Source organism: Myiozetetes cayanensis, unplaced genomic scaffold (assembly GCF_022539395.1).
Source record: "Myiozetetes cayanensis isolate MyiCay16 unplaced genomic scaffold, myiCay2020 scf7, whole genome shotgun sequence".
In the NCBI taxonomy this organism is placed as follows: Eukaryota; Metazoa; Chordata; class Aves; order Passeriformes; family Tyrannidae; genus Myiozetetes; species Myiozetetes cayanensis.
Window position 1 is genome coordinate 32,808,972 of NW_026087964.1, and position 121,896 is coordinate 32,930,867.

The window sequence follows — 121,896 nt, forward strand, 5'->3', positions numbered from 1 at the left end:
CCTGTGGTGCGCCCCCCAGCCCTCCCAGCTGTGGGGAGATTGCCTCTGGCCACTCTCATGACAGGTTTATAGTTAAGAAGCCAAAAGAGGAGACTAAAAGAGGACATTTCCAAAGGACCCGTGATAATTTACACAAAGAATTGGTTGACGGGCTTAACATTACCTGCCTCTTGGTGTATTATACAGTCCAAACAATCCTTGAAATATTGATGCTCTCCAGAAGTTACGTTGCACACATGTTGGCAGGGTGGGATGCCGTGAGTTATTTTAGGCTTTGGACCTAATCACTGAAGGTAACCATTTAATTGGACTTCTTGCAGTTAGGAGATGAATGAATGAGGTCCAAATGAAAGAAATGGAAACCTAACCACTGGCAAGAAAGTAGTGCTGGCCAGCACAAGCTGCTAAGTCCAGTGATAAGCAGCTGCTAACTGATTCTCTATGCCTGAGAAAAGGAGTTCATTCACAGAAAAACTGTTGGATCAGTAAGCTCTTTAAACTTACTTGGTGCAACAGAGGGATCAACACTTGACCCAGGACATGAAAGGAGGAAGAAATGTGTGAGATTTTCTTCCAAGTCTCTTTCCTTAACACAGAGTCATCCTCTCTCATATCTTATCTGGTCACTTTCAATTTGAGGCACTTTCAAAGTGGTTTATGAACACTATTAATTCCTATTTATACAGAACTAGTCTTTGTCTTTTCATTTTGTTTTTGATCAAAAACGTTTTTCCAGTATTTGTGCATGGGAGAAAACCACACCACATTCTGGAACACTACAAAAAAAGCCCAATAGATGTAGCCTTCCATTTTTCTTTTACATATATATATATATATATATATATATATATATATATATAACATTTTCCTATGGTTGTTATTTTGGTCCCTTTTTATTTGTAGTGGCTAAAGTTGGGAAGGGAGAGCATAAAAATGGTTATTTGTTTCTAATACAGTGGGAACTGTCAAGGAAACAGTTCTCATTTCATGTTCAGTCTTTTCTGCTTTTTTTTTAACCAAGGCTGCTGACTTGTGTCTTTTCTCCTTGGGAAGTAGCTGTTCCCACTTAGCAGGAGTAGATGCTCAGAACACAGACGTTTACCTTAATGAATGGGTCAACACGGTTATCTGTATAAAAATACCACCCCACTTCAAAGGACAGCTATTCCTGCTCCACTGTCCAAATATTTACAAAAAATATTTTTATTTTGTTTCCAACAGGAAGCATTTAACAGGCAGTTAATACATGCACTGAAATTGCCTTAAATATATTCACTACAACAGTGGAGCTTCAGAAAGAAGATGATGATACCCAGTCTTGTCATTCCTTACAGTAACCCTACCCATACTATTAAAAGTTGAAAAATTTTATTTATATTCCAATGAATTAGGTTTCAAAGTGTTTGTGAGACAACCAACTCCTATACATTTTAAAACTCTGCCTGATAGTTTTGTCATCTGCAGCTTCGTGTTTGATCCATGAAAGATCTGTAGAGGAGCCAAGAAAAATATTCCAGAGTCTTGAGTCTGTCACAGACTTTAACCGTAAGGATTCTCTCATTTTCAGCAAAAGACTGGTCAAGTCCCAGGGATAAGCTAAACAGCACTATCGTAAATGTCACCAGGCATTTGCTGTATAGAGAAGACAAATGCAAGGATGTCACTTGTGTACACATGTACATAATTGACTAATTTTTTAACCATATTATATATGGCATTCATAAATCTATAAAATATTTTTTAAAAAAAGATTATGTCACAGTAGGATTAAGCCCATGACTGTCTAATTCAAAACACCCTGAAAAGTCATTCTTTAAATTAAAATCTCTCAAGTCTAATAGTTAGCAAGCTTCTATAACAATAGCATTATATATCTAAGCTTAAAATCAAAGCTTCTTATACATCCTACTGTGAAAATGGACACTTTTCAAGCTCAGTTCTTTTGTGAAGTGAATGCCTGACATCTGCTGGTAAATATACAAACCATATATTGTTGAATTAAACTGTCTTTAGTTTTCAGACTAAGGAAGATGCTTTAGAATATATAATTTATTCAGAAAAGTTAGAAGTAAATTATATAGATTAAAAAATTAAAATTATTACAATCATGATGTAACGAGGTTTCAAAACTGAACTGCATCAATATTGCTTATACTTCTAAGATTTAAGATAGTGAGTTTCTTAGAATTTCCTACAAAGTTTCCCTGCAGGAGTGATCAAATGCAGTACTCAAAAAAACAGTTTTTCCCCAACATGATGTTTGTGCACATTTTTTTAAATAAACTAGCAGAAGTAATTCTAGTGCTATTGCCTTGTCATTTTGTTTAGATTGAACATTTTTCAGACAACCATTTCTACACTATTCCGTAATATTTCAAGCACGCTACCAGAAAACATAATTCCTAGTTGAAACAACGGGAATGCCCATTAAAATACTGACTTACTTAAGTCCCATCTGTGACAAAGGCTACAAAATATGTTTTTATTTAAGAAAGACTTCTTCAGAGCCAGGAAAGACACAGGAGAAAACAAAGGATATTGCTCTAGAAAAGGTTGCAAAGGGAACTGCCCCAGAACTGATAAACTGAAGGCTTTCAGGTTTTCACCCTTTCATGTGTTGCACTGTTCTTTTTCAAAAATCTGAGGATTTTTTAGTATTAATAAGTAGGACTCAGTTTTACGATATCCAAGTACCTGTGGTTTTACAATGCAACTGTGTAACATCCGGTCTTGGTAAAATACAAGCCAGAAAATAATTTTGGGCATGAAAGGGTGAGCATATCAGAATTAAAATAATCTTGCTGGATCACAATTAGAAAATCGGAAGGAAAATACACAGGGAAATGGGAAGCTCTAAAATATTTTATGAATTCTTTAATATGGAGATAGCAAAAAAAATGCTTTCTTAGACAAAGTTTAGAGGGGAAAAATGTTCAGAACTTCAGAAGTTAGAGACCTTTATTGAAATCCTATGTGAATATTGAACACCAGAACTCCTTCAGCCACAGAAACTGATCCTTCATTCCAAATAAAAATGCAATTTTATTTGACAAGATTTTCTCTTGTAAAAAAACCAGTAAAAGCTATTGCCTCCATCCCTTCTTGTTTTCTCATTTTCCCTCTGTACCAACAAAAACAAATGTAATTAAAATCTAGTAGAATATCTCTTGAATGCCTATACAATAACACGTAATTCTGGTGTTGTGCAATATAAAAACTACAGTTTGCTACAATACCACCAAAAAGAGAGCATAAAAGAATTACTGTGAATCTAACGGAAAATCCATATCAGTTTTCTTAATGTAAAATATCTGAAATTCTTTATGTAAGAAGGAAAACAATGAAAAAATGGTGAGAGAGAGGAAAAAAAAAGAAAAAAATAAATTAAAATCAGAGCAGGCAAAAAATTTACTTGTTGGCTCCAGGAAAACAAGTCATTTACACCTCCCATAGCTCCTCAAGAGCAAGTGTGAACTGACACATAAGCAGCACCAAAATAAAATGCTGAAGTTTCCTGGTGCTGACCAGTTCTTGAAGGACTACACTGAGCTATAGATACACACGTATACCACACATATTTATTGGGTCTTCCTGAAAGAATAACAGGCTGTTATGTAGAATGCAAATGGAAGTTCCCAAATTGTTTTCTTTAATATTAAAAATTAGGAATTTTATAATAGTTGAAAAATTTCTCTTCCTGGAGTAGGGAGACCATTGAAAAAGAAACATGACATTACTAGTATGTCAAGCATGCAGGAAAAAATAGATAGAGCTTATCTGAAGACACCCATGGCTTTGATGAATATTGATGGGTTCCTTCATGAAATTATCTGACCTTAAGAAGTGGCCTACTGTCCATTCTGAGGAAATCAGCATCTGCTTTTCAAATTTCTGATTGATAACTTACAAAAATGAGGGACAAGATAAAATAACAGTCACCAAGTCAAAGACCATACCTATATGCTCTTATATCGCAAAAAGTTTCATGAACTTTTACATCAATATCTTTTTGGAAGATTTAAAAAGTTGCAAAGAGAAATCCCATCCATTTAAAGAAAATGAAAAATGTTAAATCTGAAAACCTTTTACCTTAAAGACTGCAAAAACAGGATAGCTCAACATCATTCTGAAACCAGAGTTGCTTTGCCAGTGCCTCTACTTAATTGTTATGCTTTTGTAAACAATAAAAAAGCAAGTAAGAGTTGCAAGTCACTTTGTTGAGATGGAAAAAAGTATTAAAATCCACAACATATATCCTCTATCTGTGTCAAAGATGTTACTTTGAATTAGAAAGCTAAGTGCAAGCACACTCTTGAAGCACCACAGAATCCTGCTTTTAGACTTTCCAAACAAGATAATGAGACACACTTCACTTTCTTGCAACATTCACTTTACATCCTGTCAGAGCTGTTCTCCAAATATAGAATTGTTACAAACTTTATCACATAGTCAAAAGTTTAAGTTACTGTCTAGATATGAGAAATATTTTTCCTTTTTTTTCCCCTTCTCCATTTGACAGAAATATGGCTATTCTAGATACCAGAGCATCAAAGAACCATTGACTACTCTCTGCATTTTCTAAGATGCAACACCACTTGGAGCTGTTCAGAATTTTTTGTCATCCATTTTCTTGAATTTTTAGAAATTATAAGCAACACAATTCTTAAATCCAAGAGTGAAAATCCACATCTACAAGAAGTATAAAATTTTTATTGACCTTATACATGTGAATTTCTACCTGTACAGTATCCTTGTTTTCAGAGACTTATGCCAAATTGCACATAACATATTCTCCAATCACTTTCAGCTTGTCAGGAAAAATTTCCCTTTTAATATAACTATTGGCAAAAAGCACTTGAACATCATTAAAAAGCAGTATTTGTAAGACTTCTTTCTCAGCCCAGGACTATTACAGCATCAATTTGTTCAGTTGAAATACAGTTCGAGATCTATACTTAACATTATGCAGACGCAATTGTTCATATTCTTATACTGCATGGATTTATGCAATAGGATACATATAGGGAACAAGACCATATTAAATACAAGAAGCTTTCATTAACTGTGAAGAATATAAATATTACATAATCTTACTGATCGTTAAATCAACATTTTACCATTAAGAATCAAAGACTATAAAAACAGCCACAGTCCTCTAAGTTCTTCATTTAATCAGTTGTTCAAGACCTTACTACTTAGGTTTCTAATAAAGATTAACTGGATGATGTGGTGGGAAATTTGAAGCAAATATTCAATTACAAGTACTACATAAACAAATTTATTTTTGTTATCTGATATTACATTCTGCTTTTTGCGTGTACACAATTAAAAGAAATCTAAATAGCAATAAATCCAAGAATATAAGTGATCATCCCTTCATCTATTCTTCTCCTCTAGTTACCCCAAACCAAAAAATAAAAATACTTTGGTTAGAGATTTAGTTTAACTTTTCTTAGTGTCTAGAGCTACTACTAGCAGCTTGGTGCTCCTAAGACTGCATTTGGCAAATAACACTTTTTCACTCTAAAGCATTTTATAGTGTAAGAGTAGTGAATAGCATGAGACCCAGGAAATTGTAAAAGAAAAAAACTCCCAGACCGCTCCCCCTCTAAATCATGAAGCCTAATCCATTTTCTAGCCTGATACTGAAAAACTTAAGCTACTAACTATGTATAATCTTTTGGACAGTTTTACATCTATCTTCAAGTATTTTCCCCTTAATGGATCTATCCTCCATAGCTCATTACTAGCACAGAAGACAGTGTCAGAGGCTTTACTTCAATCAAAATATCTTGATACAGTGTTCCCTGTTCCTAGGAATGCTCCTTTGACTAATTCTTCAAAGCTGTTTTACTCTTAAATGCCTTTGGAAGGGCAAGTCCTAAGGAGATACTCCTTTTAGGAGTAACACTTGACAATACAGAGAGGTGACAGTGAGGCCAAGTTCACTGTTCATGTGGATCAAAGCTTGTGAAAAGACACAGTCCTTACAATGAGCTCAGACAATGTATCTGATCGGATAGACATAAAGTAAAATAAAAGTAGACAGATATAAGTAAAATAAAACAAAATTAAAACAACCCCCCCACCACCCAAATCCCAGAAAGACTTCAGCAGTCACAGACAATCTCAACACTGTTACTTGCCAATCACAGAATATTCTGAGCTGGAAGGGACCTACAAGGATCATCAAATTAAGCTAGTTTTACCTCAATCTTCAATTACTATTTTAGACAAAAAAGAGTTCTCTGTATGTCTCTCACAACTACATCTAAAACCAAACAGGCAAGTGTTTTTTACACTGAAACCAAAAACTCATTTCTGAGTCCTCCATAAGCACTCCGAACCCTCTTTTACTTGTCACAGTTCCTACCACCACACTCTGAAACCTCACCTGTATACAAAATCCAACCTAGTTCCCTCAGCACAAGCACTCAGAACCGTAAGAGCCTCTTGGAAAACAAAAACCAAATCCTGTTAAAGCAAGAAGAAACACCAAGCAAGGAGGCAGACTATACAAATAGCACTGTACCTGTTGTCCCCGACGCAACTCAGAAGCAAAACCCTGCACATGGCATCCAAAGACAAGTTCTGTAAAGGGAGTTCCCAGTTAGGAGTTTTCAATTATCCCTTTTGCCTACCGACCACCTGTGTAGCCAGCTGCTAGAACTTGTTGTTGTTTTATCACATGCCACACAGGCAACTCTAGTTCCCTGGGGGTAGTATTTTTAAGAAGGTCACTTTGCAAAAGCATTTCCAGTATTCTTAAAAATGTCACCATCTTTCTGGAAATACGTATGTATTTTTCTTGTAAAGCACTTGGAAATATTTATATTACAGCTGCAAAACACATGACAACTGCTGTTAACAAAATTAGGGGTATAATATAAATGTGTCCTCAAATTACAAAAAACCCTTGCTCACTGTCATGGTCCTCTAGCACCAGAAATATGTATATTCTCTCTAATTCACTTCTGGTAGTTTTATCATTTTAAAGGAGTGCCAGCTATTTGTTGAGAATTAACGGGAGCACCACTAACAAGCACAAGGGAATACAGCTGGGAAGCAGAGGAGAGCTCCAGGTGACTTTGGTGTCTGTGATTAGCCCTGAGTTGGTTTTTTGCTTGTTATATATTCTCAATGGCTTATGCATAGAGGATTTACAATTTTATTATTAGACCATTAATGTTTGAAAAAAGCAATTGTGTTGAAGTTTGGAGTAAAGGGGAAGGGGGGGACTAGTGAGGGGGAGAAAAGAGGGGGAAATAGAGTAGCGCAGAGAGGGAGAGAAAAATTCTGACCATGAGATGATGAACTGGCTATTCTGGACATGCAGATGGTTAGAGGCATGGCTGAGAGAATTAGGTTGCTCAGCCTGGAGAAGAGAAGGCTCCAGGGAGACCTAATTGAGGCCTTTCAGCACTTAAAGGGGGCCTATAAGAAAGACAGAAAAGAGGCTTGTTGCAATAGGACAAGGGATGATAGTTTTAAACTGGAGGAGGGTTGATTTAGATTGGTGTTGCGGTTTTGCCCAGCCGGCCAGCCCCTAGGGCTGAGAATGTTTTTGTCCAGGTGAAGTTCTGGACAAGAAGCCAATTAAAAATCTCAGTAACACCTTTGCTAATTACACCTTTAAGAAAACGGAAGAGAAGGTTTATGTTGCAGTTGAAATTAGGCAGCCATGTAAGAGAGAGGTGGCAAGCCCCAGGTGGGGGCAAGGCTCCCTCTTCCCCCAGCTTGGGCCAGGGGGTACTGAAGCCTCCCTTCTCTCTTGTAAGAGAGTGAAGAAAAAAAAAGTTTAAAAGACTAAATGCTTGGACAGAAACCGCGGCAGAAGAAATTCCAGCGAAGAGATAACAAAGTGTCCAAGGTCGACGCTGGCAGCCGGAGCAGAGAGAAGAAAGACTCAAAGGGGGAGACTGCTTCTTTTCCCTTTTCACTCTCTCCTTTCAGCGAGGTAAAGACTAAAAAAATAATCCCTGCTACCTTGTAGAAGTTTGTTGGGGTGAGGAGACCCCCGTGCTACTCGTGGAGGAGCCTACACTGAAGTAGGTTGCATGAAGAAGCCGAGACTTTATGAGAGACCTGAGGTGAGGCAGAGACCTGTCGAAGATTTGTGACTCTGAATATGACCCTGAGGGAGATGAGACTCATGCTGGAGTGAAATGGCTCGGGTGAGATGCTGGGATCTGTGTGTGGGATCCGTGCTGCTGTTGAAAGACTTATGACCCTGAGAGAACCTCACACTGGAGCAAGAATGGCTTAACTGAGATGTTGGAATCCGTGTGTGTGTAGAATCCGTACTAGACCCATGCCGAGAAGTCTATCAGGAACTGTTCTCCCATGGGAAGGGACCTTCATAAGGAATAGGAGTGGACTCTTAAGCCATTATTCCCTGTAACCCTGTGGAAGAAGATCCATGGTAGGCAAGTGTCCCCTTGCAAGTCCATGGAAGAAAAGACCCTTCAGGACCTGGGTAACCGCCAGGCTTCGGTCTTAACCCAGGAGAGGGGTAGGCCCAGCCCTGGAGGCCGACACAGAGAAGGAAAAAGAGTTCCAGCTGCGACGAGAGTGCTGCAGAATTACTGGAGAGAGAGAGCTGGAACTCCGAAAATGGAGACAGAAACTGCTTCTCCTCCTTGGACTAATATAAAAAGGGGGAAGGAGGAGTATTTTCTGTAAATACATAGCACCTTTTACTTAAGATTATTGTCAATATAGTTCTATTATAGTTTTTATTGTGCTAGTAATTGTAATAATACTCATACTTTTTTCCCCCAATCCAGTCTCTTTTGTCTGCATAAACCTTCTCTCAACTGATTAGTAATTGTGTGGGGAGTGTAAAAGCAAATTAACCCAGAGCAAAACCACGACAATTGGATATAAGGAAGATGCTTTTTTATGATGAGGGTGGTGAAACACTAGAACAGGCTGCCCGGACAGGTGTTAGATGCTCCATCTCTGGGAACATTCACGGTTGGGTTGGATGAGGCTCTGAGCAGCCTGACCTGGTCAAAGATGTCTCTGCATATTGCAGGGGTGTTTGGAGTAGATGACCTTTAAAGGCCCCTTCCAACTCAAACTATCCTACAATTATTACTGCGACACAGTATTAAGGAAAACGAAAACTTTAACAGAATACTTACTTCATCTTTACCCACACCCCGTCTTCAATAATGTTATCTTCAACACCTTATCTTCAATAACGTGTCAACTCAAAGAAATGGTCCCAAGGAAGTGGTGGGGAGCACCAGAATTTGATACAGCAGCCATTTGGCTTCTTCAAGCTAAGTTTTTGTTTGATAAAAATATGCCTGATATGACTACTGTAATAAAAGCCCTTACCAACATGTGTAGAATGGGACTCTTCAGGGTAAGGGCTATTGACTTGTTTGTTGGAATGAACAGTTTAAAAAATTTTAAAAACAGTTTTTAACTTTTAATGAAAAAAACCACCTCCCTCCCAAAATAAAAGAAGCCAAATAAACCAGAAGAACTTTTCTATGTATTTTCTGACACAAGTTTGGAGTAAGATTGCTCTTCAGTACCTGAATTTTCCATGTAAATAGTTTTTATTTTACAGAACTATTCCAGCAAAATCTATCATCTTGAAAAAGTTTTTAGAAGAGTAACATTTTCAACACTTGGAAGTCTATTTGAATCTGGCTGGTAAGCAATATATTAGCTAGCTTTAATTTCATTGTTCAGAAGAAACTTACTAAAAGAATAAACAACTGTTAGATGTTCTATTTTCTCAATGTCTTTCTATTTTCAATATTTACTGTGACAATCCATTAATAAGGTTGTATGTGCAGGGGAGCAGAGCTCTAAATACAGGTTTTTAAATGCCATTTTCCTTTCCTGCATAGGGCTTTCAGTGTTGTGCTGCATGATTTTGATGGCAAATGGAAACCCAGGCTACCTTAACAATTTCCATTTCTCAGTCCTTACACAAGAACTGTGTCCAGAACCTCAATAAAAAAATTGCTATCTGAAATGTATTATAAGTGTTTTCAGTTCACACTTCCAAAAAGGATTTCAAGCCTTTTCCCATTAAGTAAATTACTTGCCAGGTAACTCGGTTGTACACATCACCACATAAACCACTACTACTGAGTTAGCAACACATCAGAGAGAGCAATCAGCTGCCAGCAATAATATTACTTCTTTTTATAAGATGTATAAGAACAGACAAGAGGAAGTAAATGCCATTTGTTTCCATAAAAGCCTGTTCTTTCTATAAATGGTTTGCTAATTGTCACAATGAAATACAGTAGCTTTTACTTTTTGAAAGGCTTTTTACTTTTTTATAGACAACATCTGAGGAATTTTCCTCCTTGCACCCTGAACCAAGAAGAGAGGATAAGCCCGTCCTGCTTGGTGTCTCAGAAGAGCAAGATATTATAGCATCATTAAGTGCTCACCTATGCTGGCCTTTCCCTCAGGATAAACCTAAGTTCTTCTCTCTGAGAACTTGAACTCCATGATGGTTTCTTCTTCATCCCTCTAAAACACTTACCTCTAACATAATTTCTCTTCACTTGGAAAGGCTAGTAAAGCTTCAAGCATCACATTTGAAAGCTAGTTTTAGTGTCTTAAAATTCTGGTACTGTCTGCTGGGAGGAATATACCACTTTGGATTAAAGAAGATAAATTTCTCCCTGTTGTTTTTTTGACAGCAGATGCTTGTCTTTGCGGTTAAAGCTTCTCTTTAATAGACAGTCATTATATTTATTGAAAGAGTGCTGCCGAAGGAATGCAGCGAACAGGTTGAATGCCAAGCCACAAGAAATGTTTCAATAAACATTTCAGGAAAATAATTTATGAACAAACCAACCACATATTTGGCACTTAACAAAACAACTCCACAATTTTGCCCAATTATTGCTAAAAATATTTTGTTTTCCTTCTGTATGACAGTTTTAAGTTCTCTAAAGCAGTCTTTAGGGCAATATATACATTTGATATCAAAGTACAAAAAAAATAGTATGTATTTCAATGTGATTATGCTAACCTGTGGAAAACAGCACAACTTCAGAGAACTGAAATTCATGTAAATATGCTGCATACAAATGAAAAATTGTCCTAAAATATTCCTGTGAAAATAATGTTTTAGTTTTCGCACTTAGACAAAATTTTGTTTGTAAAGACAAAGCACTTCTGGGAAATTTTTTCAACACCTCTTTGATACACCAACTTGATGAATATACCAGATAGTCACTTAGGGATAATTCACAAATATTAAAGATGCCTTTAAAAAAGCAAGTCAGTTCCCTCAAAATCCATCTGCTCTTGGGCAAACTCAAAACAGAAGGGGAGATTCTGCTCCAGTCTTTTGCATCTCTTCTTTTGCAAGGTTTGTCACACTGCAATTCTTATAATTTTTTTTATTTTTTTTTCTGACTTACAGTATTAAAAACCTCAGTTGTAATTTCAGGCTTCGTTTCCTCTTTTTCAAAGTTCCCAGCACATTCAGAACATTCCATGTCTGTCAATTAACTTCTGTCATACTTTGTTTGAAGATGTATGTGTGCATTAAGGACTATGCCAGGAAGGTGACTGCAATGCATGCTGCTCCCTCTGGATATACGATGATCTAAACCCTCTAGTCGATCAGTATAAATCATCATTATTGCCAAGAGGCAATCCTGATACCCTGTTCCTTCTGTCCTCCCAACTGTGAGCATTCACAGCTGTAGCTGAGTGAAGGAGGACACAGAGCAGGATGAGCAGCCACAGAGGTGCTGACTGAAATTGCTACATGCTGCTTCCCACCTTTCCTGGCTGATGCAAATCAGGAAGACTTGCAGGTAGACTCATGTCGATACTCAAGCTGGTAAATCTGTCGCAATTACTTTATCTTACCACGGGGAAATCCTCTATTTTGTAAATGTTTTCCCAGACTGTTTTGGACAACATCTGTCCCATTCCTTTCTATGGAAGGTCCCCTCTAATATTAGATGTCTCAACCCCTTCTGAAACAAGCACACTCATTCTTTCTGCTGAGCAGATCCCAACAAAAATCAAGAGATTTGTTTGTAGACAGCCTTTCTTTACCTAAACCTTTTACTTTTCTGACTGACTTATGCGTATGTCTTATGCTGAAAGTCTTAAGACTCTTGCTGAATAGATTTCTTTTTATTCTTCCAGTTTGCTGCATTATAAGCAGTTATTAAAATGATCTATAATACAGATACTGGATGGGCTACATCAGTGACACTGAAAACAAGATCTACAGGCTGACTGACAGATAATGAAATCAGGTTTCCATGTAGCTGTTGGTAGTCCTAGAAAGGACCAAACTTACCCTACTGTATCATGCTAAGCATGCATTTAGCAAAATGCCGTAAAAAATAGCTGTTTCCTTCAGGCAGTCTGAGAAACTGGCTCCAAAACGTGTATTTGAGTTCTACAAATAATAACTAACTATCACAGTACTTAAAAAAAGCCCAAACACAGGAAGACTATCTTCTGGTTTAAAAATATTTATTTAAAAGAAAAAGAGATCTCTACCCAGATGGCCAGGAAAAAAAATAAAAAATAATCCTCAATTCCCCCCCCATCAAAACCATTTTTCTGCAATTTACCTTTCCCTTAAGTTTCAGCTTCAATGTTTTATTTAAAAAAAACCAAACTGAACTTTAATTTCCTTTTTCTATGTTTTTAGACCTGAGGAAATTAAGTTCCTTTCACCAAAAAGTTGCATGGGATGTGAGAAGAAACCGCAATAAAATGTATTCACAATATACAAGTATAAAAATATCTTGCTTATGATTCAGTACTATAATTTAATAACTTTTTGTTGTTTCATAGGTATCTGGGAAAGGTACAGACACACGTCCCGATCCTGTTACAAGAGGTAGAATGCCAGCATTTGGTACAACATTCCAGGAAAGAGTCAAAGTGATGTTCCTGTTTCCCCTGCAAAAGTAACAAAGACTATCAGCACAAATAACCAATTTAATTATCAGTTACTAATATTAAATACACTAGGATACAGACTGTTTTTCTGGTCCATTAAAAATAATCTTTTAATTTTACGTAATTACTTCATGAAGCAATACCATTTTTTTTTTTTTTTACTTAACTCCTTTGGAGTTGAGTGCATCACAGAAACAATTCTACACAGACAATAATATTGAAAGCAGAAACCCAGAGGATGTAACAGGCTGACAGAGTATAGGTACCTTACCACACCAATAAACATGCACATAAAATACAAGGTATGCAAGTAAATCAAAATACCATGAATAAGAGCAATAAAAAAGAAGGATTTACTTACTTGAGACCATTTCCATCATCAAAGAAAAAGTACTTTGACTTCATGTCTTTTAGGGACAGCCTTGGGTTATCTCCTCTCAACATGATCTTGTCCCAAAGGACCACTTGATTTAGAGCCTAAAAATACAATTATAATTAAATCAGAAAGGTACCTTGGAGGACCACATTCAGACACTGGAATTTCACAGCATTATTTATCTAAAAACACTGAAGTACATGCTTGCAAGCCATAACTAATTTAACAAAATAATGCCTTACAGAGGGGGAATCTAGTACTGCTACGCAGTGAAGTGTGGAACAGAATAAATGAAAACAACAAGGAACACCTTAATAAAACACAAGAAAGCAATTTTAAAAAGTCATAAGCTTCGGAAGACTTACAAAGCATGATGGGTTTTCCTTTTGAATTGCAAAGGGAAATCACTTTAAAAGCAGTATTTATAAATAAGGGACTTAAATTGAGCTATCATGACTCTGCCTAGGCATTTAACATTTTTTCAACTTTAAAGGAAGAAATCTCAATCTGAATTGGAAGTGTAACCCCCCCGGCAACAAAAGAAAAAAAAAAGTAGTGAGACAATTTTGTGCAGCAAGTTAAAACACCCCCAAGCTTTCACTATATCCTTGCAACATGACTCCAGTAGCTTTAACTCCAATTCAGTGACACCACGGCAGCATGGTGTTTCATTAAAACAATTTTTCCATAGGCTGTTCTATACAGCTCCTATGAGATCAGTGAAGAGGGTCTTCAGCTACCCAAAGTAAAGCATCAGTAGCAACTTCAAGGATACAGCAAGGCCAATTATTTCAAATAGTATGGTGAAGTATGACATGAATTACAGGTCTGCAGTAACTGGTACTGGTAAACAATTCTGTGATCTATGAAAAAAAGACCCACTAATCATGAAGGCCAGTAAAAACAGCCCAAGCTAGTAGGAAATGTCGGTGACTTAATTCTTCCCAGTAGAACTACAGAAAGTTTAAAAATAGCTATAGTACTAAAATGGGTAATTGCCTCAACCTTCTTTTTGATACTTACATTGTTTTTTGTTGAATATTCTGCAGACAAATATAGAAACAATTGTTTAACATTCCAGTCAAATATACTCTGCAGATGTATGTGAGTTAAGAAAAATACCATATTGTACTTGAATAACCTTGTTTTACTTTTACTAGATCTAAACAGACTATGATAGTTTCAGCAAGTTCTTACCTTTCAATATACCTCATCTTATTAGTAAATCAGAGCATTTCCATATATTTTAATCTTATTAGTGACAGGTTTTTAATTATGTTTTTTTTACTATTTATGAAATCTAACAACTATTTCTCCTCCAATGATTTAAGTGTTATATATTTGACACTGTAGCTAGTAACCAGAATCCTCAGTTAGACAACCTATTATAAAACCTTAAACATAGAAGGCACGACAGAATTCTTCAGTAAATATCCTCAAGGCAATTATTCATACTATCAGAGAACCCTAGTATACAATTGTGGATCAAAATACAGTAACATTAAACATTATAATAATAATAACTTCCCAGCTTCTAACTTCTCCATTGTGGCTATTAGAAACTCTTTGAATACCCTACACTCTGCCGATTTTGTATTTTTTATTATGCATCTATTTTAGAATTTCAGTCTCTGATTTTAATTTCAGAGGTAAAACTCAGACTTAGGAGCTTACTTCTCCTACTTCCATCTGATAAAAAAATAATCCTCTTATTCCTGTGCAAAACAGACCTGCAAAAATCTGATTTAGTCTGTTTATCCAGCATTCATATCAATGTTGTATTTTGTGTGGTTTGCTTACAGAATGTAGTGTTCTTCAAAACAGGGAAAACTAAACACAGAGGTAATCAATGTCTTGCCTAACAGTGACAAAAAACAGCAGACAGGGAAAAATCCCAAGAATCTCAGCCCAGCTGCAAAGCAAGGCTTAGTGTAATCACCTGAGGTAAAGCATGCTGCCTCATATTTGTGGTACTGACTTCTGAAGAAAAACACAGTATTTTCTCAAAAGCCTAAATCCTAAGGATTTAGTGTCTAAAAACTTACTCAACACAAACAAATGAAAAAAAACCCAGAAAAACCCACAACACAATCCTCTTTCCCCAATATAACCCAGACTAAAAGGGAAGCAAAGAAATAGAGTAGAAAACTGCAAAACTGTAACAGCAATTGAGAAAGAGGACAAAAAATAATGTGATAAATTTTGTAGTACATCATATGCTTCCCAATGAATTTCATACTATTCAATGCTAAAGATTAGAGAGTACAACATCTAAGCAAGTAAAGGATTACAATGTTGTTTTTATTTTTAAAAGAAGACAGGCACTTCTATGCAACTATAGCCAGGACTTTAAAAGCCTCACAACAAAATGAGTTTGAAAGCTGCATGAGTTTCTAGATTTGGTAAGACAATCACAATAGTATGCTATATAAACTCTATCATTAATTCACTCCTCAAACCACCAATATAAACTTCATTCAACAGTAATCCTGTCCAGATGTTAAACTGCACTTGCCATTATTAGATACAGCGCAGTTCACTATTTTAAAAGTAGGCACTAAAAAGAGAAAACAACTTGTCATCTACTAGAGACCGAGCAGCTATTCTAAGCTCTATTTCACTGCCATAGCTATGCAGAATACTACTTTTTCCTGCTTTAAATTTTTATTTTAAGACAAATTGCTAGTTTCCCCAAGTCCTGAATATTTGAAGATTTTAAGGTAACAAAAATATACATCAAAGCATTCTTATTTAAAAAAGTTGGAAAACCATTTTTTTCCATTAAGGATATCTGCAGTAATGTCAAACGTGACGAATCCCAGATCACTTCTTTCTCTAGGTCCAGTGAAATCTTCTACATTTTTTCTAAGACAAAACAAAGCACAAGATTAATCTTTCTCATTATTTGTCTTTTACATGTTACATAAATTATGATTCTTATTTGATATTTCCCGCATCCATTTTCTATATTTTGTTTTAATTACTTTTGGTTAAAACATAATCAACACTACAAACTATCACCCACCTTCTAGAAATTAAGGTGTCCCAGTTTTGAATGACAGGCCTTGCCAGCACAATGGTCTAAGACATATGTAGCCTATAGACCTTTTCTTGTTAACAAAAAATCTGTATCTCTCTGTATCTAAACTGGACATTTCTTTTCAGTAAAATATGTGTTAGCCATCCCCAAATATATAAATCTGATTAGAACACAGTCAGTATAGCTGTCTGCTGGCAACCATTTTCAATATTGTTTCTCAACATTCCACAACCAAAAAAAAGGCAAAAAAAAAAAAGCCTCTAGTGCTCAGTCTTGTACAAGACACTCCATCCATTCCGAAAAGAGTTCATGTGTGTAGTTCACACAAGTTTTGAGATTTAGTTCTATACTGTATAAGCAGCAACATAAAGAAAATGCTCATTTTCCTCTACATTATGGAAAAGTGTATCATTTTGGAAGGCTTCTTTAAAAATCCCCATTTGGAACAATATCTGATATTGCCATACTAAGCCACAATAGAAACTGGAAAAAAAAACTGAAAAAAAAAAAAAAAGAAACAGAAACACAGCAGATATTTCTGTATGTACTCACAAAGCTTATCAATTTGCCAAACTTACCATCTATAAAGAGGAATACCATAAGAAATCAGTTTGGCAATCAGCTACGAATTTTAATTCCTAATGTAACAACTTTTTTATGAATTATGAACCTCATAGTTACATTTATTCAAGTTTGGAAATTAGTTTATTAAAATATCATTTTCTTAAAAAACTAAGTTTGGTAATCTTAAAAAAACAAACAAACAAACAAAAAGTCTACCAATGGATAAAACACTTTTGGGGATATATTAGTTAAGAAAAACACCACCAAAACTTCCCAATTTAGGTCTTGCTATGAATTTCCATTCCTCTGCAAAAAGCAGTATCTTTTGAAGTAGTAAACCTTATCAAGCACTTGACTTCACTTCTTAATCACTGTCAGTCTCATGCAGTAGCAGGTCCTAAGGTTGGGGTCTGCACAATGCAGAAATTCAAGACAAGAAATTGAGGTGTAACATCTCTCAGTAACACCAGATCTGTGTATCACAGACGGCACTAGCAATAAAAATTTCACTCAAATTAGGCATTAGCATGCCAACTCATATACACTGAGCTCACCATAACACTCAAAAATATGCTTTTTATGCCAGTTTTATGCTGTTTGCAACCCTCAGTCTAGCATAAAGACGAGGTCTCTTTTCCTGTGGTATTAAACCAGTCTGAAAGGCGATGGCAGTCCCCACTCTCTATTTGCATTCATCTCCCCTCTCAAATCCTGCTGCTAGCCATCCACTGGTGCCACTTACCTTCGGGTGGCTCCAAAGCATCATTGAATGGCCTGGGTTAAAAGGGACCTTTAAGATCACCTAGATCCAACCTCCCTGCCGTGGACAGGAAAGCTTTTCACTGGACCACGTTGCCCAGAGCTTCACCCAGCCTGGCCTTAAACACCTTCAGGGATGGGCTGCTTTATCTCACTAATCTGGGCCAAAACTAACCACACAAAAAAACATTAGCTGAGTTAAAGCAGCTCACTGAAGTGTCCTATCAGCCTGATTCCCCCCTGGAGCTCTGGTAAAGGGCAATGTGGCCAGAAGCGGAACCAAAGACCTCCACTCTTCGGTGGCAGGAGCAGCTGCTGTGAAACCATTGCCTTAACTTGGCGGAAGTTTCCTATGACAAAGCTTCCCTTCTGAGAAAAAAAAAAAAACAACCACAACTAAACACCACCAAAATTGGAAAAAAAAAGGTTCCCCAGCACAAGTTTGCATGAGAACATTTTGTCTGCGGGCAACACACTTTTGATGTGGTATTACGTGTCCTACACCTGGTGCATCTCGCAGAAGAGAAGCCATCCCAGTCAGTCTGCTTGTCACAGGCAAGAAAGGACGATAGGCTATGTCAACAGAGAAATCTGAGAGGGCTACAAATTAGAAGGCGCTACGACCGCCTTGAACACAGGCTAATCCGTACGCTCATCTGGGTCCCTGCCTCCCCAGACCTGCGGGCAGCACCGGCAGCAGTTCTCGACTCGGCCGGGAGCCGCCGCTCCGGCCCCGGGCAGGGGCTGGCTGCGGGCCCGCGAGCCCAGCAGCGGTCGGGACGGCGCGGGGCCGCTCCCCGAGTCCCCCTCCCCGAGCCGCGCTCCCTCAGGGCTGCCGAGACCCGCCCCGGCGCCCGCCCGGCCCCGCCGTCGTGGGTCTCCCCCATTGGCCGGGCGAGAGCGCGCAGGAGGCCGGGCCCGGGGCGGCCGCGCCGGGGGCCAGGCAGAGCTGCCCCCGCCCGGCACCTGGGTCCCCTCACCCGCCCCGGCCGTGCCCCGCCGGCCCCCGAGCCCCTCCCCTCCCCGGCCGGCAGCAGCCGCTGCCGCCGCCCTCCTCCTCCGCCGCTCCCGCTGCTCTCCCGCCCGCGCTCACAGCGTGACCCGGGAGACGGCGATGCTGACGGGCACGCTGCGCTCCTTGAAAGCGGTGGTGATGAAGCAGCCGAAGGTGAGCGCCGCCATCACGCTGAGGGAGAAGGCGAAGAGCGAGTTGGCCCGGGACAGCACCGTGTTCATGTTCCCGCTCGGCTCGGCCCGGCCGGCGCTGCGGCCGCGGATCGGGGCGGGGGGGCGGGCGCGCGGACGCGGCAGGAAGCGGCGGCGGCGCCGGCAGGGAACGGGCGCGCGACCGCCGGCGGGGGCGTGGCCTCTCCCGGAGCCCGCCCGCCCGGCACGAAGCCACGCCCCCTGTCGGTGCTGGCCCCTGCGCATGCGCCAGCCTTCTCCCACTTCCGCCAGGCGTTGGGCGGGCCCGGCCCCGACATGGCGGCGGGGCGGGGACTCGGGGCCCACCCCCCTGTCCGCCCCTCAGGGGGGGCTGGGCCTTCTCTGGCACCGCCCACAGTGGGGGCTCCGCAGGGGTTGCGAACTTTGCTGTAGAGTGTGAAAGCTGATTGACTGTCATAGCACTGCTCGTACGGCGCTTCTGCGTACGTCTAGCGTACAGAAGAGAAAAGCTCATGGAGGCAGGACGTGGTCGCTCAGTTGCGCCCCGTTTAGCCCCCCGTTGGTTTATTTTCCCTGTCTGCCCTGCGTGGCCGTGGGAGGTCTCCGGTGCGGCGGCACAGCCGTGTGCCCCGGGAGCGGCCCTGGGGGAGCTGCCTGCGGCTCTCACCATATATGTTCTTCTCAGTTCTTGCAGGATTTATTTCGTTTGTGTAATAAAATGTAAATAACGTTTGAGGCAAAGGCTTGCGTTTTCACTTGAAGTCTGTATCTTGCTTTCACTGGTACTGTGATTTGCCATTCCCTACCTTTTTTCCTGTAGGATGTTCCTATTCATTTCCACCTTGTTACATACATTCTCAGTATTGCCTAGAAACCTCATTTAGTAGCTGGGCATGTTACTGGAATACTTTTGTTTACCAGATGGCTCGATAATCCCGCACTGTTCTCAGGATGAGACAGTCTTTCACCTTACTCTGCTGATTTAGTTGAAATTCCACTTCAAATTGGTGCTACCAAAGCTTAATTTATGTAGTGACTCTTCTCCAAGGCCCCACTTCCTGCCCATTCCTGCATCCTGGTCCTGCAACATTACAAGTGTGAAAACCAAGGGGAGTGAGAGATTCTACAGTGCTTTGGGTTGAGAGTTTTTTGGTGTCTCCATCCCTTACATTACTGTATTAAGTATACCAGGCTGGATTAATGCAGATTTCTCAGGGCTGACAACAGGTGTCAGCAGTGGTTTAGTTATATTTAACTTTCTCTTCCCAGCCCTAAGGTTTCCGAGTTGCAAATGCTGGAGGAGGAACAGGAGCTCAGATGCAGGGGTCTGAAAGGGTGGGAGGCCTCGTGGTGACTGAAGGGATAGGAAGAAGGTGGGGACTGTCAGGCCCTTCTGAAATACCTGTCTTCTGTCATGATACCTGTGTTCTGTCTTAGGACAAGAGGGCACGGACTTAAGCTCTGCCAGGGGAGGTTTAGGTTAGATATTAGAAAGAAGTTCTTTACAGAGAGAGTGATCAGGCTTTGGAATGGCCTGCCCAGAGAGGTGGTGGATTCACCATCCCTGGAGGTTTTTAAGACAAGGCTGGATGTGGCACTGAGTGCCATGATCTAGTAATCACAGTGGGGTTGGATCAAGGGTTGGACTTGATGATCTCAGAGGTCTCTTCCAACTCAGTTGATTCTATGATTCTATAATTCTATGATTCTATGATGCTGCTATGTCTTTTCCTTCCAGTAGCTGAGAGTCAGGTCTGGGATTCAGGGAAGAAAAGTCAAGGAATAGAAAAGGAAAAAGATCATACTCATGCTTTTGGTTTCCACTCAGACTATGTCTGTTTAGCACTTTTATTAAGCGTAGGATGTTAAAGTACCTTTGGGGACATGCCTTGCTGTTGGGACCCCGTGTTCCACTCTGCAGTTGGTTTCTGTGTGTCTCTGCAATTCCCACACTGAAACCAGTTTCAGGCCCGAAGAGAGGAGGCTCTGTAGGAATGTCCCTTTGGTAAGCTCCTTACCAGTTTGCATTTCGTAATTCTCAGCCTCCTGGTATTTCTAAAGAGTTCCAGCAGCACAGAGAGCTTCTTGTTTAAAGTTTTTTGTTTTCTTGTTATTATTTTATGCTATTCCAAACAATAATTATTGTGATGATTTATGATCTAGAACGTATTGTTACTGAATGTGGGTGCTTTTCCCCAAAATATTTGAAGACTTAGAAGCATCAAGGAAGCTTTTACTGCTAACAGGGTAACCTAAAGGTTTCAGAAATTGTAAAATGTCTGCTGTAATCAAAAAGATAGTTCAACTGTGAACATTATTATTTTCTTGTCTCTACAACCAAGGGCTTAATTGCCTTTTTTTCTTGCTTTTAGTTCTTATAGTTCCTGTTTAGAGTTTTTCATATTAAGCAATTGTTTGTTTAATAAAAGTGGCTGTTGGGGAAAACTTAAGTAACAGGCAGAACTTACAGGAGTTAAGTTGTGAAATTTCCAAAGCCGTAGTCAAGTATCAAAATCAAAGGGTTTATCCAAATTCACGTGTTCTTAAGGCAGTGAATAAATATGGCTGTTGTTTGTGTAGGTTTGGATTTATTTTAGTAGAACCTTTCAATAAATGTCACTTAAAAGTACAGTATGCAGGGGAAGACAGATGGTGTAGTTTATTCAAGGACTGATATGTTATTGTTTCAGAATAAGGAAACCTATAGCTTTTTAATGACTGAAATTTTGCAAAATCAAAATTGGAGAAACATTTTGAAACAAAGAAGGCGGTTGTGAAGGAAGAAGGGAAGATAATTATTCACACTAGCTGTTTGCTTGTACATTCCAAACTGTTCTGTGAAAAATATAAAATCTGGTATTTTGTAAAGAATAGTGACGTAATATTAATGTTGAAAGTCACTGTCAGCTAAAAAGTTATGTTGCTCTGAATAGATCAAATACTATAATTATGAAAACAAATTTATAGAATCTTGGGGAGGCAGAAAGGTTTGGGAGACCATTTCCAAGATGCAGTGGTATACATTACACCCTAGCAGTGTACTCATACCAGACCAGCAGGGAACCTAAGGCATGGCAATGCTCAGGCTGGTTCTTATTTCAAGAAATTTCATATTTTTCATTACAAACTCATTGAACAAAATCCAGAGATACGATTGGGAACAGGTCTGAAATGTGGAATTCTTCCTTCTTCTATCGTTCCCCAGAATTATCCTACTTTGAAATTGTGTTTTTGTGCACTCTTTGATCTGTTAAACGTGTTCTTTTTTTATAGTGTTGGCACTTCAACGGGATTGATCCCTGTCAGCAGCTGATGATTAGTAGTCTCCTGAGGGAGAGTAGCTTGAGCTCTTTGGTTGATACATTTCTACTCAGATGTTCAGGTTACAGTGTGATTCCTTTAATCATCTATAAACAAAATGTCAAGTGTTGACACTAACCATCAACAGAGATTACTATATGTCCTTTGTTTTCACTCTGAAGTCATGTTGGTTCTAACATGGTACACACAGATGGGAGTGTCAGGGTGGCTGAGAGTTTAGGGTGTATGGTTTGTGAATTTCAAGTGAAGGGGAGATGTTAACTTCAGCCCATGTGGCAGCACCTTTGGTCTTCTTGGGACTTAAGTCTCTGACTAATTTTACAGGTCAAAGTTTAGGTGCCTGTAGCATCTTTGGCACCCGGATAGGTAGATGAAGACTGTATAGATAACTTTTTTTGATCTAGGGATGTGTATCTACTTTCTGATTTTTTTTAACATAAATGTCTAAATACTTTCTTAAATTCATCGTCTATTAATTACTGAAATGATAATTCTTTAAGAGAGAATAGCTACACACAGCCTCTCAGGCAACTCTGGGTAGGAAGACGATTAAAATAAACATGACCACAAGCAGCTTGGGGAACTTTTGTCTCTTGCAACATGCCCCTTTCAGTTAGCACCTCTTCTGGGTGGGGCATTTTTACAGCTGGTGTGAGAAGGCTGTGACTAACAGAAGTAGGCTTTTTAAACCACATTAAAGGGGTTTTGTTTCTAACCTTTTTCTCACTCTATTTTTTTTTTTTTTTTTTGCTTTGGATCTACAAAGTATGAAGAATAAAAAGATAAGCAAGAACAAATTTTCACTTGCCTTTATAGTATTATTGTGAGTCCTTCAGCAAGAAAATCTCAGGGTAAATTTCTGATTTCAGAATGAACTTGATACTTTAGAACACTGTCTTATGTAGTAGCATAAATAAAACCTGCATTGGAAAAGGAACCAAATATTCTTGGCTACAAAGTCAGTATGTTTTGAAGCCTGACACAGTGAATTTTTGGCTCCTGGGAGGTTTGTCCATTCTGTGGCATCCTAGGTAAAGTCATTCGTACATTACTGATTCACCCTAACCTTTCATTGTCCTTTGTATTCTGTGGCAAGAAGCTGGGTGCTACTGATCCACCTCACCCTGATTTTATGCCATTCAATCAGCTAGTTACCAGTTCTTCATCACAAAGTATTTTTATGTCTGTTTTAAAAGTACCAAGCAGAAGCTGTCATGCCTCAGCTTGAGGAAAAGGAGGCTTTACAGGCTCTGTCACGATGATATCATTTAGCTGATACCAGTTTTAGTGGATAGAAAAACATTTCTGTTATGAACACTAGTCATGGGAGTCAGCATATAGTGACATATGCTTGCAGAATAAACTTTTAACTCTTATCCCTACCAAGTCATGATATTGACTGTGTATTTTCCTTTTATTAAGAATGTTCTTAGGCACAAAAATGTACTTTACACAGAATGAGGCAAATTAAACCACTCAAATTAAACCACTCTTGGTCTAGAAGAAAACCTGAAAAAGTTTGGAAAAGGGAGTATTAAGTTAAACAGATGATTTCAATCTTTTTAAAAATAAAAATATTTTTTTGAAGAAAAAAGTTAAAGAAAAATTGAAAGACAGCCTATAATCTGGAATAAAATTAACAATTTTGAAATGAATTCAAATTGATGGCAAAATATTCACAACTCAGATTTTTTTGAGCAAATTTTTCAGTTTAGAATAATTGACAGTTGTCTTGATGATATAATTTATGGGTCTTACACATAAATAAATAAATAAAACTTTACAATGGATCCAAAATAGTTTTATAAGACCAGGTAGTATCAATTGAAACAGCTGAAGAGGTCTGGGTTTCAAAGTCACAGAGAGGTATTAGTTACAGATGCAGATCTGGTCTTTTGAAAACTGTCAGTTAAAAGAGAATATTTCTATCATGTTTGTTTCTCATGTACAAACTGTCTATGTGATGAAACTCAAATCTGCACATCAGGGCTCTTTTGGCATTTGAAAGCAGATTTATTTATATACTTATTTATTTAGAAACAGCTATTTAATAAGTAACGGTGACATTTTTGCAGTTCATTAAAGAAGAGTTTAACAGTAAAAACTGCAAAAATACCAGGTTCAGTTACATGAATTCAGACTACAAGGTGGTTAAACTGCTTACTACACAATAGCGAAGTTAGTTCTGTCAAGCTAGTTGAAACACCAAAAGCACAGCCCCTGTGGTACCACAGTCCTAAGGAAGAGGTCGAGTTGATTTCTGAAGAGGGAATCTGTGTTTTATAGACATGTGGTTGGCAATAAAATAAATTGTTTAGACCCAAGAAAGGAACTGTACAAAGGGAAAGAGAAGAAAATGAGAAGACTCTTCCAGGTTTCACTGATACAGCTGTATCAGTACATAAAGTCATCAAAAGTTACACCTAAGTATCCTTATGAAGAGGCAGCATCTATGTGCGTTTTGACGTTACTCTCCCCTCATAGTTTTCTACGACTTTTTCCACAGGGTTATTTTCTCTGTACCAGAATGGATTGTAGGGGGTATGAAGGTTTTTTTCAGTATAAAGTCTATCAGTTTAGTTTAAACTCATCAACAGTTTAAATTGCCAGCTTTTGAACTGAAGGGTGTACCAATACACATTCCTTTCTGTTGATTTCCAGGAAGGAGAGTGAGGGGCAGGAACCTCTAGCTGAGGAATGGAATGGGCAGCTGGAGGTGGTAACTTTTTTAACTCCTGGGGGGCAAGTTTTGCTAGAGTTTGTCTGTCAGCAGGCTGTGTGTGCCTGCTGTCTGACACGTTTCTGGGTTTAGTAATGTCTCTAAGTGCACACATGACTTATTTTGGAATCTTCTATAATACTCTTAATAGTTGAGTTATTTTAGGTATCCAAAGAGGACTGCAACAAATACTGTAGGACAAACTTACTATGTTTCTAGCAGAACTTGGATTGAATTTACTTGTAAGCAGATTGGTTATACCTGCTTCTCTTCTGTGTAGAACTTTACTGCCAGTTATTAGATGGACTAGTAAAGCAGATGAAACCTGCTTATACGATATTGTGTCTGGTTGCAGGGACTGTTTGATACTGGAGTCATTGAAGGGACATCTATCACCATTACGAGAAGCAACTATTCAGTGGGTGTATAACAAAGTGATACAGATTTAAATCTCTCTATATTTTTTCCAAGAGATGAGGAGGTTAGAAAACTGGATTTTCATAACTGCTTAAATATCTTAGTTACTTTTCATGCTTTTAAATGCATGTCATATAGAGAATGTCTGTTATGTGTAGAGATACTGATTGATATTTAATCCTTGGCCAGTAATTCCATTCTCTGGACATACAGATATGCAAGTCCGTATAGTAGAACTGTTTGCTAAGATAGGAATAGTATTTTCAACAAAAATGCAAAACACCTCAAAAATGCAAAAAACCCTCAGTTTAAATTCATTAAGAGTTAGCAGTAGAAAAAGCAATCTTTTTCATTATGTTAGAAATGAAAGATTTCATCATTCATTTACCAGAATAACTTCATTTGTATAGAACCTAAACTGTATCAGAGCACTGACTTTAATACACTGGAGGATAAAAGAAAAAAAGTACAACCCTAACCATCCAAAGGTATAAATCTGAACTTTCTGGAGCAGTTTAAGAACTGATGGAAATAGTGTGCTATACCAAATACAGAGACAAGCTATATGTAACAAAACTTTTATAGGATAGATTTTTGTGCATTAAATATTTTTAAAGGAACTATGTGTTTCATAGTCTTAGAGGAGAAATGGTGTCTAAATACATAGCTGTTTAGTAGAATGGGTGTCAAAAGTCAGAGCATGACTACTAAGAAGAGAAGGCTGACATATTTTAAGATACTCTTCTTTTCTCCTCTTATGCCATTCCTCTTATGTCATTGCATTGCATTTTGAAACAGACTTTGGTTAAAGTCCTTGGTTGGGTGATGAGGAAACTAACATGATTTATGGAAACTGCAGAAATCTGAATGAAAAATAACTTTGGATATCAGTTATAACTTCATGCTGCATAGTTTGTGGAGATCCTGGATAGACATGGCATTCAGGAAGAAAAGATGTAAAAAGGAGATGTAGGCCTTTCATTTGGTTACAGCATTGTGTTTTCTTCAGTTGACAACACAACTCAGGTTTTTGTGCTGAAAATTCAGCTTTGTCATGGTGCTCAAGCAAGTCTGTAGTATCACTATGGATAGCAATGGGGTGCAGTAAAAAAGCAGTTCTGACGTGAGCCAAGTTTGGTCTTTTCTGAACCAAAGTTTGCGTTCTCTCACTTTTCATCTTTTCATTCCCCCAAAACAGTAGCATGAAGCCTGTACTTTGGCCACCTCTTCTCTTCGTATTTTATGAAGAGTAGTGTTTAGTTGTGCTAATGGGTTTGAATTCCTGTTTGGAAAGAGAGTCAGCAGCTGTTTGATGTCTTCCCATCACTCCAGCTTCTGAATTTCTTGTAACTATCAGTTAAATATGATTTGTTTGGGTTGTTTTCAACGCCTAAGCATAAAGGCGTAATATCCTTAATTTACGAATAAGCACATAATTGTTTTCAATGAATTATTGAAAAGAATGTTAAATATTTTTTATTATTGTTTGATGGTATGTCTCTCTTTTATCTTAGCTTCAGTCTTAAGGTAACATTTTGCATAATGAGGAGACATGTTTTAGAATACTTCCTCTGAGTCTAGATTTATTCAGTTCAAATGCTTTCAACAGAAAAAGGTGGGAAAAATTTCTTAACATAGATGAAGAAGGAAATGACATCAACAGCATTCAGTAACTTTGGAGGAGTCAGGTAAAATTTTTAGGATTAGCATCCTATACACCTATTAAAATACAAGTCAGTGGGCCACTAAGCAGGTAATGATTAATTTCATACTGAATTAGGCATTTCCTTTTTAGTAGCTCATGCTTCTCAGCAGTTTTGAGTCCTTCACCTAGAAGTAAATATGTTTTCCAAAATTAAAGACACAGCATATGCTGTAAGGAAATCATATTTCTAAGGGGTTTACAGTCTTTAATATTAAAAAAATGCCCTCAAAGAATAGATAGTCTATCAGTTGAGTTATTTTACTTGTGTATCTTGCCTTACTGAAAATAAAGCACACTGCTCTGCTAAAGCATGGAGGAAAAGTTGCCAGACTAAAATAAAGAGTTTATGGATGTGGTTATGTAATTAATCACAGAAGATAGTGCATCCTTTTTTTCTAAAAATTACTTGGTTTGGTAGTGGGTAAATGGTGTGCTAGATTTTGGACAGTTTGAATTAGCATAAACAGGTGCCACTGCTGAATACTTTCTTTCTACACTTGGCCACTACACAGCAAGGCATTAAAGGGCAGGCTACTTGGTCTGAGCTCCGGAGTTTGAAATGAACCACTTTTAAAATCATTATAAATGGGAGTATTGCTATCTTGATTATACTGATTATATTCTTCAGAAATGATAACAGACCAAGCTACATTAAAAGGGAATTTTAAGACCATGAATTCCAGCATTTGAAGTTTTAAAATTAAAATAGTTAATTGTCAGAAATGGGGAAGCATACCATTTTTATTTGCTGGGAATGAGCTAGTATGTTAAGTTAGGGGTATCCTTTCTATCACAGTATTACTATGTTCTAAACCAAAAAATAAAAATCCAAATATTGTTTATCTGCAGTGTAGGTTATTGCTATGATAAAACACTAAATGCTAAAATAATTTACCTGCTATCCCTTTTGTAGACATTAGGTAAATGAACATTCAATACTTCATTTTATTTAGATTTTTTTATCTGAATTTTGTATTAAAATAAAAATTATTAGATACCTAGTTAGTTTCACTGTTCTTTTCATTAGGATATCTGAGTGTTTTGTTGACAGCAATGCAGTCATCTTCAGAATACTCACCATTTTGCAAGAGAAAAATTGAGGTAGAGAAATATCATTCCCAAAAGTCAAAACTATATGGGAAATGTGAACATCCAGATTAAGCCACTGCTCTTTTTAAACTGTTTGATATTTTTATAATGTTGTATATTTGTTACATATTGCTGGTGCGTTTCCATTTACAAGTTTTCCTTATTCTGCAGTCCTTCAAGACCCGACTCCAATCACTGCATGTTGCTGTGCAATAGCAAATTCTTCTATCACGTTGCCTGTCAGATCCTTTATTTATTTACCTGTGCTTCTACTTTATGATTTCCATTGCAACAACTGTAGCTTTCTGTTCCTGGCTTTCCCAGTCTGCATGGGCTTTCTCTCAGCTATTTTGTGTGCAGGTCTCAGTATTCACATTGCTGGTTCTTTCCAAATGCCGTGTGGGCGTTAACATCTGAACAGTTGCTCAGTTTTCATGACTGGGTGCCTCACAGCATGGTTTGCCAGCAAGCTGCAATGGTAATTTCTGTAGCACTGTAGTAGCCTTAAATTAGAATAGACTTGGTTCTCCTGTGCAGTTGAGAGATTTTCCAGTTAAGCTGGCACGTAAGAGTTATAGAGCTCTAAAAAAGAGGAAATATGAGAGTAATTTTGCCAGCTTCTGGTAAGTGAAATTCTCAAAACTCAGGATTTCTTTCATCTTTATGTAGTTTATCACTGAGTAAGGAAATTTTTGAAAGGACAGAAGACAAGTCTTGATACAGGTATAACCCTCCTGGTCAATTTTTGTGTTGTTTCTAAAAGCAGTTTTACAGATCTGTGAGGTTATTTGAAACTTCACTTATGAAATATTAAATGCATACCCAGCCTTATTTTTTTTAATTTATTTTTATTAAACCTTTACAGAAAAATTCAACCTGAAGGAAACTACCTAAAACCTGAGAAATTTATTTTCAGTGATTTACCTACTGTTGTTATAAGAAGCAGGAAACAGTATTATAAGGGGAAGATGAACTCTGAACACTCCTTTTAACTCCAGCTGTTGTTTATAGTAATTACTATTTAGATATTTGCCCCTACAAAGAAAGACTATTTAGTTAGTTAACAAAACATGGGAGAAGTCCAGATGGGATAGCACAGGTACTAGGTGGCACAATATGAAGTCAAGAAAAAAGGGTCAGGTAAAACACCTTATGGAAGAAAAAGTCTTACCATAACATAATTATGGTTTTTCCTTATTCTTCATGTTAAGTTTGTAAAACAGGTACTTAAAATGGCTGGGGAATTCTGTGGACTGATCAAGTTAAGCATTATAATGCTAGTACAAATATGGAAGAAGTAAGAAATTCCAATACTGTATGCGTTACTAGGGAAAATACCATTTCTATTAATGACTGAAACGGAAATTGGCAGTGGTAAGTCAGAACATAATGCCTTTTATCCTTGTGGAAAACATGACACCTCAATTCAGTGTCAGATAACAATGTGCCAAATATAAACAAGGATTTTCATTTGGCATTTTAAGTACTCATTCCAGCTTCTAATGATGGTATGAGGAAAACAGTTCCTTTTCTGGCTGGATGAGAAAATGCCTATAAATGAAATTTAGTAAAAGATTGCATATATAAACTGCTTTTTAATTGCCTTTTCTAGTTATGATTGACTTTTAAGTGGATTAATTTTTTTTTCAAAGAAAATACTGAATGCCTGTTTCTCTCAAACTAATCACAATTCAGTTCCTGCCTGCTTAAAATCTTGATATTTATTTCTGAGCACATTTCTTTTTATCATTGTCTTTTCTTTATTTATGTAGGGTTTTTGAATGTATTTTCCGGAAAACATTATGGTTTCTTACTCTAATAAATTTCTCTTAGAGTCAGATGATGAAGTGTCTCATTTTTTCCACTTCTCTTTCAACAATACGATTTTCTATTATATCCTTAATATCTACTATGCTGTTCATTGAAGTCAGGGGGACCTGTGGATGCAGTGACATTTGGATCATACCCTTTGTTCCCGATGGACAATTGCCAACAGTCTAAAATATTTTTTTCTGACCACCAAACAAGAGAATCCAGTATAGAATAGAAAGATTTGGAATTACTATGGGTAGAGTATTTAAAACTACAATTCAAGACACTATTTCTCTTATTTAAAAGAAAATATAAAAATTTAGAACAGGACCCTTTCTTGTGCTGCCAGGATTCTTTATTTTAGGATTATAGTTCACTTAGGCATCTAGTTCTGATATTCAGCTCCTCCATTTGTATCATGTTGCAACTCAGCAATTAACTCAGCAACTACTCATACTAATGGAACAACTCGTGCATGACTGCTGATGACTGTGAGTAATAACTTTACGGTATATAAGCAAATGAATTCTTAAAAAATCTGAGGAATTTAGATTCCCCTCTCTAAAACTGGCTAAGAAATAAAATCTGTCATGTCATAGGTTTAAAATAATATGATGCAGCAAAGTGAAATGTGTATCATAAGTATTAGGCATTTTCCATGTTGTGTTTTTACCACTGCACTTTAATTAATTTAATTTTAAGTGTTCCAAGGTGTTATGCATTAAAATATCTAGATGTTTGGTTCACATCATCTGCTCTGAATACTCTTTTTTTGTATAAAAAAATCTATGGGTACTAGATGCTTTCATTCAGCCTGAGCAAAATAATAAGAAACTGTCAAAGCTGGAAGATATTAATCTGTTTATTTATTGATGTGTGTTTCAAGTGTTTACTGATATGGTTCTAGTTTTGTAAGAAAAAAATGTTAGTGTAACATAAAATTGAAGTATCACAAAAAAACAATTGTACTTAAGCATCAGAAGAACATATTTTAGCAAAAAATTGATTACCTGAGTTACCTGATTTAGTATATGAAATTGCAGGTTTTAAATGTAATATGCTTGAAGGTTCATTTTAAAAATGTATTAATAGGGTAAATAAATGAATAAGAAATGCAGAATTTGGAATGAAACAGACCTTTTAAGTGGAATAAGTACATCCCATCCAGGATCTTGGTACCTGCCGTCCCACTTGAATATCACCAGGCTAGCAGTAGCGGTAGTGAACTCAATACTATGTACAGTATAAATAATCGTCATATTTTGAGCAGCAAGCATCATGAGCAGCTGATATTTTCTTTCCTCGGGACCAGTTGTTCCCAGGAGTGCATGGCTGGAGCCATATGATCTTATCAACACATTTGAGAGCCTGACCCAAACACTGAGAGAGATTTTGCTGCAGCAATGACTGTCATAGAAGAAAGTCGCCCTTTTGCACAGCAGTTATCCAATGTCTACTTTACTATACTTTCACTTTTTTGTTTTAAACTTTTTGTGAAGATCAGCCTTGCTATACTTAGTCATTTCTACATTGTGAAAGGAAACCGTAAGGAAGCAGCAAGGATAGCTGCTGAATTTTACGGAGTTCCTCAAGGACAAGGTATATTTGTACTTACTATCTTATCACTACTGTTTGGAAATTCTGTTGTTACTGTGGGGTATTTTTCCGGGTATTTACTTATCTGGCAGCGTAATTTTATATTCAGTTTGTCATATGATATGTGTGGGGTTTTTTTCTGTAGTTCTTGCTGTATTTTGTAGAACAAAAATTATATTGTTAGATTATTTAAGCTTTTTTTTTTTCTAGAGTAAAACTGAAGTATCATGGCCAATGTCCTATTAGGAGAGAAGCCTATACTTAAATGGCTGTATATAAATAAGATTGTCAAATACTTCCCAATTTAAGACTATTTTCCCAATTGCTCCTAAGGTTCCCCAGCTTACCATGCATGGTTGAAATTTTGCATGCTTGGCATATGATTATTTGGCAGCCCTTTTGTGAAAATAGTTGAAATATTTCTTAGAATTATTTCTTGATTAAGGTAAAATTTTCTTACAGTAATTTATTTGAGAAGTTATGCTCCTTCTATACTTTAAACAAGTTAGTGTCTTAGCACATATCAGGAAGCCTAGTAACTCTTCAGCAGGGTCAGGTTTTGGGCATCTGTATGGGAACCCTTCAAATTTTCCTGGGTTGAAAGCTCTTGTGAAAATTCTTTTCTGTTTGCTACAGCAGAACTTTAGCAGCACTGGGCACTACTGTTGCCCCAAGCTCATGTGTAGTGAGCCATTTTCATTCAGTTCTTCTGCTGGGTCACAGAATACTCTCTATTCTGAATTGTGGAATCCTAGTGCATGACTGAGCCCTGGTTTTGCTCAGCTTGGGATCCCTGCTACCTTGCTCATCTTTATTGCTGTTCCTTGTATTCTGGGATGACATCGAGTTTCAGTTAGTCAGTGGAACTGGAAGATTTATCTCACCTCTTACCACCTTCACCACTCATCTCTAGGTACCATGAACATGAAGAAATAGCCCAAGTTAGATGTAAAAGAGAAACTATAGAAATGAGCCAGAAACAATTTCAAACCCAAAGATGTTTTCTATGTTTGATGTTGAGACTAAAGTTAGGCGTTTTGTGGGTATGTTAAAATTTGCAAACCAGATGGAGAGGCTTAAATTCTAAAGCAGTAATTAGCTTACTTTGCAGAAGGTTTACTCAAAAGAGATTTATATCGTGTTTTCTGCACAAACTCTGAAAGTCAGGAGTTTTATATCTGAGTATGTTAAAAACACCATTTGAACTATTATGCATGTGTATTTGTGTGTGTGTATGTGCAGATATATGTGTGTGGGAGGATGGAGAATGTGTGTGCATATGTATGAATTTACTACAGTAAGATGGGAAGAATCCAGGCAGAAATATTTGCAGAAGATGGGGAAGGTCTGACTTGAAATCAAGATTTTTTTGCCAAAAACTGCTGGTTAGCTCTAAGAAAGCTCATTATGGGAAGACTGTCACAGAAGCTGAGTAAGGAAGGAAAAAGACTTGGGAAAAACTGGAGGGAAAGGTATAAAATGCATCAGGTTGGAGAGTAAAATGTTCTCTACAATGTTACATGTTGCTGAACCCAGTAGTCTGTAATTTGTTAATTTGTCAAATGTCCAATCTATTATCCCTAAATAAATGTATTAATAAGCATTATAGTAGCTGGTTCATGCAAAAGATGAAAATCTATCACTCTTGCAGGTTACTGTTTTCGTCAGGTAGCAGAGGTTTATATTGATTTAAAGGCTCAAAACTATCAGAGTTTCTGTTTTTCTGCTTGATTTATTAAAATAGTTAATGCAACTATTTTTTGCTTAAACTTTTTAAAGTTTGACACCTGTGTGTCTTCACTTTTCACTGCCCAGCTTGCAGTGTTTGATTCTGATTCGTAACAGTCCGAAGCACATGTTCAACTAATGGTACATAATCTGCTATTCATCCATTTGTTGTCATTAACAGGATCAGTCCTTGCTCTTTGGGATGCGAATAAGTCTCCTCAAATTACTATTATATCTTTTCTTTTCTATACTTTTGTTCTGTGCTATTGGCTCAACTCACACCTTGTTGTGGGATTTGGTTTGTTGGTATTTGTGAAATGCAGAGATACCTCAGTAGAGTTTATATAATACCATGTAAAAAAATATCCTGTTAAAAGTAATATCTAAAGAATGTACAGTAAGTAATGTTAAGATACAGCTTGAAATATTGCATGAAATTCAACACTGATTATCCTCCTAATTAGTGACCCCATTCTGCGTTTTTTCTTAAGCAGCAGAGAAGCCTTGGCAGAAAAAAAAAACAACAGACCCCACCAAAATAGAAGCCTATCATCTATCATCAGCTAATTGAATTTTATAGTGTTTCAATAAGTAATTCAAATTGGAGGAAATGTTACTTTTCATTTTCTAGTTTTAACCTGATTACATACTCTCAAAATTCTGTTAATGCTGGTATTTTCAGTTTGCTTGTAATAGTAAAAAATTACTTTTTGCTACTATAATGGCTTGGCTAGGACAGAGTGCTATAATTTTAAAGGCAAAAAGAACCTTTGGAAATAATGTGCTATTAGGCACAGGTGTTATTTCATACTTGCTAGATCGAGCTCTTAAGTTAAAATAAGCCTTTCTTTTATGAAGCCTGTATAATTGAAGGTGTTTTAGCTACCGAGCAGTAGGTTTTGGTGGAACTCCTTTTATCAAACTGACGGTATATGGGTCATTTCAGGTTTTGAGGCCCAGGGATCACACATGTCATGGCTGATTTGCTTTGTTTTGTGGCTTGTTCTTTGTTAAATACAAGGGAGCAGCTTTACCTCTATCATCTACCTACTGTGGTTTTGCTGCTACATATTAGAAATTAAACAGGTCATACTTTGTTCTTTAATGTTTCAGGAATGTTTTCTCTCTAGGTTTGATAGTCAACAATCTATTCTAATCCAATCTATTCTTTGGATCTCAAGTGTAATTGAACAGCTGATTAATGTCACATTAATTAATTAAAAATTATTATATTGTTTATGGGGCATTGAAATATAGGAACTAGATCAGTGTTCAGCATCAGCTAAGGCCAAAAAGTGCATATAAAAGCTCTACTAATTGTAAGTAACATTAATTTGTTTATGGAAATGATGTCTGAATAAAACTTTTCTCGTGTACAGCTGAAAGGTACCCTCAGAGGTAAATTGGATGCTCCAGGATCAAATATGCATGAGTTGTTTGGAAGAGGTTTGGCTCATTTGTTTTTAAAATGCTTAGTAATAGTGATTTCTGCAGCATCCTTATGCAACCAGTTGCAGTTTTTACTGTTGTCCTCACTGGACTCCTTCCCACTTCCCCCAAGACCTACTTAAATCTTTATTCCTGCAAACTAAATACTTAAAATGTATTTGTTTTTTTCTCCATGTATGAGAAGTAATCAATTTAAAGACTACTGTCATGCATCTTCCTCCTTCTACTGTTTTTGTCTTTTCTAGAATAAGGAAGGATTTAACTTAGTCTGTCCTCCTAAGTCTTTTTTTCTAAGACCTGGAGTGATTGCAGTTGCTCTCCTTTGGAGTTGTGCCATTTCATGTACAGTTCACAGACATCTTTACTGATGTCTAATTCCTCATGTTAAACAGAGTGCTCTAGCTGAGATTTTATCAGCATGACCAGGGGAACTATTAATTGTATAGAAGTGGAACACTTATGTCATGTGCCATGTGTATGATACCCTATGTAATACCTCCTGGAATGATGCTGCCCCCTCGTCAGTAAAGTATTATGAGTACAATCTGTAGCCTATAAACCATATGTTACAACCGAGTCTCTGTACTATGCATTTGGTTTTTCCTCTCTAAGAATAATACTTGGTACTGGTCTTCATCTAACTTCATGCTTTCTTGGTATCAGACGATTTCTCCATTTTACTTGTCTGTTTTGAATTGTTTCCCTCTGAGCAGTTGCAGCATCTGCAGTTTAGTGTCATCTACTGATTGGATGAAAGTAAATAAGTATTTTGATATTCACAATATTAAAAGCCTGAATAGCACCAAAAGCAGGACAGAATTGTGCAGTCTTTTACATTTACTTAAAGTGAATTAAAGACCCATGTCCTAATAAGCCAGCAAAATTGAATGCTTTTTTTCCCCAGTGAAGTCTGTGGTATTACTACCATAAAAGAATTAAATGAAAAAGGGATCCATTCTATTATAAAGGTCCCATTTGCTGGGTTATTTTTAACTTTGGCACTAATTTTGTAAACACTTATATACACTTGCCCCATTGATTTGAAAGGTGCTGATTAGTTGTTTAGAGCCAAGTGCTTTGCAACCAAGAACTAGAGCTGTGTTGTAAATAGATTATGGTGCCTATTGTTTCTTTTTTTGTGTTGAAGTGAGCATTTATATATTCATTGCACTAAAAATTTTGCAAAAGTCAACATTTTTTAATTACTTTCTTAATGGAAAAAGTCATAGCAGATGTATGTTTGTTCCATTTTAAAATTCTGTGCCCTACAAACTGATACACAAAAATAAACTAACTTACAAATAAACTTTGGGTATATTTAGCTCCTCAGCAGGCTCTCTGCCATGATACTGATCTGCACAGTAGCATTTCTTCTCTCACAGGATTTCCAGACCTGTGAAGAGTTAATAACTCAGCCTTTTGTACAGCTGTTGCTGGATATAAACTGGAGGATCAAAAGCAACTTTTAGACTCTTCCTACTGTACCAACTAGCTGGTCATATCATGAAAGTGCTTGGTATATATGAGCACTGGGTTGGAGCTTCAGATGAGTTTTATGGTTCAGTTGATTTAGGATGAGCTAGTAGTGCTACGTTATGGAGTGTGTGTATCAAATCTAAAGAACTAATTCATTGTCAGGTGTTTTGGGTCTGTAAGATAAGATATAAACTCTGCTGACAAATAGTGGTAAGATCTTGGTTTGTATGGAAGAGTCCATACTTTGCTTCTACAGATAACTTTATAGAAGGAGGCATAGTTCCCATTCATAGATTTTTTTATAAGGCAGAAAATGTCTCTTTTATCAAAATTAAACCTCTTAGTCAAAATGTGTTTAATGAGAAGCGGAAGGTGATAGAGAGGAACCTTCTTATGAAAAAAATCATTTTACAGAGGTTAACATAGCATAAACAAAAAACTTGTCACATATGTATACAGATACTTGGGGTCTGCACAAGCTAAACAGTTCTGACAATGTATAGTGATTTTTCTTTAATATCCTATTTTTAATGATATCAGCTCTCTTCACCAAAATTTGCATAGAATTTCACTTTATGTGCAACTATATAATTTTAAAGTAATATTTGAAAGTTATCTGAAAGGAGAAATTGTGTTTATAGTATTTGATTATAGCTTCTCAAAATATATGATACTGTTTTTGCAGAACTGGAAGCTTAATATGCCCTGGTTTCTTCTAGGCTTAAAAGAAGTCTACTCTTGAATGAGCATAGCAAGTTCTAAGCTACCCATCTTTGTTGTATCTGCTTTGGCCAGGCATGGTAGGAAAGCTCAGTACACTAGTTATTCCTAGTTATGCTAAATTAAGACATCCACAGGGTTGTGGTAGTTCAGAACTGGAGTCCCCATCTTCTTTCAGGATCATGAGACTGCTAAATACTATAGAGCCTTCTGTTTCCTTCTCTTGTACACTGAGAGCTTCTTGGATGGACACAAGAAACTGGTCCATTAAATGCAGCTCATGAATAGAAAATAATGCTGTGTTTCACTGTTAGAGATCCACTATTTGGGAAGCTTAATTATGTTTTGAGCTGTAGTGAATGATTAGAGCAGTTTTTGTGTTTATTTTATTCTAACAAGTTGCAATTGATAATGTCACTCAGCAACAGTTGTTAGGTAGGGAAGATAGGCATGAGGAATTTTCTCAACTTGCATTCCACAGAGATCACAGTTCTATTAATAAAAGCCATATAAGACCTCTACTAGCTTCCTGGATACAATAGAGATTCATTAAGCAATGATAGGAATATTTTATGGCATACCTATTCACCATACCACTTGGTGTAAGGCACCACATTTAGCATTTGTTTTTCATATACAGCACGTAAGCTAATGGTGTAAAAATGCTTACGATAGTGTGAATATTATTTTTTGAAAGTTCAGATGGGAGGGTTTTTTTGATGGAGCTCATCACTTTCTCTTGTATGCTAAATAACTTTACCCAGTATGACTGCCAAAGAAGAGTCATACTTCAAAATAAATAGTAAGACACTTGCTTAGAATGAAGCATGTGACACCATATATCAGCAGAATACCAGAACCATTCTTTTCTGAAGAATATAATGTACCTTAAAGAGGTTTTGCTGAGAGTTATATGGTGCAACGAGACTGGCATGGCCAGAACCCTGATCTATTTGCAGCAACAAAAAGTGAGCACATCTGTTGGCAAGCATTTTACACTTACATTCAATTTTTACAGTTTTTACATCCCTCACCTTAAAGAAGATTTCTGAGGCTACAGAAACTTTTAGTGAATATATATGCTGGACCCTGTTTCCACACTTGCCTCCCTGAAAGAAATGGATAACCTGTCATGTGGATTCCTTTGTTGTTTTTTTTTTAATTCCTATATGTATGTCAGGACCTACTCAAGGTCCATGAGCTGTATTTTATGGTCGGTTTAATTCAGGTGTGACTCCTTGAAATGTGGTTTTTCTGAAGATGGACCTTAACTTGTCACCAACGTAGGTCCTATTGGCTTGCTTGATGTGTACACTCAACTCATATGCAAATCCCCTTCATCAATTGATTTCTTTATTTTTCTGGGTGAAATGGATAATAAGCTGATGAACTCTAATAAGTATAAAATGAAACATTATGAACTCTGATGTAGCTTAAAACTTGGGGTTTGAAAGGTGCATAGCTATTAGACAAAGGTAATCGTGGAACAATCTGTCTGCAAGGCTTTAAAAAGAACTGATGTTAAAGAAAATCTGTAGAAAACTGCAGTACAGGGGCAAGCTCAGCCATACCATCTGCAATGGTCTTTTTTGCAGTGGTGGAGCATAAGGCAATAGGGGAAGACCAAAATAGCATAGCTCCCTGAAGGTGATGTTACTTCAGCCAGAGGCTTCTTATGGCCAGGGTTCTGCTATTCACATTCCTCTCTTGTAGGGGATGTTCTCAAACATTGGCAATGCAGGCGAGAAGTGAGTGAACTTCTGCCAGGGTTAGATGATAATGGCTTGGGGGGAATTGCATTGCATGCCTAAGTACTGAGCTCTGTTCGTGACTGCAGCAATACTGGCGGGGTGGTCATAAATCCATTGTGGCATGCTGCATCTGTTGCACTAGTGGATGTTACTCTGCCATGTCTAGAGTGTTTCTGTCAATAGATAACAATCTCTCTCTTTGTGGCTGTTCCTGTTCGTTCACCGTAATTACCTGAAGATTCCCTCTGGGATGCCCTGTACCACTCCCATGATCACTACTGGTTTCATGCCTGTGTCCTTCTTCTCTGTCAATATCTGAAGCCCAGGCCTGCTTGGTGACTGATTTGCCCAGGTTCATCCACATGATTGCTGTGATTTGGTTTAATTTACATATTAGAAAATACTCTATCTTATCGTTGCCTGTCTGCATGAAGAGTCTGGCAGGTACACATTGCAAATCCACAAGCCAATAAATGTATCATTGATCTGTATTTGAATTCTGGGAGGCCTCAGACAAAGCCTTTATAATATCAAAAGTTTAAATCTTTTTTCAATCTTCAGTTATGATTTCCAGCATGTAAGGATATGAGGTGTAAGAACTGTAAAAACCTCAGGAGAAGAGATAGGAAAATTACTAGCCATCTGTGCTTGTTGCTACCTTAACAATAATAATAATAATAATAATAATAATAATTTGGATTTCCAGCTAAGAGACAGTGATGATATTGTATTAAAAATATGTAGTAGACTCTTTTAGTGCTTACAGTGGTATAAAGAAATGTCATCTTACACATAAGCAACTAATGACCATTAAAGTATTATCTCTATATCTGCTGTGATATAGCTATGCTGTATTTGTCAAGATGTGGAGAGCACAGGACTGGTTGGTGACACCAGAATAATGCCTAAGCTTCTGTTTGACTGCTAATGACATACCAACACTGTACTTACCACGAAATATGGCTTGATGCAAGTATTTGTTTAAAAAAAAAAAAGAAGTTGTTACAGTCCTTTCCCTGTTCTGCTGTTAGAGCTTTATCACTGTACTTTTATGGTGCATTTAAGTTCTTTGGCATTGAGCCAGCACTGCAGAATGTAACAGTGGCCAATTGTGGCCTTGTAGGATGCTGTTTTTGTCAGTAACCACAGTTCTGTAATTCTTTCTAAAAATTGTTCCATCCTGACTTCTCCTACAGGGAGGAATGTCCAAGCTCTCATCTGGTTCATTTCTGGCCATGTCAAATGGCAGGCCACTCTTGGGGTACTGGCACTGCACCACAGGGAGCCTGTCTGTCTTTTCCCCTTCATGGTTGTAGTCTGTGGATCACATCAGCAGGAAGAGTCAGTTGCTAGTCCTGTTCCAGAATTTAGTGTGGCAGGTTCCATGCAGTCAGTGTGACCCCATAATAATCCTGGTCATAAAAATAGAGTCAACCTGAAAGTACAGAACAGTTTGGGAAGCAAAGTGGCTCATCAGTTGGCTAGCTTGAGAGAGTTGCACATAAAATGCTGATTTGTGATATTTGAAAATAGTGCAATTTTGTCCAGTTTTTCCTAAGATAGATTGGACTATCTATCTATAGGATAGATATTATGTATAACTCTATAGGAGTTTGGACTATATTGCATTGGGCTACATCATGTGTTGGAAGGTGTGGGAGGTTTTGGGTATTATTGGTTTTATTAACACATTTTTTGTTTGTTACCTCAACTGCATCTTTATTGCCTTAAAAACAGTCTTGAAAATAGAATGAGCTCCCTGCTGAAAGGGAGGAACAAAAATTTCTTTCCATTTTCATTCCCACCTGTTAAGAACTGCTGCCCCTTTAAACTCAGAGTTATTTGCTGACATGAAAATTTTGAAACTGTACTGATGTTTCGTTTCATAAAAATCTGGATTAAAAAAAAAATTGCAAGTTTTCTTTAACAGTTCTTCCCCCGGGGTTGTAAAAGTCAAACAGAACTAATAGTTAGTGAAATGTAACATAGTGGTTTATTTAAAGCTTGTATGCTAAATTAGGTTATAATTTCAAACTCATCAGTAAAATCCTCCGGTTTCCTCTTAGACTGTAGTGTCTACCCCTTCCCCTGGCTACTTTTTTTGCAGGTACTTGCATTGCTTTCATGAGTAACTGTAATCTAAATACTGTCCCTAATCAGTTTTTTGATAAGTCATGGAAAGTAATGGTCAAGCATGTATTTTTTTACATGCTTGGACATCTGTTTAAACTTCTGTGATAGGTTTTCTGGCAGATTTTGGAAGTGTTTGAGTGTCTTCTATAGAGAAAAATCTAAAGAACAGAATCTGAGGACTAAGCCCAAGTAGTTTCAAATGTTGATAGTTTTATTACCTAATGAAGTTGAGGAATACTGATTTTTATTTTGTAGCTGATGTAGTCCAGTGCATGGATGGTTGACTTGAGGAAGATCAGAGGTGGAAGTGAAATAGAAAACTGCAGTCTTACTACATTGGTTTAACTGTATATTCATCCCCTCTTTATATTAATATCTCAAGTATATTTCTAATACAATTCCAGTTGATTTCTGATGCTGTTATAGCTTTCATTTTTTTTTTCCTAAGTTGTATTTATGAATAGTTTTAAAAGGACATTTTAATGGTTATTGCCTGGAGGATGAATGGTTGTGCCTAGCAGAATTTAATGTAAAGTTGCTTCTAGAGTCCTGAACTGGATAACTGAATAACTTTGCCTACTTCAAAGCATGAAAATACATTGCATTTTAATGTCCTCCAAAGTATTCAAAGTAACTTACTGAGTGTCAAAGGTCTGTGGAATACAGATACTGTTCCCATAACCCATGCTTTGAAAGTAGAGGATTCTGGGGGTGGTCTAACTCTATTGTTTATGGAGGTAACATATTGAACATTATGAACATTATGCAGTTCTCTGGACAAGAGTGAGCAGGTGATGCTGACCACCTTGGGGGTTTTCCTCTTTGAAGCCATGGCAGCTGTCTGTGTACCTTCTGGTTTCCTTGCCACGCCTCTCAGACTAGTAAGAGAGAACAGAGGCTGGAATATCTGTGGAAAGCAACTTGTATGAATTACTTCCAGGTTTGTGCCGCTCCTGTAGAAGGATCCAGCTTCATTCTCAACTGATGACGTCACCCAAAAACTCCTATAAAAAAAAATAGGTTTTGTATTCCCAGACCACTGTCAATTCCTGCTCTGCGGTTCCAGATGCTTTGCTTAATCCTGATTCTCACCACCATCTTCTGAAAGTCCTGGGATTCCATTCCAAATGTAAAACTGTGATGAGCTTGGCAAGTACAGAAATTGTCAGTGCTTATTTCTCACTTGAAAAATAATGCTGGTATCTTCCTGTTCAGACACATGTACACATCTTTAGTAAGCTTTCCTGGTAATTCCTCTTCCAGTATTCATTTACTTGAAGACAACATTGCAAAGTAACAAGTAATTCTAGTATTAGAAGTGATATATTTATAATGTGCCATCTATAATGAATGCTTTCTTGAAAGCTCTGTTCAAGACTTACTTGCAGAGTCTGATTGCTGGATCCATTGAAGTGTTTATTTCAGTCTGTGAGATAGCCTGTTTCATTCAGGTAGATAAAACCTGAGAAAAACAGGTGTCTGAAAGCTGCATAACATCTGTGAGAGTGCAGTTTTGTTCTCTCTTGTGAGAACAGCAGTAGCCCACCTGCTTCTGTAAAGACTGTAGCACTATTCCAAGTAAGGCAGTTCTCATATGCTGTAATTTCAAGGTGAAATTTGCAGCTGAGCTGCTCCTTCTTCCCCTCACTTTAACTAATCTTGCCTCTAATTTTCTCTTAAAGAAAACCAAGAGAAATATAGAAAATTTCATTAAATACCTGTGTATTATTTCAGCATTTTAGGGATTGAGTTTTGTCAGGTACAGAAAAAAAGAATAGGTTCACTAATTCAGTAATGCTGATATGCTTTAAAAAAATTTAGAAGTGGCTAGTTTTTATATCTGTAGAAGAGGATAGTGTTGAAATACTAGGCGGAACTGGCAGCGCGATAAAGGCAACATTTTAACACGTTATTAGTACAGAGAAATCACTGTCCTGTTTAACCATGCTGGAATTTTGTCATGGATTTCTTCTCTCTCCATATTTCTGTTCTATAGTATCACTGTGATACATAGTCATGGACAAAAAAGTTCTAGTACTATTTGGGGTTTTTTGTTATTATTAAAAAATATTGACTTGTACTTCTTGTGAGAAGACTACAGCCTTACTTTCATAATGGAATCAGAATTTCAAAGTAACCATTTTTTTTGTAGTAAAAGCATGCTTTTATTCAGGATGTAGTTTTCAGTTGGCATTTGTAGAATAACTTGTGCCCTATTTAAAATAACAACAAACAAACCACAAAAAACCAGCAATGCTTCATAGTTTCATGTTTTCTCCTGAATTGCAAAATCTCTCTTAACTGTACATTACATATAAGTAAAGCCTGATGCAATAATAATTGTTGTTTCTATTCTTAAAAGAATTTCCATTCTGATAAAATAGGTTTGGTTTTCTGTTTTTGGTATTCAAGCAGCAAAGCATTTGAATACTTAAGCTTTAAGGATCTGTTCCTTTTTTGTGTTAAATGATTAAAAAATTAACACCTTCTTTCCATTTAAATCATGTAAATAGTTAAGACTCATGCTGTAGCTAAGCTGATTCTTTCTCTGTTTTAAAAATAGAAAATGCTAGAGCAGTCCTTCCCTTCCCCCACTCTGTAGTCACTAGTCCAAGCTAGTAAATGTAACTGAATGGATTTCAGTGTTGTAGCCATTCTACAGTAAGTACAGCAAGATCCTCTGTGAAAAAGTGAAAGGAGGAAAAAAAGGTAGTAGAAATTCATTTGTGGATGTTCGTCAGACCAGAGTACCTGCACCAATGACAGACAAGCTGCCCTCGAGAAACAAATCATGACAACAAACACTGCTGTTCAGAGGAGCCAGAATCTCCCCAAAAGACGCCTAGAAAGTATAGGGGAGTGTCCTGCCAAACGGAAAGCTAGCTGGGGTATTCTGACCAGCCAAGGTTAGTATAGCAGCCATTTCAGAAACTGTATACTGAAATATGCTAAGCTGACCCAAATTGTGATGTTCTAGCTATAAGCTTTGGGGTTTTTTTGCTTTTTTTCTTAGCTGTAATGTAAATGCATGCTTATGCTAGTGGCACTTTATTGTCTTGCATGGGTTAACAGAAACGTATTGAAGCTATTTTTGTTCTTTCTGCTCCCTTATCAGCTGATCAAAAATACCGTTTCTTGTTTATCTGCCCTATTTGTTTTATGCAAGAGTTTAAGGCTTGACTTACCCTGACTTTTGCTGTCCTGTCAGAAGGTAACTGGATACTGAAGGGTAATCATTTACAAGAGGGAACTGGGGAATGAAAGGAGGGGGAGGAGTAAACTTTACATATAACTTCATATGGAAAGAGTTTATAGGTAGCTGAAATAGAAGACAATAGAGGAACTACATGTGACAGAATTATTGTCCTCTACTAAGATTCTAAAGACAAAGGTATAATTGTAAGGCTTTGAATAGAGAAGTACTCAGGATGTATTTAAGTGGCTTATCACTGACAGTTTCAGGAATGAGGAACAAACTCCATTATAATAGGAGTGTTTAGAACTCCCAGCGCCTGTACCATGCTTTCCTATTTTTTTCAAAACACAATTATGTAAAAGGGAGCTTTGAGCAATTTTGAGAGTCTGAGAGGAATTTTTTTAAGAGAGTAATCATAATTACATTTAATATTGGTGACATTATAAGGTGTAGATAAAACAAAAAAAGAAATTAGGGAAATCAAACTTGAAATTCATGATAATTTGTTATAAGATTAAAAACTGGAGATGTTAAAATAGTCAAGGAAAGAAGCACACAGGCAAGAGTGATTTCATATGCATAAAAAAATGGTGAATTTACTATGTAGACAGCTATATGTTATAGGAATCAGAGTTATTCTTAAAATACCTTTACTGATTTCCAGTACTTACAGTTTTAGAATTAAACAATATTCAAGAATTTAAGCACCAGTTTTCTTATCTTCTAAGTAACCATTTGACTGCAATGATACTGTAAGGATGTATTTATTCATCAATTTTAATATGCAGTGCATCTTTTGCCCTCATGTTGTTCACTGTTTGAATTAAGATTTCCTGACCTACAGAAACTTTCATTTATGGATGTTTTAGCTAGTTAGATCAGTAGTTCCCAAAGAACTAGGACATTCACCCTCAGCTGAAAGGAAATTTTGTAATAGTTTATTGTTAGTGTTAGCACTAGCTGCTCCTTGACATGGTTGATGGTTAGTCTCTCTTGCTATTCTTATAAAGAATTACCCATAATTAGTCTAGTTTTGAACTTCTGAGAATCACAGTAAAATATGGAAAGTGAAATTTTCTGAAGAATTCACCTTAACATGGTCCAGCTGCTTAGAGCCTCTTTGCAATTGCCAGACTGGGTATATATATTTATTGATGGACATCTTGAAGTACTGAGAGGCTTCTGTTGCAGTTCAGACTTCCGGTTGTTGCTGTTCACTTGAATAACAGGTATGTCTTTTATCAAATCTGAAGGATGCTTCTTTCCTCCCTTACTGTTCTCACCCATGGAGGTATGCAAACCTGCAAACACTTTACTGTGCAGGCACCCTTGCAGAACAAAGGAAGGGAAATTCATACCTCAGTGCAGTCTGTAAGTAAATATGCAGATTGGAAAATGGATAAAAGTGTTGTGAGGGGTGGAATATATTATGATAAGATTTGATAGAAGGGTGAAAGGGTAGAGTCAGACTAGAAAAAGGTCTTCAGCCTATTGGTTTGAGGGGCCACAACCAGGCTATTTTACCAAAATCTCCTGGATGTGACAAAAATCAACACATTAGGCTCAGCTTTTCGGCACAGTTGTGTACTGCTTTTAAGACTTGGGATTGGACCCTGTGCTGCATTCTCAGGCAGACTGGGAAGATACTGAGAAAAGTCAGCACAGCCTGTAGTCTAAGGCTGAGACTGCAACTGAGGAGAAAAATCATTCCAGACATAAGTCCTCAAAAGTCTGAACTCAGCTTAGAATGTCTATATGCCTTTCCTGTCATCTTGTAATTGGGGAGGGGACTGAAAAGCCCTTACTTTGTTTTAATGACTTGTCCAAGAAAATAACAACTGAAAAATATTACATGCTGCTGCTCCACATGTTCAAATCAAATATGATGTGATTTAACAAATTTCTGAATTTGGAGGTTGATGTGATTTTAACCGTGGTACTCTAGCTAGATACTAGCTAGTACCGTGGTACTTTGCAAGCTACTTTAGGCTAGAAAAATATCCAGACAGTTGGTCCTTCGAGAAGTTGGAAAAAAGAAACTGTGCATGAGCAATGGACAGGGTAGCTGTGCTTTCACATGACAGGAGAAGGAGCGTGACAACTTCTTCCCATGTGTGCAGGGCCCAGCACAGAGCCAGCAGCAGCTGCTGCTGCTGTTGCTGCCATTGTCTTCATGTACCATAACGTTGCCTCTGTTGGGAACCAAGCGAGCTGTGTTTGGATATTGCTGTTGTGTTTTTTTTAGGTTTTTTATGGAGTTCAGCGGCTCATTTTTCTGTCTGAAAAGCTAAATTGCAGTGCCAAAGCACTCAAAATGTTCCCTAGGCCACACTAATTTGACCCTCTAGTGCATTATAACCCAGTATTTGACAGCGCAGTCACATGCTGTGCTCTTCCACAAAGCCCCTGCCTCCTTTGATGTGCAAGATGAATGGTGTTCTGAGAATGCATTAGGTTTAGAGTTAGAAAAAATACACCCAATGTTTTCCTGTATGTTGCAAAGGTTAGAAAGGTTGTAGTGGATGGTAGGGAAAAAGGGTTAATGTTTTAATGTCCCTAAACTAAAATACTATTCTTGTTCTAGCTGTGGCACCTATGTGTTTTAAGACCAGTCATCTAACCTAAAAGTTTCTTGGCTGATCATAGTTATTATCTAGGGCTGAAATTTCAGAAGCTCAAAACTCTCACAACCATAATTAAACTGTGCTTTCAGCCTCAAGTGCTTAACTAGTCAGTAAAAAATAAGCTATTAGCTTGTTTTACAATTTAAGCATTAAAACTCTGTCTTTTGGTTCCTTAGTTATAAATTAGTATGAATGGATGAGTGCATTGTAGTCAGAATTGTGTGGGAAAATAGATTTGCTTTGTATGGTTTTCAAGAGTAGGAAATTGTTGGTATTTGCATTTGGAATGAAATACCCAAATTTTGGAAGTCTACCTTATGACAAACACTGGAAAGTATACTGGTTTAAACCAATCAAGTTTTCATTGTTTATATGCATGTTTAATTTCTTAACTTTTAAATGCATGATTTAAGACTCTTTCTAATAGTTTTCAACATCAAATATCAGCTAAGTAGTTGACACTCTCCTTTATCCTACGAGGGCTTTAGAAAAATAGTTTTATGGTGCCACAGTAAAAATCTATTAAAAGTTAACTACATATACCAAATATGTATGTATGCACTTTTAACAACTGAACTGACTCAGTTGATTTTGGGACTGTAACGTTGCAGAGTTTTTCTCCTGTAGTTATTGATTCTGTCTGTTGCTACATTTGCCACAAACTGAAGCACTCAGAATACATCTTAAGAAATGAAAAGTAACAGTGCTTATCTTAATAAATAGCATTTGTTCGTTTTTCAGAACTAAATATTAGCTACAACACTTTCAAAGTACTCTATCTTTCTCACCTCCCAATAATGAACTGTGTCAGGCTTCTATTTTCAGTTATTCTTTGATGATACTGCTTCTTCTGAGGACTGGGATTTAGCCTTAGAGCAGTAATTTTCTTAAGTGCTGAGCTCTGGTGTAAATATTCTCCCATTGAAGTCACTGAGAAGATTCATTCATTACAGTTTTTATTTTGAAAATCCAACTTTTAATGTACCTTTTATGCTGACCTGGGCTCTTTTTTTTTGTTTTGATTGTGAAGATGAAACAAATTTTTAGAAATGAACGCAACAGGATGGTATGACTGGAGGTAATGACCACTGTGAAAATATTTTTAGTTATTATTTTACTACTATGATTACAACTGCAGGAATGACTTATAAGTAATTGTAGACAGATATAAGTGAGTGAATTTTGTAGGAACGTATGAGAAAGAGAACATTAATGACTTAGAAATGGATCAAAGTCAGAATTGCAAATCCCCATTTTTGAGCATTTTCACTGAGAATTATGCTTTCACTGCTGAGAATAGCTATTGACACCCCAATTTAGCAACCAAAGAATATTTTAGAAGATATTTGAGGCAATATTGAACTAGTAAAAGAAAACCCCGGTTCAGTGTACAGATCAAACAGCATTTGAAACATGTTCAGAATAGTATTTCAAATTATACCTTTATATTATATATATTATTCAGATTATTTCTTTTATAGATATATTATGAGTCAGTAGCAAAATAATGTACATACATTTGGCAGTGTTTCCCATACAAATCTATGTCTCTTTGCAGGAGGTTTAAAAAGGGGGAGTTTCTTCTGCAGTTTATTCTTATCAAGTGAGTTTCTCTTGTGTTAAAATTCCAGTTATCTGTCTTTGAAGGCAAATGCACAGATACTGGCACTTTGAGAAGCTGTTATGATAAAAAAAGAAATGTGAAAAATTAACAAAACCAGCCACAGTCCTTTAACATAAGAAAAGAAATGGGCAATTTGGGCACGCTCATATCTTCGAGCTGTGTTTACTGAAGAGTGAAAGTTCATATTACAGGGAGCTGCTGATCTCCTTCCAAACATAGCTGGAGTGTATTAAGAATGGCCCAACTAGTAAGAGCAGATATTTTTTTTATTATTATTTTATTTTTTTTTATTTTCCAGATTGAAAGAAATGAGTAGGATTTATAATTGCAATTGGCTGGAAGTGCCATGGGGAGATGGAGATTTAGGTATTGTATGATAATTTGTAATTTTTTTTTTTTAGCTTCACTTGTTAATACAGTGAATATATTTAATCTTTCTTGTTAATGATTACAAAGCAATGATGCTTTGTAATAATTTGGCCTCCTGGTAAACTATACATCAGAGAACTTTAAACTAATGTGGCTTAGAGATCCTTTGTATTCATCTGTCAGAGACAACATCAGTAGGGAAATAATGCATTAAACATTTTGGAATAGCCTATGTTTGCTAATACTATTGTTACAGGCACCAATGAATGAAAAAGTGTCCTTGTTATATATTTTTGCTAATGCTTTCTAAGTGAGAGACATACGAAGTTTGGAGATTAGCAGAAGGCAGCAATCTAGGCAAAGAATTTAAGACACCTTTTATGTTTATTTGTGAAATTTATTCTTTCCCCCTGTGATATTTAATGATGAATTACTATGTATATTGACCAATCAGTTGGAACGTAATTTTTTTTTCCAAACTTGGTTGGCACAAAATATTTCTGCTTATAGATTTTATTTGTTGAAGAGATGATACAAGCATTTTGTGTTTAATGGATTTACCGTTAAATACATCTGGCTGACAAATATTTCTACATGAAGATAGTTTTATAAGGTGGGTCTGTGTGCAAAACAGAGCTTACAATGGGATCTGGCATAATTTTATTCGCAAATGTCATTGGAGTAATTAACAGACTTCTGATCAATCCAAGACGGAAAGAGGTGAAGGAAAGAAACGTGAAAAATTGTTGCTTTCAGATCCTGCCTGCATCTTTGTTCTATTTATACATGGCTATAAAAATATCTGAAGTGTGATTGTATTTAATGGACAGAAAACTTCATAACGCAGTTTTATAAGATATTTTTCTATGTAAGTAGTTGTTGTTGGGTTTTTTTAGCTCTTATTCTGACTAACAATAAGAATTTCAAAACATGACATTAAATAAGCCTGAAGTAGAAAGTTCAGGGAATGATGTGTGCACATGTGTATGTATGTGCACACACAGATAATAGTAGCTTAGTGCTAATAATTCTGATAGAGTATTGGAAACTGAATCTTGCCAATGGTCCATCTACTCTGACAGATCAAGGAGCACAAGGAGCTTCACACACATGGGATACTCTGACATACCAGAAATGTCCCTGCATTTTTAAAATCAGGTTTATAAAGCCTATTTTTTTAACTTCTGTGATCAGCTTTATGTAGTTTTATGATAAATACTCAGATGTGCTTTTGTTTTGCTAAGTTTTTGATCTCAATAGTGTTCAGTAGTGCTGTGTTACAAAGTGCAGTTATATGTTCTCTAAGGTGCCCTCTTACATCTCTGTAATTCCTTAACACCTCTAGGAAAATTGGAGTTTTATCTATGTTTTCCTATTGTGTGCTATTTCATGCTTTTAACTATCCCTTAATTTCTTTTCAGGTTGAGCAGCTTTAATCTTTTCAGTCGTTCTTCATGTGATTTGAGGGGGTTGTACAACCAAGGGTGTACTTTCTGAAACAGGCTGGTGAACAGAAGGGGACCAACAGGAGACAGAAATAGGGTCTATTTCTGGTGTGTAGTTATCTTAGAGTTTGGACTGATGATTGCCAGTGACTGAGCAACAGCCTTCTCATTTAAGATTCATTGCCTTGTCACTAAAATGCAGTAACTGGCTCTGTAGGCAGTTCCGTCCATTGCAATGGACAAAGTCAAAGACATTTATGCACTGAAGATTCATCTGCCCATGTTACCAGTTCATCATACTTAGCTAATTCTCTCTATGTTTCTTCAGGGATTTTGGAGGGCTTGATATAACTCACATGAGTGATTGTATTAGTATTTTACAGTTTTAGTGATTTTCTTCTTACAGGATTAAATATCGGTAATTCCTAATACACTTTAAAGATGGTTCTTGCTTACACAGTCTCTCAAAACTCGATTTGCAAAATTCATGCAATAAATCGGTATCAGCTATGCCTGCAAACCTGAATGGCTAGAAGGGACCTGTTCAATATCCAGTCTTCTAGAGGAAAGGGCAGGTCCTTCACCCAGAGCTGCAGGATGACTCCAGAACCTGGGCTGGGAGTTACAGGGGGTATATGTGTGAACACTGGGTTGTTGGTGTGTTTCTATTTTGTTTTTCTCCTATTAGATATGCTTACTTTAAAGGGTTGGAATTTATTTTCATTTATTTATCACTAATATCTAATAGCTTATGGAATGAGAACTTAATATCATATTTCTACTATAGTAATTTTTTTAGTGTGGTTCTCACTGTATTTCTCTACTTGAAATAGCGTAGTAGCTGCAAATTAATCTCATCATACACAGGGATTTCCACATTGGTGTTCAGATACAGTGGCTTCTTCGTGACTTCTTCAGGCGGGTTTATGTCTGGTTTAAGTTCAAATAAAGCCTATATACCAGCTACAAAAATAAGTTATATTACTTGTATTAAAAATGCACAATGCAAAAATAGAAGTGGAAAATATTTTATTCTCTGTACCACATAATCATTTATTAGGGATGTTTACAGTTAATAATAGAGCAGTTTTTATTGTTTAGAAACTGATCACTTGAAATGCAGTCTCTAAAGAGGAAAAATTAATTTCACAGGACTACTGATTTCATTCTGTGCATTATATTTTCTGCCTTGCTCCCTTTATAATTCATATGGTTTATTCAATAAATGTTGTTCTTATATAGGTTCTTGGGCAGATCGCTCACCTCTGCATGAGGCAGCCAGTCAAGGACGTCTTCTTTCTCTGAAGACTTTATTGTCACAGGTGAAGGCTGTGTTCTTACAGTTGCTTTTATTTTTAATGTTACCTAATTTCTCAGCATAGATTATTAATGCAAACTTAGTATGCTTTCATTGCCTTTTTTCATTTGAATTTTTCAGTGCAATACACACGTAGGAATTTTTCATATTAAAATACATGTTAGTATTTTAAAATATTTCCTCTATATGTTTTAAACACCACCTCCCCCCAAAAAAGAATTACCAAAATGTGTCTAAATGTATGTCAGTCTTTCCCTCTTGCATGGTATAAGACAGTGTAGTTCCACTGCTTTAAACTCCTTTGAGTAAATAGAGCTAGTCAGGAAGATAATAGTTAATGAGAAGAATCACTGAAAGATTCTGGGTTTTGCATAATTGTCATTTAAGAAAAATATTATCTTGTTAATAGTGAAGGGAGAGACTCAAACTGCTAAATTATTACAGTATTGTTCTATCAGCTACTTTAATATTGCATAATTATAATATAGATCCCATTTGATGAAGGATAATAAATAAAATTATTAGTTCTTAAAAATCCAACAACATCTGTGGCTGAAAATTTAAAGGGCTTGATGATTTTATCAATCCAGTGACTGTTTTCCTTGCTAACATTCACGGCTTTGGATATTTCAAAACTTAAGTTAGAGGATCAGAGTCACAGTAGAGTTTAGACTCAGGTCCTTGTTGTGTTTCAAAGATCACCAAGAGTGGAGATGTACCAACCTCTGTGAACCCCTGTTTCAGAGTTTCACTGTTAAATTTTTTCCATATAACTAATTGGAATTTAGTATGTTCCAACTTGGGTCTGTTGCCTTTTGCCCTGTCAATGTGCATCTCAACAGTCTGTTTCAATCTTCTTTATACCCTCAATATCCTATGCATATTTCTGATTAAAAAAAAAAAAAGAAGAGTTGAGAAATTACTTTTATTCTGTTATACACTGATTGGTGAAAGATTCTTTCTATGCTCACTGAGGATTTACTTATTGAAAATTGAGTTTTAAGCCTATTTAGAATATTTTCAACTCTTCATTTGAACAGTAGTGTGAGGGAACTACTCTTAGTAGCTTTTGTATGATCTTTAAATGTCATTCACATCTATTTTAGGGGTACAATGTAGACACACTAACAATTGACCAAGTAACTCCACTTCATGAAGCCTGCCTGGGAGATCACGTAGGATGTGCAAGAATCCTCCTTGAAGCAGGAGCAAATGTAAGGCTTTGTTTTTTGTTTTTTTTTATCAGTATGAAGTCCAATGCTAACCTTGGTTTAACTGAGAAGGATATATGATACGATTTTTATATTTGATTGGTATTTCTCTTTACTCACCCTATCGGTTGTGTTAATCTTATTTATTTGCAATAAGCTGCCACCTGAATGCTAGCAAAGTTCGGTGATGGGCAGACACTGAGACAGAGTAATGAATTGGAGAGCATCTGTTAGCAGTATTCATTAAGTTATTTCTCTTCTAAAATATGGAATGCATTCTTCTCCTCTACTGGTTTTCTTTTTGCTTTGAGTGGCCTTCAGGAGACTGTTCTTTTAATCATCAGAATGTCTGTTGTCACACTACACCTGCGTGCTCTTAAAATTCCTTGGTCTGAGTACAAAAAAGCACTGCCTCTTTTCTGTACTGACATAGGCTGTCTCATCTTTTATCCCAAAACAAAAATGGGACTTTATAGATCATTTTCACTACAATTCCTGCTGACATCAGAGTTCAAATGCATGCCTTCCCAAGTCTCTGATCTTTGTAATGGAAATATTTACTGTCCTTACAAATTCAGGTTTGAAAACCATGTAGAATATGTCTATGTTCTTACAGGGAAAAAAAAAAAAAGAAGATAAATAGATGTTTCCAAAAACAATGCCTCTCCACTTTACCTAGGATGATTAAGATAGAAAACTATAGACACTATAGAAAAAACTACAGGGAAAAAATTCATTTTCACACCTGATTTATTTTTAGTACTTTTAATTGTTTTGGTGGGTTTGGGGATGTATGAAAGAGGGTAGGCCAGCGTACTGGAAGGAGCTCTCTCCTAATACCTGTGCTGCTTCCTTTGGTATTATTAGCCATCACAAAGTTGCCTAGTTTCTCTCCTTATTCTCTTGCTAGAAATATTCAGTTAACCAGTGAGGTGATGAGGTTCGTATAAAAACAGTGAACCTGTGCTATTAGCTTTGCCTCCATCCTGTGAAATATCACTCCAACCTGGAGACTAAAACTACAGAAAAACATGGCAAATAATTCTCACATTTAATATGGACTTGTCAGAGCTGCGGAGAGAAGGTCCCTGTTAAACTGATACTACCCAAGTGTAGATTTTCTGTGTAAGTGAAACAAGTCATTGCAATGACTTTTGAAAATTATTTACTGCCCAGATATCAAAGTGTGCTCTTTAGTATTCAAGGTGTATTTTGGTTTATTCAGCATAGTTTAACAAGAATATTAGTAAACTAATTTCAAATGAAGGGTGTGGTATGAGGAGGACAGGGACTGGTCTGTTGTGCTATTATTCTAACTAGTATCTTTTATTTTATTTTTTTAAATATATATTTTAATGCAATTTCTAACTATTTCCTGTTTAAAAATCTACCTTTTTTTCAATTCTGTTCTTAAATAGACTATATGTATTCTAGGTAAATGCTACAACAATTGATGGAGTGACACCCTTATTTAATGCCTGTTCGAGAGGCAGTGCGGCATGTGCTGAGCTTCTGTTACAGTATGGTGCCAAAGCTCAGTGGGAGTCCTGTCTGCCTTCACCAACTCATGAAGCAGCCAGCAGAGGTAAGAAATTACTGCTGACTAAACACGGGGCAGTTAACCAATGTCTCAGGGTTAAGAAATGTGTGAGGTTTTGTCTGAGACAGCTTACAGAAGTTGAGCAAACTCTGTCATGCTTTGTACTGACAGGTCACAGTGAATGTCTGGAGGTACTGATATCCTGGGGTATAGATGTTGACCAAGACCTTCCTCATTTAGGAACACCTCTGTATGTAGCTTGTGTTTCACAGCAGATCCATTGCATTCGAAAGCTTCTTTATGCAGGTACGTAATGATTTAAATAAAAATATTACTAGTCTGTAAAATAAGCATACTCTACTCACCTTTAAAGTTAGCTCCGCTGAATCATTGGAACTAGAACACTTGCTTGCAGGGCTCTGCTTCAAATGTTACGCTGTGATGCACCTTTTCTTACAATAAATTACTGGTGGTATAGTGAGCATATGACCAAAAAAGGAAGCAAGACAAATAAAGATGGATGTTCAACATTTTTAGCACCTACTACAGATTTGTAGCTAGACATTTCCTGTAAGAAAGACAAGGTTAAAAAAATTAGCTTTGAGAAAGGAATTTTAGGTAGCAATCATTGAGATTTCAACAGAACTATTTTAGCAATGTAGTCCCACTTTCTTTCACTCTTCAGAATATTCTGATTGATCTTTTCACAAGGCAGAGAGGCTGAGTTGCAGAGGGAAGAGCTTAAAAGTATTTGATCCTAAATTTCACAAATTTCAAAATAACAAATTTCCTAAATTTCATTATTTATTTAATCAACTGGAAAGAGATGTTGGAGGCTCAGTCTGTTTTAGTACAAGCCCAGGGACACAATGGGCATAGCTACAGAATCATTTGCTGTGTTTCAGGTAATGACATACAGGGCTTTCATGTCCTGTAGCACAATGAATAAAAATATATATATGAATAATTCAGCCATTGCACCAGAATTGTTCTTCTAGTTGATTGCATGTTATATTTAGAACTTAAACAAACAGTTAAATTGTTTCTCATTGATTCAGTCTCTTCAGATGATTAATTATCCTATGTTATGACTTTTCATTTTTAAGAAAAGCAAAAGTATAATTAGCGTATTTTGGGATTGAAATACTACAATACATAAAAAACAGTAATAGAATGGCATATTCTATATATGTTGGTTGCCTGGAGTAGAAAAGGATATGTAAACTGAGAATATAAGTAAATAATTCTGTAAGTCTGAAATTTTTTATATTTTATTGATTTGCAAGGATGTATTAGAAGTTGAAAAGCACAGCAAAGAGACAATGAAATAAGCAAGAAAATGGTACTGCAGAAGTATTCTCAAATTGTTACTATTGAGAACAGTAGGCTTGTGACAAATTATTTTACTCAAAAGGGAATTTAAAAGGCAAAAAGTGTTGATTCGGGGAATAAAGTTGGTACAGAAGCTAATTTCTGATCTCACAAGATTAGCAAATCTATCTTAAGAAGTCTTGGTTTTTCTTCTGCTAGAATAATGTAGAAAACTGTTGGGGCCAACTCAGTTTTAGGGGGTCTATCAGCTTGCCTGTAAGAGAAATTCTTCCATACTGGCTGGTTTGATTTAACTCTTATATGGATTTTTTTCTTGAATATGAATGCATTACTGCAAATTAATTTCATCAATTTTAAGTTAAAATAAGTTAACCTTTCTTAATACAAAAGTGTATTAATTAGAATTCCATGATTGGGAGAATTAATAGTACCAGGGGATTTTTTTCCCTATTAGTTTTCTTGACTGTATATCCTACCTTAATTTAAATTATTTAATTTATAGATAAATCCTTGATAAAGGTTGGATGGGATGGGATGGGGAGTCTATTACAAACACTTTGCCAGCTTCAACACATGAAAAACTATAAGGCATCCACGCTGGATTCCTTTTTGAGTTGGTGTACTTATAAACATATACTTACAAAACCTCAGTTTAGTGATTTTTTAAAAATATTCAGATAAAAAAAGTATATTTTTTATGTAGAGCAAATTTTAGTAAATGTTTACAAAAAGTAATGTGCTCATGTGATCTGATTTGATTTTTCTTTTTATATGGTTGTACTTGGGTAATAAAACATAGGATAAAGCAAGCTGTATTGATATGGTTAGTTATAGTTCTCTGCAGTGGAATTAATAAAGCACTAAATGCACTGGAGCATTCTAGGACAGTGGGGTTTTTTGTTTATTTTGAAGCCCCATCATTACTTAATGGCAATTTTAGTTAATCTCTTCTGACATCTCTTTATGTGCATCTACCCATCAGGTGCCAATGTGCAGAAGGGAAAGCATTTGCAAACTCCACTGCATGCTGCTGCCCAGCATTCTAGTACAGAGATTGTAAACTTACTTCTTGAATTTGGGGCAGACATAAATGCCAAAAATTCAGATTTTGAGAGGCCTGTTGATTTAGCTGCTCCTAGCAGTTTAGTGGAGAGACTGCTGCTCTTCCATGAAGGTAAGTTTTTTGTGTGTGTTTTTGCAACTGTAACTGTAAAAAAAAATTTTTTTTTCGAAAAACCCTCAACCGAACAATGCAAACAACCCATGTTGTAGATGTTACATTGTGCTTTATTAAATAAATATATTAGCATTCAGGTAATTTTCTTTTTAACTATAAAAATAATCAGGAATATTTAGTCTCAGGCTAGATAGAGCCCATTGGCCAAGCAGCATCAAAATTTATACAAGCTGAAAAAGCATCATCCTGTGTTTTTTGTGTGTTTACACAAGTTGACATTAAAGCTATATTTTTATTGGCTGTTACAGACCTTGTTAAAAAGAAACTATTTAAATTTCAGATTAAAAATGTATTTCATTTTGGTCAGCTGTCACAAAATCTTTAAAAATATATTTTTAAGTGCATATAAAGGACTTTATTTTTATTGTGGGCAAAAGGTATTAAAAAAATCTCATTTTCTAAATTTTCTCTATGAAATTATAAGAACCTGAGAAATAGGAGTCGAAACTCAAGAGTCCCTCAAAACTCTTAAAGGTCTGTTGCTTTGGAGAGAGAATATCCTTAAGGGAACTGGATTTTTTCCGACTGACATATGTATAATGTAAAAATAAGCCACAAGAGAAAGAAACTATTTCAATAACTGGGCATCTCTTTAGAGGTGAACTGATGAGTAACACTGATTCATGTTTTCCTCAAGGAAACAACTCTGTAGTCTGAATGCTATTAACAAAACCCCTCTAAAAACTAGAGGTTTTCACAAATTTACCAAGACTAGTAGTATTTTTGAAAGTCACAGCAAAGATGTAAAAAAAAAAAAAAAATTACTTGGTAAGAAACAGATATGAGTTTATAGTCCAGAGAAAACAGCAATGTTCACTTTGAGAGAGTGGGGGACAGAGGGATAAAGGCATTGTGATGAGCTAGTAAGATCACTAAACATGATTCAGAGGCTTGGGGTATTTTGGCTGCTTATTTTTGTTGCAGTGATGCATCAGTAGTGCAGCTTGTAGTGCTGTAGCAGGTATCTCATCTGCTCTGTGAATTAAAAAAAAAACAGCAACCTTGCAGTTTTTAAAGTTATTTTCTGGGAGCACATTTTTAATTTAAAAACACTGACCTTACCTTGCTTTCTTCAGTATTTCCCTAACTATGAACAAGGTTTCAGCAGCCCCTGTCTTTATCTTTGAGGGCAGAAAGGCAATGAAGGAAAAGGAATGAAGAAAAAGGCCACATTTGCAATTAAACTCCTTCCTTTATTGTTTGCAGCCACACCATCCTCTCTGTGTCAGCTCTGCCGACTACGTATCCGAAATTACATAGGAAGAGCTAGACTGCATCTTGTTCCACAACTCCAGTTGCCAACAATACTGAAGAATTTCTTACAGTACAGATAATGTAGTAATTAAGTGTTAGAAAATTAAATAGCAAGTACTTTTTCTTCTCTGTGTTTATTGTATGTTTTATCTAAAGAACTGCTGGGCGGAAAAAGAGCTTTTTGCATATTGCTTAAAAAAATTGTTTCTTTGACATCTGGTGTTGGTAATTTAATAGTAACTGGGAGCCATTCAGCAAATAGTACCAAGGTGCTAATAAAGCTGAATTGAATAAGTGTGCTGATACTCTGGGACATGATTATAGAGCTTTACCTTAATACTCAGTAGCTTTAGTGCTGTTAATTCTGTGTTTATATTTTAAAAATCTCTTTGACACACCTGAACCACGAAGAGTTTCTTCATTATTATTTGTTAAGTTTGTCCATTTGGAGTCAGTATTTTATGTGTTTTTAAATTTCTATTGTTCATGTATCTAAAAATACTTGGTGATATGTGCACTGTATACATTGATAAAAATAAAACAATTGGATGTCCTTTTTTTCTTTTTATTTATATAGACAATTTATTAATGAAAACTTCCTTTATTCTTCCTCACTGCCTGTGCTGTGAAATGGAATTAAACTGCTGTGAACATGATCTCCATTTTTTATAGAATCTCTGTTTATTGATACAATTAGTAGCTTTAAAAATTCCAGAGGAATATTTCTCAAAAGCCTTAATGCTGAGGTACTTTTGATCTCCTCTTGTAAAACAAAATCATGTGAGCTCTTTCCTTATCTTTTCATAACAATGCTGTATCACAGCTCATTGGCATATTAAATAATTATTTGCCTCAGGGAAAGGCATATTTTAAAGTGTCATATATCTGTGAGATTTCTGAAGCCATATTGTGGAGATGTGGATAATGAATCTTCAAGCTCAAGTTCAGGAGATGGATGCAAGATTCCAGAAATACATCAGTTCTCCATATCAGGAGGGTTATCTCTCTTGAAAGGACATTATTTCTCTTGTTTATAAACAAGTACCCAGCTCCAAAAATCATGTTGCAAAATCCCAGAATGCTCTAGCAGGCATCTCTGTGAACAGGTTGAAATTTTATTGTTCAACTCCAGCTAGAGAAGGAATGCTGACACCCCCAAGAGATATTAGAAAACCCCAAGGATTTCTGCCTTGCTCATGCTCTTGCATTTTGGTGATCGCCTGTCTTGTCAAAAAATGTGATCTGACTACACTGAAATGCAGTGCTCCTCCTCTCAGTCTTCTCATTTGGTGTTCCTTTGAGAACAAATTACACTCTCAGTGACTTATACTCAATTCCTGCAAACCAAAGCATAAGACACCTGATAATTTGCCACTTGCCCCTGGTGATTCACCCTCTTCCATTCCTCTTCAGTGACTCCTTTCAGTATTTATGTTCCTACTGGAAAGATACTAAGTGAGGAACTAACTATAGAGAAAGCTTTCACAAAGAGGAATGCTTAGTCAGTTGCTAAATTATATCGACCCTAATAAAAAATGCAGCTGTCCAGCACTTGCCCGTGTTAAATAATTTTCTTCTGTTCCCTGCAAAAACTCTAGTTAGGGGTCTCTTCTGAAGTCCCTGTAAAGGAAAGTCAAATGCAAGTAAGAGGAGCTACTTAGGAGTCCCTAACATACAGCCTGTAATGGAGTTGGGTGGTTTTGGTTTCCATCAAAACCTAGCAATTTATGTTTTTATGTACAGTACCATTACTGTGTATTACTTCAACAAACAAACCAACTTCAAACCGCCAAGCCAACCATGGCACTGCTGAACTTCTCTACGTAAAATGAGATCATTTAGATCTTCCCCTTCAGGTGTGCACAGTCCAAGTTTGACTTGGACAAAGGGTCAAAAAAAGCTCTCATGTTCTGTAATTAAGGTCTGTTTTGAGCAAGTGTGGCTACTCTGCAAAACACCTGTTCGAAACACAACTAAACACCATGAGAAGTTTTACTGAGAGTCACATTAAGAGTCAAAGCCATCTCATTGCAAATAGGTGTTTGTGCTCTTGTGGCATTTGCAACATCTATTCCCACTTGCCACCACACAAAGAGCAAAGACAGACAATTTCTGTAGTTTACAGGTATTTAGTACTGTTTTTCCTCTAATTCTACAGAATGGTAGACTAGTCAGAAGAAACTGGCATATGGTAATATTATGACTTGGATCTTGGGCCAGATGCAGTTCTCAACATAAACTTTTATCTTTGTACCAAATAATTATGTAAAAATGCGAGTTATTTTGGCAAGCTAAGCCCAGTGGAATGGGCATTGCTTCTGTTACTATGTAACAGGGACAAACAGAAATAGGAAAGGGATGTTGTTGCCCTGTCAGGTCTATACACTGGAGCAGGACTGAGGCAGATCAGAGCCTCGCAATGCCACATGCCAAAAATACACAGCAATGAAACACCTGACATTAGTATTTGGTAAAATCTCTTCAAAAAATGATCCTTTGTTTGGCCAGAAATGAAACAGCTTTCTTACTGTTTGCATGCTGTGAGGGCCCTATTCTTTGTATGAAATAAATGCTAAGTAATGTATTAAAATATTAGGAACAAGGAGCTGAAGCAAAAAATTACCCAGGTCAGGGCACTGTTTAAGACTACTACAGCACATCCAAGTTTGAAATAGCTCGTTATGTGAATTTTTATACCACGAAAATGGTATCATAAAACATTTTAATTAAAAAAAAAATAGTATAAGATGCCAATTCTGGAAAGAAATTCAACAGTGAAATCCTACAGGTGTGCTGAAAAGGCACTCCTGAGACAACAGGAGGTGGGAGCTGAGAAAGCAGAGGGAAGGGGCCACTTGGCACCATCCAGCCCAGCCCGGGCCTCGCTGTGGCCATGCGTGGGGGCAGCGGCTCTGGGCCAGCACGGCAGCCCCTCACAGCGTATAACATTGTGTAAGTAAAAGCCACAAAATACAATAGCTCTATGCAAAATTTTCACTAAATCAGAAAGTGTACCACTTCATATCATCATATGCTGACTTATGTGCAAATGCATACTGTTCCTTGGCACTGCTGCTGTGAATCTGCTCCCTGCTCCACGCCTTTTGTAATTTTTATCCAGAGCAAAGATGATCCTGGATTTCACTTCCTTCCTAGTAAACATGTAACTTCAAGTTTTTAAGAAAACCTAATGCCTATTCTGAAAAAGGTTTCTAGACTCTTTGTTTTCTGTGTTAGGAATGGAGTTTCTTGCATTAGTGTAATCTTAAATTGTAATTCTGGATTGAAATTATTTTACCCCATGAAGACGTCCAACAATATGGATTTAAAGTGTCACTTCTCATATCTCAGACTGCAGCTGCCAGTGAAGCTGTCTGCGAAGCTTATAAACATGTCAGTAATCTGTTGGACAGATTCTTTCAATATAACAATGGATTGCTTTGGAGCGATAAAGTGATGTTAAATTTAACTGAGATTTAATGGTAATTGGAGAGCACTACTATATAGCTTGATATTTCCATTTGAATGAAGAAATATAAGACTTTTACAGAAGAGTCAAACAATAATTTGAAGACAAAGTATTCTTTAATATTAAGGAAGAAATATCTGTATTTGACTTGCTGTGCCAGATAATGAAGTCACATATGCGCAAACAATCTGAAATTAATTATGAAAATGATGAATTCATAGTTTGACAGTTTCAACCACAGCTGTAGCAGTAGACACAATTACAACTTTTTCTGCATATTCCCCTCACTCAACACATGGGGTACAAACGGCTATAAAGAAAATGCAACCTCATGTTATTCACAATGACTGTTTCCTGATTCATCCCAAATATAAAAAACGTCCTCTGACTTAATTTTTATATTTTAGCAATGAAAGAATTCCTAGCCCTCACACTCTAAAGAGGGAGTAGATTTGCCCAAGATTCCACATTAAGGCACAATTTATGTGCAACACACTGATGTAGTTATACTACACATTGTAAGTTACTTAAACTGTGAAATATTGGTAAAAGTCCTTATGATACAGCAAAATATTTAAAATATAGTAGAATGGCAGTTGAGTCAATCCTTCAGATTCCAATTATCAGTCATGGGGCTGCATGTTCTTACCACTGCTCTGCACCTCTGCATTAACAACTTTTATATATCAGGTTATACAATTTATGTGTTAAAAGACAGCTAGTCTTTTATTTGACAGAAGCGGATATCAGACACTGACTGATGGAAAATTATTTCAAAAACTATGAATTTTGACTTCTGAAACCCAATTCTTCTTTGCCAAGCTCCATGGAGTTAAAAAAAGGAAAATCATTTTCCAAAGAATACCTGGAGAAAGTAAAGCATTCTGTTCCAGCGTCCAAGCACAAACAAAAAAGGGCGCTTTTAGGTTACAAAACAGTCAAGAATTCCCTCCCCCTTCAATTTATTCTTACACCAGAAACCCTGTAATAATACTCTAGAATATTGCCAGAATGAAATTTTACTATTTTAAGGGGGAAGGGGGGGGAAACAACCTTGTACTTTTTTATTTCTAGTCTCCATCCCACATTTCTATCATGGTGGCACTGTTATTTTTAGTTAAATGAGGGCATGGCTTACCTCTGTATTGAAGATTGTCTACAGGCTCTGATAAATAGAGACCTGTTATTATTACCAGTTTTACAACAGTTTCTATTGAAATAATTCTGCCACTTTTTAATTGCAACTGCTTTACATTTCATGTAATTATCAGAATTTTAAATAAATTTTAAAATTTATTTTAAAGTAGCAGCAAAAGATGTAACAACAGATAAAGTAGATTTCTGCTTATGTGCCGCCAATTAAGCTAATAAAGAATATTGTAACCAACACATCTTTTCTACAGGTAATTCTGGTTATAAGAATTATTAATAATAAATAAGTATAATATTTTCCTTATAATTAAATCCCATACTATACACAGCTTTAAAGTTTAAATATTCTTAGTGTTCTATTGCCATAACTGTTTTTCCATTTGAGTACAGATTTAGTAAATAAAAATATATATGCACAGGTATTTACTTCTGGTTTGTCATACTATATGCATGTTTATAACTAATACAAAATGTAAAAAGAAAACAAGCATTTTAAATATACATAGCACAGTTCAATAATTGCAATAAATTTGCTGTTTGTTCCGTACAAACCCTTTGTTTAAAAAAAACCAAACACAACAGTTTTATAAATACCTTTTAGCCTCCAGTGAAAATATAAGGGGGACAGTTGCTAAAGATGATCAGATTAGAAAATAGAATTTTCTAATGTAGATATTCAAAACTCTTTAATCAAAACATAAGTAAACTGCTATTTGTACTGCTAATAAAGCACAATAACAAATGGATGAAAAAAAATAATCTACTCTTACATTTTACTGTGTGTAAAAATTAGTTAAAATTAAAAAGGGGGACACAATGTGTGAAACAGCCACAGTATTCCAGTCATTCTAAAAACAGGTTGTAATAGGTATCAATAAAATGATTCTATTATTATGTACTTGGAAGTTCATTTATGGATTTCACAGTTTGTTATCAATATTTTGATAATGTGCGGATAGTTGCTTACTCCCTTTACAAGGTGTCTATTCACACAGAGTCGACTGAAATTCGCCTGTATTGTCTGACAACACTGTTCTTACTGAAAAGAAAAAGACATGGCTGTATATGAAGTTAGGACTTTTTCTTTGGATTATCAAATAACTTTTTTCTTTGGATTTTCAACAAACATTTATATAGAAATCCTTTTCTTGCTCTCATTTCACAATTTCAAAGTTCAAGTACTTGCCCTTCAGGAGGAATCAACTACCACTTTCTGTCCTTTGATCAAGGTTAAATCAGTATTAACCCCCAGAGTGTTATTTTAAGCACTATAAACTACAGAGGAAACACCTCATCAAAATGGGTTAAGTCGTATTCCTGTTCCAAGTGGTGAAAAAGGATTGACTTTGGCCCACATCAAAGCATCATTCAGTGAAATAGCAGATTTTCCATCTTCAAGGAAGAACACTGGACCCTGTACAGCAAAATTGTTTGGAGAGGAAAAGAAAAAGAAAGTACACAGGTATTGTGTAAAAGCCACCACAGCAGAAAGCTCACATTTTATCTGAGAAGAACATGAGAATCTTATTTACAACTAACCTTCATGCAAAAATTGTACCCCACAAACGTACAACTTTGATAACAGTTACACATTATAATTTGAGTGAACTTGCTATATTCCCAAACCTGGCTACTCAACATTTAATAGTATTTCAATGTTTCATTCAATTTTTAATAATATATTTTATTATTATTTTATATATGCATGCCAATTATTCCAGAGTTAAATTTAGCCTGAATTAGAAACTGAGGTAACAAGCTTTCTTCCTTCAGAATACTGTCCATATTTCATGGTTTCTTTAATTATCTGTGCTGATCAGTGGTTTTTCCTATCTACAAAAAGAACCCAATATAATGCCTCCATGAATTGTTTGAAAATATGGAATCTACAGAATAATTTCAAATACTCACTATGAAAAGGAAAAAGCAATCATTTATCTAATGGAAGAAGAGCTATTTAGCAATTTATTCGTTTGACAAAATCTGGTCTCAAAGCTGCAATTCAGTTTAAGTGCTTTCCTAAAGGGTTGAGCTCTCCAAACTTAAAACTTGTAAACCCAATGCAATTTGGCTGCTATACACCTTAGTATAAACTAAGTGATTTGTGAGCTGATCTGCATGCCTAAAGCAATGACTCCTAATGTACACTAATCTGGAAATAAGGATATCGTAGATGACAAACTGGTGACACCGTATTTGCTATTCTTATTGAATGGATTATAACAATGGCAGCTTTAGGTGGCTGTTAGCACATGTTGAGAGCACAGCCATAGCCAGAGACCACTGATAAAATATGAAAGTGATGACAGCAAGTTTTTTTTTAGATTGATGGGGTTCAGCTGTAAATTTTCTTTACTCCTAAAATCCCACTAGTATTTTCCAATCTACAATTTCTAACACAAAACTATCCTTCTTAGTTCTGGAACCACCCTGTTACTCTTTGGGCTGGCATCTTGCACTGGACAGAGGAAACAGTACCATCTAAGAGAGTAAATTCACACTGAGGCACTGCCTGGAGACAGGAGTAGCATTTTTAGGATCTGTCAATTTTCTCTTTATTGAAATTAAGAGGTGTTATAAGGACTAATATGTTTCGATCATAAAGCTCCATATGCATGATGAATAAATATGTTTGAATATTTAGTCTGCTAATATCTGGCTTTAATTAGTCATGAACTGCAAGTTTTATAGTATGAATTTCCATAGTGATAAATACCAACACCAGAAAAGTGTTGTATGTGGTTGAAGATAAATAATTTCCTGGCTTTTATTCAAGCTGTAGAGAGGTAGTAGGCAATAATTTACATGCACTTCAGGCAGAACATCTGGCAAAGGAAATCTGTCTTTCACATGGAAATTAAAATGTTTTGGATTTGGGAAATGACAATTATTTGATTGGACAATTTTTTATACAGCCTTTCTTATATAGTAGATGTCAGTGTCTGTCATCTTTAACTCTGCTACTGTGAGAACAGGGTAAACATTTTTCCTCCTAAACAATAAATGGGGCCTTAGATTTATGGCAGCCTAATCAATGCTATTACAGAGAAAGAACATTTCAGCTCTCTGAAGCCATACCTGTATCTTTAGCCCTGTCAAACAAGATATATGAACATCTGAATGACTAGGAAGATTTGATCCAGTGACACAGTCTGGCCCAACCATTCCTTTCAGAGGCTCCTCCTGAATTCGTGATACAAGCACTGAATACACCGCTCTCTGTGATTCAGATGGTGGGGTGCATGGCAATTCATCACTATGTCTAAGAACACAAAAGATATTTGGTTTTCAACTATACTTCTTAATTTGTTTTAGACATAAAGAGCCACAAAGCACTTTTTTTTTCCCCAGTCATAGTCACATTTTACAAAGGAAATAAATTTACAATTAAACAGTTAAATACTACCAGTCTCACTCACGGTAATTTTATACTTTTCCACCTACTTGTTTAATTGTGTGCAAGCTCTCCATGCATCTAATTCCTCAGAAAGCTGTTCAATTTTCAAAGGTACAGATACTTCCCGTCTTTTTAAAAGCTGACTGAAAAGAAATACAAGTAATTAAAGTCCAAATTAATTCTAAAAATGAGTATTTTCTTAGAAGCAAAATAAGGTAGGCGTTAGTAATATAAAACTATTTCTGATTGGATATGGAAATAACTTGAGAGAAATAAACTGATCATTCACAATAACCACTATATTAGAAATACTAATACTAGATATAAAAGTATAGTTTTTAATTTAAATTGTATTTTAATTATCCCTATTTACACCTTATTTAATTAGCTCTATTTTTTTTTTTTAATTGAGGCCATCCTATATTTTAAGGCTATTTGTGTTCCTATTTCTTAATAATGTTAACTTTAGAAAAATTAAGGACCTATTTTGCCTATATATAGCAGATATGGTAAAAATAGGTAGAGAAACATGGTTCAACACATACTCTGGGAAAGCCTGGTTTTACTTGTGGAAAACAGTTTCAAAACCCTTGCAGTGGACACATTTTTTATTTATCAAAACATAAAATAAGGGACAGTTACTACCTGACCTAATTCAGTCACCTTTTATTTACGTTGTGATGTCCTAAAAAGTCCAGCTTGTATGTAAGCATGTAAGTGTCCAGTTTAAAATGGGTTGGAATCTAAAAATCTCTGAATCTCGAAAATATTTGGCAATCCAAGAATAAAATTTAGAGCTGTATTGTTCTGTGGTTCTTTATATCCCAGGAAAACTGAAAGCTTGAAAGCCAAAAGTATCACAAACTGCATCTCAAAGACTGCTCATTACTAGTCTGTTAATATACATATCAAAATAGCCCTTCTGTAAAAGCTTGTATTTCATCTTGTTATTTCAGGAGGTTCGGAAAAATATAAAAAAAAACCAAACAAACAACAAACCCCAAAAACAACAATAACAAAAAAATGCTCTTTTTCCCTTTTCCTACTCCTTTCACCAAGTTTCAGACATGAGGATGGCTAAGAGGAAAGACATATTAAATTGTTTAATTATCCTTGGTAGGCAATTCTGATAAAATATTAGGAAGCATAGTGATGTCTTAGAGTTTTGATTTTTTAAATTTTGTAGATTTTAGAAGTAGTTATGTGGTGAATGTAGATTTTAAAGTAGCTGCATTGTATCCCTTACCCTTAACACAGTAGTTACACATAGCCAGCCCTGTTACCCAATTCCCATATCAATCCCTCTAAATTCCATCAGCCTGTTTAGTCTCATTTTCAAGGTGGAATTGTAGAGAACACCCTAAAATCTGCACAAGAAGATATAGCCATAGACACAATGACCTTCAGGTCCAGAGCTTTGGAAAGCCTCCAATGACTACGTGTGCTCTGAGGAAGATGAAAATGAGGAAGAGGGGGGTCCCAAAACTCCCCCAGACTCAATTCCCAAAAGGCATGTTGGGGTCCAGAACCGGGGCAGTGGGCGGATGGGGATTGGGTGGAAAGAATTATAAAAGTTGTAACACCTGTGTTTGAAAGCACGCTCGTGGGTTTGTATTCCTGGAGCCTGGAGGCTCATTAAAATCTTTTCTATCCTTATCTTACCTCCTACCCAATTTGGCCTGGAGTTTTTTCCTCCACAGCCTTTTAGGTAACATAGGAAAGGTCACAATTCTAGTGAGGTGTGAAAGGACTGAACAACATATACACAACATTTATTCTTGATGAAGAGATAAAGGAGCTGAAATTATTAGCAAAGCTACAGGGGTCTCGTTAGAGCAGCTAAAGGAGGAGTAACAGCTGGAATAAAGTCAGCACAGTTTTCACTAGGAAATCAGTGACACCTTGGAGCTGGCCTTGCTACTCAGCAAGTTAGGTGACAAAACCAAGAGGAACTGGCAGCCCTGACAGTGAAGGAGAAACGGAAATATGTTAGCTGGATAGCACTACCAAACCAGACAGGAAGACTAAACAATCGTGGTTAAACCCCTGAGGAAGGCCTACCAAAGTATTCCATGTAAGTCTATTTTATTTACCATATGAGATAAAGATGATTCATCCTAATCTTTGTGTTTTCTAGTCTAAGTTGGTTGGTTCAAGTTCAAGTGGGGTCAGAAGAAGTCAGGTGTACCAAATGAAATCAAGCAGATCAGGTTGAGTAGGGTCAAGTGAGTTGGGCCAAGCCAGACTGGGCTGGATCAGGCCAAGTCTGATCAAGTCAAGTGGACAAAGTTGGGTCACATGAAGTGGTTGAGGTCAGGTCAGATCAGGACAATTGGGTCAGGCTGAGCTGATTCAAGTCAGTCAAGTCCAGTCAGGGGGGCTGTTATGGTTTTGCTGGTTCTTACAAACTAAGCAGGAATTTTTCCCTTCCTCCTGCCCACTGTGTGGAGGGGTGTTGAATGGGCAGTTAAGTAACACAAAAGAAGTTGCTGGTAAGGCCACATTCCTAGTTAATGGCCCTCAGAATCTTGTCTTTGGGGAAGGGTGAGGAGTTCCTTTTTACTTTTTTTTCCTCTCATCTGCTGGGAAATAAATGGAGGGGAGGAGTTCAGGTGGCTGCTGGAGCTGGAACAAGGTCGGAGTAGGAGCTCGGAGTGGGTTTGTTCTCAATCTGGCTACCAGCTGTGGATTCTGCTTGTATTTTCATTGGAGAGGAACTGTTTCAGGAGGTTTTCCCCTTCTCTGTTCCCGTTTGTTTCTTTCTTGGCAGCGGTTCTTGTGCACATCAAAGGGAGAGGGAAAAAACTATACCACACCATTTGGCCAACAGGACAGAGTGAATTCCCTTTGGGAAGGACTTTTTTTTGTTGTTGTTGGGTTTTTTTTGTCTCCCTTCTCTTTCCATCCTTTCCCAGCGTGGGGGGGAGGGAAACACATTTTCGGTTTCTCCAACACACCCAGGAGGGTGTCTCCCCACATGGCAATGACCAGTGATCCAACAGTGCCCCCATCTGAGCAGCACAAAGTACTGCAGGCTCTGCATCTCCAGTGATCCAACAGCGCCCTCTGTTGACTGTGGTTAGAATTGCACCAAAGGGCACAAACTGAACTGGTTACCTTTTTCTTTGTTTGTTTATTGGTTTGGTTTGAAGGGGATTATTTGTGGGTATAGGAGTATTGTTTAGTTGTTTTACTTATTTTCTTTTGTTGTTTCTGCCAATACATAAATCTTTTAATAAAAGGTTGTTATTTTTCTTTTTTCCACACTTTTCCCCCCCCTCAGTTGGAGCCTCTTACTATCAGATTTTACAATTGCTTAGAGGGAGGAGTTTGGGTCTTCCTGATAACTCATCCTCAGCAAAACACTTGTGTCTCATTTAAACTGAGAAATGGGCCTAGTCTGGTCAGGTGTAGTCAGGTGACCAGTCGGGGTTGAGCTGCAGCAAGTGGGCAGGACCAGGCCGGGTCAGATCAAGTGGGCAAGGTCAGGTGCATTAATGTCTGGGAATATTAGCTCACTGAGTAACAGAAGGCCAAACCAGGTTTCTTGTTGAGAATCAAGCTAGTGCCCACTCATGAACTCCAAATTCAAAGCTTGTCCTTGCTACAGAACAAGTCTTGGCAAATGGTCTACAGGTAGATACAAATTAGAAGTGTTACTGTCAACATATTGTCAGTCATGCATGGAGGTGATGCTGAATACTCATCTACTTCTAAAAACTGGGGTTCTTTACAGAATTAAGAGTTTGACTGATATCCCATTTTCACAACTCATTGCGTTACCTCAGGAACTTTTACATGTATAATGCATAAAGAAAGGTTCTAGGTGCAAGCACGGCTATACCCTTACCACTTCATAACAGAATTGGGAACTCAGTTATTTTTGGTTTTCTTTTTTTGTAGGGAAGGTTAAGGGGAAGGGGGTATATGTCATAATAAGGTTTGAGATTTCTCAGTGTTAATGAAAAAGCATTACCTTGTATACTCATACAGTGCAGGTACAATGCTATTGTACTGTCTTCTGATAGCAAGTAAAGCACCAATGTAACCACACAAAATCAGCAACTCATTCCGAAATCTATAAATGGACAAGTATTAATCATGAAAAACAAAAAGCATTTGCAAAAACATTAAACAAACTCATATTCACATTATAATTATAAAACCTAATTTATCCATCCACCTTTTGTGGAGAATATATGTTTGCTGATTATGCTTCCTTTCTGTGTCATGGAATTGTTAAAACAGACTCCGTGTGTTTTGTACTGATCTCCATTGTTAAATTTTAAATGGCACATGCAACACAATTTTTAAGCACAATCATGTAAAGTTACAAGAACAACACTCAGAGCTTTGAAAGTGATAGAACTCTAAATGGAAATAAAATTGCCCCAAATATTAGTGTGGACTTCAGTTTCACCAAATTTCCCCAGCTTTTTTCTCCTTTTAGTTCTTCACACGTACGCTTGTGTAGGCATCTAGGGCTAGCTTCAGCCATCTGTCATAAAAATGAAACACAGCTTCCAACTATTATAGAGTTAATATGACAGTGGCAGCTCAAATTTTCTTAACACTTTGACATAAAAGCTCACATTGTGTGTGGTACCACTTCTTTTTTTCCTCAGAAAACTGAAACCAGAGCAGATCAAAGTGAAATTCTTCACATACGACCAACATTGATTCATCCCTTGTAAATACGCCACAGAAAACAGTAAAAGAAGCAGTAATTTTTTTTTTTTTAATTGCTAAACCTTCAAAATTTAGGAAAATTCCACATTCTACTCTCCAGATTGAGAGCTAGCCAGCTTGCTGAAAATTTTTTTTTGTATCCCTCTTTTGGTAAGGAAAAAATGATAGCAACAGTGTTCACCTACATAAATATATATATATGTATATTTCTTTATAAGTTCCAAAATTATCCTTTAATGAAAGTTTCAGTTTTCTAAGTAATGAAAATATACTCACTCACTACATTTATGCAACATTAATTGTTCAGTGCGTATATAACTTAGAAGATCAAGATACGGAAAGACTGAATCCAAAGTCCAATCTGAGCCACAAAGTTGTTCTGTTGAAAAATAAAAAGAAAAATATCTTAAGAGGCAAGTTATACAAATGACTTACACTTTAAAAGGTTTCTTCATCCAAGTACCTACCTTTCACATACTGAATGCCAAGAGGGAGAGCCTTGTCAGGTTCTGTGCTTAACAGATAGTACTTTATTGTTTCAAATATATCTCCATCTGCCTGAATTGTCTCTGCCAACTGCATACATTCTTCTACATCAGGAAGATTGCACTGGAAAAAAAAAAAAAAGCCAGAAAATGACAGAAATGTTCAAGCAATTCTTTAAGGTGCAGAGAAATACTGATGTTTGAACATATCAATAAGAAAAAATTCTCTCTGAAGGAATCATTGTTTGAAAGATGTACCTGCATATGATGCATGTTAAGAAAGCCATCTTGACCAGAGAACTATATAGGGGGAAAAGGTTCTGTAACTTTAATTTAAGCAGTACCAGTTTCCATTGCAAATGTTTTCGTGAACTTTTTACTACTGCTTAATAAATGTGCAGTCTGAGCTGAACCTTAAGGGAGTTAGCAGAGCAGATCCTTCTGCTGCTGAAGAGGAAAGGAGGGATTTAAGGACATTACAGGCATGAGATGTAAAACAACTCAGACTAGAAAGTTGATCTGCCACAACATGATTAGGCTTCATATCTAGTAGGTTGTAAATCATACTGACAGATAATTCTGAAGATCATAAGCTACTTCAGAAAGTAACCTGTGTAGTGGAAAGAGTACACAAAGAGCAGAATTAAAGAGCTAAATTTCATGCACAATACTGAAAATAAAGTCAATGAAGACTAAAAGACCAAAGAAGAGCATGTAATGTATAAGACTGTTGGGAACAAATTCATCCTACAGATTTATTTGGCTTTAAGTTTTTTGAAATTAATAAACAAATCAATACATAACCTCCTATTAGCATTCAGGTAATTTTTTTTATGTTGTACCTTTTCATGGAGGTCATTTATTTCTGCTATGCATCCAGGATAAAAAGCACATAGTTTTACTAACTGCAGTTTGTTATCAGGAATCATCATAAGAAGATCAGTTGCTAAATCCCTGCACAAAAAAAAGACGACACATAGTTACTCTTGATGGTCTGTAATAGGAGGAAACTGGTTTCTCTTTTACATTTTTTTTATAAAGAAGAGTTTACTGAAAACAATATTATTTCCAGAGAAGTGCAGAAGCAATCTCAGTCTCTAAGACTATTTTGGTGCAATACCTAAGGCTTAATCTATTCATCTTTTTGGTGAAGTCATTAGTTTATTTTCTGCTGCTTTATTAGCTGAATTTAACAGCTATGAAATCCTAAAGCATCAGAAACACCTCAAAGTGAGGTGGAAGAATACATGAGCATGGATGGGAAGGGAGAGTAGGAACTATCCAATTTGAGAGAAGGAAAGATGATAATGTGGTTCTCTGTCATGAAACCTCAAACTTCCAGGCTTCTAAAGCTTCATGACATCAGGATAAATCATCTCTCAGTTATCCAGAATGGCATGCTTTTATGACATTAAAATAGAGAGATTAAACAAGAAAAGAATGTGATACCTATTTTCATCCTTCTCAAAGAAAAACTGTTTTAGCAAACTGTTGTTTCTGAAATTTCCCTAACTTTTTACCATTTGTTACCCTATCCTTAACTCAGTAAGCAGCTGGAGGGAACATATGTAATATTAGGAAATTATTCTTAAGCAATTATTCTATTCAAATTTTAATAACTGGCTATTCTGTTTGTTCTCTGACTCTTCTATTCATGCATCATTTCTCCTGTGACTCACAAGACTGACTTGCCCCTGTGTAAGGCAAAAAATCCTAACAAGCTCTCTGGATTTTCAAAATGGGGTCCTTGGCTTAAAAATGTTCAAGTAAGCTATTGTCCAGTATTTTTAACTGCTTTTTATCCCACTTTCAAGTACTAATCACAATTAAAAATTAGAACACTTAGTATAATCTGATTTTTAATCAAGTCACATGCTTTTCAAATCTTTCTTTCTATAAACAAGCAAAATACCTGTATCCAAGTGATGGAAAGCTAAAAGGAAGACATTGAAACAGGAGTGAACCAACCTTTGTATTACTTTACAGAAGAAATATCTAAGAGAAAATAATTAAAGAACAACAGAAAATCTAAAAGTCAGGGCAACTGACTTTAACAACAACAAAAAAATAGCTTTCCAATGCCTTTTGACTACCTAAAGAAGTTAATGCCAAAAGATCATTGGAAAATCTGTTATACTATTACTGTGCAATAGCCACTTTTCCAAGTTCTCTTTTAGAATATAGGATATTTCACAGGTTCTTAAACTACTTTTAAGATCAGTTACTCACATGTGCTACTCTTCAAAAGAAATTTAAACATTTTTAAATGGGATTAGAAGTTGTTTTGCAAAATCTGAATCCAATGTTAATTAAAAAAAAAATTCAAAGAAGCCCTTATGTAATGTTACCTGAAATGATTTTTAAGAATTAAGCTGAAAATACTGTCAAGTATAAAGATAAAAACGAGGTGGCTGAGTTTGCATATGTCAAATTCATTATCTCAAGTAAAATATGATCAGCCTTTTGAATAGTAGATGATTGCTTTCAACACTATTTAAGTGTTAATTTCCCAAAGATGTAAGTATGGGAAGGACATGAATGCTCAGTTTTGACTTTGTTTAAATTTTATATTTAGAGCACTTCTAAAAAGAACCAACCAAATCCCAAGAAACATTCCACCAATAAAGTGTGTCTCTACAATGAAATGTTTCCAATTGATGGAAATACCTAAGCATAACAACCAATAAAAACAAAAAGGGAACCCTTCAAATGTCAGAGACCTGGAACTCCAGCTTCCCCATATATGATGTTATAAATGCAGTAAGCCAAGAGGTATTATGCTGTGTCAGTATCTCTTTATTACAAAATATGAAAAGATTCATGAATCCCTGATCTTTTGCTACACAATAGAAAAAATACGCTGTAATGGCTGAAATTAGACTCCAGGACTGCAGGATGTAGCTGTAATAAGTGTTCAGTATAGCCCACTGAGAAATCCAGATGTATTCTTGGGCAGTATGCAGTACACCATTCAAAAATTTTATCACATGTGCCAATGTACACCTCAGTACACATATTCCATAAGTTTGCAGAAGCTTTAGGTACCTAAACATAAATGCCATACTACCATAAGTACTTGTTACAGCTCTGAGATCAGAACAAGTTTTTGTTATGGAACTGGAAAAATATACACTTCCTTAACTCCACATTCAGTGCTTCCTATTGGAGGCTACATAAAAATCACCCTCCACAATGAAGGCAGGGAGCTTCCGAGACTTTAAAAGCTGCACCTGGAGTTGCCAGAACAACCGTGCTAAAACTGCTGCATTGCAGACCTGCTAAATCATTGCAAAGTGAAAGCGGCAAGCCATCAATTTCTTATTTTATCTTTTTCTACAATGCTTCATTGTATAAAGTAGGCTAAATTTCCTATAGAGAGGAGTTCCACTGTTTCTCTCAGGCTGCCTCTAGATATTTTAGCACTAACTTGTAGCAGAAAAACTGATCCTTAATTGCAGTATCTGTTTAAGTACATATTTTCTATGACATTAATTATGAAACACCTTTATAGCTGCCAAATATATCTTAGGACAGTTTTTTGCTTTTCACTGGTAGGTAATAAACAAGAAGCTGTACTCTTCAAAGTAAAACCAGAGAAGGTTTCCCCAATATGCAACAGAGAAATCACTCCTGCAGAATTAAACAGTAATCCTGTTTCATCCTTAAATCTTTTCAGCTGTCTTGTATTCCTAACACCAATATCAAATAATTCTTCAGGCTATTAGCTTCTTTATTTTTCAAACAAGTACTTAAAAATCACTTCACAGATCCTACTAGTGCTTATGTTCCTTTTGACTTTTTAATTCGATTCCAGCCTTACTTTCTCTGAAGCACCTATTTTTACTCAGGACAGACCAGGACTTCATGTGCTACCTATTGCTAGGGTTTCACGCTCTGTTTAACAATGACTCTTCCCTCATTTACAATGCATACATAACGTGGTTTGAGATTAAAGCAGAACATTTGCATACCCTGTACTTCAACAGTCATTAATAGCAGCAATTCTTACGCTACCTACCCATGGTGGTTTGGTCTCTATAAAATTTTCAGAATGATAATACCTTGATTTTTTTGTCAGGGAAAAAAATAATAAAAAATTTCTTTGGATTGAGAAATTCTTACCATGTTGCTACTGCCATACATTTTCTTGCTAGTAATTCTAGGGCATAATGTGTTGCTTGTGCTGCACTTTCTCCCAAGACAGTACCCACACTGACTGCCAGCTCCAGTTCATTTCCACGAATCAGGTTTGCCATCGCAAGCTTGCTCAATGAAAAAATTATATCATAAGCATTTTTGGGATTCACCATGTTGAGCGTATGACATTAATTTATGAGAATGTTTTTTACAGAAAGACAAAATATGCAACAATTAAAGTAAATTATATATAATGTGGGTCTCTTACATGAGTAAATAATTGTGTATCACATGTTAATCAGTTTTTAAATTAACAAATATATTTCCTTTAGCAGAATCTTCCTTTATTCAACCAAAAAAGTACATAAATATGATAACTAAAAAGCATGATAGGAATTTCATCTAATCTTAAGTAACTACACTAATTTTCCGTGAAGGGAGACTCAAAAAACCCCAAGAAACCAGGAAGGATTCTCCTGACCTTACACTCTCTGGCCAACCAGAGTTGCTGGTAGGCACAGCAAAATGTCAAACAGTAAGAGACTACACAATAACTTGGAATATACTTATTTTGAAATACAGGCATTAATTGATTCTTGATTTTTCTCCGAACAGCTGATTAAGATGGAATTATACTTATTTGGGGCAGATAGAAGAGGAAAAAATGTTAAGTCAGCAACAAGAAAATCCAGAAAGAACGAAAAAAAAGAAACTATTTGTATCAAAATACAAACAAAATGAAAAATCCAGTAAAATGTTTCCTACATATCAGTTTTATTTTTTTACTGAGGGGTGGGTTTCTTTCCTATTTACTTTTTCATTCAGACTCTAAATTCTTGGAGGCAGAGATTGCATCTTCTGTAGAACAGTAACTTCCAGTGATGAATGGATATTTTGAGTCACCATAAACAGTAAACAGTAGCACTTAGGCGTATATATGTAAGGTACTAAAGTATCTTATATTTTCTAATATAACAAGATACTGTATATACAATTCAACATATTGCTTTCTCTGCATGAGAGAAACCTTGAATTTAATAGAATCAGGGGAGTTTTGCTACTAACTTTAATACTGTAAGGATCTAACTCTGCATAAATATATACAAATCAATTATCACATATGGAGCCCCTGGTGGTCTAGTGGTAAGGGCGCGGCGCTGTCACCGCCGAGGCCCGGGTTCGATTCCCGGTCAGGGCCACTCCTGGGCAGATGGAGCTCGTTAGCCCTTAAAGGCAACCCACCTACGTCCTAAGGACCTCGCTGCCACCGTCCAAGCTCGCTTGGCCCCGGCAGATGAACCTTAGGATTAAAGGGTGGGCTCAGTTCCGCGCACACTGTGTCTCACCTAAAAAATCCAATGCGCAGGCTGGAAGGTGTAAAGACCTTCCCCGGATCTTCGCTCATGAAGACTGGCCATTATTATTATATTATTTTATCACGTATAAGCAGAATTTCAGAATGTGATACATAAATTTTAAAACACATGTGGAGAAAGGAAGTCAATGTTGGCTTTTTCATAATTAAAGAGAAAAAAAATACCTCTATATTTTCAACAGCCAGATGACAACATGCTGCAAGCACTGCATGGCCATCCTGAAAATACCAATCTGCCAGTTCTTTACTGACCTTGTGTAGAAGCCTGCAAGAACAAAACATAAATTCTGCGAGGGCACTTTCAGGCTGGAGTCCTTTGGCTCTTAATTTCTGTAAAATTTACCACATTTCCTTCTGTAACCTAAAAATAGCTATATTTGACTTATGACTAGCTTGAAAAATGCAATCTGTTTGAGCTTCGTGCGCTGCTTAGGTTGGTGTATACTCAGGGGAGTCATTTCCCAAAATCTACATCAGTACAGAAATGTCTCTTCACACTGACAGAAGAAAAATTAAATATCTTGATATCCAACCTATACCTATAAACTCTGCACAAGTATTTCTTTAATTGCTCAAAAATTGCACATGTAGATGAAGTAACTACAAAGCCTCTAAACTGCTTTTGCTACTACACCTATAACTTGATATTATAAATCAGGTTTTTGAGCACTGTTCTAAACAAGGAGAGGTGCATGCTTTGGTTTTTTTTTAAGGGCATGGACAATGAAAATCACAGAACCATAGAATGGCTTGGGTTGGAGGGTACCTTAAAGATCACCTAGTTCCATGTCCCTGCCATGGGCAGGGACACCTTCCCTTAGACCAGGTTACTCAGAACTCAGCTAACCTGGCATTAAACACTTTCAGGGTTAGGGCATCCACAACTTTTCTATGCAACCTGTTCCAGAGCCTCCACACTCTCATAGTAAAGAATTTTTTCCTAATACCCAGCCTAAAACTACTGTCTCTCAGTTTGATTTTTAGTGTATGTTGTCAGAATCTTTACTGATGACACACAGCAAAGCTCCAGGAGCAGATGATGCATCATAATAGGGGATAACAGATAGTTGTTCTAAGTTAATATGCTATATATTTAAGTTCATAGGAATGCATCTTAAATATCAAGTGAGAAGGACATTTATAATTATAATACATACAAATGAAAAATCCATTTTGCGCCAGGAGTCGTAACAAGAGGGAAATTTGTGTAGCATCAGGTAGTTAGTAACTATATTAACTATGTACTAGAAGATGCAGTATCTTGTTTAATTCTAAATTGCTGATGCCAAATCAAACCACTAAGATCTATCTCCCTTAATGGCTTTACATTCTGCACTAAAATGAGGTTTTAGATATAAACTAGGACAACTTACTCATTATAATCATCTGTATTGTTTCCACCAGAATTTGAAGGTCCACTTCCTGTGGAGAGTGGTAACATCTGTATATTTCCTTCACAAGCTGCCTGGTAGTGAATAAAAAAATATATTAATTAATGCACAATTGAAACTGAAGATGAAATACATTTTTTTAAAACAACAAAAATAACCTATGACCTATAAAAATAATTCTGAAGCCCAGTTATAACAAAGAAAATGTTTAAATGTTTAAACAAATGAACTTATTCATAGCTAAATCTTAGCCTAATTTTATCCAGTCATACAAGAAATTCTATAGAAGTAATAGACTTCCTTCCTATGCATGTGGGCAAGATTTTTCCAGCATTTGAATATGCTTATAATGGACAGTGAATTGATTTTTACACTGCAAGTGGCTGTGAGTGAAGGATGAAATCTATAGATATTTTTCAGCAGACATAACAGCAAATTGGAAAGGTTTGGCATATAGTGGCAGAAAGTGGCATAAGCTTAACTTTTTTGTGTCTGGCAATAATTTATTTGTAACATTACATACAAAGAGATCAGTGTGGGTTAAAATGAAATAAGTGGACAAAGTGGTGTTTGGTCAAGGGTTGGACTCAGTGATCTCAAAGGTCTTTTCCACACTACTTGGTTCTGTGGTTCTGTGAATTCTTTCATATGCTTTAAGGGGTACTGAGATAACATGACTAAACCTCAGGGCTGCGTTAAAAGGGAAAATAAGTCCCAGTATTTTGTTGCTTAATATTATCTGCTTAAACCTTTGAGACAAAGATCGGTCTATGAATTGTAATATTTCTCTGTAATCTCTCTCTTACAAGAAAAATTAAGATCTTTCTAAAGCTTTAATTTGTTTTAAGGTTCCAACATTATAACTTTTTAAATCTAAGCATGTAATTCCATTCCATTATTCAGCTATTCAGCTGAACATTCAGACAAGCAATATCTCAGTAGAAATGCAAGAGAAATCAAATCCTACATATCTTTGATGTTAAGGGCAATACTGACTGTTGAAAATCAGGTTCTATTTCAATCAAAATTGAACACATCACTTTTCATTATGGTTATGTGATTGCAGTTTAGACAATCAGGCTTTCAATACGTAAACATGACGTACCTTCTTTTGATTTTTTGCATAAAAACTGTTCAGTACGATATGAAAGTAAAGACTCGGGTATCAGCTATTTTGAGAAAGTGAACAGAGCTAGTCTTTTAAATATGCTTGTCATATTCAGAGTTATAAGCTAATAGCTAAATACATCTCCCCCACTGGTATATGTAGTAATACCTGTGCAACAAGAAGAGCCTCTTTAAGCTGACCTCTTGAAGTAAAGAAAGAAACTAGTTTCTTCACATCTCCAGTAGCTATACAGTATGGGATGACATCATCATTTTCTTCCTGAATCAACTGGTCGGCTCTCCTATTTAAACAAATGAATAAATAAAGAAGAAAGATCTACATATATGATCAATCACCAAACTTATCTCTACGGTATAGGCGTTAGATGAAGCCATGTAAAGATCACTGAAACTCCTCTGCCTTTCCAGACTTACAAACTGTGGATACTGCACTAAAGAGTTCACAGCTGAAGTTCCAATTTATGTTCAACCCTTTGGTTCACGTACACAAAGTTGTTGAAATCCTCCACAGTTCCATCCCAAAGCTTACTGAACAAAAAGTAACATAACTAGAAGGCTGTAACAAAAGACAAGTACACCTGATATTAGTATCCATCCTTCCTAACTTGTCTGTGTTCTTTTACGGATTGAAGCTACAACTCACCATAATATTTTTATCAGCTTACCTTTGCATTAACTTCCTCCAATATTTCATTGATACACCAGGTGCAACTGAGAGAGCTTTGTCCCACTAGAAGAAAGCAGCAATACATTTAACCTGATCATTTTATTTTGAGAAACAGACATATTTTACTCTAGCTTAATTTTTCATTCATTAAAAAGAAATTTGACAAAAAGTTAAATAAGGAATGAGTTATGCCTTAGAACGCATATGTTAAAAATAAGGTAATTGGAACAAGATTACTTTTTGGGGGACTTGTGACCCATTTATTGCCTCTCCATCTTTGCTAGGATAGCTAGTTTTCAGAAACCTTCATATTTTGTTATTTTTCAATAATGTTCTGATGTTTTACCTCTCCAAGTTCCACCATTAGTTCACAATATCGCTGAATTTGTCCTAATCTTAAATGTATTTCTGCAGCTTCTTTGAGCCTTTCCTCTTTGCTTGGTGCACCAATACCACCTCCAAACTTAGACATCTTTACAGTTGTTAGCTCTTGTGCCCTGGACTGAGGGGGAAAAAAATAAAAAGGATAAAAAACTTTTCTGTGAAGAAAACAAATTCTCCTAAGAATACACTACTGTCAAATATTACAATGGAATACAAAGGTTGTCATTTCAGAAAAAAAATCCTTTTGAGAAAAGGTTAATTGGAACCATTTTCAATGAGATTACAGTGAACTTTGTTTATATTGTTAAAGTGTGTTAGTGTTTTGTGCTTATACACATATATTTTCCATTCTTATCTTCCTTTTATATCTTTATATAATTTTTTGTTCTCAACCATTTTCTCATATGTAATAGTAATTCATCCAGATGTCTCTTATAAAAATCTTGAGATTTTGAAAAAAAAATTGTCAACATAAACCATAGAGAGCTGGAAATTGAACATATTACCATTATAATGATGTCACATAAAGAAATAATACAGATAGTGGGCTCAACTGGTTGACAATAGGCTTTGTGGTCTGATCTGTCATGTCCCATTAATCTTACGACCAAGAAATGATTTATATTCCCAACTAGTGCAATTTTTATATTAGTTGGAGAAATAAGACTTACTTGCTTCATCTGGCAGAGTTTGAGAAACAAGCTACAACAGAATTACAGTTAACACAAAAAGAAAAAAGGTAAACCCAGCTTTATGTTTCAAGAATTCTCAGTTTAATTCTATCATCATGTACATTGATTGCATTTGGCTATTCATGGCTTTACAGTACCATATATGGAAGATGGAGAATGAATTTTGAACATTCTTCACCAAAGTAAACTGCCATGTAGACCAATGGCAGCTCCCAAGGATCTGGGGGCTTTTAAAACAAACTATGTTACTTTTTTTCCTCAGCACCTCTATACTTTTTATTATTTTCATGCTGAAGTCTCCAATGCATCCTCTCTGTTTCCTAAAAACAGAAAAAACACAGTTGCTCTACATTCCTACTTCATCCTGAAAAGTCTAGATGCTGCAATGCCATTATCTGGGTTCCTAAGAAAAAGACAGTATTAGCAGCCCTTAACAAGTAGTCAACATTACCCTACCCCTACTTTCTCTTAAAGCTCTCAAACAAGATTCTGAGCCAGTGAAAAAGGGCACAAAATAACCAGCAATGACTGTAGTGATTCTAGGTCATTGGAGTCATAAATGCATGAAAGCATGTTGCAGAGATAAGCAGACTGCTTGCACAAGTCAAGAATTAATGTCTTCTCGGGCTAACTGGCTGAGAAATCTGGTTTTTGGACACATGGACATATTTACAGGGCTTCACAGGATTGGCAGAACAGCTGCTATTATTACATTTAACAGCACCAACCAACTTCAATCATTTAAGAGTCATAAGGTATGTAGGACACTCTTAAAGAGCCTGTGATTTTGCAAAAGAGAGAGCCCACAACAGCAAACAGGTAATATGTATTACACAAGTGCAGGTATTACCCCTGGGGGTGGCAAATGCATTCCCTGATCCTATACCAGTAGATAATCTTTCCTCTGTTTACAACCCTGTCATTAGAGTATAGGATCTTTAGTACCCCTAAGAACTTCCTGACAGAATCACAAATTTGCATATTCTGCACAAGCTGTATGTCTGGTTGCAGATTCATACATGCAGTTACTAATAAATTTATGGTCTAGTATTTGAATTTCACATTCACATCTGAGTTGCTCTTAAGCTGCATATCTGTATTGTTCTTGTTTCTCCACTACTACTTCCAGAGACCTACAGAATATATTTCTGCTAACTCTCCTCCATTTTCAGAGGTGAATTCCTCTGTTCCTGCATCTGAACACAGACACATACTTCATGTTTATACAATCAAATAATCAAGTAATTTGACTTTACTGAATATAAAAGTACAGTGTATGTAATAGGGAAGATAAACTCGCTTCATAGCTGAAGCTTCGTAATTTCTTTTAATTATTTTGAAAAAGCCTTCTCTAGTTAAAAACTGTAAACTATCATTTTAACATTGAGTATGCAGTATGAGTATGAAGTCATACAGACTTAGCTAGATACTGTTGTAACAGACTAGTATTGCAGAGGGAACTGGTATTGCACAAGTATCTTTGGACATGAAATAATTTGTGACCTTTTTGTAAAGCATTAAATGTTACTTTTAAAGAGCGAAACACTATATGGACTAACAACCATTTTCACATATTGTTCATGTTTCACTTACCATTCTAAATCTAATGAGATGTTTCATATGCATAATTCCTTTGCAGTAGTTTTGTGGAAGCAAACTGTCATCCTGCCCTTTTATTACAGCAACCAAATCCCACAAATTTTTGCTGCCTCCAGGAGGCTGAAATTGGTAGGGAAGAACAGTTGTATTACAGTCACGATCAAGAGAGAAACTTGAACTTATGAAGACATTGGAAAACATTTGCCTGTCAGCTCCAAGAAAACAATGTCAGATTATTTCAATATTAGAATCTTCATTATGAAGACATGAATTAGTTCAAGATACTCTAAGTCCTTCAGTCCTCTTGAAGGCTGTAAAGAGACAGCAAGATCCATGAACGTAAGTACTGGGTTACCTGTGGACATAGTTGAGGGCTTGACATTAGTTTTCCTTTCCCTCACAAAGAAATACAAGCTATCTTGTGGCTACTGCTGGCATAAAGTAACATTCAGCTGCTGGGATGCAGGAGCTGCCCTAGTACTTGTTTACCATTTTCTGTAAAGTGAAGGCATGGGCCAGGAAAAAAAAAACAAAACAGCTCCAAGGCTTGACTGCCACAACCTGGTTTACTTTCTTAATATTAAAACAGACACATATGGCATAACTTTATATGCACAATACTTGCAGCACAAAGTCATCAGGGTGATCTTTTCTAAAAATAGATTTTAAGCACTTCCACTGGTCTGGCCTTTGAATCAATCCTTCTGTAGATCTAGGACAACAGTTTAACACTGAATGAGGTCTAGAAGAGAGTGAGAATTTAAAAGCTTAAAAAAAAAACCTAAACATTAAACCTTTGACCTGAAGAAGCCTTCCTAAGAATAACAGGATTACGAGTTTAGAAGTTCAGTTATTTCTGAGCTGATAAAAAGTGTGAAATCCTACTAGGAAAAAAAAAAAAAAAAAGACAACATAAAAAAATATTCTCTCTTTTTTCTGTCCCTTAAAGCTCTTAATTGTCTTCTCATAATTTACCACAATATCTCATTTTCTGGACTCAAAAAGCACTGAGTATAGCTGATAAAAAAGCTTTTGTTCTTGGAAAATTTTAATACTCTTATAAGAGTTTTACTCTCAAATCAACATGGAATATCAAGATTTATAACTTCTGTGAAACAAGGAATTCCATAAAATATATTTTTACTGAAATATAAGATGTCCAGGTTTAAAATTGAGGAAGATTGTTTCAGCATTTCTAAATCATACACTTCAATCTAGCTAGAAATCATAACAAGTATTTTGGATGAACTAGATCTTTGTAGATCAGCGTATTGACTTAAATTACAACAGCGCGTGACACTGCAGTTCCAGGTTCTACCCCAAGTTCAGCTCCTATGCTGAACAGTCACAGGGATCCAGTAGTTTATGTTTTTCACTCAACTGCAGTGAGAGGCTGCAGCGATTTATAGGAAATATTACTATGCTGTGGAGCAAAGGCAACAGATGGATACCAGGGCATGCATGGATCATCCAGATCTACAGCTGCCAGAATGTAACACTGCAGTTTGGGCACAAACACTCGGGCAGTTCAAACCTTACCAGTAATGAGGGTGTCCTTTTGGAAAATTGCAATTAAAAACTCTAACATAGTTTAATAAAATACATACCTTTATTTTCTTCAATAGAAAATTGTTGTCAAATTAAACCTTTCCTATAGAAAATTACATTATCCCACTAATTTCATTTTGCAAAAAACTGGTGTTCACAACTAACAAACAATTAAGCCATGGACATTTTTATATGTAGAACTCTTAAGAAACAGAACTGGTTTCTACATATTTCCTAAGGTCCCTTAAAAAAGAGAAGAAAGAAATTTCAGTTTTGGAGATTGACCTTAGAAGAGAAAGTCATGCACGCTGACAGCATGCTTAGGTTTGCAGAATACTTACTGAAAAACATTCTGAAAACCACCTTAGTTTTTTCCCTCGAGGATTTCCTGGCAATTTTTCCAATTCCTGTTTAATATCCCTGGAAACTTTACCACACAGCAAAGGAGGAGCACCAGCTTCCACAGCACGATCTAACACACACAAAGATTTATACATGAGAATTAAAAAAATAATAAACCACCAAAGAAAAAAGAAGAATAGCGAGATAAAGAAAATTAGAGCAACAGTATATACAATTTGCTTACCTGTATTGCCGATAATATCATCCCAACATCTATCTGCTAAGATATTTATTGGTAGAGGGTTTATAAGAGGTGTCAATGACCAGAGTCTCACAGTGGAATCACGAGAGCAGGATGCCATAGTAAATGGACGACTAGGATGACATGTCAATCCTAGTAGAGAGGACATTTAAAAATGTAGTCAAAAAAGTTTATCTAATAACCCATTTGATTAAATTATTTTATAAATTTTAAAATATATTATAATGTATTTAAATACAGAAATAAAACCAAATTAAAAAATATTACCATATACATCTGCACCATGGTCATAAACTGTGTCCAAACATGTTCCATCTCTTGTGTCCCAGACTCGAATTGTATAGTCCCAACTGCCAGATATTAGAAGGTAAGGAATTTCAGGATTCCACATCAGCCCCCGTACTGGAGCTGTATGTCCACTAAGAACACTTATACAAGCATCCTGTGTATAATCCCATATTCGAACAGTACTGAAACAGGATAAAAAAGACCAATGTCCATCAAATCACCAATAAAAATATCATTATCTCTCTACTTCAGCAATATTCTAAGCCTCAAATTTATCAGAATATTTATTTGCAATATGTTTATAAAAGTTGAAATAGGAGAGGTTGGAGCCAATGCCCTTCAAGTTTATGATGGCATACAAAGAACACCAAAGACCATTCACCAGGGTAAGAAACTATTCCACTGACCACATAATCTTTTAAAAGCTGACAGCCACCTGTAACTTACATGTCAATGAGAGATAAGAAGTTGGCCATATGTCTGTACGTGCAGTAAATTTTTTTGTTAGGATTCTCAAGAGAAAAAAGAAAATAAAAACAAAGCAAAACTGTAAAATTTATTTTTCCTATGGCTTCAACAGCCCTCCAACAGACCCAAGAAATTACAGATCTGTTAGTTTAAGCTCAGTTCCTGGAAAAAATTGTGAAGATTATACTGGGTACTATAGAAAGGCATTTAAAGAATAACACAGTCATCAGGCACAGGCACAGTCAAAATGGATTCAAAAATGGAAAGTCCTCGTTAACTAATCTGATATCCTTCTATGACAAGGTCACCTGCCCAGTGGATGAAGTGAAGGCACTGGATGTAGTTTCTCTCAATTTTAGTAAGAGTTCAGATACTGTACCTGGCAGCATCCTTCTGGACAAGTTCTCCAGTGGTGGGATAAGCAGGTTCATGGTACACTGGGTGAAGAACTGGCTGAACATCAGGGCTCAAAGAATTGTCATTAATGGGGTTACATCTGGCTAGCAACTGGTCACCAGCAGTGCTCCTCAAGGTTCAATTCTAGGGCCACTCCTGTTCAATGTATTTGGCTTTCAAGAACTTTGCTGTGAAGTTGTTTTCTGTCATGAATCACTACTCTATGAACTAATAGATTTTGCTTCAAGCATAAACCTCTAATGCAGAAAGCAATAGAAGCCAATAGTCCAAACTTGAGATCCTTTACAAAAATATCTTGTATAGTCTGCAGGGAAGTAGCTCAGAATCACAGAAAATCCTTCCTCTCACTTACCAAGGATTGCTGTGCTCTCCCTCCAAAAAGATGTCATCAAACCAACAAAGCAGAAGTATCTAGCACTCATTAAAAATCTCTGCAGATTATACTTAAGTACACTTTTGAAAAAACATCAGTTACTGTGGTGTCCTCCTTGTATTATTCCTCAGAGTAATAGTATCAGTCACTTACCCTACCCTTGGGAAAGCATTTGGAAAGGCTGCACTGCTACAGCAGTTGTGACAATTTTAGATAATGATCCTGCTGCCCAAAGACTAGCTAAAGCTAACAGCAAAACTACAGCCTGAATTTGAACAAGGCAGAGATTTAGATTATTATGTATTCACAAAGTTTTTGAAGGTGCCCATACCAGTACAAGTAAATATTTTGAGTTTCTCTAATAGTTCTGCTTGAGGTTTTAAGTTTTCTAATAGTTCAGAAATACACACCTGTCATCAGAGCCGCTACAGAGGATTCCTTCTCTCAGAGGAGACCACCGTACATGAAACACCTTTGCAGTATGCCCTGTGAAAACTTTCAGTGGCTGATCAGAGCTAGTTGCCAAATAGTAAACACGAACATTTTTATCCTCACAACCAGTAGCTATCATATCTCTGCAAAATATAAATAGTAAAATCCTTGATCACAGAGATGATCAATGCTTTTTTAATTTAAAAATATGATGTGTAATTTGCTATTTACTTCAAAAAAATTGCATATTTTTGCTTTTCCTTTGTCTCTTCAAGAGACAAATAAGTATTGATAATCCAATTAAATATACTAAATCAGACAAAAAGTTCTTATGTCATTATTAGAAATTATCTGCAAAATTAATATATATTATAGTGCATTTAGTTGCCTGCTACATTTTCAACTTAGCAGTCATTACAAGGAAATCAGTATAAACCCCTTTTTCTGGTATTGAATGGTTTCCCTCCCTCTCCATTATATATTCAGCTAGAGATTTTTTTTTCTCTCATTAATATGAAAATATCCTCCTTTGAAAGTTAAGGAAGTTCAGGGATGTTAATGAATTACACTAAGGGGAATATAGAGCTGCTACAGGCATATCCTACTGTGGAACAGATATTTTTAGTAGCTTACTACCACAATGAAAATCACATTCTAATAACTTTGTGTTACTTTACTGGTAATCAATTTAAATAGCAAATATTGTCAATTCTTTGGTTACTTTTTACTTACTTGTTGTTTTGACTCCAATCACAGCCAAACACTGCAGCTGGATGTTTATACTTGTGAAGAACATTGCCATCAATGGTTCGAATAATACTGAAACCAATTATAATGCAATATAATAAGGAAAAAAAAACATTCTGAGCAGGCTATCCAAAATTAGGTTTTATTCTGTGCTAATAAGCCAGATAGCAAAAAGATATACAGAAAGAAAATGAGAAATAACCTTTAGAATATCAGCCCCTCAACTACAAGCTAACTATGTATTTCCCAAGAAAACATCTAACTAGACTTCAGTGTCCATGTTCCTTCAGAAAGCCTATAAAGATATCCACTGTAGTACCTCCTTGAATAGATCCTCATAGCCCAAAATCAAGGTTGTAGTTATGGTTTTAAGGTAAAAATAGCTCTTTAGGAATTAAAAAAAAAAAAAAAAGAAGAAAGAAAGAAAGAAAGGAAACGTTAATTGTTTTCTAAAATTTGTGCCCATTATGTTTGAGTTGGAATGACACAGGTAGCAGAGGAAATAAAAAAAGGATTTTTAAAATGTACTATGCCTTTTGCAACAGTTTCCTTTATTTTTTCTTAAAATCATGAAAAACATACCCTAAGAAGTACAGATGACTCATATACTTCAAGTTTTGTCCAGTAAGAAAAGTTTTAACATTAATCACTGATAGTACTGTCAAAATGTATGGACTTGAGAAGTGCATTTAGCAATTTTTTTTTCTTCCAGTAACACTCACCAAAATCCATCACTGCTGCAGGTTGCTATTCTTTTGGAATCTTTATGACTCCAGGCAATGCAGAAGATTCCATTCTTTCCATGCTTCAAAAAATGCAAAATACCTATCAATAAGAAATAATTCACCCCTTTTTCTCTCATCTACTGACTCTTATTTTATTTTATTCCACTATGGGCTTCAGCCCTTTTCTCCCAGTAAAGTATACTGTACAAAACCACACTATAGTGAGTATCCAATACATCTGGGATATTTCAGAAGTCAAAAAAATTGGAACTACGGACATGGACAGTAAAACTGCTGTACTCTCCAGGATCTGAGAGGTAAAACTAGGTCAAGCTGAAGAATAAGCAATCCATAATTCTATAAACCTGAAGTTTAAATAAAGAATGCTATGGGCAATCAAGAGGGACCTCTGGGCCTGTGGACAACTGGACAAGGGATCCGAAGCACAAGTTGTGCTCTTTTCTGTCCTGCCAGTTGCGGGGAATGATGGGAAAACAAACAGGAAAACCATGCCAGAAGAACATCTGGCTTTGAGACTTGTGTTACCAGCAGAATTTAGGGGTTTTTGATCGTGGATCAGTTTATACAACACCAAGCCTGCTGGCAACAAATGGGGTCCACCTGTCTCAAAGAGCTCAGGAGTTCTTTGAGAGAGCTTTAAACTAGATTGGAAAGAGGACAGGGACAGGCTTTCCAAAGAGAAGCTGTAGGGAAGGGGAGCACAATAACAACCACCCTAGTATAAGGAGGTCTGAGAGGGAATACCTGGAGCAAGCACAAGCATCCAAAGACATAACCACTTGACAGGACTATGGGATGTCCCTTTGCATCCCCACAGAGATGCTGACACAATCAAATACTTCTATAAAGTGCCTGTACACTGCTGCACAAAGCAGGGGGAACAAACAGGCTGAACTCGAGATCTGTGGGCAGTCACAGCCCTTTGACCTCACAGAAATTACAGACATAGGGGGATAGCTCACATGACTGGAATGTTGTCATGAAGGACCACACAATATTTTGGAAAGACAGACCAGGAATTCACAGTGGTGGAATTTGTCCCCTGTGTGAGACAACACTTAGAATGCATCAAGCTCTGTCTTGAGGTGGATGATGTGCAAGTTGAGAGCTTATGGATTAGGACAAAAGAGAGACTTGTAGGGGTGACACTGTTGTGGGTGCTTGCTACAGGTCACCTGATCAGGAGGAGGAAAGAGGTAAAGCCTTCTACAGGCAACTAGAAGCAGTCTCAAACTCACAGACCCTGGATCTTGTGGGAGACTTCAACTATCGAACATCTGCTGACAAAGCAACACAGTAAAGTGCAAAAAGGCTCCTGCAGTGTTGATGGCAACTTCCTGTCACAAGTAGTGGAAGATCCCACAAAGAATGGTGTGCTAATACCAACAAACAAGGAAGGTCTTGAAAGGGGTGTGAAGGCTGGGGGCAGCCTTGACTATAGTGACCACGAGATTGCAGAGTTCATTATCAGGCAAGGAAGAAGCAGGGCAGCAAGTAAGATACAGCCATGGACTTCAGGAGAGCTAACTATAGCCTCTTCAGGGATTTTCTTTGAAAAGTCCCATGGAAACAGGCCCTGCAGGAAAGAAGGGACCAAGAGATCTGATTGATTTTCAAGGATCTGGTTGATATTCAAGGATCACTTCCTACAGGCTCAAAAATGGTGCATTCCAATGAACAAGAAATTGGGTAAACGGGGCAAGAGACCTGCATGGATGAGCAAATAATTCCTGTCATTACTCAAGCATAAGCAGGAAACACATGGGAGATGGAAGCAGGGTCAGGCTACTTGGAATGAATATAGAGGGTTTCAGAGTAAGGAGAAGTGAGATAAGGAAGGTCAAGGCCCATCTTGAACCAAATTTGACCAAGGATGTCAAAGAAAACAACAAGGCCTTCTTCAAATAACAATCAATAACAAAAAAAAATCAAAGGATAACGTAGGCCCATTACTAAATGGGGGGGGGGAGCCTGGTAACAGAGGACACAGAGAAGGCAGAGATATTGAATACCTTGTTTGCATTGGCCTTCACTGACAAGACCAGCCCTTGGGAATCTCTGACCCAAGGGATCAGCATAAAAGAATGTTACAAGGAAGACTTCCCCTTGGTCTAGGAGAATTGGGTTAGAGAACACCTAGACTACCTTGACATACACAAGTTCACATGCTCTGACAGGATGCATCTGCAAGGCCTGAGAGAGCCGGTGGACACCACAGTGAGGCTGCTCACGATCATTTTTGAAAAGTTGTGGCTATCAAGAGAGGTACTAGCAGAGGACTGGAAGAAAGTAAATGTCACTCCGGTCTTCAAAAAGGAAAAGGAGAAGGATCCAGAGAACTATCAGCCAATAAGCCTCACCTCAATCCCTGGAAAGGTGATGGAGCATCTCATTCTGTAACCCACCTCTATCCACATGGGTGACAAGAAAGTGATAAGGAGAAGTCAGCATGGATTCACTACAGGTAAATCATGCTTGAACAACCTGATTGCCTTCTACAATGAAGCAACTACCTGGATGGATGAGGAGACAGCAGTGCATGTTGTCTACCTTGACTTCAGCAAGGTTTTCAACACTGTCTCTCACAACATCCTCAGAGGCAAACTCAGTAAGTGTGGATTGGATGAGTGAACAGTGAGGTGGGTTGAGAACTGGCTAAATGGCAGATCTCCGAGGGTTGTAATCAGTGGCACAGGGTCTACTTGTAGGCCTGTCACTAGTGGGGTCCCCCAAGTTTCAATACTGGGCCCAGTATTGTTTAACTTATTCATCAATGATTTGGACGAAGGGGCAGATGCCTCCTCAGCAAGTTCACTGATGTTGCAAAGCTGGGAGGAGTGGCTGATACCCCAGAGTGTGGTATAGCCCTTCAGAGGGACCTCGAGCGGCTGGAGAGATGGGCACAGAAGAACCTATTAAAGTTCAACAAGGGCAAAGCAGAGTCCTGCACCTGGGGAGAAATAACTCCATGCATCAGTACAGGCTGGGGGCTGAAAGCAACTGCAGAGAAAGACGTGGGGGTCCTGGTGGATAACAAGTTGCCCATGAGCCAGGAATGTGCCCTTGTGGTCAAGAAGGCCAGTAGTATCCTAGGATGCATTAGGAAGAGCATTGCCAGCAGGCTGAAGGAGGTGATCCTGCCCTTCTAGTTAGCCCTAGTGAGGCCACATCTGAAGTGCTGTGTCCAGTTCTGAACTTCTCAGTACAAGAAAGTCATGGAGCACCTGGAGCAAGTCCAGGGGAGGGCAACAGAGATGATTAAGGGACCAGAGCATCTCTCTTATAAGGAAAGGCTGAGAGATCTGGGCCTGTTCAGCCTTGAGAAGACATGACTGAGAGGGGACCACATCAATATGTACAAATACCTGAACTCAGGGTGTCAAGAGGCTCTTCTAAGTGGTGATAAGCAATAGGAGAAAAGGCAACAGGTAGAAACTGATGCACAGGAAGTTCCGCCTGAATACAAGGAAGAATCCTGTGCAGGTGACAAAGCACTGGAACAGACTGCCCAGAGAGGTTGTGGAGTCTCCCTCACTGGACATATTCAACAAGCATCTGAACACAACCTGTGCAACGTGCTCCAGGATGATCCTACTTGAGCAGAGAGGTTGGACCGGATGAACACACTATGATTGTTTTCCAACCTTACTCACTCTATGATTTTGAATAAGGTTAGTTACTTATTGGAATAATGAAGTGAGTGAACCTGAAAAATTGTGGTGTGTGAAAACTTAAATGGGACATGTATCAGGATCAGTGCTACAAAAAAGATGCTTAGTAGCACAAATGCAAATGTCAGTGTTAGAATCCCAGAACTCCTGAATGTATTTGTTTTCTGCTCATGCCTCTCCCCACACCTCTACCTCTCTTTCTAAAGAGCATCCCTTGTACATTGATGCAGATACCACAATTAATTATGTCTGTATAATCTGAAGATTACAGCTATATACTAAGAATACACACAATAGTGTAGAATTCTACAACATAAGTATTACAACAGCTCCTTTCTGCCAATAAAAATTATGCTACTGTTTCAGGATTTAAAAATGCCTGGATAGATTTCAGGTAATATAAGGCAAGATTCTAAATGAGGCATACTGCTTAGTGTGCTGCAAAATGGAGCTTTATTGATCTAGACTTCAGGGACTGAAAGCCTTATGTTTGAAAATGCAGAACACAATTTTCATTTTGATGCCAAGTCTGTATGTCCATATACATTTACACACTTAAGAAGAAATCAGCATTGCGTTTGCTGTGTATCCCTACAGGACCAATTTTAACATAATGGAGACCATCTGGTGCTTCATCATTCTCATGTCACAAATCCAGTCTGAGGAAATAAAAATACTTCTGCCACACAGGTAAACTGGTACTCACATAATTCTTCAGTTTTTATATTCTAGCACCTTTTAAAAACAGATGAACTGTGACCCATCTATTTATGGACAGTAGAGGAAATGACTAATTTAGATTTCATATATACAAAAAGAATAATCTCATCTTACCTCATTGAATCTGGTTATCATTTTGCCTTTTCGAACATCCCAGATGAAGGCACCATTTCTGGATGTTGCCCCTGCTATGCAGTTCAGATCTCCTTTAAAGAGAGATATTTGTAAAGTGTCATGATAATTATAGGATGGCAATATTGTTTGTGTTTATACATTAAACTAAAGAAATGTAATATAAACAGGAGACATCAATGGCACATAAACATGAGTTCTCCATAGTTTAAGGCCAGCATTTGCTACTAAGTCACAAACACTGATTTCAGAAAAAGTCTGACCTGTTTTTCTACATTCCTGTTTCGAGGAAAGGCAAAAGAAAAGTTTTATTGCTGTAAAAATGATTCTCAATGCCTGCTGAAAGTCTTGCCCTTAAGGACATAGTGACCATGACTCATATTGCATATGACTCAAACCAGAAAAGAGATACAATCTCAATGTTTCAACCTTAAAGTTGTAGCAACTATAACATTTTCCTTTAAAGGAAGATGAACTTCCCTGGGTACTAAGACAAATCATAAAAATGTGACAGAACATCTAACAGTAGTTTGTTTTCTTAATCTTGCACCACTGCAGCACCCAAGCCCATAGGAACGTACCTGAATCTGTAACCACACTCTACAGGGTGGAAAATCTGAATACATAACTCCACAGCGAGAACCTGAAAACTGAATTCAGGCCTAATCTAAAAGCCACCAAATTCTCCTCACCACAATGACTATCCCAGTATAGCTATACTTTTCATAAATGGCACATTTATAGGAAAGTTTTGACTGTTATTTTATTCCAAGCTTTAGAGGCAGAAAAGACAATCTGTGCAGGAGTATAGCATGGTAAATATATAAAATGGGAAGAGATTCAGGTAGGAGAATAATAAAAGGGAGGAAAAAAGAAAAAAGAGTGATCACTTTTTCCAAAGACCTTCTGAGACCACATACAAATGGTGATATGTACTGGATTATATATTAGGGATAAAGTGTAAGGCAGAAAGGAAATATCTAGGAGTAAGGGATGTGAAAGAAGCGGCAAAAGTTCTGGTCAAGAGGAACACAAGCTTTTTGGACAGGACAGTAAGGAATGCTAATTAGAAGCAAATGCTCCTAATTAGCTTAAATGAACTCTTTGTGGGGTTTTTTAATTTTTTGGGATGGTGAGTTCTTTGGGGTGTTTTTTTGTTTGTTTGTTTTGTCTTTTAAGAAATCAGCCCCCTGCAGTGAACAAACTATTCCCTCAGTTTGAGATGCTACTACAAACTGAATTTAAACTTCAAACCAAAATAACCAAAAATAAACAACAAATTTAATACTGCCATAATTTCCATATAGCAAGATAAATTATCTGTAAGACACTCCCTGAAATGAAAGAAGTGCAAATTCATTTCACATATGCAGACTACATTAATCTTCCCAACACAATATTTTGTTTCCTGTCAGGTATTATTTCTTAGAGTTTAAAAGCACAGGAGAGAACAGCAGTCAGATGAATTACTTAGATTTTTTAAAAAATACATCTCCTGTCCAAAGAAATAAAACACAAGAAAGTCAACCTATCATCAACTATTGACATTAGTAACTAAAAGCAGTATATTCCCAGGTACACTGAAGAGCCTTGGAGAACAGTTTTGAAAAGAAAATTTCTCACTGACTTCAGTATTTCTCTAAGAAAAAGTAGACGCTTTGCAAAAAAGGCACTTCCTATTCTAATAAGGTAAAAGCAGAGCTCTTCAGTGATTAAAATCCTACACAAAGAAGGAAGAGAAAGAACTAAACATGTATGTTCCACTTTTTAGCACAAAATATAATATGAACTTTAAGTAGCTGCTTCCCATGCAAAGAAAGTCTTTTCCTTGTTTGTGTTGATGCAATGTTAGAAAGGTTCTAGAGATTTTCCTTCCTCCATTCTGATTGAGAAATACTGGCATCATTATTCATAAGCTGAAGCCTCATCAAGGTCTGAAGCACTGAATTCTACTGCTTTCACATATTATTTAGTTTTGTTTAAACCTTATAAGATAACCTGCTATCTAAAACTAATACTTTAATATGACAAATTCTACAGTCAATGCTAATTCAAAGAACAATTAGACATAAAGCAAAATATTCTTACCTGGAGCCCAAGAAATGGAATAAATAACCCCCTCATTACCAGGAGATGTATAAACCGCTGATAAAGTATTAATGTCCCAAACTTTTATTGTGCCATCAAATGAAGCTGTAGCAAGAAGATCAGGGTTATCAGGTTTGAATTTGCAATCAAAGATGGTCTCAACATGTCCCTTAAATGAAACAAATATTTAATCCATTTTTATTACATTTGACTTTTTAATAAGACCAACTCTAGATCAAACTCTAAAATACATTGTATTTAATGGACCTGCCAGGTCAATTAAGAGTTCCAAAAAACCTCTATATTATGGCTCATTAGTCAAAATTAAAAGGCATAAAATAGATTAGACTATAACAGTACTCTCCTTCAGAGATCATTATTAAAGACATAAAAATTATTTCCTGAAACAACAGGGCACACAATGTCACAAACTTGTCAGCAATTTCTGTTGGAACTCAGCTGCTAAAAAATAGAGTTTTAAAAAAAAAAACAAACAAAAAACAAAAACCAAAGCAAAAAAAGAAAAAAGTTTATTTTTTAAAACAGAATTAATGTTGCCCTTTTGTCATAAACTATGTGTCTGCAAAATAAAGCTCTGTATGTTAAACATGTCCTACAAGTTGTCTAGTATCCCCCTGAGTTTTCTGTGTTTCTGGATAGAGTCTATGGTCTACTGTGGTTTAAATTTCAATCCATTAGAAACACCAAATGTCAGTTGCTTGTTTTCTAAGACATGCACTTGTAGAACTTAAGTTGGCAAATATATGAAACATGGTTAATATGTAAGATTTTTTTTTTTAAGCCTCTGTTGCTTTACAGGACCAAATCCAATAAAAATGCAAAAAGAACATCAACCAACAGCCTCTATTCAAACACGTACAAGAGTAAATTATTTGGGTTTTTTTTTCCCCAATGAAAAGGGAACTTGGAAAGAGGAAAAGAGACAAATCCTTAAGAATAACAAGGTGCCCTGTGAAGAAGAGGCTCATCTAATGTTGTAAACTCAGTTCTGAATTTCAGCTTCAACAAAAACTTAATAATTCAGTCTTTGAAATTTTAAACTGACTGAACTCCTCATATATCCCTCTGATTTGTCTAGAATTCTTTTTCTGAATTATAGAAAACCCTCCAGCCCTTCTGAGAAGGCCATCAGATTATAATTTTAGTTAAAAACCCCCCAACCATACAAACAAAAAACCCCACAAGTCCTTAAACCTTTATTTCTGGATGAAAACAAACTGCCAGAATACTTCCAACAGCATTCAGTCCTTTGCAATAAAGAATTACTTTCAACTTCAGAATTGTCATTTGTTTTCTGGAAATTTAGAGTCTTTTTGATAGAAACTGCTACCAAGAATTCATTTCCCATTTTTTTCCTGTTAGAAGAAAGTGTGTAAGCCAAATAAACTCTCATTTCAAAGAGAGATGAACCATACCAAATCTCTAAGGAAATCCCACTTTTTGGCTCCCATGTCGTAAAGCCCCACTCCACCATCCATAAAACAACAGACAGTGTGACCAGGAGGAAGAGAAAATGCTTGGTTTTGGGTTAAAGTTGGAGGAGGAACAGCCTCACTTGTTGAAGATGTATGATGATTTTTAGTAGGATACTGTGATGAACGTGCTTAACAAAATAAAGCAAAAGACAGAAACAGAGATTATTTCTTATTTCAATAATAAGTAACAATTATAAAGAGTAAAACGCTTTGTATTCCAATGAGATTTAAAAATAAAGAAATGGAGAATTCCTATATGAAGCCTGGCCTACTAAAGAAGAATCTTATTAAGTGCTTGATCCTTTATGCATTTGTCTAGTTCACTAGCAGCAGAAGGTACTTGGTTTAATCATAGAATCATAGAATTAAGGGAAGAGACCCCCGAGATCATCAAGTCCAACCCTTGATCCAACCCCACTGTGATTACTACTAGATCATGGCACTCAGTGCCACATCCAGCCTCGTCTTAAAAACCTCCAGGGACGGTGAATTCACCACCTCTCTGGGCAGGCCATTCCAAAGCCTGACCACTCTCTCTGTAAAGAACTTATTTCTAACATCCAACCTAAACCTCCCCTGGCAGAGCTTAAGCCCATGCCCTTTTGTCATGCTGCTGATTGCCTGGGAAAAGAGACCGACCCCCACCTGGCTTCAACCTCCTCTCAGGTAGTTGTAGAGAGTGATGAGTGATGAATTAAGAACTACAGAGCTGACCGAACTTAAGAGATTGACTTGGACATAACAAGACTCATAAACAAGATTTTCTTAACTGGCAGCTGTTACAATGAATAACAACCAAAATTACACTTACACTTTTTCTTTGGAGGAGAACTTAGCACATGCAAACCATGGAAACCTGTTTGCTTCAATTTAAAATTATCTATAGGTGTTGTACGTGAAACATTCCAAACACGTAACACACCAACCTGAGAATCTGAAGTTTGAAAGAAAAAAACAACAAACAAAACAAAACAGAACACAGAGATATGTGGTTTAAGGACTGATTTATGTAAAAATACAACAATGAATTAAGCTTCAAATCCTAAGAAGAATCTCATAAGCAAGAACTGTGATCTCCATAGAATAAAAGAACAATTAGGGTTGGAAGGGACCTGTGGAGATCATCTAATGAAACCTCCATGGTAATATTCTATTTATCCTCCATTTACCTCTGTGGTAATATCACTATCAATAACAATAATTATTAAAATTAGCTATTTAAACATAGATAAATTCTATGGAAGTTATCTCATAAAATATTCTCATTGTTTAAGTTTCCTTAGTCATTAGTTCAACTTGAGCAGTAATGTCTATGGTGTAGAAAAAACGAAAGAAATAGATTATTTTCTTTTTTCTTGATTTTTACGTCTTCAAAGTGACATCCATTAGCACAACACATTTTTATTCCTATTCCTAAAGTAACTCATATTTTTGTTGCTAAAGTGTGCATGAGAAAAGTATTATTTAGCATTAAAAAAAGCAGACTGTTACTTGTTTATGTACCCAACAAATTTAAAATGAGTAAAAACTTCTCAGGGTAGTTTTCTATTATTTCTAGTTTTATATTATGGTCTTGTATGCTTTCATTTGCAGAAATGTTAAGAAACAGAAAGATCACATTTGGAGTAATAATTTTGAAGATGCAGTCCTGTACTTATTACTTTTGTTTAAGTCAGGAAATAAAAGTCTTACCTCCAGTTATAAACATTCCAGGTGCACTGGAAACCCAGGCTAAACACTGAACAGATGCTGCAGCACTGGGAAAACTAAAAGTTGTGATACAGGACAGAGATTCAGAATCAACCAGTCGAATACCATTATGCAAATTAGCAACAAGAAGGTAGTCAGTTGACAAAGGGTCCCACTCCAGTGCTGTAACTGGATCCTCTTCATCTGTTCCTTCAAGAGACTCTGGTCTTAAGACATGTTTCTGATTTTTAGAACCTTTAAGTGCACAAGAAAACAGATTAATTAAAAATGCAATTAATTATATCCTTTCAATAGTTACAAGGTTCACAAACATAATTCTTTATCTCTCCTTGAAATTTTCACTATCTTGCTCCACTATCTGCACCAGGGAAATTAATGAAGCTGGCTTTGTGGTATTTGACTTAAAGTAGTTCTGGTTCCATTAGATCCAACTTTATTTTTAATATGGCAGAAAAGAGAAACAGCTGTCAGGTTTATTAACATAATTCTATAAAAAGTATGTTAAATCCTACACATTGTTCTAACAATTTCCATGAGTAAAGGCCTATAGCACAGCCTAAAATACAATCATTTGAGTTTAAGTAAATCTGAACACCATAGCAAATACAGGGAAAATAAAGGTAGCATGAACTAGAACAAAACTGTGGCAAAAAAGTTTTTATGAGCAACTGCCTTTAGACTAGTTTCTTCCTCAAAACTATGTGTGCAATTATGAAGCATTTATAGATTCTGTAGCCAAAACAGGCCAATAAGTATCTCATTTGACATCTGCAAAAAAGAAGACATATTTCACTTGATGATCCATATTATCAAGAACCACAGTTTTTTAACATATTTATTTCCCACTTTTTATTTTTACAAAGAGATGCATCTTAGTCCTATGTCCAGTTCAAATGAAATAGAGCTGTATTTTCAAAGTTGTGATCTTGTACTAAAAAAAAAAAACCCCAAACTAATTTTGTACCCCTTTTCTAGAAATAAGGGATTGACATCTTCCATTATTCAGCTTCAATCTAATTTTCAATTTTGGTACTGGAGAGTTAATTTTTCATATCATGATAACTGTCAGGACCTACCAATATTCCTTAATAATTAATGTAGAACAAAGCCTATCCTGATACATGCTAAATAAAAGCTGAAAAGTTTTTGTTCACTAGGGAACATTCTGAACACTAAAATAGCTCTCAGTGTGATTTTCTAGGGAAAATGTTATTAGTGCACATTCTGTATCAGGTAACTTTATAAAATCTGTTATCGGAAATGGGGGAAATAATTTTAAGGCTGCACAACAACTAACACCACAAACCAATTCCTCTGTTCCACTTTTTTCTTTGCTCTTCCAAAGCCTTGGGAATAATATCAGAAATATGATCAGATAACTGCTTTAATTTGCCAAAAATTTTAGGATTCTCCCTTTTTTAAACACTATTCTCTGCTTACATTTCAGTTCGCCTTTTTGGTTGACTGAAAACAACACTGAAATGAAAAACAAGAACTGACAACAAAGCAGAACTGTCATTTTTCAGTTAGCTATACAAGAACAAAAACCAAAAAGTCTTCGAATAATCAAAGCCAGCCACGTTCAAACACTTCAGTCTCAAGAAAGCACAACCAACTACTGGGAGAGTATGCGTATCTAGGAGCTACTCAGTTTTACCTGTGCTTCACAAAAGAATCCAAAAGCAAACCTCCTAAAAATCCTAACTGTTAAATTTTAATTTCCATTAAGAGAAGACATCAGCACTATAAATCATGCAACTGAGTCACAGATCATTTAAATAAGCTGGGCTTCTTTTGAGAACAAATGAAAGGTAAAATAATACAAAATATTTGGTTCTATATGACTGCATTGTACTCTTCTAAAAATTAGGTACTAATCAGTAATTGTTGCATAGTTCTTTTCTTCACACTAAATGTTCTGCTACATTAACGGATAGTCTAGAGTTAATTAAAAAAAATACAGCCATGAGAGAAAAACCATACCCTCCCCCCCCACTTTCTCTTTTTTTAAATAGAGAGCCTATATTCACCCTACTGATTTCACTTTCTTCTGTGTATTGTTACTTTTTAGAAGACACCAGTTAAAAAAGTCAGACACATTTTGACTATAAATTGTAAGCAAGAAACCCACAGTTAATAAAATAGCTAACTTGGATAAACCTATGTTTTCAATTGTATCTGAATTTTAAGACATATATTAAAGGAATTTATGAAACTGTAATCACAGTAATGGTACTTCTATTTTATTATTGTGTTACAATCTATTTTTCAGTATTACTTAGTTTTGAAACATATTTTAACAAATTTACCTGTTCACCAAAACTTTCATTACCTACTCTCAAACACATTCATATTTTCACCTAAACAAATTCTTTGTCTTTTTTTAGTAAAGAAAGCAAGTTAAAAGAAAACTAATACTGGTCTGCATCTTTTCAAAATCATTATGATGGTTCCAATGTCATTGGTTTAATTACAAGAATGTAAAGAAGGAGACATAAAGAAAATGCTCTGCATTCTATATCTAAGAAAACGTATTTTTTGATATGGGAGGAGTAAGAACACTATGAATTAAGAACAAGTTTTATGTATGTATCCACATTATAAAATATTAATTTAAAAAGTGCAGAATTCATGCATATACAGAAACAAGATAGATAAATAGATAGATAAAATAAATACTTTACCATATCAGTTTTTACCTGGCTGAAAAATAGATAGGCTTCCATCAGTATGTCCAAATACCACTTTTCCTTTTTTCTTTGGATGCCATCTAAACAGACTGATATCTGACAAGAAACTATGTGCTTCTCTATGTACAGTTACCCCACTGTCAGGTCCTGAGATAGTCCAAATGTACAACGGTCCTCTGTGGGACACAAATGCAACTGCATCACCTGCATTCCAACACCAGCTAAGTGATGAAGGAATTCCTGAAACATACAAGTAAACCTTATAAGAACCAGGATATGAAATTCGGTGTAGTATTCCCTAACGCAGAATCAGCAATTGTCTTGAAAAACTGTAGAAATAACTGTTCTACGTGAAAATTACTAGACTGAAATTTAGACAATGGTGTGAACATCTCATGCTATAAAAGTAAATTACGCATTTCCATAGGCAGGGAGTAAAATTATCTCCCAAATTACTTTAGTACTACTTTGATGGACTGTATTTTACGGTATGTCTACTTCATTAGTACCAAAGAGAATCACACTTATGAAAGAGGATAAGCCTGATCCTGTAAACAATACTTTCATTCATTCAGAATCCCATTCACCACTATGTTTTACTGTAAGCTATTTACTACTAAGCTAGTAAAACATTGAGAACTTCAAAATGCCTATTTTTGCAAAACACAATGAAATTTAGAGATAAATATAACAGAGATGGATATTTGTGACAAAATTAGAAAGCTAGTTCTGTAATCTAAGAGAACTCTTGATAGCTTCCTTCTGGATATATGACAGTTTTAATTCAGTTGCAGGCATTTCAGTTTAAGAATTTTGATCTTAACATCTCCAATTCTCATTATTCACATAGCTTAATAATGTGTGCCTCAAGAATTAAATGATGGTAAGACAAACTCCTCAAGCTGAAAATTTAAAACTGTATTTAGACATTTTCAGATGGCAATGTCAAAGAGAAGTAATAACAACACTTCTTTCAAGTGTAGTCACTGGTTGAAGTAGATTCTTAAACAAGCAATGTATTGAAAAATAAGTATCAGCTTTTATATTAATGCATAAACTGATACAATATTTCTTTTAGAATAGATGAAAACAGTGTAGGTTTTCCTTTTGCAGGATATGCAAGATGTGCAAGGTTTTCAGAGGTATCCTAAAATGCTCAGGAGAGAACAGAGTAGCGTGTTCCAAAATGGCTTATTAGATCCTGAGATTGTGACTGGGTTGCACTCATTTTCCAAGAATGCAAATGTAAGAGCCAAGAACACCTGATGAGATTGACTCTTAGAACAGAAATACAGGTCCTGGTTTTGACTAAAGAGAATAAATCAGAACTGGGCAGAGAGAGGTTAACTGTAGACACAGATGTTTAACCCCCCAGACCTGTAACACAATCTCCAAAACAGTAGTTTCAAGTCCTGAGAAAAGATTCAGTAGCTTTAGGGTATTTAAACAAAAGCTGCTTTTCAAATTCACTGATAATTTGTACTTTAATCTGTTCAGACTACATTTTATTTGCTTTCACTTAAGTAAAGTTATGAAAACACACAAATTTAAAAATGTAATTATTTATCCTTTTATACAGATGAAAATACCTTGTTAGTTATTTTATCCTGCTCAACAAGAAATCACTAACAAAGTTAATTCTTGAATTGTTTGTCTACCTCAGAAAAAAAGAATAACCTCTTTCTTTAACACTTACAAGATGGTTCATGGCAATTCATTCACCCTATCATTATTTTCTAAAATTGACTGCAACAAATCTGTCAAGAATATTGTGTTGGGCAATTGTTAAACCTCTGGCCTAAAAACTGCTTAGAGTTTACACTGTAGCAAGTATATCTCATACCCGTGGATTACAAAGCTGTATGGATCAAACAGATCTCCTTGTCTGAAATACCTTTTGTATTGTCCAGCTTGGCCACAACTTTCTGTTCATTCACATTCCAAATAATCACTAAACTATCTGCACTGGCACTTGCAAACACGTCAGGGTTGTGGGGACACCAGGATATGGCTGTGATTGTCTTCTTATGCTCAGACATAATTGCATGGAGCTTGAATTCATTGTATTGGTGATCCAGCTAAATAAATAATAAAATGCATTTTAGAAATACTCTTTTTGTAAACTCACTTTAAGTACTATTGGGTTGGAGAATAGTTCATATAATACTATAACACATAACCTACAGATGAATTTATGGTGGATTTAAAAATTGTCAGTGCCTCGCATCTCAATCAATTAAATTCTCATATATTTGACAGAAAAGTTGTCAAATATCCAATTAGCTCAATCAGTGTTAACAGTCTATCCTCTCATCTCTTATAAACTATTAAATTTCATTAATAACTTTACTCAAACAATCCTAAAATGCTTTATATATACGCACAGTAACAACCATTTAGTAATCTCCAAATAGTTAAACAGCATAGAATATGAAAATGAGTTTGAAATCCCTCTCCTTTTTTTAATCACAATCTTTTTTTGGTACAGTTAAAAATTAAAAAAAAAAAAAAATCACATGCCCAATATGACACAGGAAATTTTTTTTATTTTAATCCTACAAGCGGTATAACTCTTGAAGGTAAAGTAAGGGCATCCTTTATTTCCTTATATATTTCTTGATCTGAAAATTCCACATCACAGCATTTTTATTTTCAGTTAGGTGTTGATGGACAGTAACCACAAACTTCAGAAGACTGCAGTGCTGAGCAGCTTAAGTTCCAAATCAAATAAAGGTGGGCAACAACTCTGGGATCCACAACTTTGAAGCAGTTTGATCCACTGTACACAAGACTATTTTTATACTACAGCTTCAAATGAAACCACAGAATTGCTTCATTTCTCTCTTAGAACCCATTCTTCTATCGCTGCACTTCATTCATCTCAAATGTCTGCTGGATTGTGAGCCTGTCTTTTAAAAATAATTCTTGACACATACAGCTTTAAGGCTATCTTGAATGGAAGACTGAGCTTTACATAGACATCTTCTCAGCAGCTACCATACTTCCAAAATAATTGTAGAAGTATTTATTGAAAGGGTTCAAAATGAGATCAACAACAATGTAAATACATAACTAGTCTAATAAACAAGGATAATCTTACCTGATAAATATAAATAGCAAGGGTAGCACAGTAGGCAAATCTGTCCCCACTAGCAGCACATATATCCTTATTCCATGGTTGACATCCAGCAGCTAGAAGTCCCACTTGTTTAACCTGTGACATTTTTGCCTTTAAAACAGAAAATCATTAGACTACAAGATGACAGAACTTTAAAGAAGAGAATAATACCTTTGTTCCCATAATATCTACCTTAAAATTATAACTAGCCTGAGATACAAATAAATGTATCCAAAATAAAGTCAAGCAGATGTTTAGAGGTTTCAGTGCTACAGAAGAAAGGGTGTTGAACACCATTCACAGGAATCCATTTGGAAGGAAAAAGGAGCGGGGGGAGGGGAAGTAACAAATTAAAACTTGAATAGTTCTTGACGTGTGCTGGCTGAAACTGTTCATCATTCCCATTTTCTTCTGCGTTCTGGTTCAATATTTGCTATATTACAGTTTGATGCCCACTCTGCTCTCCCATTCATCTCCCACTGGCAGCCAGACAAAATAAACCTCATGCTAATAGTTTTAAGTAAAAGCAACATGTGCAAAAAGGTCTTCAAACCACTTGTATAGAACAACTATGCGGTACATATTATCATCATCCTTTATGGAGAGCTTTCTAAATTTTCTTAATAGTTACTGTTTAACAAAAAAGTTGAAGTAAGCTGTGAAAAAACAAATGCAAAGCTTAAGGTAACATTACTGTATAGCAAACTGTGCCTTCAATGTCCAAAACAAATTTCATACTATCATCTTGCTCAGAGTAAGACAACTGATTTTAACATAAAAACATAAGAAATACTTTGCTGGGCCAGACCAATTATCTACCCAGCTCACATTTGATTCATGATAATATCAACATGTTACTTAGTAACAGAATGTCTCATTTAGGGCCACATTTATGCTGTGGATAGATTAATGGACTGAGGTACATTATGTAGAAAAACATTACATGGAGGATGCCTTTAGGTCAAAGAACTAAGATTGTAATCTTGAAAGACAAGTTATGTTAAATTTACCAAGTGTTAGATACATTTTCAAGCTCCACAAAGGAAAGAGAATTAAAAAGAAATGAGACTTCAAACACAATCAAGTATTTTAAGAGAGCAACTGGTGATTAAGTACAAGGGTTTATGCAAAGCATTGCTGTATAACAGTTCAGGGCAGATATGTTGCTGTAGATCACTCTTGGCCTACTTAATATTAAACGTATAGAGGAGGAAATATTTTTCTGGATGACATCAGTATTAAGACACATACAGAAAAAGTTTGTACAGGTGTGGTAATAGTGATCCATAGTGCTCAAAGTTCCTTCCCGAAGGAACCTATTGCTTAATATTGACAAAAAGCTTAAGACATAAATGTTAACAAAATTTCATTTTAGTGCATATATACAAGGGATGAAAATGAAGGTGAATGATTAATTTTATTTTTAATTTTTCTCATCTGCTTGGGGTATCTGCCTGGTAGAAAAACAGCAATGAATAGGAAGCAAATTCCATGGGATTATATCTCTCTCACTTTGGAAAGAGTGAAAGAAAAAGAAATAAATTGAAACAGACTTATTTTGTGTGCTGCTTTAGCAGAAGATCAGGATCAGGCTGAATGTTTAGGACTGATCTTCTCAAAGATATCACTGTCTCTAGTTCTAGGTCCTGACTGAGTACTAAATGCCTGAAGGAAATGAAACACTCATATCTAACCTCTGAAAATTTTAGCAAAAGAGACTGTGCAACAGCAGAACAGAAATATACAGAAAAATAAGTTACAAGATACAGCTTTGCCACGGACTAATGCTTTGGCTATTAGACTGCCTTTCTGTCTGTTAATATTACTGATTCTTCTAACTTCTCCAGCCAATAAATTAGAGATTCTAGAGAGAATATCTCCATAAATTGCATCACCTTGCAGTTCCTTTGCAATCCATCTCATGTTATAAATTATATGAATCCCACAGAAAGAAATTATCTAATTATTTAAAGAATCATCACAACAAAGTGACAAAAATAGCCTCCAAATTTCTAATTTTTCCATTTAGTGTTCTTTTACTGTTCAGTAAAATTACAAGTTCCAGAGGTCCCTTCTGTGCACTTAAAGTATCAATAACATATATAAAGAAATAATTGGATTTGGGCCATTCAGAACATGGGCTTTTTCCAGTTTCCATGAAAAAATAACTGGCACCATTATCAACCACTTCTTCTTAAATAACAGTCACCCAGTTGATTACATAAGTCTTTTACAAAAGCAAAGAATACCTGGAACCAGAACTCTTGGTTTCTGCTCTTGATTCCAGGGAAAAATGTGGTTAAAACACTAGGTGTGTCGGCAAACTGATATAGAACATTAAAAAAAGCTGTGGTTAAGTAGAAGAGAATTAGGTGTAAAATATTAGAGTATCATAGGTTTAGTTTGCAGGTTTACCACCTGTAAACCATCAATGTAAGATTGGTTAAAAGTTAATATCTATTTAGATCCTAAGAGTGCACAACTATTTATTTCATAATAATAACAGATTTGTCTCTTTGTACTCTTTTACCTTCTCATATGGGAGCTGATCTGACAAATCTGTAAGAAAATATAACCTTAACTCTTGTTTACTTTGCAGTTTGACTAGAGGGAAAATTGATTGTAAAGCTAAGATCTCTTACAGGTGCTAAAACAGAATTCAACAAATGTTTATTTCAGAGTAACAACAGATTTGTCTTATAGGATTCTGCAGTAATCAGTATCTAAAAAATCCTGTTAACAGATGAAATTTTTGAATTTTAGATGAAAAATGGTGCTCTGTACAATATCACTGAATTAAGAATTCATGCTTAACAAGTGTTCTTAAAATTTGATTTTTCAACTAGATTTTTTCCTATTAAGGTATATATAAAAAAGTTACATACATAAAATATTTTGAGCTATATTCCAGAAAGGAATTTAACTTTATTTACTAATATTTGTTGTTTAAAACTTATTATTATTTCCTACTCCTTGTAATGAGCTATATACCATTTTATAAAGGGAAGAATTTGCTTTGAAATTCAGTACAATGGTACCTAGAAGAAATGACAGTTGTGTGGTATACTAACTTACTCTCCTGTAAATATCATGCATTAAAGCAGTTTCCTGGAGATCTTTTCAGAATTATAGATTTCTGTTCATCATACTTATAGTATGGGGGAGAAAGCAGCATTCATCAGAACAGGGTAGCATAACTGAATACATAGGTATGATTTCACACATGGTGTATTTTTATACATTTTTCATACTTTGTAAAAAAGCATTTTACGTTGAAATAAGGGACGTACAAGTAATTATACTGAACTCTAAGTATACACTGAAAAAAGCCCTGTGCATGTAGAAAATGTATACCACACTGGGAAAGCTAGCAGAGGATGCCCACAGTTTCCAAGGAGATGAAATAAAGAGGGAGGACAACAAAAACCTTTCTTTTCAATTGGCAGAAGCAGGAACACTCTAAGCTCTCTCCTGTTGCTAAATATAGAAAAAAAAAGAAAAGCAACCAACCACATTAAACTTAAATGCTATATATCATAAGTATTATTTAAAAATAACAACTGAATGGACTGTACATATAGCCATAGCTTTATATTAGTACCTTAACGATAAATGCCTAATAAACCCTACCTTAGCATAGGTGTCATTTTTTGTAAACCACTTTAGCATTTCCATGTTCATTCCAATAGCTTGCCGCTCCCAAAAATCGAAAATATTGTTCTGGTCGTAGAATGAAATCACTCTACTTGACAGATGAAGGAACTAAACCTTGATGTTCACAGAATAATGCAGTTACTACAGGACGCAGGAGAAAAGACAGCATTGTGTCACACCACACACAAAACAGCAGTGTCAGTAGCCTGGCAACTGCAGCTCTTTAAAAGGCACCATTTTAATTTTAATCTAAATCCTTCTTCTCTGCTTCAGCTACTTAGTGTATTTCATCGCTTGTTGTATTTCCCACAATGTCCCTACAATGACACTTGTAGAATAATAATAGCTCTTTAAACCCATCACTTAACACTCTTCCATTATCAATACGTGTGCTTGCACGTTTTAAGTATCCATAACTTCATAACCATCAAGCACAACCAACAGCTGATGCTCACATATGCTTTGATTGTGGTCCATGTGGTGTATGACCTGTCCAAATGAGTCCACATGCAGTATGGCATGCATAAAAATGTGGATATACAGTAGCCTTATATTAATTAATATGCTTCTGTGTATACAAACCCCCAGTTCCTTAACAGCTATATACAGTGAACTGCCAGTGTCCTCTGCTTCTGTTCATTCTACTGTCGCTATCTTTCCATTGTATGTTTTCCTATGTGGAAAGCATGCTGTCACTCCTGTATGTTTGACACATAAAACTGTTATATATCATCCAGACTACTGTCTGCAGGTACCAATATTTTCATCAGCACATCAATAATAATGTAATAATCAAAAAGATCTTTAGTGATATCAAAGTGATGTCTCCCTAAAGACATTGGGTATATTTACCCATCTTTGAGGGAAAATCCACTGGGGATGAAAATGAGACCTAGGAACCACAGAGTTTCAAATTCATTACCATATCCAACGGGACCAGTTTGAAGCACAAATCATTTTAGCTTGCTAAAAGCATGAAGTTCTTCAAGGCTAACAAGAAATCTTGGCATGTCTGCAAGATACATCAGTAAACAACTTCTGCCTGACAATGCCAGCCTCAATAGCCCTGAGTCTGATGTCATAACATAATAATTCATTAATAACATATTAATAATTAAACATAATTAATTCTTCCACCAAGCACATTATAGCCCTGTTAAGAAATTGAATTCTCATTAATTTGTCCAGATCCGTGAAATAATGGAGAACTGGAAATACTCCAGTATATATGCAGCTTAAAAGCCAATAGAAAACTTACACCATGAAATCTTTGACGATAAAAATTTCTTCCTACTTTGGAGCGCTGCAAAATCCTAATAAATTTTCAGTTCTTGATGTAAGCTACCAAACTGTAGTTAGTAGTGTAGGTCTGTACATAGTCTGACTGAGATGATACACACTACTTCAAGAAACTGCTTCTGGGAAAAAGATGAGCTAAGTCTGACTATATTAATAATGACAGTCACATAGTAGAACAATGTAGAATAATTATACAGGTTTACATATGTACTGCTCGACACAGAAGTGCAGCCTGTCATACTTTCCAGCAGAATTCAACCAAGGTAGTTTACTACTTGTTAAAGCAACAGGTTGGTTGATAGTTTACCACTAAGCAGTATAGACAGTTTGTATGCTTCTCTGCAAAAACTGTGAAAATTTTTTCTACTTTTGTATACAATCATGGTACGCAGGACATCTGCAGCTCCCAGAGAATCAGAAGATTAACCAGAGGTAGGAAGAGGGTGCCTTGGACAAGGTTTGAACTTCAAGATTCTTCAAAAACACCAGAAGCCTCGGCTAGACTCTTGCAACCAGAATTTGCAGATGACATTTCCTAGCCTATGGTAACCCAGTAAGCATTTAAAATGTGTGCATTCATTTATCCAGACAATGACTGGGAAAAGAACACTTTGGTTTAAAAGATCACTTCAAATGAACAAGTGTTCTACTAATGTTCACATTTTAAACCTCCACAGTAAACTCTGACCCAAATCACTACCAGAATTTCTTTAACCACAGGATCTCTGGCTTTACAAGGGAAGTAGTTGTGGACCTTTCTCTGAAGTTGGAAACTTGAAATCACAGCCCGAGATTGTATTTTACAGAAACAAACACTTGAAATAAAACCCTAATACATTAATCCAAGATAGATATCCTGCTTAGAAAATCTAAGGTAAACATCATTAAAAAACCAATAACTTGGTTATGCCTTACGGAAGAGTAGTTTTGACTGTCTTGACTACACTACTTGCACATTTAACTAGAATATCCTTTATTGTGCAACTTTAACAAGATAATCTAAAGAGCAATACTGGGGTTTGAAACAAAGCGTGCAGAAATGCTGACAGTTCTAATAATACATCATCACCAATGCTAAACTACACACCTAATCAATTCAAACCACATCTAGCATCATCTATAGAGTATTGGTTAATCACATGCTACCAGAAATCTAGTTTGCAGATACTGTGAGTAATACAAAGAGATATGTACAAGCATGTCTGATCTCAGTATGAAGCATCTAAGAGTCTCCATAAGATTTTGTTCTCATCATCCAATCTGGAACTACTAAAATCATCAGAAGATTGCTTTTCTGTATGCAAATTGCCACGGCAGTTCTGATTTCAGAAGAAGTTACCTCTTGACACGTCTCACAACTGAATCCCTGATGATAGCTATTAAAAGGTAACTCCACATCGGAAACATTCGTATCATGAGTGACATGTAAAAAGAGAACAGTGAAACAGTATTAAATCTACCAGTTTTTTATACTTACAAGCATATAATTGGCACTATCAAGTAATACACAATCATACAATGAAAGCAACTGCTTATGTTTCAGTAGCATATCCTTCATTCCAATTCATTATCTGACAATATAGTATGAAAACAAGAAAAAGAAATCACAGAAATAATGATTGCATAAAGGAGCTTAACACAGTGAAATATATGAGACTTATATTCACTTCCTAACATTAATCTATGAAAGCAGCTACAGACTAACCTTGCCTAAGGTATGCAGTTAATAAACATTAAAAAAAACCCCTAAGATATCCTGCAAATGTTGCTATAGTAACAACTCCTCCTCCTCCGAAACATGTTAATAAAAATGTACAGCTACCCAATGTACAACTTGGAAATGACCCTAGACACATTTAACATCACCCAAATATTTTCATTTTACTGAATTACTGCTTATAACTATTTCAGTTTACTCCATGCATGCTACATTAATTCCTCTAATACAATAAAATTATATGTTTGATTTCCATCTCATAACATATTAAAGAGTTACTCATTAAATTACGCAACCTAAAAAATGCAAGCAGGTGGCCATCAAAGTTCCAGCACCTTTTACCCAGCTAGTAACACTAATTTTCAAAAATCTCATTTTGGATGTGTTTTACCCATGATTCAAGACCTCATCAAAACAATTAAGTACAACTATGGAAATGTTATTTTTTGATACTATTAATATAATAAACAGCAACTTAAAGAAGAAAAATTTAAAAGCAGTAAAAGAGAAAATTTTAATTTAAATCTTACTCGTTGTTGTCCTTCATACCAATCATCTTCATCAAACCAGTGTGAAATATAAGTCATCCAAGCCATGACAGAAGGTACAGTTGAAATAAAAAAATACAGAACCTGAACACATATAAGTCCAATGTGTCCTGTGCTAAAATTTACTCAACACTACAACAAGCTACAAAGATCAAACTTGAACTCTGATATGACTTTACATTAATAAGCTTTAAATTCATAAATCTGAAATACTTTTAGCAGCAATTTAAATGCTTTATGTCTTGAATTTTCTACTGGAAAACAGAAATCAATACTAAAACAATAAATAGAGTATATATTCGAGTATTTTAAATTAAAGCAGACTACTGCTTCAAGCTCGATTTTGCTGTGCTTCTGAGCTCTGAAAATGAGGTGCTGTTTGAGTCATTCTTATCTGTCTCCTAAAAATTACTTTCTGTTTTTTTCTAATAAAATATCTGTATGAAATGTTCAGTGCATAAAAGCTTGTATTGAAATGTAAAATATCTTCAGAATCATGGGGAGTGATTTGTTTTGGTTATGGAAGGAGTGGTTTCAATTGGCACAGTAGGAGGGGCCAAAATTATCACAAATGACAAACATCGGTTTAACATTTTTTAAAACAGGGATTAAAAAAAAGGAAAAAAAGATCTGCAGCTCCATTGTTCACAGCCAGTAGAGCCTGAAATGCTCTGCTACAGCCACCAGCACTGGCTGGGAAATGTAAAAAGCCCAATTTACCTAATTCATTGAAACGGGTCTGTTTCTTTTTTTCTCTCTCAGAAGAGTTTCACATATCTGATGGCATTTATTCCTTCCGCAGGTAGTATCCTTTCCTGGTATACTCCCAAATTTCATATTAAATTTCACGGTGCATTATAGCAATGAAAACAAAAGGTAAAAAGAGGAATAAAAGCTGTACTGCTCACACCACATTTCGGTACTGCAGCAGCACATTTCATCAGCTGTGCTGTTTAGGAGACATTTTCATACAAATCTTTCTGAATGCATGGTTACAGCAACTATGAGATCCTCAGCAGAGATTATGAAGACCTAAAAAACCCAGTTTCTTAAGCAACCCAGAATCCAGATAACCTCTGCCTTTCTGTATCGGACTAACAAGCTGATCCCCAAGATCTGTAATATAACAAATGCAAAAAACTGCAAAGTCAATTGTTTAGTCAAGAAATAAACAAAGCAAAGTAGAAAAAGAACAGCTGAAAGTACCAACTATTAACCTGATGTTAGTGGTGAACATTACTTACCATTTCCACAGAGCAACTCAGTGTCATCACCTTTCCTACTCCAGCACATGTAGTTTCCATTAAGGGTATTGTATAAGCAAGCTACCTTTCCACATACACAGCACGGGGAATACAGAAAAGCAGCAATACTATTGGTGTCCAACCTCTTTCTCAGAAATTATGACATCCCAGGGAAAAAACACAAAAACAAAAATACAAACCACACACACAAAACAATAAATATTTAAATCAAGACACTCACTATATTTATGGGAAGTAGCATTTCAAGATTAGCAGATTTTTTTGGTGCCTATACAGTCCTCCAGATAAATGGATACAGACACAAGAACATAAGAGGGAACTTCTCACTGTACTGCTGAAATTTTTCTAATAACTTGCCCTTTGAGATTTTGGCTCAAACAAACTACGTGAAGTGCACATAATTGCATGGTCTGATAAACTGTATGAGAAACATAGGATTAATTCAGTAAACTCTAATCACACTACTGAAAAAATCCCCAACCATATCCAAGTTCTATGACTAAATGATAAAAATATGACTGATGTGCCACTCCTATGTATAAAAATTTTACAAATTGCTAGACAAAACATATCCACATTATTTCAGCTTGCTATACACCAAAAGCATGGTTTCAAATAAATTAATACTAGCACATTTAGGAAAGTCTTTGCTTTCAGGCTGATCTGTCTTTTCATAAGGGCACATAGCATCATTAAGAATCTTGATCAAAGAATTTCAAGCAGTTCAACAGTAAGAAACTTGTTTCTCTTTTATGCCTAGAGCTGTTCCACCATCTATACGAACTGAGTTTTCTAGTGTCTATACCAACCTGTCAGAACAATGAGTCTCTCAAGACAGATAAACACTGTGATTCACATTTAGTTTCAGGATCATCAGAGAAGCATGGGCTAAATAAACATAGATACTGTATTATTCTTTCAGTAAACTGGTAATACCTTCATCTCAAAGGTAGAGATGCAATTAAAATCTTCTCAAGATAGTGTGTGGAAAATTAAACTGCTTAGAATCATAGAATCATAGAATTAACTGGGTTGGAAGAGAACCTCTGAGGTCATCAAGTCCAACCCTTGACCCAACCCCACTGTGATTTCAAGTCCAATCCTTGATCCAACCCCACTGTGATTAAAAACATCTGTTACAATTACCTGTCAATAAATTAAAAAGTTTTGTGTTAAACTATACATGAAAAATAAAGACATGAAAGATTAGTAACTGCAAATGCATCATGGGTTCATTATACTTTTTTACCTATTCCACCACTGATTTCCCAGTGCTGGAAAAACTATAACACTATAGTGTGCTGGTTTGGGCTGGGATAGATATAATTTTCTTCACAGTGGCTGGTATGGGGCTGTGTCTCAGATTTGTACGGAACACAGGGTTGATAATATAGAGATTATAATTAATACAGATTACACAGAGCTGAAAAGAAGCCTTTTCTGCTTTTAATACTGCCATGCCAGCAGAGGAACAGGAAGTGCATGGGAAGCTGTGAGGAGATGCAGCAGGGACAGCTGACCACAAATGACCAAGGGGACATTCCAGACCATATGACATCGTGCTTAGGATATAACGTGATGGGGAAAAAGGAGGAAGGGGGATACATTCAGAGTGATGATTGTCTTCCCAAGTAACCAATATGCGTGATGGGGTCCTGCTCTCTTGGAGATCCTGAACACCTGCCTGCCCATAGGAAGTAGTGAAAGAATTCCTTGTTTTGCTTATTTATGTGCCCAGCTTTTGCTTTCCCTATTAAACTGTCTTTACCCATGAGCCTTCCATCCTTTTACCCTTCCGAATCCCACTGTTGGGGGAGTGACCAAGAGGCTGCATGGTGCTTGGTTGCTGGCTGGAGTTAAACCATAACATACAGGTATAATGAAAGCTATGTGTAGGATGAATAACACTTTGTGTACTAAATATTACAATAAAAATATGAAAAATTTTAAAGTATTCTATCTCTTAAATTGTTGTAATTAGGTTTAATATTATTACATGTTTTATAAGTAACTGAGTATGCATTTAACCTAAAGTCTAGTTGGTATCTGTAGTTAAGTGTTCTTTGTTCTCAGTTTAAGTACAACAAAATGTACTATGATAGATCAGACCAAAAGAGACATCTTCAAGGTGTCTTACAATACAGCCTTACAGTAGATTGCCCAATAAATTTATTTACAATATTCCAGAAAGAATGAAAGAAGATTTAAAAAAACCATATTCATTTGAGGTAGAAACAATTGTTTCATTTTTGAACTGACAAAAGAAAATGATATGACGTTACATCAGGGGATATTCAGATTAGACATTAGAAAAAGGTTCTTCACTGAGAGGATGGGCAGTCACTGGGACAGGTTCCCTCTGGAAGCTGTCATGTCACCAAACCTTTCAGAGTTCACTGAGCATCTGAATGATGCCTCCTAGTCATAGCGTTTAGCAAGGAACAGGGAGTTGGACTCAATGATCCTTAAGGACCCCTTCAAATATGAGATATATTCCATAGTTCTATGATCAAGCCTGTGCTGCAGACATTTCTAAATTCTTCCCTTTGGAACTAGGTACACCCCTTTTAGCTCATTTCAGATTGACTAGGCATAAATACAAAAATCCCAAAGTAGCCAGAAGGAAAAAAATGGAAGTGATGATGTAAACTGTGCTGCTTTAGGATATGAACATCACACAATGTGTGGGTAAAGTTCAGTGTTACAATGGTCAAGAATTTAAAAAAAAATTAAACCTCACCAGTCACCCAACACCCTCTCCCCCCAAAAAATCATTAAAAAAACCACAAACCAATGGTTATCTTCTATTTACATTTCATACAGAAGCTGATCTTCTGGACACTCCAGTGCAGACATCTGTTCATTATGACAGTAAGCTACTATCCTGCTTTCCACAAAGACATGACCTTAAGAATCTGAAAGGATATGCTGGAGACTATAGTGGCCTCAACCTCTACACACTAAAAAAACCTGTACCTATATAAAACATACACATATAGTCTACCTAGAAAGCAAAGGATAAAAGATTATATCTGAAAATAATGTCCTATATGGCACTGCAATGAACAAACTAATGTTATTGTCCCATGTTATCTGAAGACAGCAATGCATTTCAGTTGTGAAGAAAGGTCTTCATGAATGGCAGAAAGATACAGAACCTCTATTTTGATATTTCACTTTTATCACCAAATTTGCTACTAATTAATAATCCATAGTTGTTATACTGTGACAAATCAACCATGCACTTCTTTTTTCCCAAATACATCTCTAACCCACTGCTTCTGTTTCTGCTTAATTATTATATAGCAGAAATATTTAGACATTTGTTTGTGTAACATCTTCTAAAATATCAGGGTTTTTAAATATATTTTTGCCATAAGTCAGTAGCATTATATATGTTTCAAAATTAAGAATGATTTTCAATTAACTATATCTATAGCTCAGAAATTTTTATTTTTGCTGTACCCAATTCTATGACAAAATTCTCTGCCAATCCAGAGATATGTCCCATCGCAGCTCTAAAAATTATCTACCTTAACTACTGATTTCCTAAAGATTAACATGCTATGATTTTGCATTTTGAAGACACAAAATTCATTATAGGAATTTCTTCATAACATGAACGCACAACAAATAACCCAAGAACAAAATACTTAAAAAATTCCTTAAATTATAAAAGTATAAAAATTCATTACTTTAATAATTTGTATGCCATTATGTAAATTCATTATATCAATATCTATAGCAAAGAAGTCAGCTAAAGCACTTTAAAAAACTGTACACTGAGAATATGAGGCATGTAATGATGCTAAATATCCTAAAATAAATCCTAAAATACAATGTTTTGAATAAAGCTGTGCAACAACCAATCATACAACAGTGACACTGCAAACCTATGCCTCAGTGATCCTATGTCATACAAGGTCAGTTAAGAATTAGATTTCCCCAGACCTCCCCTACTCCTACTAAGCTACTAATGGCCCAAACATAATCAGGGCTCTAAATAGTTGTCCTTTTTTATTTTTTCCCCTCACTTGCTCGTTCCCAACAAGCTGTGTGGATTTATCGGGACAACATGACACAAAGAACAGTCAGGCCACCTCACAGTGACTAAAATAAGCTGTTTGTAACAGACATGCAACATCATCATCATCACCAGACTTACACTGGGCTGAGACTTTAGAACAATCTTCTCAAAAGCTACTTTTAAGATTGAGCTTTATCAGTTTATGGAGGAGATTAAGCTCTAGCTGCCAACAATAGCAGTGGATTGGACTTGGTCATGTATCTTCTTAAGAACGTTCCATAACTGGATCTTAAAAATAAATTCAATGAAGCTCTATAGTCTTTTTATAAGAAAATAAATTACCATCTCTTCAGAAAAAAATATGAGTATGTTTATATACATAGTACCACTTTTACTATGGCTTAGTAGATGACTCCATTCAAATTCTGTGAAGAATACATGCAACATTTAAGAAATGGGAAAGTTAGATGTCTCAAATTTTCTTCTTGGTCAAAAAAGACAAAAAGAGCCCATAGAATATTTACAGAGAAAAAAAATAATCTTATTCATAAAACTACATGTATACCAAAATACTTGTCTCAGTTTCATAGTTGTTACTTGTATAAAATTTGAACATATTCAAAGCTGAAGTGCCTCAGTGTTTAACCTGGCAGGTAGCTAAATCCAACAGCCACTTGCTGATTGTTTGGTCTCTCAGTGAACAGTTAATATACCAAGAAACATGTTGCATGTATTTTCTGTATCATGTTCAGAGGATTTATCTATATTATTCCATTCTAAGGTATTCTTCAGATACATATTAGATTACAGTAAATTTAGATTACAAGAGTGCAAATCCTTGTCTGGAATGATAATGAACACATTTTAAAGTAAATATTTTTATAATAATATCAACTTTTTATACTATGGTTTGCTGATGTGGATGTTAAATATAAATTAAATAATAAATACTATTAAGTACATTTCTATGGCAGATACAAGAAATACCATAAAACTTCCTCACATAACAAGAACTTTCCTAAGCAGAAAAAAATGTCAGTATCTGAAGCACAAATGAGACCACAGACAAAATAAACTGAAAGTAGAAAAAAAATGTAATAAAAAAAAAAAGGAAAGAAGTAATTCTTTCTAGCCGTGAAACTCAAGGAAATATCTAAAATCACCTGTATTTATTAATGGATTTCATAAGATAAAAGAGGTTGAACAGTCAAAGTGGGGATGACACTCACCTGTATATCATCTTACATTAATTATCCTAATTTTGATAAGTAGCTAAAGCTGGATGTGGGCAAGAGAGACTTGATTTCATTAGAAAAACAGATCAACTATTGAAAAGTTGTATGCAAGATAATATTGTAAACCACAAGATTTTCTGCCTAGGAATTTTTACAGAGCAGTCAATTTAACAGTTTTGTTCAGACACTTCAGGGGCCACTTGTGCTACAATAACCATAAAGGCAGAAAGAACCCAAGCAGAAAAAGCAAACACCACAACCATCTCCAAAATAAGAAACTCTTTATCTGCAACAAGATTGCATTCCATTCTCTGGAAAGGTGAATAGGATACAACTATGTGCAAGTTCAGAGCTACCAGTTCAGTACAAAAAACATGCTGTAGGTTAGCAACAAATGGTTACAGAGCTTTCACAACGCTAACCTCACACTTGACAGTGGAATTTTTAATCTTTCTTTCCTGGAATCTTAATCTATGTATGAAATTGAAATCTGGAATCTGACATGTCTGCATTAATTCCATCATTATCAGTCCTCCATCACAGGTATTTTCAGACAATAACTAACAACTTGAAAAGGAAGTTAAGAGAATCAAAATAGTGGCATTAAATAGTTCTCTTAGACCTCTATTTGCCTATGTGGGGCAAAAATTTAAATATAATCAACCCTGGCATAAAACTTCCAAATGATTCTTTAGCCAGTCTGAAAAAGAGAATACAAAAGGTCAAAACCAAAGAGATTAGGGTTCAAACTATCATACTAGGCCATTTATGTCTCATTAAGAAAGAGGCTACAGAGCATATTATCTAATGGTACAAGTAAATGTCAACAGTTACACCTAAGACTGAAACAAAACAGATCTTAAAACATATAAACCAAAGGGATGGAATAAACTCTACACCTTCTGTCTCCAAATGATGCAAATAGAGATGGTTGGTTTCAAGAGACCATGAAATTGAAGCACAAACTACACAACTGTAGCACATATCAAGCAGATTGGAATCAGTCTAAAGGAGAGAAAGAGGAAAAAAACCATACAAAATCAGTCAAGCACAGGATGTAATAAACTAGGGGAAAAGTATGAACCACCAATGGGATGTGGAAAGAAGAAGAGATACACAATGTGTTAGGAAAGCTACTTTCAATACAGAAGGAAGCTTTAACACTGTTGTACCAGGCATTCTTGCACTACACCTGGTTGGCGTATTTAAGAGACATGAATTTAAACATTTATATACAGGGTTTTAAAAAATGATGATACGAGGAGGTAATTACTAGAGATATAGAAGGGTTATTTAAATCAATTTATATTATACACACTAAACAGTGAGGTTCAAATTGGTCACATAGGCTGGAAGGCAGGTAAAGGTTCCTGAACCTGAAGCAAATTTATAGTCACTAGAAGCATTAAGAAAAAAACTTCATTAAATAGGGGAAAGACAGCATGAATGTAACCAACATAAGACCTATAAGACACAGTTTGAGAAAAAAAAAGATGACATCAATCCTTTTCCACTGCAACAACTGCTTCTGAGAGCCTCTCCCATCATTAAATAGGAAATCAGGCACTGGACAATAAATTAAAAGACTCATCACTGATGAAGATCTTAGAAATCACTACTTATCAACTTGTCTGCTTATGCAGAAAACTGAAACAAATAACCCAAGTGAAAAAATGTAATGAGGAGACTTAGCAGACACAAAGTGCAGTCAAGGTTATCACTATAAATGAAAACACCAACCAAGAAAAAACTGGATGAGGCAAGTTCCTATACTTTAGGCTGTCTTGAAAGCTAGTACAGATATTGCTAACAAATAGACAAAAGTCAGCAAACTTGTACAGGCCTACACTGATAGCCAAATAAATCCCCCACATAGCAGCAAAATCAAATTCTCCAGCCTGTTCTAGAACAGGATAGGGAATAAATGGCCCCAATGGATTCAGCTGAGGTGTGTCTATAGGATGCAAATGGGGAAAAGAATATTATGCAAAGGTTTTGTCTTTCTCCAGTGCTAAGCTGCTACCATAAAGGCTAGTCTAAGTAACACAATGTAACTGAATTGCTTATACCCTACAGATGAATTCACAATTCTTGTAGTCAGTTGCTGTAACTCAAATGTTATACTGATATTCTTGTCTTGTGCTGCATATCTTTTACTTTATAGAACAAATTACGTGAGTTACTCAATAGCATCACCAGGACTTGCTGAAGTGACTCTGTCTACATCAACTCTGACTCACAGACTGCAGGAAGAGGAAATATTGCTTTCCTTACTTATCTTCTCCTATTACCACTGTTAGAAATAAAATACTGGCGCACTGAATTCAATGGACCATTAGTCAAACTTACCAAGGATTTTCCTATTTTATTCTTGCTATGTGGAAATTTTCCTCATAGCAGATGACCGAATGGCAAATTTATCACTGTGTTATGGGTCCTTTAAATAGCCAGAGCTACTCAATGACTCCAAAATTTGGTGTAATAGAATGTACAAAACATTGAAACATTAAGACCTGGAAGAAGACTGTAGATACCTTATCAGGCATCACATGAACAAATTACCAAAAAATCAGTAAGTAAAACAATGGTCTCATGATATTTGAAAATTTTTGCATTATTGGTATTATTCCATGCATACTCCATATTACTTCTGCAAGTTCTTTAGATCACCATGTCTCCATACGGGTTGCAACTATTTGCTAAAGATGAATACAGTCTTAACTGAAGCTTTTGATCAGTTCTGATATGCAAAATATAAATAATGGTAACACAAAGTTAATTAGACTAATTTATGCAAGGCACTTATTCTCTAATAGAGACCTTAAAACATATCACTTAGCTATACAGTTGAGCCTATAATTAGGAAAGAAAGTGTCAAAACCTCATTGCATTTTCCCTGGTTTGGGACTACAAAGAGTTAGGAACTGCAAAGGTTAGCATCCTGAACTTCATTTTAAACAACGGGAAATATGCCTTCCCATGAATAACTTATGCAAAATAACTCTGTGTTATGTTTGAAGAACATTTGATTGTTTACCATATGCATTTATTATCACAATTCTTCCCCTGAAATGCTCTAATGAATGGTAGATAGCTGCATATTGTCATGGCAACATTTTTTAATGAGGCATAAAATTAGAGGCTGTACACTCCTAAAAAAACTTTTAAAATTAGTTAGAAAGAGACATAATGGACTTCCTAGCCCATAAAGTTTTCGAAATACAAAGTGCATGGCTATCAGAGAGATACTCTTAAAACAAGTTTTGGGGCTCAAGAAGGACATTTCTAAGTATTTATGTTCTATATCATGCAGTAGTTAAGCCCATTATTAAGGACGCTATGGTCTTTATTGATTCTAAAATCCAGGATTATGATCTTTTCTACAGCATTCCAAGTAATTAAAGATCTCACTCAGACTTTGATTTCATACCTGTCTTCTTTAAGCCTTCCAAAACAGTTTCTCAAATTGTTGTGTGACCACTATCTGTGTAAAGCAACATCTCTTAAGATATCAGAGGAATTTATTCAACAGAAAAAAAAATTATTTCTTCATTTGCAGAGTCTGCTCTCTTATATTCGCTTTTATAAGCCTTGTATGCTTAGCCTGTAGTTTGTTTTTATATTTGAATGCTTTTCTTTAATTCTCTAAGGTTGATTTTTCCTTCCCCCTCCCACACTTGTCCCAGCTAGGAAAAGCATTTAGAATACCAGCAAGCCCAAAGCTCTCCCTCCCTACGGAGGGCGTTTGCAACACGCCTTGCTTCCTTTAAAGATTGCTGCCTCCGCCTTTACTCGATTTTAAGTTCGCCTTTCCGCACAAGCACGTCTGTACAGATACACATACAGCAGGAAAGTCCCCAAACCGGTGCAAAATCCCGACAGCCCCGCTCCTGGATGCTTAGGTCACCGCCCGAAGCCCCAGATGCTCCGCGGGGCCGTTCCGTCCCCGGAGCGCGGGCGGGCGCTCCCGGCCCTGCCGCATCCCTCGGGGCTCGGAGCGCCGCACCCCTCCCTCCCGGTCCGGTCCGGTCCGACCCGGCTGCCAAGCCCCTGCCACTCCCCAGGCGGCCGCCAGCCCTCACCTGCCCGCCCGCAGAGCCCACGGCGCGTCTGCCGCCGCCGCCGCGCCGGTGACTCCAGCCCGGTCTCCCGGGCAACCCGCGGGCCCGCCCCCGCCGCGCCATTGGAGCCCCGGGCCGGGGCGCGTTACCGGGCAACGCGGCGGCGGCGCCGGGCCCCGAGCGCCGGCCGAGGCCAAGGGGAGACACCGCGGGGGCGAACCCCGGCCCCGGCTCGCTCGTGCTAAGGAGGGTCAGGCGTCGGGACAAGGCTGCCCAGGGGGGTGGTGCGGTCACCACCATCCCTGGAGGTGCTCGGGAGTGGTTGAGATCTGGCGCTGGGTGATAGGGGTTGGTGGATCAGGGGTTACAGTGGCAGCGCTGGGT

At 36.3% G+C, this 121,896-nt stretch overlaps 3 protein-coding genes and 1 non-coding gene across 12 annotated transcripts; 2 read left to right on the forward strand and 2 right to left on the reverse strand.

Annotated features, from left to right (window-relative positions):
* Positions 1-12,469: 12,469 nt before the first annotated feature.
* SPCS3 (signal peptidase complex subunit 3) lies at positions 12,470-18,966 on the reverse strand. Its single transcript, XM_050338188.1, has 5 exons — positions 18,754-18,966; positions 16,087-16,162; positions 14,321-14,395; positions 13,283-13,398; positions 12,470-12,921 (listed from the first exon to the last, which is right to left on the reverse strand). The coding sequence occupies exons 1-5, from the start codon at positions 18,894-18,896 to the stop codon at positions 12,789-12,791; spliced, it is 543 nt and encodes a 180-aa protein (XP_050194145.1). The 5' UTR covers positions 18,897-18,966; the 3' UTR covers positions 12,470-12,788.
* Positions 18,967-43,345: 24,379 nt separating this feature from the next.
* On the forward strand, positions 43,346-58,549 carry ASB5 (ankyrin repeat and SOCS box containing 5). 2 transcript variants are annotated; one of them, XM_050338182.1, is made up of 8 exons: positions 43,346-43,649; positions 48,486-48,553; positions 51,244-51,323; positions 52,426-52,533; positions 53,965-54,115; positions 54,242-54,376; positions 56,385-56,576; positions 57,846-58,549. In XM_050338182.1, exons 2-8 carry the CDS (start codon positions 48,496-48,498, stop codon positions 57,971-57,973), a joined length of 852 nt encoding a protein of 283 aa, XP_050194139.1. In that variant the 5' UTR covers positions 43,346-43,649; positions 48,486-48,495; the 3' UTR covers positions 57,974-58,549. The 2 variants fall into 2 exon arrangements, with proteins under 2 accessions (XP_050194139.1, XP_050194138.1); XM_050338181.1 differs by lacking the exon at positions 48,486-48,553.
* A 2,910-nt stretch (positions 58,550-61,459) lies between these two features.
* Positions 61,460-121,582, reverse strand: WDR17 (WD repeat domain 17). 8 transcript variants are annotated; one of them, XM_050338173.1, is made up of 30 exons: positions 121,534-121,582; positions 103,689-103,817; positions 102,483-102,666; positions 100,598-100,828; positions 97,881-98,132; positions 97,000-97,122; positions 96,129-96,316; positions 94,693-94,861; positions 92,587-92,678; positions 88,058-88,140; positions 87,321-87,407; positions 86,567-86,731; positions 84,878-85,080; positions 84,593-84,742; positions 84,348-84,478; positions 82,453-82,578; positions 80,130-80,285; positions 79,782-79,846; positions 79,265-79,397; positions 77,971-78,062; positions 76,763-76,862; positions 75,208-75,347; positions 72,998-73,018; positions 71,928-72,039; positions 71,068-71,209; positions 70,877-70,979; positions 69,888-69,989; positions 65,959-66,054; positions 65,593-65,776; positions 61,460-63,928 (listed from the first exon to the last, which is right to left on the reverse strand). In XM_050338173.1, exons 2-30 carry the CDS (start codon positions 103,809-103,811, stop codon positions 63,809-63,811), a joined length of 3,873 nt encoding a protein of 1,290 aa, XP_050194130.1. In that variant the 5' UTR covers positions 103,812-103,817; positions 121,534-121,582; the 3' UTR covers positions 61,460-63,808. The 8 variants fall into 8 exon arrangements, 6 of the variants coding, with proteins under 6 accessions (XP_050194130.1, XP_050194127.1, XP_050194131.1 ...); XM_050338170.1 differs by lacking the exon at positions 121,534-121,582 and adding an exon at positions 110,907-111,126; XM_050338174.1 differs by lacking the exon at positions 121,534-121,582 and adding an exon at positions 110,137-110,140.
* TRNAD-GUC (transfer RNA aspartic acid (anticodon GUC)) lies at positions 76,348-76,420 on the forward strand. The gene has a single exon. It is a non-coding gene; the product is annotated as a tRNA-Asp (tRNA).
* Positions 121,583-121,896: the final 314 nt, after the last annotated feature.

Bases quoted from the DNA above. Each gene is read 5' to 3' on its own strand.
- SPCS3 (XM_050338188.1), bottom strand. From the start codon at position 18,896: ATGAACACGGTGCTGTCCCGGGCCAACTCGCTCTTCGCCTTCTCCCTC. The intron at 14,396-16,086 runs ATCCTTAATGGA...ACTCACATACAT, and splicing joins CGTTTGACATTACTGCAGAT to CTGCAGAGTATATTTGACTG. The intron at 12,922-13,282 runs GTAAGTAAATCC...TTACTTTTGCAG, and splicing joins GATGATGGAAATGGTCTCAA to GGGAAACAGGAACATCACTT.
- WDR17 (XM_050338170.1), bottom strand. From the start codon at position 110,972: ATGGCTTGGATGACTTATATTTCACACTGGTTTGATGAAGATGATTGG. The intron at 76,863-77,970 runs GTAAGTTGTCCT...TTGTTCTTGCAG, and splicing joins AATACAGATGATTATAATGA to GCTTCTACACAAGGTCAGTA. The intron at 63,929-65,592 runs GTATGGCTTCAG...TTTGCTGTACAG, and splicing joins TGACAGGGCTAAAGATACAG to GGTCCAGTGTTCTTCCTTGA.
- ASB5 (XM_050338181.1), top strand. From the start codon at position 43,535: ATGACAACAAACACTGCTGTTCAGAGGAGCCAGAATCTCCCCAAAAGA. The intron at 52,534-53,964 runs GTAAGGCTTTGT...TATGTATTCTAG, and splicing joins TCCTTGAAGCAGGAGCAAAT to GTAAATGCTACAACAATTGA. The intron at 54,377-56,384 runs GTACGTAATGAT...TCTACCCATCAG, and splicing joins TCGAAAGCTTCTTTATGCAG to GTGCCAATGTGCAGAAGGGA.